This window comes from Aplidium turbinatum, chromosome 11 (assembly GCF_918807975.1).
Source record: "Aplidium turbinatum chromosome 11, kaAplTurb1.1, whole genome shotgun sequence".
In the NCBI taxonomy this organism is placed as follows: Eukaryota; Metazoa; Chordata; class Ascidiacea; order Aplousobranchia; family Polyclinidae; genus Aplidium; species Aplidium turbinatum.
In genome coordinates, this window is record NC_137482.1 from 77 (window position 1) to 108,664 (window position 108,588).

The 108,588-nt window shown below is 39.5% G+C and overlaps 3 protein-coding genes across 5 annotated transcripts; 2 read left to right on the forward strand and 1 right to left on the reverse strand.

Moving 5' to 3' along the window:
* Nucleotides 1–2,676: 2,676 nt before the first annotated feature.
* LOC145779642 (uncharacterized) lies at nt 2,677–12,065 on the reverse strand (the record flags this gene model as incomplete). The annotated part of the gene is made up of 2 exons (XM_082591278.1): nt 11,697–12,065; nt 2,677–2,809 (listed from the first exon to the last, which is right to left on the reverse strand). Coding segments are annotated over exons 1-2 (502 nt in total), but the record flags the coding sequence as incomplete, so codon positions are not given.
* Nucleotides 12,066–14,204: 2,139 nt separating this feature from the next.
* Nucleotides 14,205–29,302, forward strand: LOC145779387 (small ubiquitin-related modifier 2-A-like). Its single transcript, XM_082590967.1, has 5 exons — nt 14,205–14,320; nt 15,399–15,449; nt 19,094–19,171; nt 22,570–22,641; nt 28,431–29,302. The coding sequence occupies exons 1-5, from the start codon at nt 14,288–14,290 to the stop codon at nt 28,494–28,496; spliced, it is 300 nt and encodes a 99-aa protein (XP_082447093.1). The 5' UTR covers nt 14,205–14,287; the 3' UTR covers nt 28,497–29,302.
* Nucleotides 29,303–34,798: 5,496 nt separating this feature from the next.
* On the forward strand, nt 34,799–74,451 carry LOC145779386 (venom phosphodiesterase 2-like). 3 transcript variants are annotated; one of them, XM_082590964.1, is made up of 21 exons: nt 34,799–34,915; nt 38,830–38,884; nt 39,215–39,328; nt 39,778–39,838; nt 48,194–48,285; nt 50,042–50,121; nt 50,396–50,530; nt 52,515–52,684; nt 52,987–53,168; nt 53,356–53,546; nt 54,076–54,179; nt 56,177–56,246; nt 62,459–62,549; nt 63,531–63,694; nt 66,183–66,234; nt 69,257–69,432; nt 69,509–69,632; nt 70,017–70,094; nt 70,178–70,304; nt 70,630–70,804; nt 72,859–74,451. In XM_082590964.1, exons 1-21 carry the CDS (start codon nt 34,901–34,903, stop codon nt 73,150–73,152), a joined length of 2,550 nt encoding a protein of 849 aa, XP_082447090.1. In that variant the 5' UTR covers nt 34,799–34,900; the 3' UTR covers nt 73,153–74,451. The 3 variants fall into 3 exon arrangements, with proteins under 3 accessions (XP_082447090.1, XP_082447091.1, XP_082447092.1); XM_082590965.1 differs by lacking the exons at nt 34,799–34,915; nt 38,830–38,884 and adding an exon at nt 38,980–39,037; XM_082590966.1 differs by lacking the exons at nt 34,799–34,915; nt 38,830–38,884; nt 39,215–39,328; nt 39,778–39,838; nt 48,194–48,285 and having other exon boundaries at nt 50,043–50,121; nt 50,344–50,530.
* Nucleotides 74,452–108,588: the final 34,137 nt, after the last annotated feature.

The following is a 108,588-nucleotide window of genomic DNA, read 5'->3' on the forward strand; positions in this document are numbered from 1 at the left end:
TGATCTGAGGAATGATACTTTATTCTTCTGCGATTATAAGTTTATTGTAACCAAAGTATCGAACTTCCAGATTGAAAACGTCACAGCCAAATAATGCCTGGCACGAACCCAGACCTGGCTTTCGTAAGTGATGACCCCGATGATCGCCAGCCGGACAGACGTGTGCTAGAAAAGTTCCCAAGGTCTCAACATCGACCCTCGCTTATCACGTCCCCCTTGCTCGCCACACCTATTCCGAGCAAGCATGTCAAGCGATGGAACTTCAGAAAGGCCGATTGGGAACACTACAGTTTCCTCATAAACAAAGCTACGCAGTACCTCCCATCCCCACACACCATCAAAGTGGACGAAGCCTACCAGGATTTCTGTGTTGCAATCATATCTGCGGCAAAAGACTCCATCCCGCGAGGTCGACGGAAAAGCTACATAAATTGCTTGGATGTGGAGTGCGACAGGCTCTACCGCGAATTCCTCCGTTCCCCCCAGGGCACCGCCACCACCAACTCAGCAACAGCCCTGCTGACAAGATTGGATTCAAAGAGGAAGGAACGCTGGATAGAAGCCATCGACTTCACGCACTCCAGCGCACAGCATGGAATACACTCAACAACCTCACTGGCAAATCACGTGCCTCTCGTCGCCAATGCCCTATTTCAGCAAATGCCATCGCCTCACAACTTGTGAAAAATGGAGTGCACAGAACGAGAGACCGTGTATCAGACAAATCCGTCCTCAAGAAAATGACGGACCTCTGGAAGATCCCCACACCTGCCGAGGGCAACACCTCTGGTGAGTTTACCCCAGAGGCATTTTCCTCCGCCCTCCAGCACCTAAAGCCAGGCAAATCCCCGGGTCTTGACCACCTATGCCGAGAACTAATACTCCAAGCTGCCCCCACTATGAGGTCCTGGTTAAAAGACTTCCTCTCCTATTGTTTGCGTCACCTGCGCATCCCAAGAATCTGGAGAAGACCCCTAGTGGTTGCAGTTCCAAAGCCAAAGAATCCCCGGGGATCTGAAGAGCTACCGTCCCATCTCTCTGCTCTTTAACTCCTTTAAGATACTAGAGAGATTTATCTACACCCGTGTCGAACCGATAACAGACCCTCAGCTCCCTCGGGAACAAGCCGGCTTTTGCTACGGAAGATCAACCGTAGACCAGGTCACTCTGATGAACCAAGACATCGAGGACAGCTTCTAGGCAAAAAAGAAGGCTGGCGCCGTGTTTGTCGATCTCACGACTGCCTACGACACTGTATGGCACACTGGCCTTACCTGCAAACCACTCCGTCTCCTTCCTGACAGGCACATGGTCCATATGATAATGGAACTTTTGAAAAACTCCAGCTTTACCCTTTCCACAGGCAGCGGCCGATGAAATAGACTACGCCGACTCAGGAACGGCGTCCCACAGGGCTCTGTCCTGGCTCCCCTCTTCTTTAACACCTACATCTATGACCTGTCTGACACCATCTCCAGGAAGTATGCTCACGCAGACGATCTGGCTCTCCTACATCCAGCCGGAGATTGGCAGTCAATGGAGAGGAACCTAATCCAGGACATGTCAACTATATCAACACATCTTCAGAAATGGAAGCTACAGCTCAGCAAGGCAAAGACAGTGTCGGTGGCCTTCCATCTAAACAACAAGGAAGCAAAACGTGAGATCAACATTACCATCGATGACGAACACCTGCCCTACTGCGCCGAACCCACCTACCTCGGCGTAACCCTAAACAGGTCACTCCCGTAGGCTACCGACGACACTTGGAGTCACTGCGCAAAAACTATCTGCGCGCGTTTCACTTTTGAGGCGGCTGGCGGGTTCCGGCTGCGCACCAGTGTGGTCAGGCCCGTAACTAGCTTGGAGCAGCAGGGGGGCAAAAAGTATTGTAGAGGGGGCCCAACTTTTACCTTCCGTATCATGTACGAAAACGACGTTTGTACACAATGTGGGTAGGCTATATTTACGCAAGAACATTCATCGTAGGCTTAATACAACGTTTATATTAGAGTAGTTTATTATAGAAACAGACAAACAGTCAGTGGCGTAGCCAGGAATTTTAAAAGGGGGGGGGGGGTTTAACGGCCAGCGGGCGAAGCCCGACGGCGTCTTCGCCAAAGGCGACACCCAGCAGCGGGGGGTCTGGGGGGCCACCCCCAGAAAATTTTGAAAAATTACTTTGAATTTGGTGCATTCTGAGAGCAATTTTAACAAAAATATGGGTATGAATATTCCTGTAAAATGGTGCTGTCCGGTGGTAGGCTATAGCAAAAAGATAAGATCATGTTTTCTTCGGCATTTCTCGGTAATAAAGCTAAGTCTCTATGTTTTCTTGTCGCTAATTCCTGGCTGAGATATTTGAATGTTTGGTATTGGCAAAACTCGCTCTTTTAATGCAGTTTCGTTTAAAATTAGGCAAACTTTGTTTTAGAGACAACATTTTACCACACCATTAAACACACAATGTTTAGAATTAAACAACACAAGAAAATTGAGTATAAAACTGAAAAGTCAGCGACAGAGCAAATTAACATAATTTTTTCCAGGGGGGGCTTCGCCCCCCCTGCGCCCCCCCTAGTTACGGGCCTGAGTGTGGTGCCGCAGCTCTCACACCCGCCACATTGACACTGCCATCAAAGACGCACTACGCACTGTGACTGGATGCCTGCGTACCACTCCAACGAACTTCCTTCCCATCCTTGAAGGCACCCAAACGCTGAGCTTCGCCGTAAAGAAGCCATGATTTCCCTTGCTTGTCGTACACTGGACCCCGACCACCTCCTCCACAGTACATTCCAGCGCCTATCTGGTGAACAGCAGCGACTGAAATCAAGACGCCCATTTGTGCCCGCCGCACGACAGCTTCTGAACAACGTTGAAAATCTTGGTATAAGTGCGGCACACTGGACGAACTACACATGGAACACGGAGTGGCAAAACAACACCTCCCGACGTTGATCCCCACCCTCCGGGAATGTCCCTCACAAGACAAGACGCCTACGAACCGGATTCCGTCGCTTTCGCTCAGACATGTGCAGATGGGGCTTGGCTCCCTCACCGGGATGCGAGTGTGGTGCCACAGACCAGACAGTAGATCATGTCGTCCATGACTGCCCAATCCATCAACCACTACATGGAATGCTTGGATTGAAGGCCCTGGATGACGAGACTGTCGAGTGGCTGATGACTTCATGCCCAAACATATACGGTAGTCCGGAAGAAGACAGCTCATACGACGAAGAAGAAGAATGCCTGATCACTAATAGAACGAATTGAACTCATTCATGAGATGAAAATTAAACTGTAGGCCTAACCATTACTAAATTGGCACCGTGACTTCAAAGAAAAAAAATCCGGGGTGAACTGACTAAAAGTAACACACCAACCAATCGACTGACCAAAACCATACTGATACTAACTTTTTTGTTTTTGCACTAAGCGGTTGATTTTAAGGAGGCTCATCAGTGTTATTAGAATGCTTCAAGCAATACAGCATGCGGCAGATGCACAACGCTACAACGACGTAAAGCTACGTAGGTATGAAAAGTAAGCCCTAGCCTACTAAGTGGTGCAAATTCTAAGGCAACGCCAAAAGTCTAGTGTTTTGAATTCCTAACAAACACAGGTTTCACAACAAGAAAACATAAGAAGAACCGCAGGCGTAAGAAAACGCCCAAATTCTAGCCAGCGCTTCAAATTCCCAACAAACACAAGTTTCACAACGGCAAGAAGACCCAAAGAAAGAAAGAATCATAATAAACGCTGCAGGCGCTACAATTGGCAAGGCACAGCAATTAAACAGGATTGAGCATTATCGCAATGCAGTTTACTTATTTACAAATAGTTTTAACAGTCGAACGTTTTCGGCTTAGGCTAACTAGCCTAAAACCTTCATAAGCAATCTGAAAGTATTTATAGAAAATGCTCATACTATTTAAGTGTCTTTCCCATGTAGGCTACCATTGGTCTTGCCAAAGACACGGCCGCATGCGATAGAGGCTCTGATCACTCGGCTGCGCGGCTGTCAAGCGCCTATGCAACTTAGGCTACCAGCTAATTTTGTGATTCCAAATGAGAACGCTTTGTAGACTTGGCAATTTGTTTTTTTATTTTTAGCCTATTTACTGTAGCCTATTTATTTGTATCAGACAAGAATGCCCATATTCGAATCACAATTAAGAAACCGCACAAAGAAAGTATAAAAATAAGAGGCATAGGCTACAAACAGCAGCAACGCAAAAGCATTCAAAATGAAAGTAGCCTGCGAGCTCATTTTGATCCGAAAACCAACCAGTAAAATTTAACGTTATCAAACGATGGATAGGCCTACCTGGTATTGATATCTTTGAGCCATGGCAGCCATCAAGACTAGGTAACAGCATAAGCTATAGTATTATTGTAATGATATGATAATTTGACTTACGATGGCAGCCGGACCTCATCAGGGAGGCAACAATAGAGTTTGACGATAATTCGCATCTTCCAACAAAACAAAAAACATAATTCCGAAGTAATGCATCAAATGTTATAATAGAGAAATAAAACAAATCAATAGTTTTTTTTTTTCAAGTCTAAACCTTAAACCATTTGACCAGGTTAACACTCACAATAGCATTTAAAAAAAAAATCAAAGTAACAAGAAGAAATAAAACAAAGTAACTTCACCGGGTTTAACATGATGTATTACATACACAAATATAACATGTCTGCGCTCTTTTTTCAACTTGTGTGGCAATAAAACAGGTCGAGGATTTTTTGCTTGGAATGCACGCCTTGGTGACATGAAATGAGAGAATTCTCGCCGAGTTGAGATATTTTTTACACGCCTGGAAAAGTCAATAAAAAATTGGCAACTCTAGTTTGTGAAATGATGACATCATTTAGAGTTGCCAGTTCTGCATTTTTTTCGCACGTTTGGGATAGTTTGTTTCGAAGTGGCGGGAAAATTCTAGCAGCGAGGTTTGTGTCCTGGTTGATTTCATTTGATTTAATTTCAATCATTTTTAGGTAAAAATTCTTCAAATTTGATGCTGCCTTTGAGCTTTTTTCAAATCATGTGTTTTTTATCACTTTCAGACCAGCACTTTTTGTCAATGTCAAGTCAAGAGCTTTAACGTAGTTATTACCATAAATCAATTCAATTTATTTTTCATTGCTGGCGCGAGCATGTAGAAAACGGCAAAGTAAACTCACGAATTTAGCAAATGGTAAACTTTACCCAGAAAATTTGTCAAGCAGTGTTTCATGATTAAAATACAATTGTCTGTAATGGATTGATTGATTGAATCTTTATCCTTGGACTAAGAAAGCTTCTTGCAAAGCTTAATCCTGGCAGTTTCGCATACTTGTAGAGGCTTTGAATCACTGACGCACTTGACGCAGGCTTGGTCACCGAGATCGATAGAGTGGAGTTTCCAATTATAGAAATTGTTGCCGGGTAATTATTCCATTCATTAGATGCCGCTGAATGGAGAGCAGTCCTTAACCTGCGTTGCTCAAGCACACCCCGAGAGTCAAACCAGCGCCGCTTGATCTTGAAGCTTTTTCGTTACAGAAGTCATGTGCTAACCAATTGAGCTATATGGAGATCGAGATGGATGTTTTTGAAAATCGTTTATTCAAAGCCTACGGTGGGGTATCTCTAAATAGGCTACCCATTGTCTGTGTTGCAGGATGGTTTACCTAAAATATTATTTATTCCATTGAAGGGTCATTCCACATCAAATCGCCCAAAAAAAATGAAATTTTTAATACCACCACCTCCGATTTTCTTCAAATTTGGTTTGTGTGTGAGTTCTAGGTAAAAAAGCATGAATTTCAAATTTTATCAAAATCCGGCCAGTGGTTTTGGAGATATGGCCCTGTGAAATTTCGTATTTTGGGGGAAAATGGGGGTACCCGGCTTATTTCAAAATGCCATTTCTCCGCAACCACTGGGTGTATTTTAATGAAATTGGTGTCATTTTGCAGGAAATTGGTCAAGGATTTCATTTCTGTGGTTAATTTTCAAAAATAAGCATGTTTGGGGGTAATGACCTTTGCTTTGACCCTGTGGATCACGTGATACAAAAAACTTGTCTACATGAAAAATATTCTTTGACATTATCTCTATAACATATGAAAAAATGGGAGAGGTAATATTACTATTTTAGCCATAGTTTTCACTCAAAGTTTGCATGTCTCATGATTTTTCAACAAATTTTCTTAAAATCACTTTCAAAAATAGTACGGTACCGTATGGTATATGTACAAAGGGAACGATATGCACATTGCATCATCAGAAAGAATGGGTCCAAAATGATGATGAGGGGTGTTTTTTTTTGGCAGTGGCTATTTGACCGGCACCGGTCTTTGAATCTGAAACACTATTTGACCGGTCATGACGTCACTACATAAACACTTTTTTCTTTTTCTCTTTCAAAGCAAAAGACGATAAGCGCCTTAAGTTTTAAATTCAACACGTTTACTTCGACTGAGTCCGTGGCGCATACGTAACGTCTCGGGCTGCCATTCTACAGGGAATGAGTTCGATACAATCCGAAAGCGTTCTTTTTTTTTTTTTTAACTATAAAAGGATACAAACTGATATGAATGAATCAACAAGTGAATAAAAAAGTTTCAAAACAAATTAAAAAAGTTTTTTCTAGTCTTTATTTTTAACAAATTCCTTTCATTTCTTAGCACAAATTCTCTGAAAAAATCACACCTTCTAATAGGCTGTAAGATTACGTTTCGCTGAAGTCCGAAGTTAAAAATTAAATCCAGTCTCATTGTCGCACAACAATCAGTCAAGTTTCAAATCATCATCTCAACCAACCCTTCAAGACAACTTTCCACTTTCACTTTACTACGCTACGCTGAAGAGGTCGGGAAATCGAAACACTGGCCTTTGTTCGTAGTTGCTTTTCATAATGTCTTTTTAGACATTCTTTTTGGGTCAATAATGTCTTTTTAGATATTACTTTTAAAGAAATAAAAAGGAGTCAAAAGGCATGTAAATTTCACTCTGTGTGGAGCTACATGTACTTGAGAGGTTAACTGTTATTCTTTTATTCACAAATTAAAAAAACTTAACTTTATTACTCACATTTGGAAAGATTTAAAAAAATGGGCTGTAGGCTACTCAAATTAAAAATTGACCACAAAAATGCACTTTGGGTCAAAATTTAGTTAAAAAAAAAAAAAAAAAAAAGAGCGCTTTCGGATAGTATCGAACACATTTCCTCTAGAATGGCAGCCCGAGACGTTACGTATGCGCCACGGACTCAGTTGAAGAAAACGTGTTGAATTTAAAACTTAACGCGCTTATCGTCTTTTGCTTTAAAAGAGAAAAAGAAAAAAGTGCTTATGTAGTGACGTCATGACCGGTCAAATAGTGTTTCAGATTCAAAGACCGAAGCCGGTCAAATAGCCACTGCCTTTTTTTTTTTTTATAAAATAAGCTTATAACATTGGGAAATGATGGCAAATGGGGGAAGGGGTAAAATATCTCAAATTCTGATGATGTAATACATAAACGCTCCCAATTAATACTGCATAAAAATGAGTTAAATGACACAGTTTAGGGTCATTCCATGTCAACTCAACAGGTTTTCGGAAAAGCGCAAGCTCGACCCTCTTAGATTTTCTTGAAATTCACACTAAAGTTTCATATTGATGTATAATGAACACAAAAAAAATTTCAGGTCATTATCTCAAGACGTTTAGAAATTACAGCTCGTCAAAGTCACCAAGGTCCCTCAAAATGTAAAGTTTCCTTAAAAGTACATGATTCGCCGTTAAAGGAGCAAAAGTGTCCAGCCGCGCCGTTTGTCTCCACTCTGCTACTGGTAGCCGGATGCAACCTAGTTCGTACCCTGAACAGTTTGTACCCCCAGTTCGTACCCTGAAAAGATCAAGAGAAAAAATTAAAAAAAGCGGAAGTCGCTGATTGCAGTTTCCGCAAACATTTTAAAGTTTTCCCCCTGAAAAGATCAAAAGATAATGTAGCACAAAGCCGAAGTCAGTGATCGCAGTTTCTGCTAATCCTGACTGTAACCCTTAGGCTATCCTAACGCTAGCCCTCGCTCATCGCAGTTTCCACAAACATTTTTTTGCAGTTTCTGCTCATCCTAACTCTAATCATAGAGTAGGCTAATCTATGCTCTAACCCTCGCTGATCGCAGTTTCCGCAAACATTTTTCCGCAGTTTCCGCTAACCCTAACCATAATAATACAGTAATCTATGCTCTAACCCTAACCATAGATATCTATGCCCTAACCCTCGCTGATCGCAGTTCCGCAAACATTTTTCACAACTTTCACTTCCATATCCATATGACCATAACTCTAACCATAGAGTAATCTATGCTCTTACCCTAACCCTCGCTGATTGCAGTTTCCGCAAACATTTTCCGCAGTTTCCGCTTACCCTAACTCTAATAATACAGTAATCTATGCTCTAACCCTAACCATAGATATCTATGCCCTAACCCTCGCTGATCGCAGTTTCCGCAAACATTTTTCCGCAGTTTCCGCTAACCCTAACTAAACATCAAGTTTGTTTCAAATTGTTTGGAGAAACTCAGATCAGCGACCTCGGCTTTGTGCTATTAAACTGTGATCAGCGACTTCGGCTTTTTTGAATTTTTTCTCTCGATCTTTTCAGGGTACGAACTGAGGGTACGAATGGTTCAAGGTACGAACTAGGTTGCACCTCTGGTAGCCCAGGGTACTCGTACTCGGTCATTTGGTCGACAGGACGTTTGGTCGACAGGACGTTAGGTCGATAGAACGATTCATTTTGGGGTTAGGGTTAGTTAACTAACACCAACCCTAACTCTAACCATAACCCTAAAATGAATCGTTCTGTCGACCAAACGATCGTAGCTCAGTGCTATAAATCAAGTAATTTGCGCAAACCTGTGAGGAATTTCATTTGCGGTAAAAGTCCGCAATTTCCACTGCTTTTACATCATTTTAACTTTGCCAAATGTTAAATCGGTGTAAAAACTGTAGCATTGTTCTTCAAAAGAGTAATTTTCTCTCAAACGACGTTATCAATTAACTCTGCTGCCAAAATGCTCTAAATTTGTCGTCTCAATCATCACAGTTGCGTCTGTTATGTCACTGATATTAAACTTGCAAGTTTCGTCCCGCAACCGCACATAATAATCACAAAAAATATGCAGAACTGAATTACCAGGACCAGTCATTGTTGCATACCAATTATATTTATTACTTGTTTCCAAATCGTGTTAGAGGAGACATAGACTTAAATGTAAAACTGGGCTAGCCCAACAACTTAGCAAAATCATCCTTTTGAAAAACGCACAAAATAACCTTTATGACGTGACAGAATGTGTTCACCCGCCCAGCAATTTTGACAACTAGGCGCCTATGGATAACGATCCCTTATCAGACTGACCATGCTATAACAGTATGGCGAAATCGATTTCTGATTATTAAAAATGAAGCTGGTACACTGTAGCAAGACTTATTCTACAATATAAGGTTTAGCTAACCTGATTTTATGAAAATTACACAGATATCGTCCTCTTTGAATAAAAACTGGCTAAACTAAAAATATTTCCTCTCCCATTTTTTCATATGTTATAGAGATGGTATCAAGGAATATTTTTCATGTAGACAAGTTTTTTGTATCACGTGATCCACAGGGTCAAATCATCATCACGTGCCGTCTCCGATCCGGAGGTTGGCTGTCACTTTCTTCCACAAGTCACGTTCTTCCGCTACTCTTTTTGTTTCTCCAAAGCTTGACAAATCAGCCCACTGTATCACGTCATCTCCCCATGTTCGTCTCCTTCTTCCCCTGCACCTCTTTCCTTCCACCATACCTTCAACAACCAATCACGGCCTACTAGAACACGGCCAAATATGTTGCTATTTGAGGAAATTTCTAAGAGTCTGAATTGTTATAATCATAGCTATGACAAACCTGTCATTTTCCCATTTCCAAAAGTAAGTAAAATAAGCAATATTTGTATCTAGACATATTATTGGCTTGTTTTACCGGAGATTAGATATGTATGTTAAGCATAAGTTATGCAATAATAATGTAAAATATGTAAAAATTTTCCAACTGCATCCTGGAGGTAGTCTCATCATACAGTCGTTAGGTTTTTTGTATAGCAGGATCTTTTGCCAATAGCCACATTTTAGTTGCAAAATTAAACTTGGTGGAAAACAAAACAAACTAAAATTTAAATTAAGACATCAAATGAACCGCTTAAAACATAGAATTCACAAAAAATCCTTGATATTTTAAATGAAACATGCAATTGCACCAAAAGCGACACACTAAACGATACTACCTCCAGGATGCAGTTGGAAAATCTTACATATTTTACATTGTTATTGCATAAGTTGTGCTTAACATACATACCTAATCTCCGGTTAAACAAGCCAAACATATGTCTAGGTACAAATATTGCTTATTTTACTTACTTTTGGAAATGGGAAGATAACAGATTTGTCATAGCTATGATTGTAACAATTCAGACTCTTAGAAATTTCCTCAAATAGCAACATATTTGGCCGTGTTCTAGTAGGCCGTGAACCAATTGATGTAGCTGTCCTGCCGATCCTCTCAAAATATGTCCCGCGAATTTCATCTTTTGTTTTTCCAAGTCGTTTGCCCATGTATCTTGCACTCCAATTCTTTTCCTAATTGCTTCGTTTGTAATGTGTTTTTTATATGATATTTTTAATATTCTTCTGTAGCACCAGAGTTGAAAAGCATTAATTTTTTTGTGAATTTCTTTGCTGTAGGTCCAACTTTCACTTCCATATGACATGACTGGTTTGATGTAACAAGATAGAAGTCTCAGTTTTAATTGTAAATTTATTTCTCCTCTTAAAAATTCCTTGCATTTCCAAAATGACGCTTTTGCTTGACCGATTCTTCTTTTTATATCATTGGTGCATCTTCCATCTTGTGTAATGAGGGACCCTAGGTATGTGTATGTGGTGACCTGATCCAATTGTTCTCCTTCCAGCTTAATGTTTATTTTATTATTTCCATTGCTTTTTTCGATGAGCATTGTCTTTGTTTTTTTCAAATTGAGTTTCATTCCATATTTTTTACTGATTTCATTGATTTTGTCCATGCTTTCTTGTAGTTTTTCTTCTGTGTCGGCGAGTATGACAGTGTCATCTGCGTATCGTATGTTGCTTACTATTTGACCATTGAATTTTACTCCGTTTTTGTTTAGTGTTGTTAATGTTTCCTTGATTATTGCTTCGCTGTACAAATTGAATAAGATTGGTGAGAGTATGCATCCCTGCCGAACTCCTTTGAATATCGGGAAAAATTCTGTGAGACTGCTACCACTTCGAACTGCTGCTGTTTGTTTAAAATATATGTTTTTTATAAGTCTTCTTTCTAAGAACGGGACATTAAATTTTTCGAGCAATTGCAGTAATTTGGTATGTTTTATCCTGTCAAATGCTTTGCTGTAATCTATGTATGCAATGTAAGTGTGTTTTCCTTTTTCTATTCTCCGTTCGCCAATTGTTCTTAGAAGGAAGATTGCATTTCTTGTTCCGGATCCTTTTTTATATCCCGCTTGATTTTCATCAATTTGTTGTTGTATTATTGGGATCCTTTTTTTGATAAGGTGTAGCAGAATTTTGCTGGCGTGTGAAATCAGACTTATAGTTCTGTGTTCTTCACATTTCATTGTTTTTGTTACTTTTGGTATTGGGATCAAGATGCTCTTAGTGAAGTCATCCGGAATTTCACCACTATTGTATATCTTGTTTATTAGTTTCGTCATGTGCTGCAATCCCGTTTCTCCCAGTTGTTTTAGAACTTCCGCAGGAATTTCATCTATCCCAGTTGATTTTCCATCTGGGAGTCTTTCTATGACATCTCTAACTTCATGTTCCATTATTTTAGTAACTTCAGATGTTGCTGGTGAAATTTCTATATTTTCTCGTTCGTCATCATATAGTTCTGACACATATTCTTGCCATCTGTTGGTTATTCCTTCTTGAGTTTGTATTACTTGTCCATCTTTATCGATCAGCCCCATCTTTGCAGCTGGAGTTTGACCTTTCATTTCTTTTAGTTTGGTGAACAGGATTATTCAACTTGTGTTTACTCATGACAATACAAAGGGGCTAATAAGGTACGTCAGGCCCCCAGAACCAACGCACTTAGCAGTACCATGTTGGTTAATTGCGCCAACCGTTGATCCTAATGGATTCATGTGACCCCTAATGACCCCTAACAGGGTCAAAGCAAAGGTCAAAAGGTCATTACCCCCAAACATGCTTATTTTTGAAAATTAACCACAGAAATGAAATCCTAGACCAATTTCCTGCTAAATGACACCAATTTCATTAAAATACACCCAGTGGTTGCGGAGAAATGGCATTTTGAAATAAGCCGGGTACCCCCATTTTCCCCCAAAATACGAAATTTCACAGGGCCATATCTCCAAAACCACTGGCCGGATTTTGATAAAATTTAAAATTTACGCGTTTTTGCCTAAAACCTAACCACAAACCAAATTTGATGTAAATCGGTGATGGTGGTGTTAACAGCGCTGGGTGAATTGAGCTGGAATGACCCTGAAGCCGATTAGAAATAATAGAAAATCAAAGGAATTGAAGATACTACAACGAGCAACTGCTGAAATTCCAGCAACTGGAAATCAAAACTACTGTAGCCCAGTTTAGCGCGCACAACTCACCGTCCTTATCTGGCAACTTTTAAAAATGGTCAAGCATTGTTAACTCATGCTCGCTAGAATTTCAAACATACTAATTTCAGACATTCAGGAATTAGCAGACCGATTAAAAGGTTTTTGGATCATAATATTAATCCTAACCCAATCTGTACTCAGAAAAACTGGTTTGATTGTAGGAAGTGGCTATACTTACAGCGCTGTAGATATAGCCGTTCCATGTCTTTTTTATCTTTACGTCGCTTTTACTGCGCATGCGACGCGCGCTGTTGCTACGTTTGCGCACTTGCTTCGCTTTTTTCTTCTTTCACCTTCTCTTCCCCAGCAGAAGGCAAAAGAACAAATGGAAAAAAGTGGGTGCTCTCACAATTCGCCCTGTTGGTTAACTGGATGATGACGTCATCATACGTCACACACGTTGGAATGAACTATTATAAAGGAGACAAGCGACAAGAGTGACAGAGCATTTGAATTTAGCTAATTTTAATAATTACAATGCAATTAAAGATCATATTAGAAAATGTTAATCGTGTTCAAACAATAAACCCTCATTGGAGTCCTTTAAAATTGTTAGTAAGTGTTGGTTAGAGTTCGACTTCACGAGGCATTGATCATCAAATCTTTCAACCCAGGTCTCAACAGGCAATTATTTCGGTGCAACCTATTTCGTCCCCTAAACACTTCTTACCCTGAAAAAATCGATAAAAAATACAACAGCCGAAGTCGCTGATCGGAGTTGCCGCAAACATTTAAAACTTTGTCTCAATATTTTCAGGGGACGAAATAAATTGCAGGCATCAAATTTCAATTTTGTCGGACAAACGTGTCCGTTGTCCAGTCTGACCAATATTACCTCGATGGACAAATTAAGTCTCACGGCTGACACACCTGTTTTAACATCGATTGACTTTTGTGGGTCATAGTGATGATTCGTTTTTGGAATTATTAAACTAAACCATATGTTTGTATGCTCTTAAGTATTTTAGTTATACATAGTAGTTAGTACCGTACTTCAGCATAAGGCCATTATTTTCCCGTTTTAACATCAAATTAAGAGTGTTTTTAAAGTTTTCGAAAACTTCCATGGAAAACTTCTGCTTTGAAAATTCCTGGAAATTTTGCAACCCTATTTAAAAATTTACCTTCTGAATGCAGCTGAACGTTTATGAATCATCATTCAACAAATAATGCAATGTTATTTAATCATTGAAATATTAAAAAAAAAAATTGTGCAGAGTGCAAGATGCAATTTATGGGGGGCAATTGCTCTTCCAAGCTCCTTTTGGCTATATACCTGCTTTATCCTATAGCGCTGATGGAAGCCATAAAATACCCTAACCATAAAACAGGCCTTGAAATATAATAACTACATGATCATAAATACAATTTAAAAGGGTTGAAAAGTTAGATTGATTTATGCATACAAATCTTAGTTGGTTTTTTATAAGCCTACATGTTAAATGTTGTATATATTGTTGCTGAGCTATGCCTGTTTATGGTTGAAAAAAATTACCTCTCTACCTAAGTTGTGTATTTTCAGTTTGTGATAGTAAAAAGATTTTTTGAAAAAGTTTTGCACCAAAATCTTGACAATGGGAGATGAACCTAATCAGAAGCAAACTCAGGTATTTTCTGAAGATTAAATGTTGTAAAACTTGTCAAAATTATATAGGCAGTGGCTATTTGACCGGCTCCGGTCTTTAATCTAAAACACTATTTGATCGGTCATGACATATTTTTTCTTTCACATTCTCTTTTAAAGCAAAAGACAAAAGGAGAAAAAAGTGCCAATATAACTTCTAAATTCAACAGTTTTATTCAACTGAATCAGCGGCAAGTATAATATTTTTTGGGCTGGTATCCCTAAGGGTATGAGTTCGATACTACCCGGAAGCGTTTTATTTTAAACTAAATTGCCTGCTAAAAAACACTGCCTAAAAGTAAAATGAACTGAACATTGATGAAACCATTTTCTTTAAAGAAGTATAGTAACTTTTTACAGCCACCAAACTAACTTGTTGAGAGCAAAAATGTAATGCGTCGTTCGGCAAACACGATCACATCCTTTTATGACGAACGGAAACTTACCCAGAGAAATTCTCAAATTCCAGCAAATTACAAAAACTCTAGCTTTATTACTCACATTTGAAAAGACATAAAAAATTGGGTTGTAGGCTACTCAAATTAAAAATTGACCACAAAATGCAAATAGCCTAACGATTGAGTCACTTCAGGTCAAAATTTAGTTTAAAAAAAAAAACGTTTCCGGGTGGTATCAAACTCATTCCCTTGGAAACACTAACCCGAGAAGCATCGTACGCGCCACTGATTCAGTTGAATAAAACTGTTGAATTTAGAAGTTATATTGGCACTTTTTTTTTCCTCTCTCATCTTTTCCTTTGAAAGAAAAGGTGAAAGAAAAAATACGTCATGACCGATCAAATAGTGTTTTAGATTAAAAAACCGGAGCCGGTCAAATAGCCACTGCCAATTATTTAATCTTGCTGTTCGTCACCATCTGTATTATATAATACTGTACCGTACTTTATGTTTAGATCTTTCAAAACTGTCAAAGAGTTATTGGTTTTTCAAGTATTGGTAGCAAGTCTTTGTTACACAACTACTTTGTGAAGTGCTTATATTTACTGTGGTCTTGACTTAATCTGGTTTTGTGTAGAAATTAGTTTGTTAGTTTGGTTACAGGATGTAAAGTCAGAGGGAAATGATCATATCAATCTTCGTGTCACAGGCCAGGTATGTTTCAATTTTTTGCCATTTACTGAAAAATAACCCATTTTTCCAATTCAAGTTTAGGTGAACTTTAGAGTTATGTGCGAGTTTTCAACTGTACAGTTTACATCCATTATGTTTTGTTCAGTAATATAGTACTGTTTGCAAGGAAATTTGAAATTCATTCTTCCACAGAGGATATGTACCAGGGTTGCAAGAGCCTATAAATTTTTTCAGCCAAAAAAGTGCAAAAACAAGCCAAAATTTTTTGCAAGTACTGGTAGTCCTAAAAAGATTCAAAGCATTTGTATAGGTATTTTACAAACACTTAAAACACTACACAACATCTGGGCGAAACCCTCCAGTGCGAGACCAAGTGAGCGATGGACCATGTTGGCGACGGTAGCGAACGCTTAACCGTTCGGGACGGTGGTGACCTATGTAATTTATCTAATTGCTTTGCGTCGTCACTGTTTACCATGAAGCTTTTATTGTGGACGTTCAGTAGAAGAGGACACAGCTTGTAATGTTGTACTAACCGCATGCAAATCAGTAGCTATTACTGCAGTAGCCTAAATGATTTTATTTTAAGTGCCCACGTTAAAATTATGACTTATGCCTACTGAACGTCAACTAATATTTTTTAATCCTAATGTTCTCGATGCTGCGTAGGCGCCTCAGCAGTTTACGGAACACATTGTGACTAGAGATGTAAAAAACGTTTTTTTTGTTTTAAAAAAAACAAGCTTGTTTTTTTTTTATCGTTTTTTTTTTTTTTTATTCGTTTTTTTTTTTTACGTATTTTGACATTAAATGTCACAATATGTAGCAATTAAGGTAATCTCATTGCAATAACAACAGATTATTCATCTGAGGACTCTGATCTTGCATAACTACTTCGTAGCAGACAAATAGACTCTTCCTATAGTACATCAGATTTTTGTTAGTTTCATTAAATTTGTTCTTGTTCCCAAATAAAATAAGTTTTCATGTTTAATGTTTGTTTTGTATCTTTCTCCTGCATTGCGGGAATATGGGTAAAACTTTATACTTGTCAGGAAAAGCATTATGAAGCATTTATTCACTAGACTGTGAACACTGAGCATTGCTGAAAAACTCCACGGTTTTGGCAATAGCTTGAAGCATTAGTAAATTACCACAAACAAGGTAATGTGTGTTCTGAATACTGCCATCCAGTGGCATAGCCAAGGGGGGGCTTTAGGGGTTTCAACCCCCCTTTGGCACACGTGTGACGTCACGATATTGAGAATGATGCTTTTAGTTTCTTTATGTCACTAAAACAAAGTTTGCCTAGATTTAAACGAAACTGCATTAAAAGAGCGAGTTTTGCCAATACCAAACATTTAAATATCAGAAGAAAGTTCATAGAGACTTAGCTTTATTTCCAAAAAATGCCGAAGAAAACATGATCTTATCCTTTTGCTATGCCACCGGACAGCACTATTTTACAGGAATATTCATACCCACATTTTTGTTGAAAATGCTCTCAGAATGCACCAAATTCAAAGTAAAATTTTCTGGGGGAGGCCCCTCAGACCCCCCACCGGTGGGTGTAGTCTTAGGCGAACACGCCGACGGGCTTTGCCTGCCGGCCGTCAAAAACCCCCCTTTCAAAATTCCTGGCTACACCACTGCAGTGCCATCTTGTTTTTGCCAAATTTTTGTCAACCCATTAAGTGTGTACAAGAATAAAAAGTAGGCTACCGGTATACTAACACCGTAGGCTACCTTCCATAAAGGGCACTTTTATAAAAGAAAAAAGAAATTAACTCATCCACCACGGCCTACTAGAACACGGCCAAATATGTTGCTATTTGAGGAAATTTCTAAGAGTCTGAATTGTTATAATCATAGCTATGACAAACCTGTCATTTTCCCATTTCCAAAAGTAAGTAAAATAAGCAATATTTGTATCTAGACATATTATTGGCTTGTTTTACCGGAGATTAGATATGTATGTTAAGCATAAGTTATGCAATAATAATCTCATCATACAGTCGTTAGGTTTTTTGTATAGCAGGATCTTTTGCCAATAGCCACATTTTAGTTGCAAAATTAAACTTGGTGGAAAACAAAACGAACTAAAATTTAAATTAAGACATCAAATGAACCGCTTAAAACATAGAATTCACAAAAAATCCTTGATATTTTAAATGAAACATGCAATTGCACCAAAAGCGACACACTAAACGATACTACCTCCAGGATGCAGTTGGAAAATCTTACATATTTTACATTGTTATTGCATAAGTTGTGCTTAACATACATACCTAATCTCCGGTTAAACAAGCCAAACATATGTCTAGGTACAAATATTGCTTATTTTACTTACTTTTGGAAATGGGAAGATAACAGATTTGTCATAGCTATGATTGTAACAATTCAGACTCTTAGAAATTTCCTCAAATAGCAACATATTTGGCCGTGTTCTAGTAGGCCGTGCATCCACATTATGTCATGTATCAAATTGCATTAATTCAATGTTTGTCAGGTCTACTGCCACAACACATGCCTGAGAATGAAGAAGAAAGTGCAACATTGTAGGGCTATGCAGAAAAACATATGCTGCTGCTAAGCACAAACACTTAGGAATTTCAGCACACCAATAAAACCATTTGTACTAGTTTAATGTTTGTCAAGAGCACTATAATGAAACTAAGCTGCAAATTGTAAAAAGTTTGCAACTTTTCCAGAAAAATATGAAAAAAAAAACAAAAAAACGCGTGTTTTTTTGGCTCAAGTTTTTTTTTGCATTTACAACTCTAATTGTGCAGTCATTACATTTTAAGAATTGAAGTCACACGGAATGAGAACTTTGCAGTGGTTGCCGTCTTGCCGAATGATTCTGCTGCCTGTCGCTTATCATATACCGAAAAATGTCACCATCAGCATCGGTATTGTGACTTACGAATTTTCGATAACGGTTAGGGAGAGTTTATAACTGACATCAACCACTTTTTGCCATTTCTCAGGAGGTCTTCGTTTGTCTTTTTTCTGAGAGGGTTTGTCTTAAGCTTCACGATAAACTGTGACTCCGCAAAGCAACTAGATAAATTATATAGGTCACCGACCACCGTCCCGAATGGCTAAGCTTTTGCTACCGTCGCCCGGGCTCACCCAGATGTTGTGTATCGCACTTAAAATGACAAATGCTTAGAAAAACATGTTTTTTTCATATTTGTGGGTTTTATTTGTCATCTGCGGCTCGGTTTCAGAGAAGCAATGATCAGTAAACTCACCCAACCGTAAAACTTTTCTTAACTAACATTTGCATCTAAGCTATTTCATTGTAAGTGTGATTATGTGGGCCTTTTTTTGTTATAAGTTTGTTTTTTTGTCGCTGTAGCCTACACAAATGATATTGATATAGCCTACACAACATACAGAAAAATTAGGCACAGTGAGTATTTGATTCTTGGGGACGTTTTTTAAAACTAGGTTAAATTAAAAGTTGTTTTCTTTGGTTTAGAGACAAAAGTTTATTGATTTATGGAATATGAGGTTGTGAAAATTTTGTAATCCTGTTGTGTTTAGTGTAACACATATACTGTACCTTCATACTTTCTTACGGTGAGAGGCTGGTCATTCACATGAAGTGATTTCAGTGACAAACATGTTTAAAAAATGTTTTTTATAATATGTTTCAGGATGGATCCGTGGTTCAGTTCAAAATCAAGCGTCGAACACCTCTTCGTAAACTCATGCAGGCTTACTGTGACAGACAGGTGAGCATACTCTAATTTAAACGGGTCTGCTACTATTCGGTGAGTTTCCTATTCGGTGAGAGCCTTTTTCGGTGAGTTTCCTATTCCGTAATTTTTTGATATTTTTTTTGAAAATTATCAGGTACCGTAGCCTAATTATCATTGCCGCTTTTACATCGTTTTAACGTTGAAATAAGACCCTAACCCTTAAACGCAGTAGCGTAGCCAGGAATTTTGAAAGGAGGGGTTTTGATAGTATGACAACGGCGACAGCCAGCGGTGGGGGGCCTCCTCCAAAAAATATTGAAAAATTACTTTGAATTTGGTGCATTCTGAGAGCATTTTCAACAAAAATGTGGGTATAAATATTCCTGTAAAATGGTGCTGTCCGGTGGCATAGCAAAAGGATAAGATGATGTTTTCTTAGGCATTTTTCGGTAATAGAGCTAAGTTGCTATGTTTTCTTGTTGCTAATTCCTGACTGAGATATTTGAATGTTTGGTATTGGCAAGACTCGCTCTTTTAATGCAGTTTTGTTTAAAATTAGGCAAACTTTGTTTTAGAGACATAAAGACTGAAAGCATTATTTGCAATATCGTGACGTCACACGCGTGCCAAAGGGGGTTGCAACCCCCAAAACCCCCCTTGGCTACGCCACTGCTTAAACGGCAATAATAATTAGGCTACGGTTAAAAACAAATTCAAAAAATCACCGAATAGGAAAAAGGCTTGTTTTTCCTGAAAAAGGCTCTCACCGAATCAGACTCACCGAAACGAGCCATTCCGAATTTAAACTCATACAGGCTTACTGTGACAGACAGGTGAGCACACCTTAATTTAAACTCATGCAGGCTTACTGTGACAGACAGGTGAGCACACTCTAATTTAAACTCATACAGGCTTACTGTGACAAACAGGTGAGCACACTCTAATTTAAACTCATACAGGCTTACTGTGACAGACAGGTGAGTACACTCCTTTGTAAGCTCATACAGGCTTACTGTGACAGACAGGTGAGCACACACCCCTTTGTAAGCTCATACAGGATTACTATGACAGACAAGTGAGCACACTCTTCTTTGTAAACTAGTAAACTCATACAGGATTAGACTGTGACAGACAGGTGAACACAGCGCGACAAAGGGGCAATTGACAGACAGTTGAGTGTCACTATTGTTACACGTAAAGAGACTTTGGAAAGATTAATGACGTAGTTTATTGGGATATTAAAGGTTAAACAACCATATAAATGGTTGGATAGTTTTCTTGTGAGATGATAAATGAAATCTTTAAACTGACAAATCGTTCACCACTTCCAGCACGCAAAGAATCTAATTTTGAACGGCAAACGTCTTCGTCGATTTCAAAATAAATACACACTACTACTTGCAACAGCTACTTTACAATTGGCAATAAATTCCACTTTTACAATTTATTCAATATTGTCTAGAACTCAACAATCGTCTTCAACATACTTTTTCTTACAACTTATCCTCATAATGCACAACTCTCATCATAGGCGCCGGGTTTTGAAAATTGCGGGGGGGGGCAAACTTTCTAGCCGACCGATTGCTTACATTCAAAGTGCTGATGTTTGCTTGTCAGCGTTGATGTTTGTTTGCGTCTATCTGCCGTATATCGCCAAGCTTGATAATTAGGCTCAGGCCTCGAAATTCACGGCGGACATGTCCGCGCGAAGTACGAAGTACCATCTGAATCGGTCATATTTGTCCGCCGAAAAATAACACAAGAACTAGCGATACAAATCGTCATTGCATAGCACGAACAATTGTTGCGATAATATATTTTCCAGCGCATTCTAGCGCGCATCTAGAAAATGTGAATACTGTATCGTATCCCTTAGCTTCCATTCGAGGAGGAAAACTTTTGATTTTTACGTTGCTTCAACGATTGATGACATTGAATCAGCGTAACAAAGGTGAATTTCTCGCTAAGAATCGATAGGAGTACAGGTACTTCTACACTAATCACGCGTAATTTAGTTCAAGTTTTACGTCACAATGTCTGGCTTTGATCTCCGAGTAATAATGATACGGCAAGGTTGCTTACTAAATTAGATTATACGAGTAGGCTATTACAGCAAGATGCAACAAAATTTGTTAAGTTTTGGTATTACAATAAGAAAGAAAAGACCCAAGGAAAATTCACTTTCGCTTACATGACACGCAAAAATAAACTTAAAGAAAAAAGCCTGTGAAACTTTGCACAGCAGAAAATAATAGCGTTGGTGTAGAACTTTTCCGACTCCTGCCCAAGTGCCCAGAGCATTGTGACGTAATAAGCCACACGACCTCGTTCGGTGGAAGTTAATCAGTTATGTGACGTATTGACCTACCAGCTACATGGCGCTTTGACTCTTCAAGCGCAAGTCGTTGGTCTGATGAAAGCCTTTCAGAGTGACTTTACTGATTTTTTAAAAAGCCTTCTAAAACTGTGCGAAGAATTATTATCAAGATAAAGTGATTAAGCATGACGATCGACGGCTAAAACTGGTGTGTCCGCCGTGAGACTTGATTTGTCCGCCGAGATAGCTGCTCAGACCGGACACGTTTGTCCGCCGTCCACAAAAACGAATTTCGAGGCCTGTAGGCTATTTTGATTTATATGCTAGTCGCTGTGAACTTTAGGTCTTAATACGCGTAGATACTAAACTGAGCAAACAGCAAACTGCACCTCGTTATTGACACTCCCAAGAAAAAACAAAGCGGAAGAAATCAAGAAAAACGTTTTTCAATCATTGTTACTATGCTTCAACGGCACCATGCTGGCGTTTATCAGCTACCGTACTTCTGTTTCTTTTGTTATCTTAGGAGCAGCGCTCTTGTTGCAACAAGTAGATCTTTTGACTGAGATCGATCCGCAATGAAGGTCAAACTAACGCAAATCTGAACTTGGAAACATTTGATTTAGTATTTTTTTAAATAATTTGCGGGGGGGCAGCCACTCCGAGCTAAATTCACGGGGGGGGCTCCGCCCCCCCGGAGTCGGCGCCTATGACTCTCATAATAATTATACTCAAATCACGCTGCTATTTATAACAGTTTGCTTGGACCAGAAGCTTTAAGAGACTAGGGTATATTACATCACAAGAGCTCATTCTTCTGGTCAACAAGTCGAAAGATGTTTTGAGAATTGCTCGTAATGCAGAATCTTCTGGTAGTAAATTTTACAATAAAAGATTTTGTAATTAAAGGGGACTATAGGTCAGTAATCGATGAAATACCACAACAGAGTTATATATATACATAATAAATGCTTCATCTTTTCTAGGACAATATGCATTTGCCGCTGGGTGGATACGTATAATCGTATATTGATTGTGACAGTGAGATTTCTCATTTGTGAGCTCATACGTGCTTACTGTGAAAAGTTGCTGACAAATGTTCGGACGGTTTCAGGGTCAGAGTCTGAGCATGATTCGGTTCCGATTCGATGGACAAGCCATCAACGAGAATGACACTCCTGACAAAGTAAGTTAAACAAGATATTCTGTTTCTTCGTCAATGTGAGTAACACTTTGAACTGCACTCCAAATTAGTGATCAAAATTGCATCAATTTACATGCGGATTACAATGATGTGAATTTCTAAATGTGGCTGTACCATAAAACGTTTTTGGTTATCTGCAACTCCAACTGCATAACGAACGATATATGACCAGCTATTATACGTAACAGAATGAATATAAACCAACAATCAAGCAGTAGGCTTGGCTCCGTTATTTTGATTTCTTGGTATTTCAGATTAAAAATATTTTTTTGTACCGTATTGGGCTACAAGTTTTGGAATTCACGTCTCTTCAACTGCCAAAATTAAAAAGTTCTGAAAAACAAGAATTTCATTTCTGCCCTTTTTTTTTATTGACTGAATGATCATATAGATCAGGGTGGTCCAAGACTGCGAACATGAAGGACCCACATTAGGGTCTGAGAAAAACTTCATGGGCGCATAGTGAGAAATGATAACGCGTTGTTGAAAGTAGAAACGTTTTTAAATGAAAACTTAACTAGGTTGCGATTTTGAACTTCTTTTCTATAGATTTCGATCTGTGTTAGCTACATTCTTACTGTTCCCAGGCTATGAACATTAACAAATCTTGTTGCTGACAAAATACAGTTGCAATGAAAGGACTGAGTTTGCTGTTCTGATCGACCTAATGTTTTGCTGCACGTCTATCTCTGCTTGCGACTCAAAAAGTGATTTTCAGCTAGTAAAAAAGATACGATACATAACACGTCAACAAATTAGCAAACCAAAACAATTTATTGTTTTTTGCTTTTGCATATAGTGTCGATCTCTGGTTTAAATTCAGTGGTCGACAGACGTAAGCAGGCATCCAGGGTTTCATCAGCCATTCTGTTACGTGTGTCGCTTTTTAATCGCTTCATAATGGAGAAAGTGCTTTCACATATGTATGTGCTACCAAACATGGAGCATATCTTCAGTGCGAAGTCGTTTAATCGTGGAAACTGTTCGTTGCTTGAAAGCCTCCAAAAGGCGTCGTAACGCTCATTCTTACGTGAAAGAAGAAAAGGGTCTGAGTCTGACTGCAATTCACATAGTTCTTGCTGAACGTAAAATGGTTGGGACTCTATAACTATTTCCATTGGATTGTTGAAAAGCTCCATTTGTGCTTTCAGCAAATCAAAGTCAGCAAATCTGTCGTTATAAACTCATCGATGATGTCACCAATTTTGTTAGAAAATGCAGAAAAATTGATATATACTTTTTCTTTCACCAAGTACTTCACTGCATGCAGGAAAATGGGTAGCATCCTTTGCAAAGAAGCCTTAAATAGCACAAGTTTCTTGCGCTTCAATGTATCCAACCAATTGAGAAGTATTTTGTTTCCTACCTTGCAGTTTCATGTTTAGGATATGAAGTGATTACTAATGTCTGTCAAGAACTCTAACAAACCAATGAACTTGTCATAACTCAACTGAATCTGGTATGTCTCGGTCGTTCCTTCTATCTCATTCTGGAGAAAATTGAGTACTTCTTTTGGCAAAGAAAAGAAATGTTTCAATCTTTTGCCTGCACTGAACCATCGAATTTCTGATAATAGTGGAACATGTTCATATTCTGCATGCGCATCTTTTAAGAACTGGATGAATTTTCTATGTTTCTGGGCAGGGCTGCGAATTTTGCCTTTTTTGGTGACGAGGTCACTCGACACGCGCCATCACTATTCGACAAACGCCGTACCTTACGAAAAAAAAAACGAAAATAAAAAGGAAAAAAAAAACTGAGAGAGAACTAAACATCGTCAGGTCGAGGAACAATCGGGGGGGGGGCATCACGTGATGCAATCATAAGAGTGCTGACTTATGTAAACTTTCTTGCGCCAGGTACTTCAAAGCAAGGTCTAAAAGCGACGCTTCACACGAGAAACTCCCAAGGTGTCAGCGCCGCCATTTTGAACACTGCGGGCGAATGCCTTGATCGAAGTTCCAACGCCTGGCATCAAACATTTCGCAACACACGCTTTGTGCTATTCGACACAACGGGTTTCTTTTATAGATGAAATAACCTAGGCTACGTTGAGTTGTCAACGTCTATGCCAGTTTGTATTTCGCCGTTTGAGCTAATTAACAATATTGCTCTGGTAAAATGACTTGTTGGATACTTGCTATGAAAGTTTTTCACATGTAGAAAACAGCCTAGTTTCCGACCAGACGTGCAGAAATACAGATGAAAAAAGCCGCTATTTTTATGGAAAGGAACATTTTGAACACCGCGGAAAAATGCTTTGATCGAAGTTCTAACGCCTGGCATCAAATATTTCGCCCCACACGTTTCGCGCTATTCGACACAACGGGTTTCTAACTTTCTTCGAAGTAGGCTACTTTTACTTGTCAACGTCTATGCAAGTTTGTATTTATGTCTGACTTATCCACTTGTTGTTCCAAGAATGGAGAATTTTTTGCAATGTGAATAAAGAATAGTAGACAGATAAACACGGTTGCAACTCGACTTCCTTCCACTAAAAGGGTTTCTGTGATTACGTAATGGGCGATTTTGCACTTGCATTCACAAAAGCACACAACCTAGCTAGCAAAACCCGTCGTTTTTACATTGATTCAACGTCTACAGACGTGAAGTCGCAACGCAAAAATAACGAATTTTGATGCCTGCGTATCAATGCCCAAGAAGAAATTTACGTTTGTTTGACATTAATTCGACATCTAGAGACGTTGAATTGAATTATCATAAAATAACGTTAATTGTTCAACCAGGTACTGGTAACAAATTAATAGCTCACTGCGAGATGATTGCCTCGATTTACGTTTACACTAACATAATTTCGGCACAATTGGGATACTGCGAGCAAACACGAGTCTGTTTGATAAAGAACTAGCTGTCAGAATCGGAATTATCAGATGCTGTATCGGAGGATGAGGTTGTCACTAGAATACTTGAAGACGCAAAACTGCCCGTTCATGAACGCGCGATGCCATATGATCGGAAGCATTACTTTACTGCCCAAGAACCATTTATCGAATTTCGTACTACTTTTTAACTTGACCCCGTAGCTTTTCTAATTCCAGTTTGTTTCCGTCATAAAATTGTTTACAAATTTTGCAAAATACCACACTAACTTTTCCTTCTGTTTGATAATCTATAGCAGGTAAATTCCACTTTTTAAGTGTATCTTCTTTCACTATAATCTATATTCGCAACGACATCGGTAAACAATAAGCATTCGATGAAAAAATAACTTTTGCGTAACAATAAGCCGGTATTTATAAGGTTGCAAACTTTTTACAGTTCATAAGAGCATTGTCAGCGCATAAAATAGCTTGCGTGATGCTCTGGGCTACCGCCGTGTGACACGCGATGAAGAAACGCATAAAATTTTGTTTGATTAAACATTAAAGCATTCCGCAATTGCCGCCGTATTCCAAGGTTTCTTGATTTGGCGACGGCAATGTTTTTGCCGTCGTAGATACAATCTAATTTCGAGGGCAATTTGTATACATGTCCGGTAGGTACATAACTTAGTGCTTGATACTCCTTTGCAATCACTCAACCAGCGTGCGATTAAAAGCTTAAGTAAGTGACTCTGATACCACACAACTTGTGCGGTAACTCGCGGCCAAACGCTTATAATCTGACTCTTGTGACGACATATTACTATTCGACAAACAAACGCAGAATTTTTGGTCGTTCGACAAGAAAAAAAAAATCGCAGCCCTGTTTCTGGGCTTTGTTTCCCCCTTTGATGATGTTGACTATAACACTAAGCATCACTCATCTGCAAAACTTTGGCACATATTGCTTCTTGGTGAATGATGCAATGCAATGTTGGGCAGTTCACTCCATGATCTTTTAGAATGCCCACTAGTCCTCTCTTTCGTCCTGTCATTGCCCTGGCACCATCTGTTACAACTAGGGTTGTAAAAATACTGTATTTTTGGTTGTGCGTAAAATACAAATGTCAAATACAAAGGCTTCAGATAGTAATAACTATATTTGATTTAATTTGCTCTGCTTTGCTTTTTTGCTTAGTATTGATAGTTTTCATTGTTTTAATGTAAAATACATGTATTTTTCGTATTTTTTCTGTATTTTTCGAAACTCATGAGTACAGTGACTATGCCAATAAAAGCAGTCAATATTTTGGTCCATTTCACCTTTATTTCTCATAAGTCATACATTAAATCATTACACATTATCGCCTTTCACATCGTCATCGTCATCAACCGTCATCTCAACCCCTAAGCTCTCCACCCCCTCCGCCAAAGCTACTCTCTGGTTCACTCGGTCCTCCGAGAATGGCTCCATTTTTCTCCACTCAGAATATCGTAGGTTGAAGACTATAAGGCCATTGCAAGTAAGGTATTAAGTACAATCACTAAACGTTGATAAAAAAGAATATACAGGGCTCTAAAATCCGCAGTTGGAATGGTTGGATTGTGTAAAAGTCCTCATTTGTATACGTTGTTATGTAGGCCTACCATTCCGCGACCCTCAGAAGCATCCTCGCGATCCTCGTTTGGGTCGCGACAATGAGTTTGGGAACCACTGACCTACAAGGACCAAGAACTTCGCGTAGCGAGCGGATGCTCCCTGCCATTACGCTGTTGCCAGAGCATGACGCGAGCTTTTAATAAGTTTTAATTTAATACGAAAAATACATGTATTTTTCCGTCGATGTATTTTTCTTGTATTTTACACATGTGTATTTTACACAAAATGTATTTTTACAACCCTAGTTACAACACATGCACATTTTTCAAATCCTCCATAAGCATCAACGACAGACGCAAGGCTGTTATATATGTCGATACCTTTTGTAGTTCCATGAAGTGGAGATATTTTGAGTAGTTCTTCAAATACAGTAAAGTTTTTATCAATAGTGCGAATGAAAACCAAAAGCTGGGAAACGTCACTGATGTCAGTATTTTCATCGAAAGCTAAAGAGAAGTACTTGCATTGTTGAACAATGTCTTTCAATTGCACAGTCACGTTTTCACTCAATTCTGCCACTCTTCTTGCAACGGTTTGATGAGATAAAGAAACGTTTTCACATTTGAAGGAGAACACAAAATGCTAATTTCTTATCAAAAGTTCAAACATTTAAGCAAACCTAGAAATTTATTTGCTGAAAATGCACATTTTGTTGTGAAATGACGAAAAGCTTTAGCAGTTTTGTTGATTTTGGACTTTCGAACTAACCCTACAGCTGCCAACATGTTAGAAAAAATCAGTGAACCGAGTTGTCCCGGTATTCCACTGTCCATGCACCATTACACCAACTTATCAACATTCTCATTCAACCCACAAGTTCATAAGTTCCTCGGTATTTCTTTTGTCCATAAGCTTCACACCACACAGTGCCCTCAGCCCCTCACCATCGCTCTCTACGTTTTTAAATTGCCAATTCGTTTTCACATAAGCACCGAAACGTTCACTTGCTTTGAGAAATGTTTCGAGCAGAACACAATATCACGTGCATGAGTCACATGACTGCAATCAGCTGGGTTAAATCTTGCCTTCTGATTGGTTAATAAACCTCATTGCTGCAGCGACCTGCAGATTACAAATACGGGCACTGCAGGGTAACATTGTAGCTACACTCCATAGCCTTCGCAAATTGCTGGATTGTAAATTTGGCGCTCATTGATGCAGTTGAGCCAATGACGTCATCTCCGGGTGAAAGAGATTCGGACAAAGGCTTGAACTTAAAACCTTGAGTCGTGTTCACTTGTAGCCTACAGTCACTGAATAGCATGTAATGAGATAAATTGTTTCCTCAGCTGGACATGGAAGATGAAGACACAATTGATGTCTTCACACAACAAACTGGAGGGAGAAGATCCTGAGGAAGCCGCGAAACGTGAAGGATTTTCTTGTTGAATGTAAAAACAAACCCACAAAGTGACTTATTTTAAGACATCGACGCCAAACTAACGCGAGATTTTGCATCTGCTGAAAACTCGTTTGAAAACAATGTCGTGACGTCAAAGTCTTGCTTTGCGGAGCCACGCATTGTCATGTGCATCAAAATCGACTCGTCATTTGACGAGTGTGATGTTGCCCCTGTACGACTTTGTGCTAACTTTCCATGAAGCTGTAGCTGATCCATGGGGCACTTTGTCACATGACTTCAAAAATAAAATTTCTCAGTTTTTGCAAAATTTTCTTATGGTTCCCACGCAAACTTGTTTCCAGTCAATGGCGGATGCGAGGGAAAGGAATTTGTTCAAACGCCTTTTACAAGCTGAGGATCAGTTCTTTATTATCATATCCATTCCATATCGGACATTATTTCGACTGATGTCAGGCGCCCTATCCTAATTTTTTTCCAGATCCGTTGCTTCAATTAAAAGTAATTCTAGATAGTCCTCGAGGTGGCGCCCATGAGTAAGTGGATTTTCTATTAACCCAACCCCCATTTGTTAACACCAGGATTGAACTTCATGAGTTCATTTTGTATGAAAGTAATCTTCATCAAATAAAAAATAAGACAAGTTTTTAAAATCTCGTCGTTGCTTAGTGATGATGTCACAGAGCTTCAAATCTCAGCTCACGCGTTTCAATTCTACGTTGCTGTTTTTATTTGTTCAGTCTTTCAAGTTGAAAATAAATTTTGTCCCCTGTCTGCCCGAACTTGCATCTTTCCACGAGATGGCTCGTCTGTTCATTGTTACAGCAGTGCAAAGGTTAATCATCAGATTCAGTGACTCGCAGTTTGAAATTCTCATGTTTTTGAAAGGTAACAAACGTGTTTTCTATAACGACGTTGAAATGGCAGTGTAAACGAACCATATCATTCGTTTTCAAGGTTATTTTAACATCGTAGAGTGCTTCCTGTGTCAGTATAGGGGAAAGTGGTGTAACGTGGACCAGTGTGTAATTTGGACCAGTCCCCTAACTCAAAAAATAAAAATCGTTTTGTCAGTATTTTTGAACAGCTTGAAAGAAAAAATAATAATAGCCCGGATGTGAAAAACTCAGCTCATTAGGTTTAGAAACGTGGACGGGAGATTGGAATTTGTGGTTTTGGGTATGCTGATGTTATTTTGGGGAGTTGATTGCTAAGCGCTGAGACGTTATTGGCATGACGTTTGAGTCTGATATGATGTTGGTATTATCTTTAACCTATAAGGAGATGTTGTGCTCAATTACAAGACTTGTAACCAAGTGTGGAAGTCATAGTTGGTAATTTTTAACAGTGCATGACAGTGTGTAATTTGGACCAGTCATCTCACCTATGCAGCATCGCGTCAGTTCAAAATTCCCAAAGCTGTAGTGTTAAAACATGTCCATAACAGGCTACCAATAAATATGCTACACAAGTGTCAAAAACCATTGGTCGACAACTTGATCTTCCCGAAAATATTGAAGATCAACTGGTCAAACATGTTTTGAAAATGGAGTGAAGATTTTATGGTTTAGGGGCCATAGATTTAAGAAAGCTTGCCTATGACATTGCGTCTGCCAATAATATCAATACCCGCTTCAACAGTGAAAAGGGTCTGGCTGAAAAAGATTGGCTTAAGGGATTCTTGAACCGTCATCCAGAAATTTCATTTCGAAGACCTCAAGCAACTTCAGTTGAAATTACATACTCCAATGGTCCAAAATACACACCATATGTGTAATTTGGACCATTTTTGAACATTTTTTATTGCTTAATTATTCTGTATTTTTTTATTGTATGTGATTTATATTTTCTACACCGGTTTGCAAGTACCTAGACTGAATCTGGGTGAAAAATAATACACATTGACCGGAAGTTGGCTGAGTTGTGCTTATTTTTCTTTAAGGGGTTCAAAATACACACCTTTCCCCTAGTAGGCTATAAGGTAAAACAAAAGTAGCGGGTAGCGCTACTGCTTTAACCCAAGTCGCTTGTAGCGCGCTACTTCTAAAGTAGTGGATAATCACCTCTGCGTACTAGGCAGAAAGGCAGTTCTGTCGTGATTTGGCTGAACCTAATATCCGCCATTTTCAAGTTTTGTAGTTAAACGACTTTTTGTGTTTATAGCTGTAAAATTACCAAGGTAAAACACTCGAAGTTGACTTTTGTAAGGCTGGAACGGACAACCAAACAAAAATTTTAAGAATGAAATTTGAGCCAGGTTTTTGTTTATTAAAACATGACGTATATTTGGTTTTGCAGGATAACTAGTAACTTCATAAAAAAGGTATTAGATTTGTATGATAAAACCAAATATATACTCTCGATGTTGGCTTATTTAATGTTATGCTTTTGAATACCATAGTAAAGTCTAATATAATCTAAATGTTGGCTTTGACCACACTATGTTGGCTTGTTGAGCCTCTGGATTTCTCCCAGAACTGTGTATCATTTCGTCACTGTAATCTGTGGATAACTTTGCTGATATCACAGAAGCCTGCTAGGTTTGTTTGTTTGTTTGTTTTTCATATCTTTACCCTGCATTGCGGGAAAGCGGACTTGAGCGCTATGCATCGGTGTACGCCTTCCGACGTACACCTGACCCACGCTGCAGCCGACTGCAATGTCTGTTTCCGGTTGTCTACTCTACTTATGACTTAAATTTGGTACTACCCATTACTCGAAATCGATCACTGGGTAGAGGCAATTATCGTAAAGTTTCTTGCCCAGAGAAACAACAGCAAGTGCGGATGGCTGGATTCGAACATGCAGGCTCTCGACTGCGAGCCCAACGCGCTAACCACTCGGCCACAGCTGCCGGTTTAAAGGCTATCGCCGATTTAAAATCGGTTGCTGGTAACCTACTTGATTACCATGCCTTTATTTAAAGGCCTACTAAATGAAAATTTCAAACGGGAACTAAGCATTAAAATGCGTAAACTGAACATTCAAGAATACATGTCAAGAAAATTTACCGAAAAAAAAATGTTTTCAATGGCGCTGGCAAGGCCCAAAGTCCAATGTTTCATTTATTTTCATTTTTTTCAAACACTGCTCGAGAATACGTCACAAAAGACAGCAATAACAAAAGCCACGTTACCACATCTGATGTTTTGAGCAGACTGTCTGATGTTTTGATGCCTACATACATACACAGCCTAAAGTCAAATCGCCCGCAGTAACAATTAGGCTATTGCGAGATCAGCTGATTGCTAGTGACGCAGACTGTACAGTCGCACGCTTCGCTGCCTAACCCCAATCTCGTTTTGAGAGCTCTGACAAAAGCACGCGCGCAATGGTGGTCAGACCGCAATAGGGCAAAATTTTATTGAAAATCGTTTTATGGTAGCATGAGAACATATTGCCCTAATGCACTGTCCCACTTTGCCCTAATACAGCTGTCCCACTTTGCCCCAAAGTATAGCCTTTAGAAAATAACATCTCTGCTGAAACCTGTAAAGTTTTAGGTAAAAGTTGCTTTTGTTACCAACAAATACTGTCTCAATGTGATAAAAACAAAGCTACCAACAAATTCGCTTATGCTAACGAATGTGGTAGCTACTTTTCCATCTCTTTCTTATAACAAACCATGCCAAAACACATTTTACTTCCTCACGACACGCGTTATGCTCTGCCAGTCGCCATTTTTTCACAGCAAATACAGTTTATAGTTGCCTAACTAGTGCTTCTGGTTAGAGGGAGCCAAAGAACACAAAACGTGAGAAATCGCGATGTCCCGCTTTGCCTCGTCTTCCCCTATGTTACAGTAGGTTTTACACACCAATTATCTCGAAAACCATACTACATTGGGGCACAATTTTTTGTCAGGAGATGCATGAAGTCTTTAAACCGAAAAGAAACACTCCTCCGAAAACGTCTATTCAAGAATTGTATTTCTGTAAAAAATAGCCCACTGGCTGTCGAAATTGGGGTGCAACGCGATACACCACTAAACTTGTCACTACAATGCAAATTACTTGGGTAAAAACGGAAATTTCGTCCAGCTGGCAAGCACTAAGCAAAACAGCTTCCAATATTTCAAACGCACGTAGGCAGCTACTGTGACGTAATAATGACAAGCCATTCAAGCACCTGCCCAAGTTTGGCTTACACCTGTTCAAGTTTGGCTTACACCTGTTCAAGTAATTAAAGATTTAACGATGATGTAATGTTATGCTGCAGCTGCAATGTTTTACAGGTCTTGCAAACGATTGTGCAATCTCCTCATTTTTTAGAAATATTCCATTACGTAATACGCTAAGATTCAGTAGACCTGAACGGTTTTACATGACGTTTGATTTGGTGAACTATTGTCTGGAACAAATAGATCTTGGACGTTACTGTTTAATAGGTCCTTCAAAGATTCATTTTAAAGGTGTGAAAGAAAAGCTTGAAAGTTTGGCGACATCATCAGAGCAGGTTACTAAAACAGCCTTTGCCGTTGTTAATTATAACTGGAGTTAAGGTGACAAATACCAAAAACACATTTTCGAAGTAGGCTATTGCTTCATATAGACTCTTTATGGACAGACCATGACCAATGTTTATAGAAACTAAGTATTATTATTTCACATTTTTATGTGCTTGTTTTTGCAATGAAAGTGAAAAAACATGTTTTGTTTTTCAATGTTTGCTTGTGTATAATAGTTTTAGGTCCTTCAGGGGCAGGACCGATTATACACTCTTCAAAAAAGTTTGTAGGGCTATAAGCTTTAACCTCACAACAATAAATTCGATTGTCAAGATATTTACACAGTCAATACACATTGACCTTGGCCGTATTCTCTAAAAATTTTGTCTTATTTTGATATAAGCTGAAGAAATGAGAGCAAAAAAGAAAAAAATGTCTAATAGGTCCTGCATCTCCCCTACGGTACCGTACTACGAAAAAATAGTAAAATTTAGTTTTTTGCTTATAAATATTTTTCAAGTAGTCCTAGAATAAAAAGTGTTCTTAGAGCAGGTATGAACATGCTACTTCTTCAGCTTTTGATGTAACGTCCATCTTTTTATCTCCAGTGGTTTTCGAAATATGACAATTTTTATGAAAATGGCTACTGGTAACCATAGAAACGCCCAGCGCGACCGTGTGACGTCATTATTTTCAATTATTTTTTTCACGTTTGTGTTTGTAAAAGTCCACTACAACTTTTCAGAAAGTTAAGGAAAAATCCATGAACCTCACCATTTTTTGGCACAGCCTATAATGGACAGCTTTGTCTGACGCAAATAAATAATAACATAGTTTAAATATTTACAAATAGGCCTAATATTAACAGTGGAACGTTTTCGACTTAACTTAATCCCTCATCAGGAATCAAAAGAAATCATAGAAATCTTAAGTTAAGCCGAAAACGTTCGACTGTTAAAACTATTAGTAAATCGAATATTTAAACTATATTGTTATGATGCTCAACACTATTGTTGTGTCTTGCCTGTCTTTGGTACAAGAAAGAAACTCTCTCCCGATACTATATTAACCCAAAAATACTTTTTTAAAGTGACCGAAGTAATTCTTTTCTTTTGCATTTAAATTTTAAAAGAAGATTTTCTACTACAAAAGTGTTTGTAGCCTGCTGCATGTAAAACAAAGCGAACGTAAAGTGCAGAGACTCTGTTGGCCAGGTCACTGCAGCCAGTAACATTGCCATTTGCAATTGTAATACATATGGACTACGTTGTTAAGCTCAGTCGATATATATTTTGGGCAATTTCAATAAAATTGCGTACGTTATAGGGAAAATTTGTTGCTTTTACCCTCTAATTGTTGGTCCCGCACGGTTATGAATTAGATAACAATTTCTATTGTTTGGCAACTGACAACCACTTAACGCGTTAGTTAGGAGAAACCGCTTCGATGAGCTGCTCTCACTAAAATTGTCGTCTCGTCGATTTGACCGAAAAGAAAAACAGCTCCAGTTCCTGTTTCGCGTCTGTGGTAATCTACGTTGGAGCGCGCCACCATTCAGTTGCGTATCGCGTAGCACAGCTGCAGGTTTACGAGAGGAATACGCGATTTAGTTTCGGATGAAGCTTTAATGACGAAAAATGTAATGATTGATGATGATGATTGAAGCTTCTGCAAGAATGTAGTTTTACTTTAAAGGTGGCGTTGCATCACAGAGCTTACTTGTTAACTATAGTGACGTCACATTGGCAAATTGTGTAGGCTACGTTTGCCATCGCGAGTGCAATCGAAGTCAGCTTTGTTATGTACAATTTACATTTGCGCAAGTCATGGTTGAAGTTCGTTTTGTTTTGAAGCAGTTGCCTAGACCTAGAGCGCGCTGAGCTTGAAGCAGTTGAAGAGTAAATTGTTCTGGTGATCACTTCGGATTGAGTGGAACGAAACATTGTGATGTCATGGAACTTCTTAAGGTGAGTGCAGTTATAATGACATAATTTAGTGAGACTTACTTTCTCGTATGGTCACAATTAAAGCACAAATATTTCATGGTGGCTTTTGCAGATTTTGCCAACTTTTTGTGACTGTCTGAATAAAACTGTCTAAAAATGATATTTTAACGTCTTTTTACTGTTTTCCTCAGGTGACAAATTGAGTTTTAACATTACCAGGCTTTGAAACAAAACACAGTTTGATTCAGAAAATTTAAATTTTAAGCTGCTTGGTTACAGTCTGATGGAACGTTTTTAAACTCGTCTTTTCTCAGCTTTTACTGCTTTTCCAAGATAACAAAAAGTTTTTCATCACTACGAGCCGGCAAAAAATACAAAAATCTTTTCAGTAGGACAGTCGAAAATTTCAGTCGGACAGTCGCAGTAGCGAAATATGATGTCAGGCCGCACCTCCAGGTAGCCATGGTTACACTTGATAGATATCATACTTTGTCTGCGGAGGTTTTCGCAGCAAAAAGGAACCAAGCGATCAAGGACAAAACCGTAATTCGTTTGATCACTCGCGCCATTATTGACTAGGCGCTTTTACTGTTCTGTCACAATAACCAGAATTACAAAAATAAATTGATGGTTTGTTTTATTTCAAACTTTTTGTTGTGAGAATGCTTCAGTGATAAACATTGTTTTTTGATGTATGCAGATTTAGCCAGCTAATAAATGAAGCCTTTACTCGCAAAGTGACCTGGGAAAACAAAAAAATCAATCAGTGCTGCTTATTTGAACAATTGTTCACCACAGTCTTTCCCCCCATTGTGACGTAAGAGATCATGGCACTTCTTTTAAATGCCACAAACAAATTGGTTGGGTTGAATGGCAGTGTTTAAACAGTGTTCGGGTCAATGCGTCTGTGAGTCTGTGCTTTCTAACTTAAAACACATGACATCGAAACACGAGTTTCGATTGGCAACAATAGAACACAAGTTAGATTTGAAGAGGAATTTTCAAGACAAGGATTGTCAAAAGTCCCACTAAGTATCGTAACATGCGCAACTACTTGTCTGTAATTTTAATATTTGTGTGATATTTGCAATAAATCCAGCTGATCATAGATAGCCTATATGTTTGAGTGAGGAAGATACATGGTGATATTAAAGTATACCCATGTGCAATGTGCATGATGCGATTGTGAATCTTTGCCTATTGCAAAGTAAAAAATGAGGCTCTTGGCCTCTGGTTGGTTGGCCAGTGGCCACCCCTGATTCAATCAAACCTTTTAAAAACTGTAAATATTCATGGAACGTGATGGGGAGTTAACCTCACTAACCCACTTCCAAGCAAAGACACTGCTTGCGAACGAATGTTTATGTTTCAATATTTGTTACTAAAAATGTTGATGCAACGACCCAGATGTCAAAATCCGTCATTTTTACATTGATTCAACGTCTGCAGACGTTGAATCAATGTAAAAATGACGAATTTTGTTGTCTGGGGACCACCGCTTCTCTACAGACAAAACTCAGCAAAGTCTTATTGTAGCAACCAAGACTCAAGTTAACGTTTGACAAATTTTCCAAATTATTGTAAAACAGGATTGAGCAACTTGCTCAATGTTGTTCAAAACAAAAATAATTCAGAAACGAAACGCGCGAGCTAGATGACGAAAACGCTTAAAGTTGAATGGTCATTGTTTTGTGCAACCTCTTGAAAGTTTCCTAATTATATAAGTTTTTCGAAGTCAAATTTCTTATTAAAAAACTTTCTTCAAAATGATAACTTAAATCAAATACTCAGTTTCAAAATATCTGTTAACTATGGTAACGCTGGTCGCTAACACTTCAGAACTGCATAGCAATCATTCGCTATCTCCGCTTGCAGCAAATTGCGCATCAACATGGGTTACTTGACAAGGTTCCATGTGATTTTATAAGCCGTACTGCTTCCATGCTGGCTCAAGGCAGATTGGAAGAGGGTGATATGTCACCAGATGTAACTTCGGGATGGTAATAACTTCGGGATAGAAGTAACTGCAGAATAAAAGTAACTTTGGGATGAAAGTAACTTCGGGATCACAGTAGCTTCGGGATGAAAGTAACTTCGGGATGAAAATAACTGTGAGATGGAAGTAACTTCGGGATGAAAAAACGTTGAAATAAAAGTAATTTTGGGATGAAAGTAACTCTGGGATGAAAGTAACTTCGAGATGAAAGTAACCTTTGGATGAAAGTTACTGCTGGATGAAAGTAATTTCAGGATGACAGTAGCTTCGGGATGAAAGTAACTTCGGGATGAAAGTAACTTCGGGATGACAGTAACTTCGGGATGAAAGTAACTTCGGGAAGAAAGTAACTTCGAGATGAAAGTAACTTCGGGATGACAGTAACTTCGGGATGAAAGTAACTTCGGGATAAAAGTAACTGCGGGATGAATGTAACTGCGGGATAAAGTAACTTCGGGATGAATGTGATTTCGGGAGCAAATTAGCTTCCGGATGAAAGTAACTTCGAGATGAAAGTAACTTTCTTTAACTAACTTTAAGCTACTGACTTTAAAATCCTTATTTAAAATTCTGGTAGGTTTTTGCATCAGATCCACATTCACTGACGATGTAGATCGACTAGAACGGATTGTGGGAACGTTTATCTTCGGCCTGATAAAGTTTTGCAATAGATTGGGTTTCACTTTCTGCAGCACGTTCGTTAGTTACTTCACAAATGTAGATACAAACGACCTGTTTTAGGCTGATGCTGGGTGTTTGCTGTGGTAGTAGCTTTCGGAACGCAATTCCGTAGTTGGATTTGACAAATATTAATAATAATGTAATGATTTTATTTATTGTCGCTCCACAATACCTAAGGTCTTTTAGCGACAGCGTTCAGTTTTTATTCTATGTCAGGCTTACAATGTGATCACGTTATTACTCGACTTATTCTCACTGCGTTATGCAAAAAAGAGCAAAATCGGTACCGTTTTTAAAGTCTTCCGTTTGACCGGACCTGGAATCGATCTTAGATTTACGAGCACCAGAGTGGAAGGCGAAACTGCTCGGCCACTGAGCTGGTTGCTTTGATGAATTTTGTGGGAGTCAGTGTGACATTGTTTTATGCGGTACTTTTTTTTACTTGAGGCTGCTGTCTGTTGAGTTTATGTGTTGTTGGGCGATGTCATCTTAAAACTTGTGGAATCAGTTGATTATTGCATGAGGTGACGTACTTCTTCCATTTCGGCACGGTTGTTAATTTTTGGATTTTGTCTGCTTATAAAAATGGCCTCTTTGAAGCGTAATTGTAGGCTACCGCATTGTTCTCTCTGGCAATGATTGTAAATTCAAAGTCGGCGGGCACTGTTGTTGATAATTAAAGACAAAATTCTTATCAGAGCCAAGGTTTCAGGCGGGAAAGCTGCAATTGAAATAAATATAATGTTGAAATGTTGTTTGTGAATTATTCTATCCACTAAGTGCCGCTGAAAGGAAAGCGAGCTATTCTAATGCGTTGATCAAGTGCACACCCCGAGAGTCGAACCAGTTGTTTTAAGTAATAGGCTATGGAAGCGGACAATTCATACCACGATGTTCATCGTGATACAAAAGAAAATTATAATGTGAATTTAGTCGGCTGTAGCTACATTCATCCCTTGTCAAGCATGTGAAGACGGGTTGCAGCGTAAACTATTTGCAATATCAACTGCTGAAATCACAAATGACTGAATATAGTTTTTGTAACAATTGCTGGGATAGTCTGATGAATTTTATTTCGAAACAAGTTTCTTGTTGAAACAGCTATTGTTTCAAGTAAATGAAACTCGTTTGGAATGCTTTCTAGCAGAGCATGTTTCTACTAACCCCTGCTAGTGGTTAGCAGTTAAGTTCCCTCTCAATTAGATTGATGCCACGGGCAACATACCAAGTCGAGCTGATGCATCTTGTGTTGTTGCAGGTTGGGCTACTTGTGTCTCTGGTTGCTCTCAGCGCCACCTTCAATAAGTTTGAAAGTGAGTCTCCAAATAATCTACTACAGTCAACTTTATCGAGTTGAACAGTTATCGTTCTTCGGCTTCCCAAACGAGATTTCCCATAATTGGATTTCCTCAAAGTTTCTACAATACAAACGTCGTCAAGCTAACTTTGGGTTTTGAACACTGAAAGTAAGATTAAAAATAAACAAGTTTTTTTGCAATTTGGTGCAATTCCTCGAGTCGTGTGACGACCATGACAATCAGATTGTTCACGTCCACTTGATGTTGTCATAACAACTCGATGTCATAAACAGCTTCATGTTTTCGCCCTTTGAACGGAGGTTACTTTTGCAAACTGCTTTGCAGGAGAGAAGTATCTTTGCAAAGGAGAATGCGAAGTGATGCGGAGCGCTTGTAGTTGCATGGAGATCTGCATCTTTTCCAAGACTTGCTGTTCCGACTACGGGGAGAGCTGTCTCAGTACGTTGTAAAAGTTTCCTCAGTTTGAGGTTAATCCAGGGAGAATTACCCCTTGAATAACCTCAAGCAAGTTTGTAGGTGTTTTCTTTCTCACCATTTCTTCACGTCAATCCTTGTAACGTTGGTTTGAATTCTAGCCTTGTCATACCAATAACATATTCCATGTTTTCATGGAAAGCGATCTTGACGTAACAGGCTTGCCGAGATCAAGGAGGTCTCACTTACCATCCAATGGAAGTGTAAGTTTAGTGTTGAAACCGATTAGTTGCATTGGAGCATTGTAGCTATTCAGCCTCGCCGATGTAAACTCTCATGGTTTAAGTTTTAATTTGTTTTTGTTTGATAAGTTTGAAACGCTTTTAAATTGTACCAACAATGAAGTACACGCAATACACTTCTTTAGGTTCATTACCCTAAACTTTCGTACTTTTAATCGGTTGTTTTTTTAGACCATCAACCTTGGCACCAAGATGACTGCACGAACGCCTCAGCAATGACGTGTCCTGGAGGGTGGGTTTTGATTCATTGAACGACTTCGGCAGTGGCCGAGTGGTTAGCGCGTTGGGCTTGCAGTCGAGAGCCTTCATGTTCGACTCCAGCCACCCGCACTTGCTGTTGTTTCTCTGGGCAAGAAACTTTACGATAAATGCCTCTACCCAGTGATCGATTTCGAGTAATGGGTAGTACCAAATTAAAGTCATAAGTAGAGTAGACAACCGGAAACAGACATTGCAGTCGGCTGCAGCGTGGGTCAGGTGTACGTCGGAAGGCGTACACCGATGCATAGCGCTCAAGTCCGCTTTCCCGCAATGCAGGATAAAGATAATAAAACAAAAACAAATATAATACCGTGACATATACTCGTAGTAGGCTGCGTAGTCGAGTGGTGAGAGCTCTGGTTCGAAAGGGCGCGGTCAAAGGCTGCTCAAGAGCTCGTGGCTATGTCTTTGACAAGACATCGTTTGCGAAGTGGCGTTCCTTTGGCATCCCGTCGTTTGCGGAGTGGCGCGCCTTCGACTATACAGTAGCCCTTGATTTCTCTCTTGATTATGAACAGTAGGCTATGCTGCTCTATCAGTTCAGTACGCCATATAACCCTCAGCAGGGCCATAGGCATTTCTCTCTAGAGCAGCATACTGTTCATCATGAAGAGAGAAATGCCTACGACCCTCCTGAAGGCCATGGTCCGCTGAACTGATACTCGTAGTGTTAACGCACCTTTTATTTGTTTAATTGCTTCACAACAACCATCGCGGTACAATATCATCTCTGGATGACGTCACAACTGTGATGTCACAATTACCTGCCTTAGAATGAGAGGTACAAGAGAAGCAGACTACGAACTGATTTTTTTCGACGGCCTTTAGGCATCGTCCAACGGCGATCAGACACGCTGAAAAAAGAAATTATGGGCTGAACGACCGAATTGAAGTAATTGTATTTTTGTTGAGGCAGGCAGTGTATCGAACAAACTTCCTTCCTACTGAAAAATGCTGGCAAGCCTCACATACAGATATAAGATTAGTTCAGTTACCGACACATCTTTAGTGACTGATGACAAACCTTGCACTACATTGCTTCTATGAGATCATGGAAGCAAATAAAAAATGAACATAAATATAACTGCAGACAGTGCACACCGTTTCGGCTTTTCGGTCTCCTCAGTACAGTATGTACAGTGGTACGCTGGGTATGGCCACGGAGATATATACCTCCGTGTAACGTTTTCCCATGTGCGGAACCTAACCTTCAAAAATGGTACTACTGCCAACCTTGCCAAAGTGCTCAAATTGCAAGCAGTGAGCTTTGCGCAATGCACAGTAAGGTACCTCCAGTAAAGTGCTCAATCGGCATAAGCCAATTTTCCACACTCGCATCTGCAAATTTTGACGACCAATATTGTGATTGGTATTCGTTTTTCGAAAACTACTTGAATTCTATCCGAGATTTGAAGATTTTCGATACAATGGCGAATTGCCAACACCATACAATTAATACCTGAGGAGGGCCGTAGGTATGTTTCTCCAGAGCAGATTATCATAAGTGATTGATTCCACTTCTCTACTCAAGCATATTGTTCACTATGTTCGTCTTCCCTAGGTATTTCCACTAACGTCTTCAATAGTAGCTCAAACTAAACTATCTCTCTTTTCCAATAACCCTATTTGCGAAGCTTCCTCTCTTTGATGTTCGTCATCATACCTTTAGGCTACTTTCCCGGATTCCGATCTTGTTTTTCACCCATTAACTCGTGTGTCTGTCAGTCCAACTCACTCTCAACACTCGTCTCTATAACCACATTTCAAAGGCATTGATCGTATTCTTCTCTGATTTTTTGAATTTCCACACTTCGTTTCCCTAGAGCGCAACATCATCAGTAGTCATCTCCGCCTGTAGCAGATTGCGCATCAACATGGGTTATTTGCTTCCAAAAGTGGCGATTTAGAGCGCAACACTCCATATTAAAGCTTTTAGTTTGCGCTTGATGGTGATGTCTTTTTATTTCTAAGTATCAGTGAAGTTAGTTGTGATGCTCCGTGCTTGTCGTAGTCTTGTTTTGATGTCCGGTGTATCCATCTAGAGTGGTGTACTGTATCGAGTGGTGTATTGCATCTACCTGAGAAACACCGTACGCTAACCGCTGTCCAAAAACGAGAACAACGCAAGGCCGGAGCCTCAAACAAGAACCCTAGCCAACCATCCTTCCAATGTCCATCCTGCAGTAGAAGCTTCACCGCACAGATAGGCCTCCTCACTCATCTCCACACTCATATAGCCTGCACTGACTATAGCCTACACTAAAACAACTTGCTTTCAGTCTCATTGGCCGTCTTCGGAAACGAAGGGCGAACATCATTGTATCCATCTGGAGTGGTGTACCGTATCCACCTGGAGTGGTGCACTGTACCCATCTTGAGTGGTGTACTGTATCCATCTAGAGTGGTGTAATGTATTCATCTGGAGTTGTATACTGTATCCACCTGGAGTGGTGTACTGTATTCATCTGGAGTACTGTATCCACCTGGAGTGGTGTACTGTATCCATCTTGAGTGGTGTACTGTATCCATCTGGATTGGTGTACTGTAGCCATCTTGAGTGATGCACTGTATTCATCTGGAGTGGAGTACTGTATCCATCTGAAGTGTACTGTACTGTACGTGTACTGTATCCATCTGGAGTGTACTGTACGTGTACTGTATCCATCTGGAGTGTACTGTACTGTACGTGTACTGTATCCATCTGGAGTGTACTGTACGTGTACTGTATCCATCTTGAGTGGTGTACTGTATTCGTCTGGAGTGGTATGCTGCATCCATCTGGAGTTGTATACTGTATCCACCTGGAGTGGTGTACTGTATTCATCTGGAGTGGTGTACTGTATCCACCTGGAGTGGTGTACTGCATTCATCTGGAGTGGTGTACTGTATTCATCTGGAGTGGTGTGCTGTATTCATCTCAAGTGGTGTACTATATTTATCTGGAGTGGTGTACTGTATCCACCTGAAGTGGTGTACTGTATCCATCTGGAGTGATGTACTGTATTTATCTGGAGTGGTTCACTGTATTTATCTGGAGTGGTGTGCTGTATTCATCTGAAGTGAAGTACTATATTTATCTGGAGTGGTTCACTGTATTCATCTGGACTTGTGTACTGTATCAATCTGGAGTGATGTACTGTATTCATCTGGAGTGGTGTACTGTATTTATCTGGAGTGATGTACTGTATTCATCTGGGGTGGTGTACTGCATCTACCTGTGGTGATGTACTGTATCCATCTGGAGTGAAGTACTGCATCCACCTGGAGTGGTGTACTGTATCCATCTGGAGTGGTGTACTGTATTTATCTGGAGTGGTGTACTGTATTCATTTGGCGTGGTGTACTGTATTTATCTGGAGTGGTGTACTGTATTCATTTGGCGTGGTGTACTGTATTTATCTGGAGTGGTGTACTGTATTTATCTGGAGTGGTGTACTGTATTCATTTGGCGTGGTGTACTGTATTTATCTGGAGTGGTGTACTGTATTCATTTGGCGTGGTGTACTGTATTTATCTGGAGTGATGTACTGTATTTATCTTGAGTGGTTCATTGTATCCACCTGGAGTTGTGTACAGAATCCATCTGGAATGGTGTACTGTATTTATCTGGAGTGGTTCACTGTATTCATCTGGGGTGATGTACTGTATCCATCTGGAGTGTTTTTTGTTTTGTTTTTGTTTTATTATCTTTATCCTGCATTGCGGAAAGCGGACTTGAGCGCTATGCATCGGTGTACGCCTTCCGACGAACACCTGACCCACGCTGCAGCCGACTGCAATGTCTGTTTCCGGTTGTCTACTCTACTTATGACTTAAATTTGGTACTACCCATTACTCGGAATCGATCACTGGGTGGAGGCAATTATCGTAAAGTTTCTTGCCCAGAGAAACAACAGCAAGTGCGGGTGGTTCACTGTATTCATCTGGGGTGGTGTAATATATCCATCTGGAGTGGTGTACTGCATTCATCTGGAGTGGTGTAATGTATTTATCTTGAGTGGTTCACTGTATTCATCTGAAGTGGTGTACTGTATTTATCTGGAGTGGTGTACTGTATCCATCTGGAGTGGTGTACTGTATCCATCTGGAGTGGTGTACTGTATCCATGTGGAGTAGTTCAGTGTATTCATCTGGGATGATGTACTGTATCCATCTGGAGTGGTGTACTGTATCCATCTGGAGTGGTGTACTGTATCTACCTGGAGTAGTGTACTGTATCCATCTGGAGTTATGTACTGTATTCATCTGGAGTGATGTACTGTATCCATCTGGAGTGGTGTACTGCATTCATCTGGAGTGGTGTAATATATCCATCTGGAGTGGTGTACTGCATTCATCTGGAGTGGTGTAAATGTAATGTATTTATCTTGAGTGGTTCACTGTATTCATCTGAAGTGGTGTACTGTATTTATCTGGAGTGGTGTACTGTATTCATTTGGCGTGGTGTACTGTATTTTTCTGGAGTGGTGTACTGTATTCATTTGGCGTGGTGTACTGTATTTATCTGGAGTGTTGTACTGAATCTACCTGGGGTGATGTAGGCTACTGTATCCATCTGGAGTGATGTACTGTATCCACCTGGAGTGGTGTACTGTATCCATCTGGGGTGATGTACTGTATTTATCTGGAGTGGTTCACTGTATTCATCTGGGGTGATGTACTGTATCCATCTGGAGTGTTTTTTGTTTTGTTTTTGTTTTATTATCTTTATCCTGCATTGCGGGAAAGCGGACTTGAGCGCTATGCATCGGTGTACGCCTTCCGACGAACACCTGACCCACGCTGCAGCCGACTGCAATGTCTGTTTCCGGTTGTCTACTCTACTTATGACTTAAATTTGGTACTACCCATTACTCGGAATCGATCACTGGGTAGAGGCAATTATCGTAAAGTTTCTATTCATCTGGGGTGATGTAATATATCCATCTGGAGTGGTGGACTGCATTCATCTGGAGTGGTGTAATGTATTTATCTTGAGTGGTTCACTGTATTCATCTGAAGTGGTGTACTGTATTTATCTGGAGTGGTGTATTGTATCCATCTGGAGTGGTGTACTGTATCCATCTGGAGTGGTGTACTGTATCCATGTGGAGTGGTTCAGTGTATTCATCTGGGATGATGTACTGTATCCATCTGGAGTGGTGTACTGTATCCATCTGGAGTGGTGTACTGTATCTACCTGGAGTGGTGTACTGTATCCATCTGGAGTTATGTACTGTATTCATCTGGAGTGATGTACTGTATCCATCTGGAGTGGTGTACTGCATTCATCTGGAGTGGTGTAATATATCCATCTGGAGTGGTGTACTGCATTCATCTGGAGTGGTGTAATGTATTTATCTTGAGTGGTTCACTGTATTCATCTGAAGTGGTGTACTGTATTTATCTGGAGTGGTGTACTGTATCCATCTGGAGTGGTGTACTGTATCCATCTGGAGTGGTGTACTGCATTCATCTGGAGTGGTGTAATATATCCATCTGGAGTGGTGTACTGCATTCATCTGGAGTGGTGTAATGTATTTATCTTGAGTGGTTCACTGTATTCATCTGAAGTGGTGTACTGTATTTATCTGGAGTGGTGTACTGTATCCATCTGGAGTGGTGTACTGTATCCATGTGGAGTGGTTCAGTGTATTCATCTGGGATGATGTACTGTATCCATCTGGAGTGGTGTACTGTATCCATCTGGAGTGGTGTACTGTATCTACTTGGAGTGGTGTACTGTATCCATCTGGAGTTATGTACTGTATTCATCTGGAGTTATGTACTGTATTCATCTGGAGTTATATATGTACTGTATTCATCTGGAGTGATGTACTGTATCCATCTGGAGTGGTGTACTGTATCCATGTGGAGTGGTTCAGTGTATTCATCTGGGATGATGTACTGTATCCATCTGGAGTGGTGTACTGTATCCATCTGGAGTGGTGTACTGTATCTACCTGGAGTGATGTACTGTATCCATCTGGAGTGGTGTACTGTATCCATGTGGAGTGGTTCAGTGTATTCATCTGGGATGATGTACTGTATCCATCTGGAGTGGTGTACTGTATCCATCTGGAGTGGTGTACTGTATCTACCTGGAGTGATGTACTGCATTTATCTGGAGTGGTGTACTGTATCCATCTGGACTTGTGTACTGTATCCATCTGGAGTGGTGTACTGTATCTACCTGGAGTGATGTACTGTATCCATCTGGAGTTATGTACTGTATCCATCTGGAGTTATGTACTGTATCCATCTGGAGTGGTTGAACCCAAGTACTTGAACGTTTCCACCTCTTAAACCTCCTGACCATTGATTTTACTTTTCCATTTCCAGGCAATCTCATTGTAGCAGTCTTGGCGCTGTCAATTGATGGACTCATCTCCAGACTCACTTGTCTTAGGCTCTCTGCCATCATTTCGATCTCTTCCTTGCTGTTCGCTACAATTGTTGTACAATCAGTGTACCTCTCATTCGAAATAGTTCCCAAAAACTTTTCTACTTTTTTTACGCAGACTGAGATTGTCATGATCATTTCTACAATGCCATTGAAAAGATGCGATGATATCAAGAACCCTTGCCTGACACCCTTTTGGGATTGAAAGGATTCTGTTTTTTGATCATCTACTCGCACCATTCCTATTGCCTTATTTAATTCTTTTTTTTTTTTTGCTGCTGGCGCAAACATGTACAGAACGGCAAAGTGAACATACAAATTTGACACGAACAAAAGGGAAAGATGGCAAAACCTAAAAGTTTAAAATATACACTGATAAAACAGTGTTACCATTATCTTAAAATTGCACAGCCACCAAACCTAGAAGCGAGATAGAAATTTTTTTGTGAAATAGTCCTACAATTCATTTGCAAGTGCAAGGGCGATTAAACTTTATAACGCAAAGAAAAATTTAAAAGGTGACAAGTTTCCTGAACTTTTGCTTTGTGAGTCTTCAAACGCATTAAAAAAATTTGATGCCATAAATAAAAGATTCAGTAAAGCAAAATTACAGGAAACCGGCTCAGTGTGACCGCACGAATTTAGAAAAAGTAAAAAAGCAAAGATACGATTAAATATAAAAAAATACACACATAGCTCAACTACATTTTTTTTTCTCAGTTTTACAAAAAAAAAAAACGTGCATACTGTACAATTTTCGTTTCTAGCACTAGTTGCTACGTCCATCTGATGAAATTGAAAGTAAAATTAACAACAAACAAGATGGTTTATTGCTTCACTGACGTTTCGCGCACCATGACAATGCGCATCCTCAGAGCGAATAACATACAAAATAAAATTTCACCAGGTTATATACTGCAGTGCGATTGAAGGCAAGAAAAAATAATAAAAAACGTGGAAAGTAACTGCTCACACATCTTTGGCCAATTTTTTTAAAATATTGCGTGTTTTATTATTTTTTCTTGCCTTCAATCGCACTGCAGTATATAACCTGGTGAAATTTTATTTTGTATGTTATTCGCTCTGAGGATGCGCATTGTCATGGTGCGCGAAACGTCAGTGAAGCAATAAACCATCTTGTTTGTTGTTAATTTTACTTTCAATTTCATCAGATGGACGTAGCAACTAGTGCTAGAAACGATAATTGTCCTGATAAACACCCAAACTTTTCAGTATTCTGTACAATTTTGTTAATTATTAACAGTTAACACTTGCAACAAGGGCGATTTAAACTTTACCAAATTCAATACGTGAAAAGTTTCTCAAGGTTTTAAATTATGAAGTCTCAAGACAATTAACAAAATGAAACTGTGATGTCATAAAGGAATGACTCAGAGAGGCAAAAAGTTTAGCTTTAATTATTCATCTTTTTGAGCAGCCACATTAAGTGTTGAGGAACACTCAACTCCGCTAATGTAAACATATTCCATGCCACATTCCATGTCGCTACGTTCATCAAACGCTTATCTAAAGGATTCCGGTTGTTGACGTACTGAGATACCTCGTATTTTATCCTACCGAGCGCGGCCATGACGTCATCAGTACCAGACTCCGTTAGCCATTGTTACAGTTTAGCACCAGGTCCACTCCCATCTTCACTTTCGTCGAATAGGCCACAATTGCCTCGACGCTAGTTTGTCTCTTCAATTTTTTGTGAGGTACCAGCGTGTACTGACAGTTCCTCTCTCGTGGCAAATCGGCCGTTTTTGGTCCTCAGCTGCAAAATAGACCAATCAATCAACATTCCATTTGCAGCAAACTTCAATTTTTAAAAGGCCTTTCTACTAACTGCCATTTGCGGACGTGCCTCGCTTCAGTATCTCAGGTTCCCCAAGAGAGAAAGGAAATTTTTACTTCTCAGTTGAATGTTTTCATACTTTGCAGATTCGATGAGCCTCCAGTCATTCTCTTCTCCATTGACGGTTTCAAAGCAGAATATATTTATAGACATCTTACACCCAACATATGGAAACTAGGTAAGTTAGTGCATGCAGTTGGAAGTAAACTGAAAGCGGTGGGTAAGTGGATGTGACTGCAGTAGGTAAGTAGATGTTGGTTGGTTGGTTTTGAATATTTATCCTCGGACTGACAAAGCCTTGATAGGTTATTCCTGGTAGTTTCGCATACTTGTAGAGGCTCTTGACGCAGGGCCGGTTACTGTGAGTGCTGTGGGTAATGTGAGGGGTTAATATGAGTGCTGTGGGCAAGTGAATGTGAGTGCAGTAGGTAATGTGAGTGGTTAATGTGAGTGTTGTGGGCAAGTGAATGTGAGTGCAGTAGGTAAGTGGATGTTAGTGCAGTGGGTAAGTGGATGTGACAGCAGTGGGTAAGTAGATGTGAGTGCAGTGTGTAAGTGGATGTGAGTACAGTGGGTAAGTAGATGTGAGTGCAGTGGGTAAGTGAATGTGAGTGCAGTGGGTAAGTAGATGTGAGTGTGGTGGGTAAGTGGGTGTGAGTGCAGTGGGTAAGTGGATGTGAGTGCAGTGGGTAAGTGGATGTGAGTACACTGGTTAAGTAGATGTGAGTGCAGTGGGTAAGTGGATGTGAGTGCACTAGTTAAGTGAATGTGAGTGCAGTGGGTAAGTAGATGTGAGTGCAGTGGGTAAGTGGATGTGAGTGCAGTGGGTAAGTGGATGTGAGTGCAGTAAGTAAGTGGATGTGAGTGCAGTGGGTAAGTAGATGTGAATGCAGTAGGTAAGTAGATGTGAGTGTGGTGGGTAAGTGGATGTGAGTGCAGTGGGTAAGTGGATGTGAGTGCAGTGGGTAAGTGGATGTGAGTACACTGGTTAAGTAGATGTGAGTGTGGTGGGTAAGTGGATGTGAGTGCACTAGTTAAGTGAATGTGAGTGCAGTGGGTAAGTAGGTGTGACTGCAGTGGGTAAGTGGATGTGAGTGCAGTGGGTAAGTGGATGTGAGTGCAGTGGGTAAGTGGATGTGAGTGCAGTGGGTAAGTAGATGTGAATGCAGTAGGTAAGTAGATGTGAGTGTGGTGGGTAAGTGGATGTGAGTGCAATGAGTTAGTGGATGTTAGTGCAGTGGGTAAGTGGATGTGAGCGCAGTGGGTAAGTGGATGTGAGTACAGTGGGTAAGTGGATGTGAGTGTGGTGGGTAAATGGGTGTGAGTGCAGTGGGTAAGTGGGTGTGAGTGCAGTGGGTAAGTGGGTGTGAGTGCAGTGGGTAAGTGGGTGTGAGTGCAGTGTGTAAGTGGATGTGAGTGCAGTAGGTAAGTAGATGTGAGTGCAGTGGGTAAGTGGATGTGAGTGTGGTGAGTAAGTGGATGTGAGTGCAGTGGGTAAGTGGATGTTAGTGCAGTGGGTAAGTGGATGTTAGTGCAGTGGGTAAGTGGATGTGAGTGTGGTGGGTAAGTAGATGTGAGTGTGGTGGGTAAGTAGATGTGAGTGCAGTGGGTAAGTGGATGTGTGTGCAGCGGTTAAGTGGATGTGAGTGCAGTGGGTAAGTAGGTGTGAGTGCAGTGGGTAAGTGGATGTGAGTGCAGTGGGTAAGTGGATGTGAGTGCAGTAGGTAAGTGGGTGTGAGTGCAGTGGGTAAGTGGATGTGAGTGCACTTGTTACCCACTGCACCCACATCTAGTCCGCCCCGTTAGCTCAGTGGTTACGCGCTCGGCTCAACATCACGCGGCGCTGCTTCGACTCTCAGTGGTAGGTTAGCGGAATTTTTACTTACTTGCTTATTTTCTTAAATTGTTTATTTGCTGGACCTTGTACTTTGCAGCTTCTTGTGGTGTGCACGCCCCTTATATGAGAGCAGTTTATCCGACCAAGACCTTTCCAAACCATCACACAATTGCCACGGTATGTTATTAGTTTGTTGTTTTAGAGGTGAAAATTCTAATGAGCATTCAAGCTCCAGCTACATTTGAGCTTTGTTTAGTTTTAAATTTCTTTGTCTATAAAGCTGGAAGTTTCGATTGTGTTTTAACTTTCTCTCGTTTTGATGAAGCAAAACATCGTCAATTCGGTATGACATCAGAGTCGAAATAAGAACAAGTTTTACGCGAAGTTTTTTGTATACAGACAATTTAGTGAATAGGAAACTTATTAAACTTCTACGATCGTTGTGATGAAGGGATTGTATCCGGAGAGCCACGGGATCATCGACAAAAAGATGTACGACCATGATCTGGAGAAAGAATTTTTTATCAACTCAGAAGAAGAAAATCTTGAAGAAGCTCGTCAGAAGTATTGGTGGGGAGGCGAACCGGTAATGTTGGTTTCTTGGTTGGAAAACGAACCAATAATGTTGGTTTCTTGGTTGGAAAACGAATCAATAATGTTGGTTTCCTGGTTGGGGACGAACCAGTAATGTTGTTTTCCTGGTTGGGGACGAACCAGTAATCTTGGTTTACTGGTTGGGGACGAACCAGTAATGTTGGTTTACTGGTTGGGGACGAACCAGTAATGTTGGTTATCTGATTGGGAGACGAACCAGTAATTTGAGTTCTTTGGTCAGGGTTGAACCAGTTATATTACATAATTGGGTGCACGTGTTTTGCTTATCTGCAACACTTCGTACGATCTGTTCCGTGCCGGTTTGTATAGTTTTCGACTCCTATTTTTATGTGTGATGTTGAGATTAAGTTTGTGAAACATATCAATTGCTGTGTTGGGTTTGGTAAATTTATTTTCTACCTCCTGCACAACAGTATGTTATTCTTTATGTGTAGCTAAATTTTATCATTGTTATTCCAGATGGTAGGCCTACTGCTAATTTGCATTCATCAAATGCTGGCATTTGCACAACAATCTAACCTCTTAGTGTAATTTATTAAGTTAAGAATCGATTTCGCTATAGTAATAGCATCTTCAGCTAGCACATGTAAAAAAAGAAGAAAATTTGAAAAATACGTAAAACGAACAAATAAAGCAAACTCCGATGTTATCAACACGCATAAAAATTATATTTTAAATAGATGGTTACATAATATTAAAATCAAAACCTGCAAGCCTAAATCTTAACTGGTGTTCTCCCACGATTTCCAACAATATTCTGATACAAAATTCAAGAAATACATTAACCTGATCATCCGTCTAGTAAATTACAACAGTTTAAGAAGGCGAATACAAAGAAAAACGCAATTTAGTTTCAGTCCATTGCCGTAAGTTTATATCGATAAAGCGTCAATAAAGAATAAGTGTAAATGGGCATCCATCTAGTAAATTACAACAGTTCAACAAGACGAATACAAAGAAAAACGCAATTTAATTTCAGTCCATTGCCATAAGCTTACATAGACAAAGCGTCAAAAAAGAATACGTTTAAATGGGCATAGTTGAAGAATCTACACCACAGGGGTCGGAGGTTGCTGATGACATGGGATTTAAGTGGTTGGTCGAATCAGTTTCTGTATGTTTATGGTGGCTTTGATTGTATGTAACCATTTATCTTCAGCGATGTCTAAATAATGTTTGCTGGGTTGTTCGGCGAAAGTAACGACAAAGCAGTCTGCCAGAGCTGGTTTCGTTTTGAGTTCAATATTGTGGAGTTTCGCATAATGTTTCAATAATGCTGCTTTGTCACCGGATTTATCAAAGTAATTAAAACTGTTCCAAATAGATCTATGTGTGGCCCAACGTGTGGAAAATTTTGTCATGGTTTGTCCTACATAGTGTTCGTGACATATGGTGCACGTTGCAATGTATATCCCGTAATTTTGGCAAGTTAATTTTTGTTTGAGACTGTATGTTTTGTTGAGTTTACATACAGTACGATGCGTCGAACTCACTCGGTGTGAATCTTTGTTGATTTATTTTTGTACGTGTTTAAAAATTACTATATTGTAGCCTCCTGATAAATGTCACTTAGATTTATATGTTAGTGATCCAAAACTGTTTCACATCGGATGGTTTAACATTATTTGATTCAAATGCAAACGCAAACCGAGAGTTTTCGACCATCGAGATATGCAATAATTGTGGCAATTATAATTATTTGTACTAAAAGTACAAACATCTACAAGTGATGGTGGTTCGACTATCGGAGTGTGTAGATGTCAAGGATAGGTGTTCATTTATTGACATCAAGTGGTTGTCATGATTACAAAAGACAGGAAAGTTCGCCATTTAATAGTCACATGACGTGACTTTGCGCCTTTCCGTTCCACGCATGGCATCCTATTCATGACGATTTCCATAGGTAGATTTTTTGAATTTTATTTTCATTATACATTTTATTTACAATCTCATAGATTTGGGTGACAGCTGCGAATCAGGGGAAGACAACACGATGTCATCTGTGGCCTGGGTGCAGCGTGGACTTCGGCGTCAACGTAGAAAGCGAAAAGTTCAGTAACAAGATTCCCAACGAGCAGCGAATGTACAAAGCATTGGAATGGCTTGATCAGCCGAAAGCCACTAGGTGGAGTGATTGTTGTCTCTTTATTCGTAATATCTTCATGACGACGGTCGTCATGACAATGCAGACAAATGCAAGAACGGATGTTAGCCGTCGCTGTGTAAACACTTAAATGGCGAGAAGGTGGTTTATTGCTCGAAGTACTTTTCGTCTGACTCTTTTCAGGATATTGCGTTCAGGATGAAGTTAACCGTTCAAAAAGTTGAAACTTTTAGACCCGTCCAGTCGAAAAGCGCTTCGACAAAAACATAAAATTTTACGACATTTACCTGACTGTGACCTCACAAAACTGTTGACCGATTTAGGCCCTCCCTGATTATCCTCTACATGGAGATTGTCGACACAGAAGGACACACAAGAGGACCAGACAGCCAAGAGATGAGCAAGACTCTGGAGGAGGCTGATGGGATCGTTGAGATATTGATGAATGGTTTGAAACTTAGAGGATTGGAGAATTGCATCAATCTGGTCATGTTGGCGGATCACGGTATGATTCATGTTGTCTTCATTTTCATTGGAATTTTATTTTCTATATTGCTGAGCCATCCCACTGGCTGCTCATGATTTGGTGGATCTCATTCTCAATACTGTCAGACAGCTAGAGAGCAGTCGCCTGTTTAGTGGATTTATATGCAGCAAAATCTGCTGTTGAAAATATCGCTATTGTCTTGCAGGAATGTCCCTCCTGGGCTGCGACAGAAAGAAAAGCTTGGAAGAATATAACATAAACTTGGATACTGTTTACTACAGAGAAGGGGCTTTTGGTCGAATAGGCAAAAGTTCCAACCCAACGATGTGGTATCACTTTGATGCAAGAGCTACCCACAATGCATTGCGTTGTCACCACGAGGAAGCTCATTGGCAGGTCAGAAGCTTATTGTGATCTCATAATGTCGTCATTGGGCAAAGACATATGTCATAATATTTTGCTATTCTTTCAACAAATTTTTTATCTTCACAATGTAGATACTAACGATCTGTTTTAGCCTGATGCTGCGGGTTTGCTGTGGTAATAGCGAATTGCACTAGCTTTCGGAACACAGTTCTCTAGTCATGTGGTATGACGAATCAAGATCACCATAGCACATGGCTAAGGAACTGTGTTCCGAAAGCTAGTGCAATTCGCTATAAAGCCTATAACAGTTCATCTAATAAATTAGTTCATCATTAAGACCATCATCCTCGAAGACGAGGTGCAGCCATCACTCTGGCCAATAAATTGTTCTATCCACGAGAAATCTGTTCAAAACTATGCTTTTTAACTTCACGGACCAAGAACAAATGTAATATTTTCATTTCTTTATAGTAGCCAAACAAAACTTGGTGTTTCTCTGTTGAGATATTCCGCAGGAAAGGTACACCCACGTTCTGTTTATATTATCATTTGTTTTCAGTCGTTCCTCTCTTACGAGTATCTCCCAAAGCGCCCTCACTACGCGAACAACAAGCGAATTGATCCCGTAAATTTGATTGTCGACGATGGTTGGGTGGTAGAAGGGTGAGTGTATAGAAACATGTGGTTATAGGGAGTGGAAAGTTTCATGGGTAGGGGAGGTAAGTTCAAGAGAAGAAGTGTTTTCATGGATAGGGTGTGGGTCACGGATGGAACGTGGACAGGACGTATGACGTGGAGAGGACGTAGGACGTGGACAGGACGTGGACAGGACGTAGGACGTGGACAGGACGTAGGACGTGAACAGGACGTAGGACGTGGACAGGACGTAGGACGTGGACAGGACGTAGGACGTGGACAAGACGTAGGACGTGGACAGGACGTAGGACGTGGACAGGACGTGGACAGGACGTAGGACGTGGACAAGACGTAGGACGTGGCAGGACGTAGGACGTAGACAGGACGTAGACAGGACGTAGGACGTGGAGAGGACGTAGGACGTGGACAGGACGTATGACGTGGACAGGACGTAGGACGTGGACAGGACGTAGGACGTGGACAGGACGTAGGACGTGGACAGGACGTAGGACGTGGACAGGATGTAGGACGTGGACAGGACGTAGGACGTGGACAGGACGTAGGACGTGGACAGGACGTAGGACGTGGACAGGACGTAGGACGTGAACAGGACGTAGGACGTGGACAGGACGTAGACAGGATGTAGGACGTAGACAGGACGTGGAGAGGATGTAGAACGTGGACAGGACGTGAGACGTAGACAGGGGCACCAGGTCACCACATATCAAATCTACTACTTGTCATCATCTTAAACCAGACCCAAGAAAGTTTTATTTGACGAATTTCAATTTACTAGAAATAAGTCGACCGCAATACCGTTGTCGTCATTGTCATCATCATTTAAAATTGTTTCTTTGCCAATGGTGGGAATAACTGATTCTTCTCTTTCAGAGATCGTCTCCATTCATATTTGCCATTTCATTCTATCCATGACATCATCTTTGTGAACTCTGTCAAAAATTTTCAACTCCATAAAACACACATAAGTCTGCATTGCTTTCCTTTGTTTTACAATATCCACATTGTTTACGGCTACTAAACATTATAACTACATTTCATTCTATCGCGGAGACTGTTCCTCTACTATTGGTAAAAACGAGACGTCAACAAAGGCGAGTTGAAATGAAAGACAGGGAGTAGAAACCTACGTAGTCGGTCGTTTATTTTTGTTCGGATGCAAAACAAAACGTACATAAAAAGAGAACGAAAACATGCAGTGTGCATCCAATGAGAGAATGCGAAAGACCGTAGCCTCTGGATAGGAGTGAGAGGTCATCAAGTGCAGCGCTTTTGCAGCCCTTGCCTTTATCTTTCATCACGGGCAAGTGACAATTGAATCAGCTCTCTTCCGATACATTGTTGCATCACGATGCACAAGTGAGGTGAATGGTATGTCAAGAGTTGGGTTTATAAAAAGAAGGTTTAATGGCTTACAATTCATTCGTTTTCTATCTTTTATTTGGTTAATGACAGATGAAAAGTTATCGTTGCACATTTCACATTTTCAACCAGTCCGCTGTTCTTGCTCTGTGTGAGCAACACATTTCTACTCCGCTGTCGTCGCGCGAGCCATTGGGAACGAGGATTTGTCCTTTTAAAATCTGGAGTTGGCGATGTTTCAAAGGCAACATTTCTTACTACGTTAATATTATTTCTGTTTCAAGATAATAATGTTACAACAATCTGCTTATCAGAGAGAAGTATAAGCGAGAAATTTCAATATCAACCAGCGCTGGTTCGGCTCTCGGAGGGTGCGCTTCAGCAACCCATGACAAGAACTGCTCTCTATTCAGCGGCACCTAATGGATTGATTTATTCACAGACAACGACACTTTAACAAGAAGAAACTTCACTCTGTCAATTTCGGTGACCAGGCCTGCATCAAAGGTTCAATGCCATTGCAAGTATGCTTAGCTGCCAGCAATAAGCTATCAAAGCCTTTGTCAGTCCGAGGATAAATATTCAATAAATTAACATATGATGTTGCTTTGATGAACTGATGAAGTTTTCATGCATTGTTACAGGAAGAAAGGCAGCTTGAATTCTTGTGGACGAGGTACTCATGGCTTCGATAACGAGTTTAAAAGCATGCATGTAAGTCGAATCAAAATGATATAAGTTATGGGACCAGTGCTTCTTCTTTCCTATGGGGAGAAAGTGCTTCTTCTTTCCTATAGGGAGAAAGTGCAGCTTTTCAATATTTTGTCATCCCACGTGGTGCCTTCTGGATAGGGCGCTCACTCAAGGATTGATTGAATCTTTATCCTCGGACTGGGAAAGCTTCTTTGAGAGCTTAATTCTGGCAGCTTCGCATATTTGTAGAGGCTTTGAACCACTGACGCAGGCCCGGTCACCAGGATTGACAGAGTGAAGTTTACGGTTGTTGAAGTCTTGTTGCCGGGAAATTATTCCATCCATTAGATGTTCTCTGATGCCGTTAATGATGCGCTTCATTTGTGGTCATTCAACTCAAGTAGTTTTATCTCTCGGTTCTTGAGACGAATGACAGTCGCCAGAGGTTTGCTCTCGCTTAGCTTCCTGCTTGCAAGCAATGAGGTTGTCATGTCCCACGAACTCTCAATGCTTGTTAGTCTTCCGTGGAGTGCAGCTGGTCAAGTAACGGTGTTTCCATTTTTTTTTTTTTAATTACCTTACTTTTTTTTCATTGTCTAAAATACGTTACTGCGTAAAATTTTGCAAGATTGAACAATGTATAGGGATGTCACATAATCATTCAAGTTTTCACACACAAGGTGGCTCATTAACTGTTTGGGTGGACTGACAAACACTTTTATGTCAATTTGAAAAAAAGGTTTTGAAAAGCTGCCACATGGAACTAGAAATCATTTTCCAATTTTTTTTTTAGGGGTGACTCCTTCAACGGCCATCAGACCAAAAGGTCAAATAAAGATCAAATTGCCATATTTTGAAAACTGCTTAAGCTGGAAGGGTCAAAACAAAAGTACAGAAGCTCAATCAAACAAAGCTGTACAGAAGCAGAAATACAAAGTTTCTATCTGTCCTAAAAGATCTTTTTATCTTAGTTGCACTATAAATTAAGTTATAAAAAAACGCTTTTCATGCGGAAGCGAGGGGTTAAAATCACACAAATTATAGATTATAAAGTTATATTACTTTTGCTACACAGTGTATTGTATTAATTTATGATTCTCAGCCGTCTGTGACTGTCAAAGGTTATTAATTCTACAGTTTAAGTAAAATCGCGAAACAAGGGGACCAACATGTGACTAGGCAGGCAACTTGATAGACCGGTACCTGTATTTCACTTTTTCTCTTATTCTCAACCAAAACTTTTCGTTTTCGCTTTTTTTTACGATCTCAGTGCAGATCGAAACTTACAAAATTTGTTTGGCAATAATGGTTGGTTCTGTTAACATAGACTTGAAGCTGATGGAGGTCTCCCCAATTGTGCACTCGAGGTGGATAATCTTGGCTGAATTCTTGAACACTGCATCAATTACTAAATCAAAGGTGTAGGTGCCGTCACGTCAAGTAGATGTTAGTTTTCTGACTGTACCTCAAGAAGGTGACATGCTCCTTTTCTTTGTTCTGTGTTGACTGTTGGAAAATTTTTAAATCATTTCAGTCCCTCAAAACACCTGATTGTCAGCTTCGCATGGCACCTCTGATTATTAACCAATTTTTCTGAAAATTAAATGAGGCTGTTCACCAGACATTAAATTAAATAATATGAGATGTTCTACTGGTGCAAATTAAGCTAAACTATCACAGAATGTATACAGTGACAATCTGCTTTTATTTCGACGTTTCGTCAATCAGACGCGACTGACTTCTTCAGGGGGCTAGACCACGTAGTGACTACCTATCTAGCAGCTAGCATTATTCAATTTTTCTGACGTTTTGCTTGTTACCTTTTTTTAGCCAATGTAAAAAAGTGGTAGGGTGGTCGGAATTTCATGACAAGTTTTTTCCACATGCATTTCGGGATCACCCTGGGCCAGGTCTTCAGCACATGCATAGTTCTCAGATGTTGTAAATGGAAGATCGTAAGTGTTGAAGAAGAGTGATACCAGACCTGCTCCCCATAGAACACCGTGTGGAGGTTTATTGTAAATCTCCTGCAGCGCACAAGTTCAACAAATCATTCAGGCTGAGTGTCTGCAATTATACGGGTTGAGATACAGAGCAAAGAGATGAAGTGGGAACTGTTTGCATTCCTAGCAAAAGATAGCTGCAAGATGAAAAGCAACTGCAATTGTGTCGTGCACGCTCTTTCGATCTCATCGCGATGTTTAATAATGATGATGATGATGATGGCTATCCCTCGTCTTCGAGGATGATGGTCTTCGCAATAAAATAAAAGCTAACGGTGAGTTCTTAAATGGCTAATGAGTCCAATCCTGGCTTTAAACGTTCGGTTACATTTGGTACATTTAAGATCCTTTGGGAGAGTTGGTTGTGGGTGTGATTGTCGTTCTTTTCTTTGCATTCTTTTTTTATTTAACCTTTTAGATCTGCTCTTCTCAAACGTGACAACACCTTCACGAGCGGCAGATCTCCAAAGCAGCCTATCCTTGCGGTTTCCACCCAGTTTGTATAATTGATGTTACACATTTTAAGATTACTCTTCAGTGAGTCTTTATGCCGCTTCTTTTGTCCACCTACCGAACGTTTACCCTTAGCCAATTCCGAGTAGAACATTTGTTTAGGGAGACGCTGATCTGGCATTCGCACTACATGCCCGCATCATCTGAGTTGATTTCGAATAATGCGGGACTCAATGCTTGTTGTTTCAGCCTCTTCTAGCACGCTCAAATTTGTTCTTTTCTCTTCCCAGCTGATATTCAGAATTTTGCGCAGGCAGCGTTGTTGAAATCTTTCAAGAGTTGTAATGTGGTTTCGGTAGGTGGTCCAGGTCTCGGAAGCATATAGTAGTGTTGTGATAACTACTGCATTGTAGGCGGCGAGCTTTGTACTTTTTCGTATGTTATAGTTGTCAAATGTTCCTGAGCGAAGTTTTAAAAGCAGTGCTAGCACAATTTAAACGATGTTGTATTTCATCCTAAAGGTCAACGCTGTCTGAAATTTCACTTCCGAGGTAGCAGAAGTGTTTCACATTCTTTAGAGGTGTACCATCGAGAAGGATTTCTGGCAGAGCACTGGTACGATCTTTAAGAAGTGGTTGAAAGAGGACCTGAGTCTTGTTGATATTGACGTTAAGTCCAAGCCTCTTGTATGCTTGGTGGAAAGCATTTAGAATATGCTGTAGGTGGTTTTCACTCAGTGCTGCTACACAGTTATCATAGGCATATTGAAATTCCATGACACTCCGTGTTGTAGTCTTTGATTTACTTTGAAGGCGGGCGAGGTTAAAGAGCTTTCCATCCATGCGGTAAGATATGTCAATGCCAGATGGAAGGTCATGGTGGACTATTTCCAAGATAGATGCAATAAAAATTACAAAAAGAGTTGGTCCAATTACGCAGCCCTGTTTCACTCCAGAGTTAACCAGGAAAGGTTCAGAACTGTTGTTGCTGGTCTGTACTCTGGCAAACATACCATCATGAAGAAGACGCAGAATCCGAAGAAATTTGTCTGGACATCCGTATTTCGAAAGTACATCCCATAGGAGATCTCTTGAGACGCGGTCGAAGGCCTTAGAGAGGTCAATAAACGCCATGTACAGTGGTTGATGTTGTTCACGACACTTTTCTTTCAATTGTCTGAGGGAAAATATCATGGGTGTGGTGCTACGCGATGGCCTGAAGCCAGCCTGAGGTTCAGGAAGGATCTTCTCGGATATCAGTTTGAGGCGATTGTTCAAAACACGTGCTAAAATCTTGCCAGCAGTTGCTAACAGAGAGATCCCACGATAATTTCCACACTCTGATCGATTACCTTTGCGCTTGTATATGGTGATAATATTAGCATCTTTAAAATCAGATGGAACAATTTCATTTGTCCAGATTTTGATTAGCAGTTGAAGGTTATGTTGGATTAAACTGCCACCTACTTTGTAAATCTCTGCTGGGATTCCATCAGGGCCCGCTATTTTGTTGTTTTTCATGGCCATGATAACAGTTTTGACCTCTCCAAGAGACGGTGTCTGAGAAAGAGAGTCTTCTTGTGTCATGTTGGGAATGATGTCAATCACGCATTTGTCAATAACAGCTGTGTGGTTGAGAAGCTCCTCAAAATGTTCCTTCCATCGAGATCTTATTTCGGCTTCGCTCTTAAGTATCGTTTCTCCATTCTTACTTCTCAGAGGGGATTGTCCATGCGTGGATGGTCCATAGACTTCTCTTATTGCATTATAAAAGCCATGTGTGTTATTGGCATCTGCCTGCTGTTGCATTTCGTGGGCTTTCTTTTCCCACCACTGATCCTTAAGAATACGAGTAGTTCTTTGGACTTCAGCCTTACATTTTTCGTACAGGTCACGATTTATATCAGATTGAGAGTCATTCTGGAGCGTGATAAACGCTTCGCGCTTACTATCGATTAGTTCCCTAAGAACTTTATCGTTCTCATCGAACCAATCTTGGTGGTTCTTCTTCTTATGACCAATAGTTTCTTTGCATGTGTCGAGAATAGCCGTTTTAAGGTGATTCCAGCAATCTTCAACAGTCAGAAATCGAATTTTCCTGAAGACGAGTTTGGAGGCACTGTTGAAAAGTCTCACGTGACTTCGTGTCATGAAGAGCTTCAATCTTGTATTTTTGTGGAGCTTTTGCTTGATCGTGGTGTTTTAATTTAGTACGCAGTCTTATCTTTAGTATCGATGCAATGAGACGATGGTCTGTCCAGCACTCATCGACTCCAGTGACAGCTCTAGTAATGAGCACATCTTGTTGGTCACGAGATCTTCCAATTACATAGTCAATGAGATGCCAATGTTTTGACCGTGGATGTTGCCAAGAAACTTTCAGGCGGTTTCTTTGGCGAAATAAAGTGTTGGTTATCACCAAGTTGTGCTCTGCACACTTAGTGAGATAAAGGGTTCCGTTAGAGTTCACCTTCCCCACTCCGTCTTTTCCAATTGTACCTCTCCAGAGATCCACTTGTTTTCCGACTCTTGCATTAAAGTCTCCAAGAAGAATAACTTTGTCTTCTCGTAAAGTGTGGAAAAGAAAATGATCAAGTTGGTTATAGAAAGCTTCCTTGACTGCATCCTCTGCATCAAGTGTGGGGGCATAAGCACTGATAACAGTTGCATGTTGATTGTTTGCCAATTGGATTCGGAGTGTCATCAGTCGAGCGTTTATTCCAACTGGCTGTTCTGTCTGTTTTTGGAGGAGGCAATTTTTAATCGCAAAACCTACGCCGTGGATTCTCGGATGTACAAGATCATAGACTTCCAGAAAAAAGTAAAATTGCCACATTCTTCCCCTAGTTGGCCCTCTCCATCTCTCCTGGTTTCGCTAAGAGCCACGATGTCAAAGTTGAAACGCTGTAGTTCACGAGCAATGATAGCAGTTTGTCTTTCTGGCCTATTTGAGCTGGAGTTATCTATTAGAGTCCTAACATTCCAGGTTCCAAATTTCATAGTTACATATTTCGTTTTTCGACCGCAGGTAAGGTTAACCCTCTGGACGCGGTTTTCCAGACAGGTTGAGTTTAAGCAGACTATGTTCAGGGCACCTTTTCTAGCCCCTTCCCTATTCAGGGTGAGCAGAGTGGATCCTAAAGAGGGCTGCTCAGTCGTGATAACTGCTGCCGAACATCTTTCCTGCTTCTTCCAAAAGATAGAGCGACTGAATCAAGTTGCCACCACTAACGTGTCGGTTCCGCACTAGAAACTTCCAGCTTTCACTTGCCTGTTCCAGTTATGCGTTATCGATCGCCGTTAGGTTTGAGTGTCTTGCGAAGATGCCTGTGCGTGAGTTGATTAGCGTGGACTTGATGGCGCACACTCAACAAGCACACATAAACTTGACAAAGCCATCAGCTTTATCCAATGGCAAGGCAAGCCAAGACGATTGGAGCTGGTGGCACGCTGCAGCCTTCATCCGCCTTCACAGTCGTTGAGCCTGGCTGGCTTCATCCGCCTGTTCCGCCGTTGGGGTACTTTGGACTACGTTTTGTCTGACCTCTACCTTTCGACCAACCTGGCATGGGTGACCCTTCTAGGAGTAGTTAGCTCCCGCCAGTACAGCTCTAGAGGTCATTGAGGCACGGAAACTCTCTCACCACGTTAAGGTAGTAGTCCGAGGAGAGAGTAAGATGAGATATAACCACAATCATTTGAAATCACATTTAACTTTCAACTGACAAACTTTCAGCAAAATAAGTTATTTTCATTTAACGTTGCGATTAATTTTTAGGCGTTGTTTGCCGCTCATGGACCGTCCTTCAAGAGAGGTTACAATACCACGGAACCATTTGAGGCGATTGAGGTTTACAACTTGCTCACAGGTACCACTCTAGTTAGCTTTCCTTGCTTGAGAGGTCTTCCGGAATACACTACGTCACGTAGAAGACTGCCATGCAGCAAATGTTGTTTGCAAGTTTGATAACTTGTAGCAGCCGTTCGGTGAATTGCCAGGTCAAGGTGAGATGTATTGTGACTGCCCAGCCCACTTGACATAACTCTACGCTTCACAGATTTATCTAGCGCATCGTTGCACTTGTATTTGCGAGTTGGAACAATGAAGTCTCAACAGCGAGGCTCGAGTCATTGTATAATATTGGCAATCACTTGAACAGGTCAATTCCCAATAAGACCCCAATGAATGCAATGACAGCGCTAACCAATCAAAACATGTGGCTAACATCCAATTGCGACCCTTCTAGCACTCAGCCAGAAAATTGCTTCTTGCTTTAAACTTTGTTTGGTAATTACAGTAATAAAAGAGTTACGGCAGTGGTGGGAATCGAACCCATGTCATCGAAATGACAACTACTGTCCTAACCCTCAAGGCTAAGCCAAGCTGCCCACTGGGAAACGTTGACTTAATTTATTTTATATCAGAAGTGTTTGCGTTTTCTCTCTGTTTTATATGTTCTTCTAATTGGTTAATTGCTTCGAAGCTTTACTGGCTCTTGCAAAAGTTGTTATGTTTAAGTGCCTACCTTGTATATTGGTACGTTGAAGGTTTTCCAAAGCATATTGTATTATTGCACAGACGCTGCATGTGATGTACTGCATGATGGATCTGTACTGCATCACCCATTGTGTACTTAGAGTGAATATTTTATGTAGAAATGTTAAAGACAGCCACCCATACCTCACTTTAAGGTGTAGTCAGGCGAAAATTAAAACCGTGTAAAAGAAATTTTTATTCACAACGATGCTTGACCTTTGACCTTTACGCCTATGAAGCGAAACGGCTGTTAACCCGAACAATTCGGGGTCACGTTTGTGATGTCAACATTTCATTGGAACTTGTTCCTTAGATCTTTTGAGTGTAACTCCTGCGCCAAACAATGGTACATCTGGGTCACTAAGTTATGTGCTGACCAACCCGAAGCCTTTGCCGCCACTTCCAACCCAAACAACCCCGGATGTATGCGACCAGTTTGACGAAGAGACCTTCGACTCCACTTGTGAGAAGTGTGAGGTAATGACGCATGAATATGTTGTCTGTTTTAAATTGACTTGTTGAATCTTTATTTGCGGATTAAGAAAGCCTCTTGGAAACCTTGATCCTGGCAGCTTCGCATACCTACTTTTAAAGACTTTTAATTACTGATGCAGGCATGGAAATTAACAGAGTGAAATTTCCGATTGTTGAAATGTTGTTGCCAGTGGATGATTTCATCCATTAGGTGCCGCTGAATGAATGCTGTCGTTTAAATGCGATGCTAAAGCGCACATCCTGAGAGTCGAACCACCTTTCCTTGATCTGTTGCCGTTTCTTCGTTCACAGTCGCGCGCTTAGCCGGTATGTGTAGTTTGCGTTGAATTGTTTAATTTCTGGTCATTATTGTCAAGTTGTTTTATCAAATTTGCCAGGAGTAAGTTCATCTTGCGCATTGGAAAAAGCCTTTTCAAAACAGACAGTTTTTAAGTTACTGATAGAAGTTTTGACCACTGACTATACCTGCTGAGTAGATATTTCACACTTACCACAATGGCGATAGATATTATGCTTGCTTGATAGAAAACAGATTGAATACATCAATGAATTATTGTTTTCTTGGAATTTCACTGTTTGCTCTTTAATGGGTTCAATATTTGCGATACACAGCTTACGTCACTATGTAAAGAACTATGCTCGTTTCCACATGTGTTAAACAAACTTATCATTGAAGTCAAGAGGTCGCGAGTCCATACGTTGTCTTTGGCATTAACGAGAGTAGGGTGGCCAGTGCCTTTCTCTCGGCCGCCTTTACTTCAGCAGCTGCGCCCACCCAATTTATTACACCCTGGGTAGAGGTGAGCGGTGTTTTTCAACAACCAGCTTAATCCGGGAGTCGAACCAGGATTGCATAATTGGAAAGCGAGGCCTTATCCACTGCACCATCCCACCGACAAGGGAGTAAATTAAACAATACGTTACATAGTGAAATGCACAATGAGGGTGGCAACGAATGACTATAAGCCACCACCCACGCCACCACCCACGTCACCACCCACGTCACATCCACTGAAGGGAACCGTAGCTTCACTACTAACTCAGGACATGGAGGAAAGTTTTTTGGCAAAAAAGAAAGAAGGGTGTGCTTAATTGTTAACCTAACAGCAGTCCATGACACCATTTGGCACAGTGGCATAGTCTATAAGCTACTCCGCCTACTTCCTGACAGACACATGATCAAAATGATCATGGAACTTATCCACAACAGGAGTTCTACCCTTAGGCCTACCACTCGAAGCGGAAAACCGAGTAGACTCAAAAACGGTGTCCCACAGGGATCAGTCTTGCCACCTCGCGTTTTCAACGTCTATATGCATGACCTACCATCTACAACATCTGACAAATATGCTGATGACGTGGCCATTTTGCACTCTGCGAAAGACTGGCAATCATTAGAAAAGACGTTGAGTCCAGACATGACGACCATATCTGGATACCTTCATCAATGGAAACTGAAGCTCAGCGGAAGTAAGTGACGGCAGCCTTCCATCTCAACAACAGGGAAGCAAAACGTGACCTTTCAGTGACCATCAACGGCAAAGCTTTGCAGTCTTACCCAAAGCCTACATACCTCGGAGTAACACTCGGCGGGTCACTCACATACCGTCACCAATCTACAGTTACTACTCAAAAAGCTAACATCTTGCGTCGCCTTGCTGAGACGTTTGGTAGGCGTAACTTGGGGTGCAGGTGCTAACACCTTGCGCACCGCAACCCTGGCTTTCGTCTACTCCACCTCTGAATACTGCGCCCCTGCCTTGTGCAGCAGTGCCCACACCCTCCTCATCTACCGGCCAATCAACGACGCAGTGTGTAGTGTGACTAGATGCCTGCTCCCTACTCCAACAGAGTACTTCCCAACCCTTGTAGGCATCCAACCTGCTGAGCTTCGCCGAAAGGAAGCCATTATACACCTGGTTCGCCTGACAAAAGATCCTAACCACTTACTCTTCGCAAAACTCAGTGTCCCACCTTAGGAATCTTTCCGGTAATTAAAGTCCAGACAGTCAAGACAAGAAAAGTCCGCCCCGTTAGCTCAGTGGTTACGCACCTGGCTCAATATTACCCGGCGCTGGTTCGACTGTCGAGGTGTGCGCTTGTGCAACGCATTTCAGGACTGCTCTCCATTCAGCGGCACTTAGTGAATGGAATAATTCTCCCGGCAACAACACTTCAACAATCGGAAAACTTCACTCTGTCAATCTCGGTAACCGGCCCTGCGTCAAGAGCCTCTGCAAGTATGCGAAACCAATCAAGGAATAACCAATCAAGGCTTTGTCAGTCCGAGGATAAAGATTCGAGGCCAATATCAAACCAAGAAGAAGAAAAAGGATAAAAAGAAGAGAACTAATTGACAAACTGCAGACCAAGAAACCCATTGCTGTGGCAATTAAGAAAAGGAGGAATGTGAAAACTGAACTGTTGACGCTTTAATTGGAAAACATGAAATAAAATCATCTTATTTCAGGGGATTCCTGACAGGAATATGACGAAACAATTGAGGCTCACTCCCAGCCAAGGTGCGTTCATTTCAGATGACACATAAACAGAGATGGGCAAGATCACGTTGTTTTTGTGATCTTGAAGCTCAAGATTAGATCACCAAAACAACGTGATCTTGAAGACCAAGATCACTTTCAAGATCACTTTTTGTGTATTTAAAAAATGTTTCGATCAATGATCTTGCGAAAGAACAAAAAAATAAACTTTACTATATTAAGCAACCTGGGTAAAGATAGTTGATATTGCTAACTGTTGCTTTTACCTGCTCGATCTCTGGCCCAAGAATTGTAATAAGTTAGTGACTGTTGCTATTAGGCCAATCATTGTTGTATTTTGCGTAGAATCGCAACGTCACACCCAAGGCCGAGGATAAATACAGTCGGCAGCAGTGGCCGAGTGGTTAGCGCGTTGGGCTCGCAGTCGATAGCCTGCATGTTCGACTCCAGTCACCTGCACTTGCTGTTGTTTCTCTGGGCAAGAAACTTTACGATAATTGCCTCTACCCAGTGATCGATTTCGAGTAATGGGTAGTACCAAATTTAAGTCATAAGTAGAGTAGACAACCGGAAACAGACATTGCAGTCGGCTGCAGCGTGGGTCAGGTGTACGTCGGAAGGCGTACACAGATGCATAGCGCTCAAGTCCGCTTTCCCGCAATGCAGGATAAAGATACAAACAGTCATAAAATTTGAAACTGGAAAACACCTTTGAACTGCATTATTTTTCACCTAGTTTTTGTCTGGTTCATACGGAAATCTTTTACTCGTGTTCAAAGGTTGCAATCAATAAAAGTATCCATTAGTTTAAAAGTAGCGCGCTACCTGCTACCGTTACTCTGGCTAAGGTTGCGTGAGCTACCGCTACCAATTGATAAAAGTAGCGCGCTATCCGTTTCCTCAACCCGGGCTAAAGTAGCTCGCGCTACCGCTACTTTCGTTTTAACTTAAGCTGACACAGGAAGCAATTTGTGATGTCAAATGACTTTGAAAACGAACGATATTATTTATATACTCTGCTATTTCAAAGTCGTTATAGAAAACACGTTCTAGGTGAAATTTATTGTTACGCATCTTTATAATACAATTTGGGTAGAGAGGTAACTCTTTTAAACCATAAACAGACATAACTCAGCAACAACACTACATTTAACATTATAAAAACAAAAAGCGAACGTTTTCGGCTAGTCATATAGCCCTTTTCAAGCCTATAAGAAATACATTATTAAAAGAAATGCTAAAGAATCATATAGTATCACAGCAAAAATATGGTCAAAGCTAAACATTTGAGAAACTGCCTCGCTCACACAAAATGATAACTGAAAATTACACAGCACAACGGGTCAAGTATTTCAGAGGTAAAATTAATTGATTGTTCAGACAAGGACTCAGGCAGATTACGCAAGAAAATCTCTTGTGCTTCTGTCTTTCTTGCGTAATCTGCCTGAGTCCTTGTCTGAACAATCAATTAATTTTACCTCTGAAATACTTGACCCGTTGTGCTGTGTAATTTTCAGTTATCATTTTGTGTGAGCGAGGCAGTTTCTCAAATGTTTAGCTTTGACCATATTTTTGCTGTGATACTATATGATTCTTTAGCATTTCTTTTAATAATGTATTTCTTATAGGCTTGAAAAGGGCTATATGACTAGCCGAAAACGTTCGCTTTTTGTTTTTTGTTTTTATAATGTTAAATGTAGTGTTGTTGCTGAGTTATGTCTGTTTATGGCATCTTTATAAACCAGAGCAACTTAAAATGCGAGTCACTTAAAATGCGAGTCACTTAGTCCTACTCGCATTGGCTTCAGTGCGTTTTTTCCAACGGAGAAAAGTCTCTCATCCCCAGCACTGGAAAGAATGGGGGTGTTGTATCTAATAAAGCGACGTTATAAGTCGGCACTGGGATAGCTCAAGGGCTCGCTTCTGTCTGAAAAAAAAGCCTTCACAATTGACTTTTTTCTCTACTGACGTTTCATGCGATGGCACCAATATATAAAAAAATCATCCTCCAAGTCGTGACTGGTGTTGATGTCACTCTTGTCAGTATCAACGTAGCTTGATGTTTCCCGCAATAGTTGAATGATTTCTGCCTTGATTTTTTCAAGCATTATTTCCATAAAAAATTTCCAAAACGAATCATTTTATTTACTTTAAATTGGAAAGTAGCGGGTATCGGGAGTGCGACTAAAATAAATGTAGCGCCTCTTCTCTACCACTACATTGAAAAACAGTAGCGCCGCTACTGAAGCCGCTACCTCAACAAAACTGTAGCAGCGCTACCACTAAGCGCATTACTCCCTACATCTGTTGGTGTTACTAAGTAGTTTCAACTTTTGCTGGATTAAACCAATGTTTATTGCACCATTTCCCATCTGGCAACCTTCAAAAACGATCAAGAGATCTGTTATCAGATAAACCGCTCCACACAATAATACAAAAGCTTTACAAACAAGAAGCAGCATCAGTTTTCACATTTAATATAATTGTTTACACTCGGACTCTAAACAACTCGGACTTCAAATCTACTTTTCTTGGACACACATTTTTATTTGCAATGGCTTATTGTTAGTAATTGCCCCTAGTTACTTTGCACAGTACGAGTTGTAAAAAATGCCCCCATCTAGAAAGTAAACTTCAGTTTTAAAGTAATCTTGATTTTCAAGATCACACAAAATAAAAGTGATCTTCAAGATCAAGGTCACGCCCATCTCTGCTCATAGCTGTGATGTCATAGTACATTAGTGAAGGCATTATTGTGAAAATTTGATGTGGCCTTCGTGCTTTGTGTCCAATTACCCTCATTTCCCGCCGGCCAATAAATGCCAATGGGATGACAAAAAGTCTTGACCATTCTTTCAGCAAATTATTAAGTCACAAAAGTTTTCGCGTAAAGTTTGTTACATTTAATTCTTAACTGCACATGCGCATTAGGATTGTTTGGTTGACTTGTGTTGATTTCATATTAGATAACAATTTATTTTGTTTCTTATGATCTCGAGTTACAAGATCGATCGCAACATAACAATGGTTCATTGTCTGACAGTCAATTCCTCCCAAACGTTCAACATGCCGTACGGGCGCCCCCATGTGGCCCCAGCTGGCAGGTTGCAACTCTCTGATGAAATCGCATTTTGCATTTTGACCCAATTGGATTACGTCATCGCGTACGACAAGTTGAAGAACTTGCCCTTTTTCGCATCGTTTACATTGGAAAAGAAGGTGAGATAATTTTCGTCTCGTCGTTGTAACATCACTAAGAACAGAAAACGTCATCTCATGACCATTGTTTTGTCAGTTCCGCTATCTACAATCGGCTGGAAGCTGCATCCGGACCGATCCGAGACTTTCCAATCCTGACATGATCTGCAAGGAATTTGAAGATGACGATTTTGTGGCACCAGTTAGCTTGTATCCTTCAGGTTGGTGGGGTGGGGTTGTATCCTACAGGTTGGTTGGGTGGGGTTGTATCCTTCAGGTTGGTGGGGTGGAGTTGTATTCTTCAGGTTGGTGGGGTTGTATCCTTCAGGCTGGTGGGGTGAGGTTGACATTAATATTGAAGAGTGAGATTGAAGGAGGTTGGGAGTTTGTGATGAGGTTGGGTTTGAATCTTTATCCTCGGACTGACAAAGCCTCTGATAAATTAAACCAGACAGTTACTCATACTTGCAGAGGCTTTGAATTGCTGACGCGGGGGCGATAGTTGTGACTGGCAGAGTGAAGTTTCCGCTTGTGGAAGTGTTTGTAATTTTTGTTTTGATGAATAACTTTGTAAAGCCTTAAAACCAATCTTGCTTTAATTTCAGAACTATCAAACGGGAATTCAATTTACGACGCCGCAATTCTTTCCAACAAAGTGCCGATGTACAGACCAGCAGCCACAGGTGAATCGGTGTGCGGGTGAATCTATAGTACTTCGCCGCAAGATGGGGATGTTTGATCTGTTATTTATTTTCATACTTTACAGTTTGGAGGTACATGGGACTAGAGCTAGCAAAGTGGGCCGATCAATATGGAGGGGTGAATGTGGTGGCGGGCCCAGTATTCGATTACGATTATAACGGAGTGGCTGATTCGAAGCATGTTCTTGAGAGGTAAGTTTGATTGTATTTAATTAAAGAGTGACTCTGCAGTTCCTAAGTAGACGTCAGCGCACTATGGCGAGAAATCATGGGTGGGCTTATGTAATGACACTCTTCATCAATACTTCGTTGAAAACTTACTGATGACATCACAAAGGTCATTCGTGTTGAAACAGAAACCACTTTGCAATCATCACGTCACCACTTATCGCGCGTGGGATTTCAATGTTATTGACAGAAGTCTGTTAGCCTATGTCTTATTCCTGAAGCGATGAATGTCACTCACCGTGTTCAGTAGCAAACATTGCATTGAGTTTTTCTTTCCTCCTCCACACAGGTACGGAACGTTTCTCAACAATTCTTCCGTTGTCCCGATTCCTACTCACTTCTTCCTGGTTGTGACTCGCTGCAGTGACGTCGGCTCTCCAATTCTTCAATGCAAATCCTTTCCTGAAAAGCTGGAAGTTCTCAGTTTCCTCATTCCGAACTATGCAGAAGATCCATGCCGAAAGGTATTTGACATAGTTTGGTTCATGGCTTAGCTAAAAGACAGGCTTGCTTTGTAATGAACTCTATCACTTTCTGCATTTGTGATACTTTAAGTAGTCTACTTCTTGCATCTGTAGTGATCCTATCACTCCCCGCATCTGTGATGTTCTCATCACTTCCTGCGTCTCTGGTGTTCTCATCACTTCCTGCTTCTGTGGTGTTTTTATCACTTCCTGCATTTGTGATGTTTTTATCACTCCCTGCATTTGTGATGTTCTCATCACTTCCTGCGTCTGTGGTGTTTTTATCACTCCCTGCATCTGTGATGTTCTCATCACTTCCTGCGTCTGTGGCGTTTTTATCACTCCCTGTATCTGTGATGTTCACATCACTTCCTGCATCTCTGGTGTTCTCATCACTTCCTGCATCTGTGGTGTTTTTATCACTCCCTGCATCTGTGATGTTTTCATCACTTCCTGCATCTGTGATGTTCTTATCACTCCCTGCATCTGTGATGTTCTCATCACTCCCTGCACCTCTGGTGTTCTCATCACTCCCTGCATCTGTGATGTTCTCATCACTCACTGCATCTCTGGTGTTCTCATCACTCCCTGCATCTGTGATGTTCTCATCATTTCCTGCATCTGTGGTGGTTTCATCACTCCCTACATCTGTGATGTTCTCATCACTCCCTGCATCTGTGATGTTCTCATCACTTACTGCATCTGTGATGTTCTCATCATTTCCTACATTTGTGATGCTTTCATCACTTCCTGCATCTGTATTATTCTCATTACTCCCTTCATCTGTAGTGGTCTCATCGCTTCCTGCATCTATAATTGGTCTATTCTAGTTACTTCTTGTATTGGGAGTTTGGGACTGTTTAAAAGTCATATGATGCTTGCGATGTTACAGTTGTCGTATCGCTTTATGCGCCAACTTTGCAGATGTATCGGTTTCGTGGAGAAAGCAAGAAGATGATGTCATACGATGGTTTAACATCTCCTTATTCAATACTGATAAAGCTTTGTTAGAAAGTTCGCTTGTTGAACTATAGACAGACGAAACAAAGTAACTTTAACGGGTTTAACATAATGTATTACACAAAAAAATATAACATAACATAAGCTCTAACGTTTTGGACACGTACGTGTGTTCTTAGACAGATAAAACCAATCAATCAATCAATTTTATTTTTTGCTGCTGGCGCAACCACACGGCATTTAACATGATACATTAAAGTGAAGATACACTATAAACTACGAACCTTTTCGGCCATACACATGTTAGCCTTTTTCAAGTAACGAAAAATAACTGATTATACATCTACATTGAAAATAAATAACTGATCCACACAATGAATTGAAAAACGAAATGCATAAGAATGAAACGGCAAAGCAGGGGAGAAAGGCACATTGCTGGATTTTATGAGCAAAGCCTCGTGGGTTTTAATGTCAAATTCAGTAAAACTTCTACCCACAACTCTAAAGAATTCCAAGGATGGTTTGTTGTTAGAACATGATTGGCAATCGAATGTAGGCCTATGGTCTTTTTCTGTTCAAAGTTAAATCTAAGTGCTCCCTCACTCTCGTGGCCAAATGCCATGTGGGCATACCAATGTAGGCTATGTACAGTTCGCGTCATGCGAACAAGTGAACTTGTATAGGCCTACGACATTTGAACACAAGCTGGAGGGAGTCCTAGATTTAAGCTTTTTTTTAATGTTTTTTGAGTGTAATACAATATGTTAAACCCGTTAAAGTTAATTTGTTTTGTTCATTATTCAAAAATAATCAACACATGCTTTGAGTCAAACTTTCATTAGCGTTCTTCCGATTTGTGATCTCATAGTTGTTGCCACACATCCCGTCATTTGCTACCATTGAGACTACACAATACACATCATGTCACCTGCACCATTGTGACCACACATGACATCACCTGCCACGATTGTGATCACACACCCACGTCACCTGCCACTATTGTGACAACACACCACGCCACCTGTCACTATTTGCATGCACAAAGATCCATTATCATCTCAGAGCTCAGATATCACATTTTACTTTTGTTTCAGAGTGATGAAGCAGAATCTTCGTGGATTCCGCATGCGTTAAAAGAACACGTGGCTCGCATCCGGGACATTGAACTTCTCACCGGCATTTCATTCTTGACGTCATTCACTCACTCTCCATCGACCAATCAAAAGGAAAGAGTTTCAGCACTTCGAGTTATGCTCCGCCTACCGCAGTTTACCAGCCAATGGCTGACTGACTTCACTTCCGGGGAACAAAGTGTGTTCTCATACTCTCTCCGGAACTTCTGTGTTTTTGCGGCCATCTCTCTGCTCACCACCCACTTCGTCCATTGAAGTTCAACAATGTAGGGTTTCTGAATAGACCCTTAAAAGCCTTCACACGCATTCCACATGTCCTTTTTATGTATTCGGCTTCAAAAATCTTTGTAACTTACATTTGTCCATTAGAGTTTGGTTTGTTACTGTGTGACTTCTAATCTACTACCTGCCTTATTGCACGAATGGGAAGATCTTCTTCAATTGTCTTGCCTGAACTATACATCGACGGCCTTAGATCAATTTTCAAATTTAAAAAAAAAAGTTTTTACTTTATTGTTGCTTTGCTTTTTCTTGCTACTGCTCCGGTGATTCCCCTCCCAGTTTTCAATTTGCTTCATTCTCTTGTTCAAGTTCTAACAGCTCACTCAAAGTGTTTTTCACTGCCAAGCTGATCCAGCGTTTACCGCAGAGTTATTTATACACTTCGCGTGAAGCTCCAGTGGCTTCACCACACTCGGCTCCAGTGACGTCACAACTTACATCTGCAGTGGCCGATGACAGAGCGCGCGTTCTGGAAGCAAGTACGCTGTTACTTTGAAAGGGAATATGCAATTGGAAGTTCTGCTTGTTTGGATTGCATTGATTTTAAATTGGGTTGTTGTTTTAATTTGGTGTGCATGGACCAACAAATCATTAGCTGCTTTACATTTTGTAATTGCCTTTTTTTATGATTGTCGGTGTTACTGTGATGGACATCTCCGCACACAATCCATCTCTCCGCTGATGACATCCAGGGATGAACTCAGCGCAAACTGAATTTATATTATATAATCAGACGATTAGCTTAACTGGCCACTAAGGAATCCGTTGTTGGTACGCATAGCCTATCAAGTTAGTTCAGAAAAATTATTTCTGATTTGTTTTGTGGTTACTGCTAAGCTGAAGTGCCTCGGCTTTCGTTTTCACGGTGTGGTCCACAACTTGGTGCCAGATGACGCTTTGCTGAAAAACCTAGTGCACTTCGATGAAACGGATACGGTATCTTGATAAGCCATTGTGAACTTGTATTTGTTTAAAGCTTTGACATCAAAGTTCAAACAGACATTCTAATACATGAGTTGTTCGGTAAAAATTAACGGGCCCAGTGCAATGAGTGTAGTAGCAAGTGGATAACCAGCTTCATAGCCAGGCAACTCTCGATTCGAGGTTCTTCCTCAGAAATCGCATGGTTTCCCCAGAAAGCGATGAGCGTAGACGAGGGCCGTGGGTCGCTTTCCTCCCATTGAGGTTGATGTGTCCAGGCATCCCTGCTTCTGTCAATGAACCTGTGTTTGTGGATTTGTGTAATTTTGAACAGGGAAAATGTATTTTGTGGTCTGACTCTAATCGAATTTTGTTTTGCGTTTATTCAACGTTTGTTCAATCTTAAGACGAAAGCTGCTAATCCAAAGCGGGCATCTAATCGTCCTTCGTAATCACGTGGTTAATCTTCTTCTCTGTTGAGCGTGGACTGTCTTGGAAAGCGCATTCCAGAATGAACGGTTTGAAGCCATTGATGTGTTCATTGTTGCGAGCGAAGGTGAGGTTGGAAGGCGTGGGATGCAGAAGATGAGTTTGTTGCTTTAATCAAAGTCCAACACTGCGTCTTTGGTAATAGAAAGAAGTTAACTGGGGTCACAAACGTGTCCTTGAAATGCGTTGCTCAAGAACACACCCCGAGAGTCGAACCAGCGCCGCTTGATCTTTCAGTTTCTTGGTTCGTGATGTCACTGAGCTATCGGGAAGGACTTATCGAAGTAGATTTAATGAGAATTTGCTTCGGAAAGCAAATGTAACATAAAGATTAACTTAAAATAAATTTATCTTATGAAAGAAAGCGAAAATGAGTCAATAGTTAGTTGATACCGAACAACGTTCAGCTACTATTTAACTTTTTTATGTTTCAAGAGAAAATATAAATCTAAGTTTACATAGTTTTTCGTCATGAGAGGAGTTGTTTTTCTGTGTCTTTTTGCGGTTGCTCTCTCGGCTTATGGTGAGTTTTGTGGCATTTTATTTCTGCTGGATCTGTGTTGACATTTGATGAAATACCTTGCGGTACTTTGACAATTTCCCCAGTTTCCAACATCGATGGCAGGCTGGAGGTTGGCTTCCAACATTGATGACAGGCTGGGGTTGGCTTTCAACATCGATGGCAGGCTGGGGTTGGCTTCCAACATCGATGGCAGGCTGGGGTATGACCTGTGGTTACAAACCGTTCTTAAAACTAAGTTGAACTAATCTTCTCAACAATATTTAGACAAACTTTCAACCACTCATAAGTTTGAAGTGACTCTCGATTGTCCGAAAACAGAAGACTGCAGACGACTCGTGGAGATGCAGCTTGACAAACTCCGCGCGGATGGACTTAAGGTCCAAATTGAGGAGATGGATTGGAACGCTCATCCTGAATTGTGATGTCATCATGCATGAGAGGTCGTCAGCAGTTTCTTTCGTGTGATCGTTGCTCTGAGACGAAAGTTTGTGATTGGCGCTCGCTGATTTGTGTCGTCTATAAACAGTTTTATTCAAGACGTGGTGTGGGTAGACATTTATTGCTTCACAAAAAGAATCGACACAACAGCAGTAAATGAAGTCGTCGATGCATGTTTTTTGCAAAAATGTGACTTCATTTCGTCAAATATCAATTTTAAAGTTGTTCGACAAGTCGAGCCAAAAGAAGAAATACAAAAAGCATTGAAAAATTTGTTGTGACAGATGGTGATCGATTTTCCATGAACGAGATTTCGCTGAGTGACAAAATTAATCCCTAATCTGAATTGTAACCATCCAATGAGGTTCTTGCAACTAAGCATCAATAAAACACTAATCTTGCCGTTTCACTGGTGCATTGAAGGCCATTTAAGTTCATCACCGAAAGAAGAGATTGTAAATCAGCTTATTTCGACAATAAGTCCTTGCAATAAATCGCTGGTAAGACGTAGTTGAAGCAGATTATCAATTTTGTTTGTGATTGCTGAAAATAATCGACATATTACTTGCCAGTGATATAATAATCAACATACGGTGGCAAAATTTCATAAAGTTTCAATTAAGAAATGTCTAAAGCTAACGGTGGCAAGATTTTCCTAAAGGGTTCCCGGAGATTGCTCGATCGCTACCTCTAAATACCAGACTTGGACAACTAGATGATTCTAGTTGTCTAATTCAATGAATTAGAGCAAAACGTAAGTAATTCTAATCTAATTTGGTAAAAACTTGTTTACTCTAATTCTAATCTAATCTCCAGTTTTGCTAAAAATTCTGGTTTTTGTAACAGTGTTTTTCAGCAAAGGAAAGTAAACCTTATGCAAGGAAAGTGCAATAAAACAATCAAGATCAAAGTGTCATAGGCTACTGTTATTCCATCCCTCACGTTCAATTTGTAACCTTTATTGCATCTGGCAGCACTGGCGCAATCATACACATTTTGACTCTATTTTGACGTCACATCGCATATAAATTGATTCGCGACTCGCGTGTGCTGTATCGTTCTTTTTCGATCTACACACTTCTGACGAAAGGGCGTGACGTTTCTAGCCCTGATCGCTTCAACACGTGGCGCAATACAAAAATGTACTTTCTAACATCAACGATTGTCAGATCAATCAGCAACAACCACTCTAAGCAGTCAGCAACAACCACTCTAAGCCAGAACGTCACACTTTTGTAAATGAAATTCACCATTAGCCTATGGCACAAGTCAAAAAGAAAAAAAGTTTATGTTTTCCATCTGCAACACCGAACTTTGGTAAGAAGATGCTGGGCTATAGTATTAGTAAGCCTACCATATTTTCATCAACCAAAAAGAGGACATGTTTAGTAAGCAAGTAGAATGCCAGTGGCTTTTTACGTTTAAACAATTTTTACATCTTCTTAGATGATTATAGGCCTATAGCATATATGTAGCAAACGTGACAAATAAAAAACATAACATATTTATTTGTCAGATTTAGTCAATGAACATTTTGCTGTTCATTCGATTTTCTCCACAGAAAACATACGTTTTACATTTGCATTTCGAGCTATAGCTTATTGCAGATGAAGAATCGTTTGATTTTTAACAATTCATTAAAAAATCTATCGTTCTGCAATATTTGAACTATTTTGTCTATTTTCCAATGTGCCATCATTTAAACAAAGCTAATGCAAGCTAGCTATCAGGTTTAAGACGCCTTTGCGCTAGCTTTGATATAGATCGAATACAGTAGTTTAACATCATCAATGCCAACATTTTCCCTGACAGATACTTCCACACAACGCTGAAAAGAGTTATCCTATTCTTTGGTGTAAGACAGCATAAGCAATAAGCATCCAATCAAAGGATGTAAACTCGAAAAAATGAAATTAGTGGTCTATTCATCCCAATAGGCAACACAAGAGTCGAACAATAAAAACAAATCTGACATGGTCATCGAGCAACACTGTCTTCGTTTGCCACAGAAGTAAATGTATCCACCATGTCCATATCCACAGCAAGCAATGTATTGTCAACCTCAGTCAATAAACACTTTTCTTAAACAAGAATAGCCTACTTCTGCCACAGCTCACAGAAAAACATACTTTTCCTTTTTGGTATCATTGCCTAGCCTTATTTAGCTTTCGCCAAGGTTACATAACATTAAAACCTTGTTAACCCTTTGAAGGTTGGGGGGGGGGGCTGTCAATTTAACTTTTTTGTATCAACAGTTGTATCTCTAAAACCACTGAGGCTGCGACTACGAGATTTCTTGACTTTTCCTAACTTTTATTCACCTCTATTGAGCTGAAATTTTGAGCGAATAAAGGTTATAAATTGAGAGATATAAGGCATTTCTTAGCACATCCTCTGAAATATTTCATATTCTATTGTTCAAAATTTTCCCACCAGCTGGATGAAAGCAATTAATTTGGCCCATGTCTCGTTAATCAAATGATTTAAATTGAGATTATGTAAAAAAAATTTAATTACAACATTGCAATGCATGTTTTTCATTACTCTATCAAAAACTACCAAATAATTCAAAAGTCATAAGTCACATCAACATTTCAACGTATATAAGCAGTTCTAAAATTTACATAGTTTTAATTTTCGGATATGCTCTGCGTGAATAGTTTTACAAAGTGAATCGCAAATTTTGAAACCGTGCCTTAAAAAATAACAGAGATATCACTCCTAAAGCATAAGAAGAATCGACAGCCCCCCCCCCCCCCCAAACTGAGCAAGACTCCAGGAGCCCAACCGCCTAAGGGTTAAAAATGATAGTAGGCTACAGTAATGCAAAAAAGAGGACATTTGAGCATTTTCAAGTGTCCTCGGAGGACAATTCATTTTTTATGAAAAAAGAGAACAAATCCTCCTAAAAGAGGACATATGGTAGCCCTACCTAAGGGGTCCGCAAGGCGTTTTCAGTGGGTCCGCGAAAGTTTGCGAATTTGCAGCATGATTAATAAATTACAACATTAAAAAATTAGTTCCTCTTTATTTGTGTATTTACAATGATTTCCAAACTGTAGGCTACCACGCAAAGCTGTGTCGTTTGAAATTTCAAAGAGCGTCGCACAAAGGTTCGCCTTCCTAACTGAAACAATTTCATACAAAAGACTAAAATCTTTTCATAAGCCTGTGTATGTTTAACTTAATTCTTTTGAGACAGCAGGTTGTTGATCAATGCTTAATTTAGAAAGGGAAACGTTAGTAGTAGCCTATTAGTTAGTAGCCTATTAGCACTCACGGTTGTTCCATGGCTGTGATTACGATGAAATATTGGTTACACATGAAAAAAGAGAGAAATTCTTTGTAAAGGTTGCAAAAACTCTATTCACTTGCGATAAAATTTGCAGAAAAGCATTGAATCCGCATATAGAGTACAGTTTTTTCATCCTGTGTGCCAAGATATAGCTCATAACATAACTTCGTCAATGTCATCAATCGTCATGAGCGCGTCGCGAGTTCAGCAGATTCTTCAAAGTGTGTCGTTTCAAAACTTATGAAAAAAAATACGCGATATGCTATAAATGTTTTAGGGGTCTGCGACCGCTTCGAGGTCACCAAAAGGATCCGCCAAAACAAAAAGGTTAAGAACCACTGTCTTAGATGATTATAGGGTTGTGTAGCAAAAAGTGACAAATAAAAAACATAGCCTATCATATTTATTTGTCAGATTCAGTCAATGAACATTTTGCTGTTTATTTGATTTTCTCAAGAGAAAACATGCGTTTTGCATTTGCATTTTGAGATATAGCTTATTGCAGATGAAAAATTGCTCGATTTTTAACAATTCAATAAAAAAATCTATAGTTCAGCAATATTTGAACTATTTTGTCCATTTTCTAATGTGCCATCATTTAAACAAAGCTAATGCAAGCTAGCTATTAAGTTTAAGGCGCCTTTGCACTAGCTTTGGTAGGCTATAGATCGAACAGTTTAACATCATCAATGCCAACATTTTTCTCTGACAGATACTTCCACACACCGCTGAAAAGCGTTATCCTATTCTTTGGTGTAAGACAGTAGCCTATAAGCAATAGGCTAAGCATCCAATCAAAGGATGTTAACTCGAAAAATGAAATTAATGGTCTATTCATCCAATGATCCAAATAGGCAACACAAGAGTCGAACAATAAAAATACATCTGACATGGTCATCGAGTAAGTAACACTGCCTTCGTTTGCCACAGAAATAAATGTATCCACCATATTCACAGCAAGCAATGTATTGTCAACTTCAAAGTCAATAAACACTTTTCTTAAACAAGGATAGCCTACTTCTGCCACAGCTCACAGAAAACATACTTTTCCTTTTTTGTATCGTTGCTTAGCCTTATTATTTGCTTATTAATAACTTAATTCATTTTTATTAGGCTATTAACTTATTAGCTTAGCCTTAGCTTTCGCCAAGGTCACCTAAAAATGAAACCTTGTTGAAAACGATAGCAATGCAAAAAAGAGGACATTTGAGCATTTTCAAGTGCCCTCGGAGGACAATTTATTTTTTATGAAAAAAGAGGACAAATCCTTCTAAAAGAGGACATATGGTAGCCCTAGGCTATAGGCCTAACTTATGTTAGCCTATTATGGAGTTTTATTATGGAATCACATGGGCTACAATCAGGGCCGGATTTAGACCATGAGAGGCCCTAGGCTATTCCATTTGTGAGGCCCCTCCCTATTTTTGAGCTCAGAATTTCTCTCTAAACAACATCACATTTCATTGCTTAATGTTAAAATATGAGTGTATTAAACTCTTCGTTCTTTTCATTTTTCACATTCTTGGGTGCAAATTTTTAATTAAAAGAATATAAATTTTGTTAAGGCAGTTTTGTTTTTAATTTTAATTTCTTTGATCAAACAACCGTTACAATAATTGTAAATTTTATTTACGAGGATATAAGAAATAGTTACAGCCATCAAATAGAGTAAGACTAGGCTACTAATTTTTTTTTCTAGCTTTTGTCAAAGCAAAATCATGCAATAGTTTATCAAAATTTATCTGTTTAAGTTTCTCACTCTCAATGCACAGAATGCTCAGTGCGGACAACCTATCTTGAGACATTGTCGATCACAGTTTATTTTTGATGTTTTTGAGCCTTGAAAAAGATCTCTCTCCTGAGCAGTTAGTGACCATTAAGCTTAGAAACAGTCTTAATATTGCTTCTACATTAGGAAAGGCAGTGTTAATTTTTTCCTTGCACATAATTTCATAAAGGTCTCCATGAGACAAGGAAATAGATTGCTGTTCTGTACCGGTGAGCCCTTGGTTTTGTGTTTGTCTCACGTACAAATGAAAATGTAGAAGTTCATCAATAAGTTTCGGGTCAACATCTTCTGGATACGCTTCCTTTAAAAGTTCTACGCCTCGTACAATTTCTACCTTAGTTGCTTTCAGATTGGCAAGAAAGAGGAACATTTCTGCAACGTCGCTGTACACATTAGCTCGTCTTCTTAAATTGGCTTCAAGTGCGTCGAGCATAGGGATAAAGGAATTCATTTTAAATCTTTCCTTTGAAGAGAGTTCACTTAAAGCGTCAGGTGCATTTCTTTGTCTCCTAGTGACAGCTCTGTAGTTAATATTCGGCAAGGTTGCTTTTGCTTGCTGATCAAACTCGTCAAACTCATCTCTAATTTCACTTAGAAAGTCTACAAGTGAACTGTACAGTACAATTCGGCACAAGTACTTAACAATTCAGATTTCTGAAGGGCTTTGCTAACACTGTGAAAACGACCTAGCACTCTGGACCAAAAATGCAACATAAACACAAATTCCAATTTTTCCATTTTTTTGCAAAAGGTTCTGAGCATGAAGTCTGGAATCACCTTTCGCACTTACATTGGCGTGTAGCCTAAATAACTGATAGCATTGGTGATGGCACTGTAACTTTCCAAAATAGCTTCCGTGGCTTTTGCATGTGCATCTCACCTAGTATCTGACAAATATTTTGGCACTTTTGATTGAGGTTGCAAAAATGATTTTAGAACTGCCCACCTCTTTGTGGTAGCTGAAAAAAGGTGTAAATTTCATTGATAATGCCAAAACAGTTCACAGCAATCAACAGCTGAACGGCCTACCAAATTTAAGGAGTGACCTGCACATGGAGTAGATTTTGCAATTTTTTTTCTTTCTAGGATTTTTTCCTGCATACCGTTGTACCTACCAGCCATGTTTGCAGCATTGTCATAAGACTGCCCTCGGTATTTATTAAAATCAAGCTGAACCTCAGTAGTGAGATATTTATGCACGAAATCTGCCATGCCTACCCCAGAGTAGTCTTTCAGCTCAAGGAAAGTTATAAATCTCTCACTTGGTAAACCGTTTACAGGAGACACGTATCTGATAATCAAAGTTAACTGATCGGTATGGGAAATATCGGGAGTAGAATCCACAGAAAAACAGAAATATCACGATTTTTTTACGGCACCTAGAATTGACTCTTTAACTTTTTTGGCCATGAGCTGAATCATCTCTTCGCAAATAGTTTTTGACAAATAAGAGGGATTTCCTGATCCTGAACTTCCATAGCGATTGATATGAGCAAGTAAAAATGGATCAAATTTTGCCACTAGTTCTAAAAGATCAAGATAATTGTCGTTTTTGGAAGATCCAAATCGTTCATTGTCCCCTCTAAAAGGCAAACCTCGTGCTGCAAGACTACAAATTACAGCGGCGATTCTGTCCATTACATGCCACCAATACTGCTGTTCTGCTTTTATTTGCTCCTCCAGCTTTGAAGTAAGCGTATATCCTCGCTGCCTTGTTAGGTAGGTTAACATGGCATTTGTGTGTTTTTCTGAGTTTTTATGAACTTGGATAAGATAAGAGTTGTGCCAGTCATCAAAACCATCAGAAGCTAATAAAGCCGAAGAAAATGCATCATTTGGAAAATTTTTACAAACAAAGCAATATAGGCTACGCGTCCTTTTGCAGAAGAATATACAAGCCACTCTCTGCTATATGTTTCACCATTGACTTTCGTTGCAATAAACAGAGTTTTTGTGCAAAACCTGGATTGCTTTTTGTACACTCGTTTGGAACTAGAAAATGTACCACAACTGTGCTGAACTTCAGAACTTGGGCCTCTCTCTATCCAGTAGGCTAGGCTATTTCTTCATTTGATAATTCTTTCCACAAACCAACACCAACAGTGTATGTGTAGATCTATAGTTTAGGTAGGGTTTAAACTTTTTGTTTCTGTTTTTCATATCTTTATCCTGCACTGCGGGAAAACGGACTTGAGCGCTATGCATCGGTGTACGCCTTCTGACGTACACCTGACCCACGCTGTAGCTAACAGCAATGTCTGTTTTCGGTTGTCTATTCTACTTATGACTTAAATTTGGTACTACCCATTACTCGAAATCGAGACTTATCGAAATTTTAAAAGAGTTACAAACTTCGAAACCGAATTTCGAGGCCCCTGGACGTTGAGGCCCTAGGCTTCAGCCTGTCTAGCCTATTGGTAAATCCGGCCCTGGCTACAATAAGAAATAAAAGAAGCACCTACTTTCAAACTTCAATATAAACGTTTTTTAAAGAATTTGTACAATCACTCCTAAAATATCATTTGGTTACGGTATCTCTTATCTGTGTTTCATTAAAGTTCCTAAATTTTAATGTTGTTTGATTAACTGTTTGAGTGACAGCTGACTTAGGTGACCTTTTGCTGCCATTCTTGTTGTGCAAATTATATTCGTGTTTATTGCGTATTGTATAAATTATTGTTGGTTATTCTCCAATAAAACAAAATAAACTACACAGGTGAAAACTTTTGTTATTTATTGCCTTTTTCAAACTCAAGCTCACCCAAGCGAAACCGGAACGTTTGAGAAATTTGTGGCGGCTTGGTTATCAGAGATGTGAGGATTTTAAAACTTTAAAATCCAAATCTACTTCTATATTTCAAGTTAAAATCCAAATTCTTAGAAGGGAATCCGCTCGCTGACCTCAAATCCGGTGGATATAAATCCAAAGCTATGTTCATCTCTGCCGGCTACGGTTATGCAGAAACTCATTTGAACGCCTGGTGTAGCGGACGTCGAGTAGTCCAAAGCATCCACTCATACCTATAATGTTCTGCCTTTACTCACTAGTACACTTTGCTTGCTTACAGTTTCTTTTTAATAATTCTGAAATCCGTTTACATGTGCGAAGTAACATAAATACACAACGGTTCATGCAATATCAATATGAGAATATAAATGAAAGGGACTCATGAATACTACAATCCTCCCCAAGTTGTAGATTTGGATTAAGGGGTATGCTTTTCATATGACGAGTACGATAAATTATAGTTGTCACAATTTTCCAGTCTGATGATAACAAAACGTTGCTTACTCGAATTACAGTTTTACACAGAACAAGAATTAATCAAACATGCTTGTCATCAATCTATACAAAGGTCATTTGTGACTGGTTTGAAGAATGAAGAGTTTCTTGTGACCACATGAGATCCTTTTTTTGCAGTGATCATCGAACCATTTATGTTAGTCACTTTGTAAGGACGCAATCCATAAGGGAGTGATAGTTTGTTTTCTCTTTTAACTTTTAACAAAACCAAGTCACCAATTGAAATATCACAATTTTTAGCATGTGTACGTTTGTCTGCATATTTTTTCATTTTACATTTTGCACGAATGTCTTTCTCTCTCAACGATTGGTCATTTACAGTAGTGAGAGCTTGAGGAATAGTAATATTATAGTCTGGGAGCCAAACGCCATTTTTTCCCTTAACCTTGCATTGCGGTATTAAGTTTTTTTTACTGTTGATTTTGGTAGCCAAGGGTCTCTATTTTCAGAAACTGCTTGATGACATGTTGTCACCTTTGGGCAATTTGAGAAATTCAAGATGGCGTCCAAGATGGCCGCCATTACCTATAAATGACCATAACTCCCTATCCATTCACCTTAGAAAGGTGATTTTTGTCTCTATACTTAAGTTGTAGGGCTAGGGGTCAAGCTATCCATAGAACGAAGTATTATCTTAATATCGTATTACATACATAATGGTAATTTCTAAGATGGCGTCCAAGATGGCCGCCATTACCTATAGATGACCATAACTTCCTATCCATTCACCTTAGGAAGGTGATTTTTGTCTATACCTAGGTTGTAGGGGTCAAGCTATCCATTAGAACTAAGTATTATCTTAATATCGTATTACAAACATAATGGTAATTTCCAAGATGGCGTCCAAGATGGCCGCCATTACCTATAAATGACCATAACTCCCTATCCATTCACCTTAGGAAGGTGATTTTTGTCTCTAAACTTAGGTTGTAGGGGTCAAGCTATCCATAGAACGAAGTATTATCTTAATATCGTATTACATACATAATGGTAATTTCCAAAATGGCGTCCAAGATGGCCGCCATTACCTATAAATGACCATAACTTCCTATCCATTCACCTTAGGAAGGTGATTTTTGTCTAAACCTAGGTTGTAGGGGTCAAGCCATCCATTAGAACTAAGTATTATCTTAATATCGTATTACATACATAATGGTAATTTCCAAGATGGCCGTAAAAGGTAAAGGGGGGTCCCATACTTGATTCAAGTGTCGGGTATGAGAAGATAAGGTTCTCATTGTACTAAGCCTTCGGCACTAAGGAGAGTAGGGTGGCCAGTTCCTTTCTCTCGGCCGCCTTTACTTCAGCAACTACGCCCACCCAATTTATTACACCCTGGGTAGAGGTGAGCGGTGTTTTTCAACAACCAGCTGAAGCCGGGAGTCGAACCAGGTTTGCATAATTGGAAAGCCAACAACGTTGCGCCATCCCACCGCAATTTGTGTGAAATTCATGGCCGTATAACACTAAATTATCTTACATACTATTCTATGATGTCAGGTTATAGCAACCCGATTATAGCAGGCGCAAAATATTGTGTATTTCATGTTAGCAGAGTTGCAACTACAAGCACGTGAACTGCATGGAGTAGTACCGTGGCATCCATATTTTATTAGACGTCGTATACCATCTCTGGGGCTAGTTCGACTTCATCAGGTAGGGTGACTGGTTGAAGGGACTTGTTTTGGTCATCCTTTACCCAACCATATTTCGTTTGATCTATCGAAGTGTTATGAATGCAGTAGCCTTCCCAATTTTGAAATAGGAGGCGACGATGTCACAGCCAGAAAGTGCATGTGCCGTGAGTAGTCATTTGACTACCTGACAATGCTTCTGTACAGTTTTTTTCCTATATCAAGCACCGCGCTTCCTTTGATTGGGGACTCCATCAATACAACATTCTTGAGATTTGCCATGTGATGATAATGCAGCAACAGTACAAAGATGTCAGTGTCATCGGCAACGACAGTGATTTTGCTTTCTGCATTTTGCGAGGCACCACTCAAGACCTGTTGAACAATGACGTTATCTGCTTCTTCGTGTGAAGTTAACAGATCTGCCCGTGAGATGACAATTCCACCTTCACTGATTTTGATCTGCACCGGATCTACTCCTGTTACCACTAACTTATGATGTTGTGTGTTGTCCTCATGAAACTTCTCATCCTGGACAAAATCATCAACTATCAGTTGCTTCTTGTTTTTGGAAGAGGTTAGTAGAACCTTCTGCGCTGCCAGCAACTCTATCAGACACCTCAACTTGGAGAATTTTCTTTAAGGTAGATTTAGATTTCACAACCCTCATATCTCCAGTATCATCAAACATGGATGTTGAAACTGACGCAAGTTCATGACCAAGCACAACCTTGTCCCGCCCAATAACCTGCAGGCAAATCACCCTTGCGTAAATCTGGTTTGGGACAATTAAACGACGTGTGAGACTATCACTCCCGAATTCTTTGTAGCCTATGCTTCATGCAACTCAACTGAATTCAGGAAGCCGGACGAGTCTTCGATCATTACAACAAGTGATTCAAAGGCACAATCAATGTTAGTTTGGCTATCAGACTTGGTTGCAGCTGAAGCCACATTTTTTCTGACAAGAAGCTTTTTCGGCAATCCACATGATACCTTGCATCAGCTGCGTGAAGGTCACTTACAGTGATATCTACCCTTTGTCGCACAACTTCTGATAGCTCATCTTGACGCCGTTCGCAGGCTTCACGTATAGTTTGCTTGAGTGACTTCTTGCCACCTGCGCTGCCTATTTCCCGACATGAATATGCTGGTCGCCAACGTTTAGGGTGTTTCGGATATTTTTCAAGCACACAAGTTTCACCACAAAACAAACAATGTAAGTTACTTTGAAGATAAACCCTGGCAGTGATGACCGTCTCCTGGTCTTAGGCGGAATGTAAAACGAGTAACTTTCTGGATTCTTCCTTTTATGCCTTTGAACCTGGAGGCTTGAAGTGTATGTTGAAGCACAGTTTCTGTGACATTTAACTGTGCATTCACGATTTTCACTAAATTTTTCTTCAAGAAGTTCATGATACCTGTCCCCATAGATTTTGCTATGCTTGATAAAGTTTTGAATACTGACAGGACCAGTGTCTTTCAACGGTTCAGCCTTATTCTCACATCCAAATTTGGACACGAAAAAGCACTGTTCTCCATTCATGTTTCACTATTGGTGATCGTCATACTATATTATAGGCTACGGGCAGCAGGGCTTGATTAAGGCTGATGGGGGCCCGAGGCACAGCTAAGTTTAGGGGCCCCTATTGGCAATCGCTTTCAATGCAGAGCAGGAGTGCTCAACTGTTACGGCAAAATCGTTACACAATTTGAAATTGTTACTCAAAAATAACAACTGTGGACACACTGGCTCAACAACTTTCACTACCTACGCATACGGTACTAATGTAAAAAAAATGGGGGGCCCTAAAACCAGGGGGCCTGAGGCCTGTGCCTCATGGTTAATCGGGCCCTGACGGGCAGCACCTAAAAAGACAATAGTGAATTATTAGTGCCCGTCTACTACAATATGATAGTTACATGGGATTTAGGCTACAGGGAGTTAGGCTATGCTATGCTCATTTATAGGTAATGGCGGCCATCTTGGAAATTACCATTATGTATGTAATACGATATTAAGATAATTCTTAGTTCTAATGGATAGCTTGACCCCTACAACCTAGGTATAGAGACAAAAATCACCTTCCTAAGGTGAATGGATAGGGAATTATGGTCACTTATAGGAAATGGCGGCCATCTTGGACGCCATCTTGGAAATTACCATTATGTATGTAATACGATATTAAGATAATACTTCGTTCTATGGATAGCTTGACCCCTAGCCCTACAACTTAAGTATAGAGACAAAAATCACCTTCCTAAGGTGAATGGATAGGGAGTTACGGCCATTTTTAGGTAATGGCGGCCATCTTGGACGCCATCTTGGAAATTACCATTATGTTTGTAATACGATATTAAGATAATAATTAGTTCTAATGGATAGCTTGACCCCTACAACCTAGGTATAGAGACAAAAATCACCTTCCTAAGGTGAATGGATAGGGAGTTACAGTCATTTATAGGTAATGGCGGCCATCTTGGACGCCATCTTGGAAATTACCATTATATAATACGATATTAAGATAATACTTCGTTCTAATGGATAGCTTGACCCCTACAACCTAGGTATAGAGACAAAAATCACCTTCCTAAGGTGAATGGATAAGGAGCTATGGTCATTTATAGGTAATGGCGGCCATCTTGGACGCCATCTTGAATTTCTCAAATTGCCCAAAGGTGACAACATGTCATCAAGCAGTTTCTGAAAATAGAGACCCTTGGCTACCAAAATCAACAGTAAAAAAAACTTAATACAACAATGCAGGGTCAACCATCCCCGCTCCCGGACTATTAGCTTTCCTCCCAAACAAGAGTTCGGCGGGACTTGTTCTGGTCGTGCAGTGTGGCGTAGCTCGATAATTTCTCAAAAAGTTATTCAAGTCAGATTGCCATGAATTGTGTTGAACATTTGAAATGCGAACAGATTTGTTAAGTGTTTTCATGAAGCGTTCAGCTTCGCTGTTGCTTTTCGGCCACAAAGGAGTTATCTTTCGATGTTTGAAACCTAAACGTTGGGCAAATTGCTTAAAATCGTAACTATTGAATGGCGGGCCATTATCTGATTTAAGCACAAGTGGAATTCCAAACATCGAGAAAATTTTGTCAACTACCGGTATCACAGATGAAGCTTTGGTAGAATTGACAATTTCTACAACAGGAAATCGCGAGTACTCATCGACAATTACTAGCAAGTATTTACCAGTGTTATACGGTCCAGAAAAATCAATACACAGTTCAGTCCATGGTGCGTTAGGCAATGGTGACATTTTTAATGGTTCAACAGTGTTTTTAACGGTTGCAGCTTGGCAATAAATGCAATTTTTAACAGCGTCTTCAACAGTTTTGTCAATGCCAGGAAACCAAACTTTTTCTCGAATTAATGCTTTTGTTTTCACGATGCCTTGATGTCCTTGGTGTGCAAGAGTTACGGCTTGTTTTTCTAACACTCGCGGCATAACGATTTTGTTCTGTTTAAGAATCAAATCAGAGTTTGTTAATGTCAGCTCGTTCCTGATAGGAATGTATGGCTTGATGTCTTGATCTGGATTCTTCATAGCAGATTTCCATGCGTTTCTTTTGATGATGTTGATGATTTTCTGCATTGTGTCGTCACCTTTGACAGCATTTGTGACATCATCAATTGTCATTGCTAGTGGTATTGCTGATTGAGAAATAAAGTTCACATATTGTTCAGTGGCATCACACAATGAAGTGCAATGTGTGCTTCCCACGGGATGTCGAGACATGTAGTCAGCAGGGTTGTCTTTTCCCGGTTTATACGTCACAACGAAATTGTAGGGTTGCAATCTTAAATTCCAACGCTCAATTCTTGCTGGAGGCTTGGATGATGCATTTCTGAATATGAGTTCTAATGGCTTGTGATCTGTAATCAAATTGAAGGGTTTTTGCATGCCATATAGATACAGATGAAAATGTTCACAGCCTCAAACAATTGCTAGTGCTTCTCTTTCAGTTTGAGAATATCTTTGTTCGACAGGGGTGAGAACTTTACTTGCGTATGCAACAATCCGTGCCGGTTCGTTAACATTGCTTCGTTGAGTGAGAATGGCCCCAAGTCCTACGGGACTGGCATCTACAATAAGCTCTGTTTCTTTGTTCAGGTCAAAGTATGTTAAGACTTCATTCCCTGTCAAGCTGTCTTTGAGAGCTTGTATTGCGTCATCATGCACAGCAGTCCATTTCCACTCTGTGTTCTGATGTGTTAACTCTCGCAACGGTTGAGTGATTGTTGAAAAGTTTCTGATTGTTCTTGCACAATAGTTTGCTAATCCCAGTAGACTTCGCACTTCACCGACTGATTTTGGCGTTGCAGCATTCTTTATAGCATTTATTTTGGTGTCTTGTGCAGAAATGCCTTTGTCAGAAAATGTGTATCCATAAAATTCCAATTTTGTTTTGTTAAATTCACATTTTCTTTTGTTCAGAGTGAGATTCTTTTCTCGCAATCGTTGCAATAAAGCATCAAGATTCTTGTTGTGGTCTGCTTCAGTCTTTCCATAGACAATGATGTCATCGCTAATGTTGAGTGTACCGGGTAAGCCATCGAGTGCTTGCTGAATGGTTTTTTGAAAAAGTTCGGCTGCTGAACTCACACCAAAGTTTAAACGTTTGTAGCGATATAACCCATTATGAGTTGAGAATGTTGTTATGTATCTGCTGTCATCATCCAACTCAATTTGGTGATATCCTTTGTTCAGATCTAGCTTTGAAAACATTTTGGCTCCATTTAGTGCATGAATAAGGTCATCCACAGTTGGGCAGATGTGTCTTTCACGATGTATAGCCTTGTTTGGCATTCTCATGTCCACACAGATTCTTACTTCTTCTGGGTTGTTTGGTTTTGGTGGTGTGACAATGCGGGATACCCAAGGTGTTGGACCATTGACTTTTTCAATTATATCATGGTCTTCCAAGTATTTCAGTTCTGTGTTGACTTTTTTTCGAATATGAAATGGTATTCGCCTGTGTGGTATAGCTATAGGTATCACTGATTTGTCAATGTGGAGTTTGGCTTTGAAGTCTTTGAGTTTGCCTATGCCTTGAAAACGGTCAGCATATTTGTTAATGATGCTAGAATTGGTACCAGTGATAGTTTGATTGATTATGTGTAGCAGGTTTAGATTAACAGCACTGTTGTAGCTCAACAAACAGCCATGTGTTCCTTCCACTACATAAAATGTGGCATAAGTTGATTTAGTTTTTGTCTTTATGTCAGCATGACATTTGCCAAGTAGTTTCATTGGCTTGCAAGAACCATATGTAAAAATTTTAACATTGGTTTTGAAAAGTTTGCATTGTATTTTGTTGAAGTTTTCTTCATCAATAAGATTAGCTGATGATCCAGAATCAAGCAAAAATTTGATGTTTTTTCCATTGATGTTTAGATTTGCAGTAGGATTCTTTTCTGAATTTATTCTACATACATAAGCAATTTCTTCGATAGAATCTGATGTGTCATTACTGCTTTGCTGTTCAGATGTAGCTCTAACATTTCTTTGATATTGTTTTTGTTTAGTTAAACAGCATTTTTCAAAATGATTTGGTTTTCCACAATTTCTGCAAGTCTTTCCAAATGCAGGGCATGACTGCCTTCCCTTAGCATGAGGATAACTGCCACTGCAAAAATAGCACTTGCTGATGCTTGTTGACTGTCTGAGTTGTGTTGGCCTAGTAGGTTTTGGCTTGATTGAATGCTGTTTATTTGTTGAGAGTTTGTGCATTTTGTTGATCGATTGTGATTGACTGTGAGCCTGTTGTTCTAGATGTTCTGTTTGCTGTCGTGAAGTTTCAAGGGTTTTTCCTATTTCAAGCAAATTTGTTAGATTCAGATTTTTTGCTTCTAGAGCTCTGGTACGCAGTTTTTTGTCAGAAGTTTTGCTGATGATTTGCCTTTTAATTTCAGTTCAGTTCAGTTCAGTTGTTTTTATTTCTGACCATCATATCAAAACAATACACGTCAACATAGCAAAGGTCGAGAAAAAGGTAGAAGCGACAAAACGCGAACGTTAAAAACGTGCTTGTGACCGAAGTAAGTTATTGAGTTGAAAAAAAAATTTGGCACGGTCGCAACACCTTCAGAAAAATTTAAGATATAAGAAAATAAAAAAAAGAAAATGTTAATAAACAAAAAAAAACAAATAAATTTAGGCTATAGCTTTATTAGCCCACATAGCTTTAGCTGATATATTTAAGATTTGTATGGACAGTTGCTATGAAGATCGGCCATGGTGCGTTATCAAGAGTGCTGATGGTCTTAAGGGGAACACGTCTTGATGCGTTTAGCTCATAACAAGAAGAGCAAGGCAGGCAAAGAAAACCCCACAAAGAAATCCTACCACGGGCAAAGCCATTTCAAGCGCAACGCACCATAGGCCTTGCACGACTCACAAAATAGATAGGCTATAACTTGACGACACTGAAAACAATGACGAAAACAAATAAAACAAACTAGCAAAACAACATCATCATCTTTCGGAAATTATTTATACCCAGGGAAGTTATGTCTTGAAGATATCAAGCGTGCTTTGATAAAAGTTGCGTTGATAAAGCGATAATTTTAAACCCCAGTCAGCTAAACTCGTCACTTCCACACTGATCCAACGTTAGCAAACGTTGAATTAATGCAAAAACGACAGGCATCGCTAGCTGGGAAGTAGTAGTGGCATGTCACAGTAATATGATAAATTTGGGTTACCGTGTATATGTTTTACACGTTAAACCATAACAAAAGTGATAAAGAAATCCAATTTGGCATGTTAGAAAAATAGATAAATAATCAGACAATAGCATGACGATCCAGTCCAAGATATTGATATAAAAAACAACTGGTTGGAGCACATGGCCACCGCTTCACCGAAAGATGGCGATTGGTCGAAGAGGATGGAGAAACTTCTGAAGACTCTGTAGAACTTCTGTGGACAAAAAACACAAGAACCAGAAGGCCAGTAGGAGTACTTACAACCTTACTATTTTGCTAATGAATCTACACACATTGGCCTATCATTTCTGGGCAAAAAAAATAATATTAGTATGTTTGGTGCATGTAATACTTAGATAGGATCATTTTAAGAAAGATTTAGCTTGTTCATTTTTAATTTAAAGCCTTTTACAGTTTTGCATTCATTTCTTATAGTAGGGGGAAGCTTGTTCCAAACTGTTAGCCCCATGTACCGTATTGATTGTTTGCAAGTGTTAATTCTACAATATATCGGAATATAAGGAGAATTACTTCTTGTTGTTAGGCTACTTGATTGTTTACACATAATTATATCATTGAATGTTGTGGGAAGTAGCCTTTTTGAATATTTAAACATGAAAGTTGCAATCTCTGTAGTTTTCATGTGGTTAATTGATTTTAAATTGTTGAGTTCCATTACACCTTTTACGCTTTCTCTGCGGTCAATGTTAAATACAGTACGAAGAAAGTTATTGCATGTACGTTGTAGCTTTTGCAATGTAGTTTTGTTTTCATGACACCATGTTGAGATACAATATAATATCTGACTCTCAACTAGAGAATGGTAAATGGAGAGAAGTGCTTGTTTGTTTAGGAAAGGCTTAATTTTTTTTGTCACGCAAAGTGTTGATCTTATTTTTTGAAGCAAGATTTCCATATGAGATTTCCATGACAAATGCTCGTTTACAATTATTCCCAGAAACTTTATTGAGGCAACTTGTTCTATGTTGTTTTTTCGAATATTTAAGGGTGGGTGGCTTGATAGTGTCTTGCTTCCTTGACTTGAAAATAATACATGTTTGGTTTTGGTGACATTTAGAGACAATCGATTTGTTGATAGCCATTGATCTATGCATACAAGCTCTTGATTTGCAATATCATATACAGCAGAAACGGTTTTATTTTTATATATAATGGTGGTGTCATCTGCAAACATAATTGCAGTTCCGTGTTGAAGGCAGTTAGGAAAGTCATTTACATAAATCAGGAATAGAAGAGGGCCTAAGATAGACCCTTGTGGGACACCCAAAGATATGTTGTTAATGTTAGAAGATAGTGTGCCATTGAAAACAACTCTTTGTTTTCTATTACTCAGGTAACTCATGAACCAATCATAGGCCACGCCTCTTATTCCGAAATGATATAATTTAGCTAGCAATATTTTATGGTCGATGGTGTCAAATGCTTTAGATAAATCAAGAAAGATTCCTAATGCAAGATGGTTGTCGTTTAGTATACTGGTGATACTTTCTATTAGCATTGAAGCAGCATGGCTTGTGGAATGATTTTTTCTGAAACCGAATTGATTGTTATAGAAAAATTTATGTCTAATTAAAAACGAGTATAATCTGTTGTACATGATTCTTTCTAATATCTTTGAAAACACAGGTAGTAGGCTGACTGGTCTGTAGTTGTTTGAATCTTTGCAGCTACCCTTTTTAAAGATAGGTATCACCTTCCCCAACTTAAATGTATTTATGAATTTTCCACTCGTTAAGGATAAGTTAAATATATGAGTTAAAGCATGCAGTATATTGTTTGGGGTTGACTTTACAACTATGGATGGTATTTCATCGATGCCACTGCTAGTTTTTGCTGGCATAGCATGAATAATATTTTTAATTTCATTCAAAGTAGTTTGATAAATATAAATTGTCTCAGAGCATGGAGATGGATTTCTTTGTCAATTTCGCCACCAAAATCACAAGTTTGAGCCTTTGTTCTAAGTCTGGCGTAAAACTGATTGATGGTTTCATCTGGCAGTTGTGCCATTTCACGAAATTGCAGCACTTCATAGTCAATGTTTATCTGAGGCTTGAAGTAGTTGCTGATGGCTTGTTTGGCAGCCTCATAATCATTTTCATTACCAGTGTTAGGTAAAGTTATAAAGATGTCGAACAGCCATTCTCCTGCATAGTGCAGTAGAGATGCTCGTTTGATTTTATCTTCTTTAATTTTATTGACAATAAAGAAGTTTTCTAAGCGACAAACCCACTTGTTCCACCGTTGTCCAGTTGATGAAGGATCACCCTCTTCAAAAAATGGAAATGCTTGCGAAAGACCAGTCATCTTGCTGTCTTACGTTGATGTGTTTACGTGGTTTCTGATACTCTACTCGTCGCCAGTTATAATGTTCTGCCTTTACTCACTAGTACACTTTGCTTGCTTACAGTTTCTTTTTAATAATTCTGAAATCCGTTTACATGTGCGAAGTAACATAAATACACAACGGTTCATGCAATATCAATATGAGAATATAAATGAAAGGGACTCATGAATACTACAATACCTAGCTGTAAATTATTACAGCAACATCGCGAGCACGTTGGTGATGGAGATGATCCGAGAATGATGTCTGGATGTCTACATGTATGAGTTTATTGTAGAAAACAAATCTTCAAACCATCAGGACGCATTCACTCAAAAGGATGCAACCAAAAAATGCTTAACTATATAGGCTAACAGAACGTGATGAACTGAATCTACTCATGACTCGTAACATAAATTAAACTGAACCACAACTGAACTTGTCCCATAGCTGCAAACACAGCGTGGTAAACTGACTGAAAAATGCCACGACTCAATGATTGAAAAAAAACATAACAGGCCACGCCAGAATTTCAACGCTAAACGCATTGGATTTAAGAGAAAACCCAATGCGGCAGGAATGCTCCAAGTTATGCACTTAATCACTACACACAAACGCATTGTGGCATGCAGCAGACGTACAACATTAAAAAGACATAAAACTACGTGTATATGTGTCTGCTTAGTGTTAGGTTACCATCCAATGCTACAAGTTTGATACTGTAGGCCATATGTATAAAACTTTCGATTGCAAGAATCGCCCACCCACCCACCCTCCATACAATGTGACTTTTGCCCACGTCTTTTCCATCATAGACTGGGCCTCCAAAGCCACATACGACATCACCATCCAAAACCAAATTCAATTTGAAGACAAAACCAGTGCTCGGATACGAGCTGGAGCCGACGACGACGACGAGTGTTAGGTTACCATCCAATGCTACAAGTTTGATACTGTAGGCCATATGTATAATACTTTCGATTGCAAGAATGCGCTTAAATTATTAGTTAGCGTTCCAAATTCTTAAGAACCGCACAAATACCTAGCTATCGTTTCAAATTCCCAATAATGACACATTTAACTTATAGTGAAACCTCAAGGACTAAAGGCCTCCAGGTTTTCATGACGTCAATAATACACAAGGGACACAATAATGCCGCAAAAAAGCTGCAAAAGTGACACTTGGCAGCACTGAGCTGCCAACAGCAGCGAATGAGCGAAAAGAAAATCAATCAATCAATCAATCAATGTTTTATTTGTCAGTAACAGGAACATAGGTACATGTTTGAAATATGCAATATACACAGTACAAAAGTTACACAAGTTCCCATACCGACAGGGAGACAACGAGACGACCATACGGTCTACTAGTCAATTGCCACCCTACGGAAATTACGATTTTGCCATTTAAAATAAGCTTACAAGAGAAAAATAATAATTGAAACGTTCCCGCGCTTCAACAACAGCATACGCACAAAAAAAAAACATATTGATGATAACGTAGGCCAAAACACAAAATTCCATGAAGCAAGCAGAGAATAATAAAGTTTCCGAAGCAACTGACAAGTTGGTTTCCATAACATATCACTTACGATGCACTGTAGCTTTGTAAAATTAACGTTTTGATCTCTTTTTTGAAACAATGAAATGATAAGTTTTTTAGCCTACTTGGAACCTCTGACCAGAGCATTGGTCCCAATACCTGCATGGATTTCTTGCCAAATTCTGTGTTTGATCTGTTTATAAAATAATTGTTGCCTGTTTGATATCTTGTGTTATGCTGATGAATAGAGGAAGCATTTGTAAATAAATCACAATACGTAGACGGATACTCATTCATATGAACTTTGTACATATGTTTTTTTATTTCAATGTTATGTATGTCTTTTAGTTTCAAGATGTTCATTTTGAAAAATAAAAAATTAGTGTGAGCATAGTAATTTTGTTTCGTAATTATTCTTATAACCTTTTTTTGTAATTTTATTAATGGAAAAAACAAACTCAATCATTTAATTTTTTGTCATTAACGCGTCCAGCCGGGACGAAAAAGGTACAAAAGTCGGTATAGACCTACCAGCACGCTAATGAACGGGAAAAGGTGGCAAAACCTGAAAGGTTTGAAACGTTCCAGAATGGAAAATCATGGGTGCTCTTCCACAAGACGCCTTGTTGGTCAACCTGACAAAGTGATGACGTCATAGTACGTCACACACACTGGAATAAACTATTATGAAGGAGGAAATGTGGGGTGGAAATGCGATGAAACACACCAGAAGGAAATTGTCTCCCATTTATGGATTTGTTGTTCAATTTAAACAAATTTGCTATCGTTAAAAAGCACAAGCATAGATCTAACCAACTGAATTAATACCAAGTCCCAAAATACTACTACCTCCATCTGGTGGCCACCTAAACTTGACCAAATTCAAACCATTATCAAAAGTTTATTTACAATGATAAAAGCATTAAACGACAGCCAATTAAAAGAACATGTTACTGTTTATTGAAGGGCTAACTTTCATTTTTATATCTTATTCAATATGCGCGCAAGTGTTGTTTGAAAACAGCCCCCCAACGAAGCTTTTGCCCAATGCATTTCAATGGCGAATCGATCGTCTTCCAGTTCACGCCCTGCATGTTCACGATAATTAATTGTCTCCCATTTATTCATTTCTTGCTCAATTTCAACAGATTTTCTATCGTTAAAAAGCACAAGCATAGATATAACCAACTAAGTTAATACCAAGTCCCAAAATACTACTAGCTCCATCTGGTGGCCACCTAAACTTGACCAAATTCAAACCATCGCCAAAACTTCATTTTAAATGATAAACCATCTAAATCAAATCCAATTAAAAGAACATGTTACTGTTTATTCAAGGGTTAACTTTCATTTTTATAACTTATTTAATATATGAACAATCGTTGTTCGAAGACAGCCCCCCAACGAAGCTTTTGGCCAATGCATTTCAATGGCGAATCGATCGTCTTCCAGTTCACGCCCTGCATGTTCACGATAATTAATTGTCTCCCATTTATACATTTCTTGCTCAATTTCAACAGATTTGCTATCGTTAAAAAGCACAAGCATAAATCTAACCAACTAAGCTAATACCAAGTCCCAAAATACTACTAGCTCTATCTGGTGGCCACCTAAACTTGACCAAATTTAAACCATTATCAAAAGTTTATTTACAATGATAAAAGCATTAAACGAAAGCCAATTAAAAGAACATGTTGCTGTTTATTGAAGTGTTAACTTTCATTTTTATATCTTATTCAATATGCGCGCAATCGTTGTTCGAAGACAGCCCCCCAATGAAGCTTTTGCCCAATGCTTTTCAATGGCGAATCGATCGTCTTCCAGTTCACGCCCTGTATGTTCACGATAATTAATTGTCTCCCATTTATTCATTTCTTGCTCAATTTCAACAGATTTGCTATCGTTGAAAAGCACAAGCATAGATCTAACCAACTAAGTTAATACCAAGTCCCAAAATACTACTAGCTCCATCTGGTGGCCACCTAAACTTGACCACATGCAAACCATCATCAAAACTTCATTTTAAATGATAAACAATCTAAATCAAATCCAATTAAAAGAACATGTTACTGTTTATTGAAGTCCGATTGAAGTGCTAACTTTCATTTTTATATCTTATTCAATATGCGCGCAATCGTTGTTCGAAGACAGCCCCCCAACGAAGCTTTTGGCCAATGCATTTCAATGGCGAATCGATCGTCTTCCAGTTCACGCCCTGCGTGATCACGATAATTAATTGTCTCCCATTTATTCATTTCTTGCTCAATTTCAACAGATTTGCTATCGTTGAAAAGCACAAGCATAGATCTAACCAACTAAGTTGATACCAAGTCCCAAAATACTACTAGCTCTACCTAGTGGCCACCTAAACTTGACCACATGCAAACCATCCCCAAAACTTCATTTCCCTTTGAGGACCATTAATTTTCCCCAAAAAAATATTTATGTAGAATTTGTTTGTTTACTCTTTAAATGTCATATAAACAACACCTACGCAAAAAAAAGGATGTCTATCCTAAAGTTAAGCATATATATCCAATGCTACGTTAGGGTATCAGCAGTGGCAAATTTTTATAGTTAACTGGGGGGTAATCAGCCTAATTTCATGGGACACATATGTCCCAGCGGTCCTCAAAGGGTTGATAAACAATCTAAATCAAATCCAATTAAAAGAACATGTTACTGTTTATTCAAGTGTTAACTTTCATTTTTATATCTTATTCAATATGCGCGCAATCGTTGTTTGAAGACAGCCCCCCAACGAAGCTTTTGCCCAATGCATTTCAATGGCGAATCGATCGTCTTCGGAGGATTTGTTGAGGAATCAGCATCAAATCGGTGGACCTGGCCACATCGTCGCTATCGGTGAGTCCTTGGTGGCCAGACGAAAACGAGGAAATCCACAAGGGCGCCCAGTGCCACAGCAGTGGATCTTCGGCGGGATTGACACCACAACAAAGTAAGTTATATATTATGTGCATGTTTACGCACTACAACTAGGCCTACGCCTAGTCAACTACGTTCGAGCAGGTGAGCAATATCACTTGGGCTTGGGATTTGAAGGAATATTTGACAACACTTTTATTTAACCCACCCTCCTTAGGGCACGTTCTTTTGCTTCTCAATGCCTGTAGATATCCCTAGTAAAATTGTGCTATTAGAGAATGCTTCATCGTAATGGTACCGCGGCGGGACAGGGCTACACTGGAGGCAGAAATTCTACGCCACATCGCACCAGGAACAGAGATTCATTCCGATGAATGGGGTGCATACTCTAACTTGTCTAGTGAGTGTTTCTTGTAGTTCTAGTTAAAAAATGACATAGGCTACATTAACATGTAAACACTTAACGTATATTATGTTAAACATTAAATGGATTGGATGAAGTACATAAAATGCATGTAGATTAAACATTTGTGTAGACTAGGTGTACTGAGAGTAAAAATGTGTAGGGGAGATGTGGCACCTATGGGACGAATATGACATTATTTCTAAAAAAACGTTATTTTAAAGCAAATCATGAACTAAAGCAATTTTAATGCAAAGTGTAGTCATTGTTTCATAACATGAAATCAAAACAGTGATGACTGTAGGCTAATATTCTTTATTGTTTTTTTTTCATCATTAAAAAGTGTCAGACAACTGTCCCATAGGTTGCTTACATACATGATCAATGGGACAAGGGGTTATGTCCCAGGGGACACTTTGCTAGATACATCAATTGATTGTCAAGGGCATGATGGAATGAAAGGGACTCAAGAGAAAAAGAAGCAGAACTTGTTTTCTTAGTTTTCATCAATAAATAGACCCGCTTTTCTTTTCAGACATGATAAAATAAGACACTTTAAAGGTTCAATGAATTGAAATCTAAAAAGGTATATACTTTTGCCATGATCTATAGCAAAGTGTAGTGTAATAAGGCTTTTCAAGATTGTACAAAATAAAGCAGTAGCTCTTATCTACATCCGTAGTGAAAAATACTTTTTAAGTGAAAAAAATTCCTTTCAGCCTTAAACTAACGTAGGAATATGTCCCAAAAGTGATTGCTTGCACAGTCCCATTGGTCATTCAACCACCAGTTTGTGTTTAGCTTGTCTGAAGACATATCACAGTACAATGTGTACTTTTCTGTTGTGATATCATCAGACCCAACCATTTGGCTTAAACTGTCATGCCAGGTCCCACTTGATACAACTTATTCATAGTGTAGAAACTGTTAACAACAGAACCATTTAAAGTTACTTTGGGAGCAGAAAAAAAAATCAACTGACCTCGCCACTTTACTGCACAGCTCCTTTTCAAAAAGCACGATGGCTCATGCCAAAACAATTATGCATCCATTAAAAATAAATTTACCAATTTAACATGTTTTTGTTATTTCTATTTGGAAACCGTTGCAGCAAGCATTTTACGCTGAAATTTATTTAAAGTTGCTTTCGTATTTTTTTAGATCTTGGATATCGCCACCAAACGGTCAACCATCACCATCATTATGTTTCGGCCACAGGGGTTCATACGAACCACATTGAAAACCTGTGGCTGAATTGTAAACGGAAATTTAAAAGAATGGGTGGCACCACAAGGCACATGATACCTGGATATCTTGATGAATTTATGTGGCGACATCAGTTTCCACGGGGACGACATTTTCCGGAAGTTCTCCGCGCCATAAGGGAGTCCTACCCTTTACTGTAGCCGCCACATCGTCCATTTGGCAAAAAAAAAAAAAAGCCCTTTTCAGGGCTACCTAATGATAAAAAAGAGTTGCTGCCCACATAGCCTACTTTGTGATATATATTCTATAACAAACAAACTAGGCTAAAAAAAGTGCAATGTCAGATGAAACAAAATAATTTTTTTAACTTACGTTTGTAACATGATTTTTTTGCGTTAACGTTTAAGGTTTGGACCTATGAATCATTTTGTTTACACACACGGATGCCTTTGAGAAGAATACTTCGTGTGGTAATGAAAGAACACGAGAATGCAAGCCCAAGTCATTTCATTACGGTTTCGTTACTTACCTTTGATCCATATTTAAGCCTAGGTTTATTCGGCTTAGCCTATGTGTTGCGAAAAAATTTCTTGGCTAAGCATTGAACAAAACATAAGTATCCGCACCCACTGTCTCGCTGGTTGTTGTTGCTTTTTATTATTTGCAGAGGTTTCTCCATCCAAATAGGAACAATTTTCTGGCTCCTGCACTTGGAGCTGACATCACTTGCTTCCTCAACCGAACTTTTCCAGTAGATGTCGACTGAGGGCCGAGTGACAAGAATTCTTCCACGACCTCACAAAGGATCAAAGTTCTACACCGCTCTAGAGCACACATCGCTTTCCTATTGATCAGTGTTTGTTACATTACTTGATTCGGACAAGCCATCACACCACCAATTAGGCTATTTGTGTGCCTGATCCTAATACTTTCTATGACTTTAGCATTTTTTCAATATAGCCTAAATGGGAGACAATTAATTATCGCGATCACGCAATGTGAATCCAGAAAGACGATCGATTCGTAATTGAAATGCATTGTGCAAAAGCTTCGTTGGGGGGCTGTCTTCGAACAACGATTGCGCGCATATTGAATAAGATATAAAAATGAAAGTTAGCCCTTCAATAAACAGCAACATGTTCTTTTAATTGGCTGTCGTTTAATGCTTTTATCATTGTAAATAAACTTTTGATAATGGTTTGAATTTGGTCAAGTTTAGATGGCCACCAGATGGAGCTAGTAGTATTCTGGGACTTGGTATTAACTTAGTTGGTTAGATCTATGCTTGTGCTTTTCAACGATAGCAAATTTGTTAAAATTGAGCAAGAAATGAATAAATGGGAGACAATTAATTATCGTGAACATGCAGGGCGTGAACTGGAAGACGATCGATTCGCCATTGAAATGCATTGGGCAAAAGCTTCATTGGGGGGCTGTTTTCAAACAACAATTGCGCGCATATTGAATAAGATATAAAAATGAAAGTTAGCCCTTCAATAAACAGTAACATGTTCTTTTAATTGGATTTGATTTAGATTGTTTATCATTTAAAATGAAGTTTTGATGATGGTTTGAATTTGGTCAAGTTTAGGTGGCCACCAGATGGAGGTAGTAGTATTTTGGGACTTGGTATTAATTCAGTTGGTTAGATCTATGCTTGTGCTTTTCAACCATAGCAAATTTGTTAAAATGGAACAACAAATCCATAAATGGGAGACAATTTCCTTCTGGTGTGTTTCATCGCATTTCCACCCCGCATTTCCTCCTTCATAATAGTTTATTTCAATGTGTTTGACGTACTATGACGTCATCATTTTGTCTGGTTGACCAACAGGGCGTCTTGTAGAAGAGCACCGTCTTTGTCATGAGTTACCAAGGGGAAGGGGGACTTGTATACGAGCTCTGTCAGTAGTTAGCATGGCCACAAAACCCTAAAAACCAATAGCAAACAATAAAACAAAGAGAAGCACACATGTAGTAATGAATGACAGTTTAATGAAATGTGTTGTGGATTGAATTTGCCAGTTCCAATGTTGATGTGGATGAGCAGTCATAATAATAATAAGATGGAGAAAGAAAACCGGACATAAAAGAAACCCATCCTCAGGCAAAAGCCCGTTTCGATGTGGCCTAGGAGAGTACCGTAGGTGTTGAGCTCTTTCTATTGTCAGACTGCACATCACACAGTAGCCTACGAACATTGAGGTTTGAGATCCAGTTTAAGTTATTGTTTCTTGTCCTGGTGGGTGATGGAATGGTTGAGCTGGTAGATGATTCTGTTGTCAAGCTAGTAAAACTTAGCAGTACCGGTATGTCTGTGCTTTGAAGGAAAGTGGTTAAATCTTTCATGATATATATATCATATATATTTCTGCATCAGGCTAGGTTTCGTTTTGTCGATCATTGACAGGATCATTGACGGGTGCAACCTAGTTCGTACCTTGAACCATTCGTACAGTCAGTTCGTACCCTGAAAAGATCGAGAGAAAAAATTAAAAAAGCCAAAGTCGCTGATCGCAGTTTCCTCAAACAATTTGAAACACACTTGAGGGTTAGGATTAGCGAAAACTGCGGTTAGCGCAAACTGCGAAACTGCGGAAAAAGGTTTGCAAAAACTGCGATCAGCAAGGGTTAGAGCATAGATTACTCTATAGTTATGGTAAAGCAGTGGTTCCCAACCTTTTTGTCTTGGCGACCCCCTATAAAAATTTTCGTAGATACTGCGACCTCCACTTATATTCTTTCCTAAATGCAAGTACAGGGCTGCGATTTTTTCTTTCTTGTCAAACGACCAAAAAGTCTGCGTTTGTTTGTCGAATAGTGGTATGACGTCACAAGAGTCAGATTATAAGCGTTTGGCCACGAACAGTGATGGGCATTATCGGCGATAATTCATCGGCGATAATTATCGGCGATAAATTTTTATCGCTTATCGTTATCGCTCAATTATTTTTTCATTTATCGTTATCGCCAACGGCAATATTTGATTATCGCCGATAATTAATCGCCGATAAATTTTATTTCGGATCAACACACAAGTGGTAAGACCATGAAAAGTAATATTTTTACTAGCCACCTAGTTAATGAAACTAAAATTAAAACCAGTTCTTCTTCAGTGCCTGAAGTGTGTGTGCACAGGTCGTTATCAGGGGTGGGGGCACGCCCCCCTGCAGCGACGGCCCTGACAACACAATAATTTTTAGAGTTGCAAATTGCAATGCAATGAAATGCATGCAACAAGTCTCTTATTGTTTTGCTGCAATGGGCAATCGCGAGTGAATTTTACAATTAAAATATAAGCGCACAGGCGGCACAACCTCCTTTGAAGCGAAGCGAAAGAAATTGGCAAGTGGTTTGTGAAAGTGTCGCAATACGAGGCCGCTTTTACATCGGAAACGTGGTCTTTCGCGCCACCTCACCATCAACTATTTTATTCTTGTGTTTTCTTTTTTCGTTGGAAGTGTTAGTTTTTAGTAATTGTCGTAAAAAAATAAAATCTCTCTCGTCAAAACATGAAACTTACTGTTTTAAGCGCATTAAATCTTTTGATTAGTAGATTAACTAAAATTGCAAGAACTTGCCTTGAGACGTGCGGTTACGTCACAAACTCAGATTAAAAGACAAAATTCACACACAATAACAACACAAGATCGGTTATAGACTTTAAGATCGATTTTTTTCTAGCTTGGCGATATAACTTTAATCCAAAAATAATAACCAAATCCATAAGTGCCATTTAACTTAAAAAGTAACCCATTTGTGCCGAAAGTGAAAGTACTTAAAAAAAATTTCGGAAAATTTAAATATTGCATAATTATGACCTAAAAAACATATCACAATTATTTTTTTCCTAATTATGTTTGCACTTTTTGAGAAAAAAGCCGTCCTATATATAAGACGCTAGGCAAATCCGTTATCAAATTTCACAAGTTTCTTGTGCGTAATGCTTAAGCGTTATTACATTTTACTTATCGCTCAAAGTGATAAATGGGAAATGTCTTGTTCATGTCTTGTCATGTCGTTATTGTCATCGAGCATTTTATTGAAATGAAAGTTCAAAAAATATGAAGATGAAAATTAGCAAAGTAACACAACATCACTGAAACAAGTCATTGCGGAATATGATATTGCTTGAAGCATTTGACATGCAGACCGACATCATATTTTTTGCATCTTGTAGTAGTTTTTGCATGACAATAGGCGCATCAAGTTGCGTGGTAAAATTATGTTAAATACAGTATAACCTTTCTCATTTACTGTACCTATGCGACATAGCCTACCTCAATCAAATATTTTTATTCCCACTAATACAGTGCCTACATTGTAATTCTTATCTCAACAACTCAGCGTTCTGCCATTGCTTTAATGATGGTGTTCACAAAGAAAACAAAAAAAAATATCTGAAATTATCAGTAAATTACGATAGTTATGTTATTGTTCTTAAACAAACACGACTAATTTGACAAGCTTGATGGATTTCACAGTACCTATGCACATTTTTACTACCAATAACGCTTAAGATTACTGATAAATTTTCAAGCATTTTGCGTTTTTGGGAATTTTTTTAAATATTGCTGACTTTGCTGTAAACAGCCCTTTAAGCAGAAAGCAAAATACAAAGTTTGGAATTTTTTATGGTATTTTCATTTGATTTAATTATTTTGCCTACTGCACGTAAGCGGCAGTGTAGCTCAATTGATAAAAGCATCCAACTGGTATCTGAAGGTATAATTATAAGCACGGCGGTTACCTCAGTGGTTTGATTCTGGATCTAGAGGTTGAAGATTCGATACCCACTGCCGCTATTGCGATTCTATTTATGCATAACTTACAAAAAGTTTTGTCCCTTTACAGTATATTATGTTCGATTTTTCGTCATGTTGATGAAAACAGTTCGTGCTGCATGGGATGGGGCAGCGCTAATCAAGAAAAAAAATTTATCGTTATCGGACATTATCGGCGATAATTTATCGTTTATCGTTATCGCTTAACTTTTTTTTGATTTATCGTTATCGCTTTAGGCATTTTTCGTTTATCGATTATCGTTATCGCTTAACTGAAAAATGAGTTATCGCGCCCAACACTGGCCACGAATTCTGAACATCTGGTCGGAAACTAGGCAATTTTCTTGATGTAAGAAAACTTGCGTAATAAGTAAGCTTTATTGTGTTCTTTTATTGTGTGCTTCTGCAATTATTTTCTCCTGTATCAATCACGTGCTTTAAGTTATATAACGGAAAGGAAATCTTAAATTTGTTTTCGTCATCATGCACTGGCTACATAAATCCATCATTGTTAAATCTTTCAAAGGATGGCATCTCGCCTGGTGCGAGACAAATTTTCTGCAGATGTCCAGACTTCCTAGCCAGCAAACTTGTTTATACATGTCATACATTGTGATTCAAAGTCTGCAGACATTGAATCCATGTAAAAATGACGGTTTTTGCTAGCTGGGTTGTGTGCTTTTGTGAATGTGCAAAATCGCCCATTACTTAATCACAGAAACTCTTTTAGTGGAAGGAAGTCGAGTTGCAACCGTGTTTATCTGTCTACTATTCTTTATTCACATTGCAAAACATTTCTGCAATCTTGGAACAACAAGTGCATAAGTCAGACATAAATACAAACTTGTAAACACGTTGACAACTAAAAGTAGCCTACTTCGGTTATTTTATCTATAAAAGAAACTCGTTGTGTCGAATAGCATGTAACGTGTATGGCAAAATATTTGATGGCAGGCGTTAGAACTTCGATTAAAGCATTTTCCCGCAGTGTTCAAAATGTTCTGGAAGAGAACTCCTTTCCATAAAAATAGTGGCTTTTTTCATCTGTATTTCTAAACATCTGGTCGGAAACTAGGCTGTTTTCTACATGTGAAAAACTTTCATAGCAAGTATCCAACAGTCATTTTACCAGAGCAATATTGTTAATTGGCTCAAACGGCGAAATACAAACTGGCATAGACGTTGACAACTCCATGTAGCCTAAGTTATCTCACCTTTAAAAGAAACTCGTTGTGTCGAATAGCACGAAACGTGTGTTGCGAAGTGTTTGATGCCAGGTGTTGGAACTTCGATCAAAGCATTCTCCCACAGTGTTCAAAATGGCGGCGCTGACGGCGCAAGAAATGGCGGTGCAAGAAAGTTTACGTAAGTCAGCACTTTTATGATTGCATCACGTGATGCCCCCCCCCCCTCCCCGATTGTTCCTCGACCTGATGACATTTAGTCCTCTCTCAGTTTTTTTCCTTTTTATTTTCCTTTTTTTTCGTAAGGCACGGCGTTTGTCGAATAGTGATGGCGCGTGTCGAGTGACCTCGTCACCGAAAGAGGCAAAAATCGCAGCCCTGTGCAAGTACACTATTAACAAATAATATAACAAAAGGCAGCACTAAAAATGTTTAACTTTCGTCGCACTTGCATCCCCGAGAACCAGCTTTACCGTTTTTAACAAGCATGGTTTCACAAGTGTTTCCCCAATAGTGTGAGGTTTCTTTCCTTTGGCAATTTCCAGTGCGACTTCATAGGATGCTTGAATTACAGCCACATTTGCCTGATGAAAGTTTCCAGTAGCGTCAAGTCATTGCCGCTTGAGACCAGCTTCATGGCGTTTAAAGAATGCTGCATCCTTTTTAGCATGTTGAGGGTGTTTGGTTTCTAAATGGCGTTTCAATTTTGATGGTTTCAATAATTTTGCGCTAAGAACAACGTTGCAGAGAATACACTGTGGCTTCTCAACACCATTGGTCAATAAAGAAGTAAAGCCAAGGTTAATGCACTCTTCAACGTATTTTCGTTTTTTCTCCATGGAACGATGCTCCCTTTAACTATTTTTTAGCAATCTCGAATGTTGATTGATCTCTGTTGTCTAATATACAAGGCTACTCGTTAATAGAGTTTCATTTTACACTTTTACAGCGAATAGTCCTACACAGTATGCGTCCACTGTGATGTAATAAATGTGACTGTAGGACTTACAGTCACGCTTATTACATCACAGTGGACGCCTACTGATGCAATAATGTTGTGCTACAAGCAATCCGAATGAAATGGCTAGCGGACCGGTACCTCGTCCTACTTACATTCACTTTTGTTGTTGCATGAGCAACAGCTTCGCGACCCCCTACAAAATGCTCTGCGACCCCCAGGTTGGAAACCACCGGGGTAAAGGTTAGCGGAAACTGCGGAAAAATGTTTGTGGACACTGCGATCAGCGAGGGTTAAGGTTAGCAGAAAAATGTTTGCGGAAACTGCGATCAGCGGACTTCGGTTTTGAGCTATTTTTTCTCTCGATCTTTTCAGGTGGAAAATTTTAAAATGATTGTGGAAACTGCGATCAGCGACTTCGGCTTTTTTAATTTTTTCTCTTGATCTTTTCAAGGTACGAACTGACGGTCCGAACTGTTCATGGTACGAACTAGGTTGCATCCATCATTGACATTGAATCGCGCCGAAGTTACAGTTGCTATGAAAACATTTCGAACCATCGGCAATATTTTATCACTACCAAAAGACCCTACCCTTTTTCACAATAAATGTGGTGTTGTTTATGAAATTCCGTGTAATGATTGTGACGCAGTTTATATTGGCCAAACTGAACGTCGTATAAATTGCCGGGTCAAAGAACATCGCAGAGCTGTCAAAAATATGGAACATGAAAAGTCAGCCCTTTATTCACACATGCTAGAAGAGGATCACAAAATTAACTGGTCAGAAACAAAAATTTTGAAAAATGAAAGTAATTATTATTAACGTACCATCGCAGAAAGTTGCTTCATCAACATCAACATTGTTAATTTTACTTTCAATTTCATCAGATGAACGTTGCAACTAGTGCTAGAAACGATAATTGTCCTGATGAACACTCAAACTTTTCAGTAGTCAAAAATGTCCTAAAACGTTGAATTGAAT

What these genes read in the sequence shown, in the direction of transcription:
- LOC145779387 (XM_082590967.1), top strand. Translation starts at nt 14,288, where the DNA reads ATGGGAGATGAACCTAATCAGAAGCAAACTCAG. An exon ending in CTAATCAGAAGCAAACTCAG is followed by an intron (nt 14,321 to 15,398) that starts GTATTTTCTGAA and finishes GTTTGGTTACAG; the next exon opens with GATGTAAAGTCAGAGGGAAA. An exon ending in AGAATGACACTCCTGACAAA is followed by an intron (nt 22,642 to 28,430) that starts GTAAGTTAAACA and finishes TTGTTTCCTCAG; the next exon opens with CTGGACATGGAAGATGAAGA.
- LOC145779386 (XM_082590964.1), top strand. An exon ending in ACGAGGAAGCTCATTGGCAG is followed by an intron (nt 53,547 to 54,075) that starts GTCAGAAGCTTA and finishes ATTTGTTTTCAG; the next exon opens with TCGTTCCTCTCTTACGAGTA. An exon ending in CGTTTACATTGGAAAAGAAG is followed by an intron (nt 69,433 to 69,508) that starts GTGAGATAATTT and finishes TTGTTTTGTCAG; the next exon opens with TTCCGCTATCTACAATCGGC.